General features: G+C 30.4%; 3 protein-coding genes across 4 annotated transcripts; 2 read left to right on the top strand and 1 right to left on the bottom strand.

The window, feature by feature from the left end:
* Positions 1–18,485: 18,485 nt before the first annotated feature.
* On the top strand, positions 18,486–57,231 carry LOC148308772 (uncharacterized). Its single transcript, XM_088261141.1, has 6 exons — positions 18,486–18,606; positions 41,722–41,873; positions 43,255–43,435; positions 50,487–50,735; positions 52,015–52,079; positions 56,538–57,231. The coding sequence occupies exons 1-6, from the start codon at positions 18,601–18,603 to the stop codon at positions 57,229–57,231; spliced, it is 1,347 nt and encodes a 448-aa protein (XP_088117267.1). The 5' UTR covers positions 18,486–18,600.
* A 22,408-nt stretch (positions 57,232–79,639) lies between these two features.
* On the top strand, positions 79,640–99,472 carry LOC148308771 (uncharacterized). The gene is made up of 8 exons (XM_088261155.1): positions 79,640–79,908; positions 92,651–93,159; positions 93,790–94,298; positions 95,164–95,273; positions 95,824–96,003; positions 96,684–96,845; positions 97,214–98,125; positions 99,066–99,472. The coding sequence occupies exons 1-8, from the start codon at positions 79,903–79,905 to the stop codon at positions 99,330–99,332; spliced, it is 2,655 nt and encodes an 884-aa protein (XP_088117281.1). The 5' UTR covers positions 79,640–79,902; the 3' UTR covers positions 99,333–99,472.
* An 826-nt stretch (positions 99,473–100,298) lies between these two features.
* On the bottom strand, positions 100,299–107,505 carry LOC148308770 (methionine aminopeptidase 1-like). 2 transcript variants are annotated; one of them, XM_088261157.1, is made up of 6 exons: positions 107,208–107,505; positions 106,837–107,107; positions 105,586–105,757; positions 103,855–104,027; positions 102,295–102,553; positions 100,299–101,545 (listed from the first exon to the last, which is right to left on the bottom strand). In XM_088261157.1, exons 1-6 carry the CDS (start codon positions 107,230–107,232, stop codon positions 101,450–101,452), a joined length of 996 nt encoding a protein of 331 aa, XP_088117283.1. In that variant the 5' UTR covers positions 107,233–107,505; the 3' UTR covers positions 100,299–101,449. The 2 variants fall into 2 exon arrangements, with proteins under 2 accessions (XP_088117283.1, XP_088117282.1); XM_088261156.1 differs by having other exon boundaries at positions 107,336–107,505.
* Between the last annotated feature and the right edge of the window lie 7,888 nt (positions 107,506–115,393).

The raw sequence follows: 115,393 nt of genomic DNA, 5'->3' as shown, positions 1-115,393 counted from the left end.
GGTAGCCGAGCGTGCTGACCATTACACTACGGAGGCGGACGAAATTTTTCATACACAACTACAGATAATTAAAAAAAAAAAGTCAATTCGAAATATGAAAAATATGCCACTGGAAATTGGAAATAAAAATACAAAAAGAGAAGAAAAAAACCATTCAAAAGTAATGAGCTATTTTTATGAGAAAATAATTTTTCAGCACTTCAAGTGCAGCATAGCATTTACAACACCTCGAATTATAGGACCCTTGGCAAGTATGTACTTTATCATAAAGCGAAAGTAAATAAAAATATTTTTATTAAATTTTCTTAAAATCCAGGAACAAGTGGTTACAAATGTCGCCATTTCAAATTATTCATTTCTTAAATATTCCATAGATGGTGGTAATGTAATATTATTTAATAACACGTACACTTATGAATACATACATACCTACTTCCTTTTTTGAGTAGCATAAATATACATCATGTTATCATGGATCTTATTCTGACTAGTATTAGCACTTAATGATGCATAGGATACCGAATCAGAATGACATCAAGTGTATAATCTTAAATTTAACTACTTTTTCGTATTTATCGAATATTTTGTGCTAATTATTGTATTTTAAACAGTTTAAAGACAAGTTTACTTATTCTCGTTAATGATTAAAGTAAATATGGAGAATTCAGTAATACATATTTTTATAAAAAGTATTTGGACACCCTACCAATAGATGGCAGTCTGCTGGAACGTCACTTTCATACGAAACTAGATACTTATATACTTAATTATGGATAATATTTTCAAGACAAGCTTAGGCGGTTCTGGACCGCTGTTAAAATATTGTACATATCGCTCACTCCTTTCAAGAACATCATAAATCAAAAATCGTCAATTTTGAGTTGTGCATGTTTTTGGAATGCCCAGAAAATGTACTATATCCCAGCAAAAGAGGCATATTTTTAACTGAATATTTACCCGCTACAGGGCAGAAAATGTTGTTTTTGCATTTTGAAGCAAACGTATTGATTAATTATTTTTTGAAATATACTAAATATTTTTCAAATGGAGAAAAAACCTTCAGGTTTTACCTAAAAAGATGTGTTGCACAGTAAAAAGTTCAATAAGTGGCTTGATATTTATTTTTAATATATTGTGTTATATTTTTAAACATTAAAAACGTTCTCCTGAAAAATCAAGTTTTTTGATTTATGACGTTCTTGAAAGGAGTGAGCGATATTTCCACAGACATTACAAAATATATGATAAATGTGTGCTATCACTTTTATCTAACTAGACTGAACCACATCAACGCAAGGTTAGTGTGATGCAGTCTGGTTAAATGAAAAAGAAAGATTAAAATCATTTGAAATATTTGGAGTGTAGGTATTAAATTTTAAATACTAACATTATTTGACAAAATTTTACATAAAGACACATCGGCGGGTAAGTTTGAGGAGATGCATAAATGTCGAAGAGGAGAAGATTATTTGGCGAAGACATATTTGTGTGGGGTTCTATTCTTTCTGTCTACCCTTGCGGGGAAGCGGCGTGATAGTTAGTAATGATAATTACATTTTTAATTATAATATTACTTTATAAAACCCACTATAGGTATTTACCAAGTAAAATTTAAATTAAAAACGGAATGATATTACCACAAAATGGCTGCCGAATCAATTAATTAAAATAATCATTAAAATTTGTTTCATACTAGAATACTTAAATAACACCTCATTTGTTAAGACAAGTGCAGGGTGTAAAGGCTGAAAAGCAAATTGAAAATGAAGATAATTTTTCTGTAACAAATTGCATCGAATCAATCCAGCTTCCACGTAATTAATAGCAGCGTACCTTCTTCTTCTCTTCTTCAAACCCTTATCCGTACCCCAATGGTGCATAGGGCACTGCATCATATAAACGCAGTGTTATCTTCATCGTTAACACATGAAGGAAAGGTGATCAGCCCTCCGCATAAAGGTATTAGTCCAGGGTAATTTAGAATAAATATTACAGTGAAAAAATCACTTATATTTATTAGACCCCCCCCCTGGGAATCGAACCCAGTGAAAAGTGTCGGGTTGTGGTCCCGTGGTTATTGTCGCGGACTCTTAAATCAGAGTTTCTCGGTTCGACCCGCTGTACCACAATTTGATACCTATTTATAATAATGAACCGCTTGGGCTCTAGTATGAAATTGAAATATTTGTGTAAATAATAAAAAACAAATATTTATCTTAAAATAATAAAAAAAAAAAAAACTTGGGACCTCCACAACGGTAGCCAATCGTACCAATACTATTACATTTTGTGAGGTGATATCGCTCACTCCTTTCAAGAACGTCATAAATAAAAAAACTTGATTTTTCAGGAGAACGTTATTAAAGTTTAAAAATATAACACAATGTATTAAAAATTAATATCAAGCCACTTAGTGAACTTTTTACTGTGCAACAGATCTTTTTAGATAAAACCTGAAGGTTTTGTCTCCATTTGAAAAATATTTAGTATTTAAAAAAATAATAATTAAACAATAATTAAACAATACATTTTCTTCAAAATGCAAAAACATCACTTTCTGCCATGTAGCGGGTAAATATTAAGTTAAAAATATGCCTCTTTTGCTGAGATATAGTACATTTTCTGGGCATTCCGATAACATGCACAACTGAAAATTGACGATTTTTGATTTATGGCGTTCTTGAAAGGAGTGAGCGACATGTCATAATATTTTTTAAATGCTATCAGCTTGCATATTTTATGTTTTATATTTATTATATGTTTGGGTTATACTGAAAAGAAAGTAAAGAGTTATTCTTTCTCTGTCCTTTCACCGTAGTGTTTATTATATTATGCTAAGCTACGTGCTTATCGCAATCACCGCCAGGTTTCGGATGGGCGTATATATTATGTGCATAATATTATAATATAATATATAATTCGTATTATAATTACTCGACCGCCACCGTATTGCAATAGTTAGCATTCGCACTTGGCTATCACTTTTTAAACGGCTATTTTCACCGAATTCCTGAATACTTTAGCTCTAAATGCGAGTGTAGCAATAGGAAAACTAAGTACTTAACCGGTATTAAAATAACGAGTAACGTCTTGATTATCCGTGAAAATCAACAAATTTGCTATCCCATGATTTAGTCCGCCTCCATAGCGTAATGGTCAGTAGGCTCGGCTCCTGAGTTCGATTCCCAGGAGGGGGGTCAAATAAATATAAGTAATTCTTTGACTCTAATATTTATTCAATACCTGCCTGAAGCGGAAGGCTGATCACTTTTCCTTCATGTGTTAATCTTCAAGAAACAATGCGTTTATATGATGCAGTACCGTATGCACCATCAGGTGTGGATAAGGGTTTAGAGAGGAGAATAGGATAATTTATTTAATGATTTTTTTGCTGATATTTTGTGGCACATTTTATAAACTTTTTTTGTTTATTTAATATAGTTACAAAAAATGTTAAAATCATTTGCTTCATATTTGAAATACATATCTTACACAAGTTACGGTGTGCCCCTCCAAAAATTACACTTACAAGCTGTTGTGCTTGGAGACAGACTTCAGAGATTCAACTACAATGCGGTAGTTTATAAAAGTCATTTTTACACAAATTATTATCTAAGTATCAAACGCGGTGGAATACTGATTTACGGAATTTTGATAAATTGGACTTACCCATGATGCATTTTCAGTTCAAGCTCTCGGGAAAAAATCCATCTTGCTCACAAAAAAAAACAAAGATACACGTGTTGTCTTATTTAACAAAAACTTTTATTTTATTTTAAATAGCACTGATAACTGTTTTTTTTATTACGATTACTTGCAATGATGTATAATTTATCAAATAAAATAATTTTATCTTGAATTTTTAAATTAAGTCATTTTATGTAAAGCTTCCTTGGTGTAGTGGGAAAAACACCACGCTGGCACGAAGGATCTACGTTCAATATCAATATTTAGATATTAATTTAAAAAAAAACATATTTAAAAAGTAAATATATTTATCTCACACTAATTAGTACCCAGTATAGAATACGATTCCATTCATTTTAATATTGCATCATACAATATCAACAAGGATTTCAAATATCAAAATTTACATTTAAATATTATCATTCAAAACTATTTCCAAAATATATTAACTAATTAACAAAACGATTTACATTACCTATATCTTTCCACGAATAACAGATAAAATTATGAAAAAACAATAACTACGCAAATTTTGAAAAATCTCTCCAACACACGATTTTTTTCCGATTTATAAATATAATATTAACTTAAAATAATGTTGATTTTTTAATTAAACTTTACAAGAACGTATTAAAACGGAGAATTCAACATTTTATTACCGCTGTAAATAACAAAACTAAATATTACATTTTAAACTGAAATCAAATTCTTTAAAAACAACGCAATAAACATTTTTAGTCACACACTCTATTCAACTGGTAGCACTGCAAATATTATTGTTGCAAGTCTGTTACCGAGGAATCAAATATGTTTATTGTTACCAGGAAGCAGAAATACACAAAATAATAAATAATACAGAGTTGTCACATGAAAAACTTTTTTCCTGAATAAAATGCCATTTTTATAATTTTTAAATTATATATCAATGAGTAAAGTATACCTACTGAAAACAAATACGATTATTTATGAATATCCGACAAAAATTACGGATATATGGTACGTAATTTTTACTGAACCATATCCATTATTCAAGTACCTAGCGATGGTATTTCTTTTATTATGCTCTTTTCCTGATGATCCAATGGTGCATAGGGCACTGTATTAAATGAACTAAGAAATAGTACCTGTCTTTCATTTTAGATGCTGGAAGAGCTAAATAACTAAGCATGTGAATAATTTAACCTGGAAGGCATATCGGATTTAATCAATTTACCTAGTCTACATAATAAATGGAAAAATATAATCTTTGTATTTATAAAAATCAGAAAAATCTAACATTTCATTAATAATTGCAATATTCCTTTTATCAAAAAAACCTTTGACTAAATTGGCGACATATTGCATCAACCCATTTGTTAAAATATAATTAAATAAAATGTTTTATAAATACAGTGTTACAATTTTAAGTTTAATATCAAGTTTCCTGTTATTTTTTTAAGTAATTAAAAATATTGCGTCAGTGTGAAAATGTTTTTATTAATTTTTATTGGTATTATATATTTCTAGTTTTTCAACCCAATGGTGCGGAGGACACTTTATAACCATAATGCGGCATTATCTTTATCGAAAATCTCATAACGTTAGGTAATCAGCCCTCTATTCAATATTCTTGGATATGGCATTGGAATATAAAAAATTAAAAGAGATAGGGATGACAAATTGCTAAAAGTAAGGCGAAAGATAATTGTAGTGGGAAAGTGTTCGAAAAGGAAAATAAAAGCATTAGTAAGGGCACTCGTCGCTGCATATTGTTATACAAATCATACAAATTTTCCACAAATTTATACAAATTATATAACTTATTAAAAATTGTTTTTCTTTTCGCTTTTTTTTACATTTTATCGTAATCTTAAGATGCAGTGTGTAGATTTTTGGAGTTTACATGGCATTTACACAATATAACCATAAAAAACATATCATAATTTACACTCTAATGTATGGAAGTGAAACGCGCAGTTGGCAAAAGAAGGACGAAAGTAGAATGAATGCAGTCGAAAAGCGATCTCTCAGAAGAATGTGCGACAAAACGATGTATGATAGATGTTCGAATAGTGAAATAAGGAAGGAATGCAAAGCTGAGATAAGCATTATCGATAAAATTAAGAAAAGTGTGTTGAGATGTTTTGGACATGTAGAACGAATGAATGAGGAAAGAACGGTAAAACAAATTTATGAGGCGACTGTAATTGGAAAAAGGAGCAGAGGAAGACCGAGAAAAACTTGGCACGATCAGGTATGCCAAATACTTGAAATTGGTCACGTTAGGAGTAATAATCGTCGGGTATTTATGAGGAAATACATAAACGTGGAAGAGGCGAAGAATGTTTGCGAAGACAGAGTGGTGTGGCGTTCTATTCTCTCTGCCTACCCCTGCGTGATGGTTAGTTAGTTAGTAAGTTATATGTATGTATGTTTATAGGTGTCGAAAGAAGGCAGACTTCTTGGCTACATAATATACACGAGTGGACAGGAGTACGCAGCGTCGAGGAGCTGTTTTGGACTGTTTGGGATACCTCACAAGTGATAGTCAACGTCGGAGAGACCCGACACGACACGCAAAGATGAAGAAAAAATTATACACTTTAGGTCCATTTGAAAATAATAGAATTTTCCATGGATGAAAATGCTTTGCGGTCAAGTATTATTATTCAATTAAAAATATATGTAATTCCCATATCATCTATCACGAACAGCAATGATATTTGAAGTAATTTGTTTATTTTTAGATATGCACTGTTTGCATAATTAATAATATTACGCAAACTAAGACATTTTACAATAGGAATCTCATTCCGTTGAATAGTATATTAGTTGCTCGCACGGAGGGCTAATAACTCCAATGCAGATTTTTAGATAATCCATACACAAATGCAGGAAGCCACCGTATATTTTCTGAATTACGTAAATACCTACATTTCGAGGTTAGAAAATTTATGTGTGTTCTTTTGAACATACTTGCATGATATGTTTGGGAAGTAATTACAAATTTTATTGCAGTGGATTACAAATGAAGAAAAAATTATCATAAAGTAATTGAAATTTAATAACCGATAATTAACGGTTAATACGGAAAATTTAAAACATACAAAGTAATATATTTGTTTGTATATATTATAATACATACACATAAATATATTATTTGAGAAAAACGTTTTTGCAGCATTAGACCCTATGGATGATCGCAGAAAATCAGTAAAAGGGATCTTCTTTTATAGATTGATAAACTCATACATTGATTCGCTGGAATTAATAATAAAAATAAAAATAATAATAACATATTTTATTTATTTTTCGAAACATACTACATACATAAGTCATATTTATAATATTGCCGATGAGTAATTTCTATTTCTTATTTTGGGACATGGGATTAAGGTTAACAAGACTGGAACACAAATAATAAAATTACAATTTTTTTTAATAACCAAAACTAATACATTGCAAAATATAAAAACAGGTTTAACAAATAGGCATAAGAAGCAAATTTAAAAGAAATAAATGATACTCGTATGTCATCTTGGACAGATATCTAAAGCGCAATGAATAAGATAACACTACATCGATACAATGCTGTGCCGTATGCGCCATTGGGTGCAGGTATAGATTAAAAAAGAAGTCTTTTTTTGTGATGACATTTTAAACAGATACGAAAAATATGTAATATATTTTAAATATAGATAAAATATAATGATCAGATCAGCACATGTGATCTTCTAATGTAGATTGTTAAACTCATACATTGATTCGCCGGAATTACTGGAATCTATAAGTTTTAGAATTCCTGTCTGATCACCAGGACAACTGACACCCAGGCGCTTCCCACGAGTAGAACAACTCTAAGCAAGGTTTCTTGAATGTTTTCCGCAGATACTTTGTGGTACATTTTATAATATCTTTATAAAATTAATAGACTTTCTTTTCACCACTTTTTTTATTCATATAATTCAACCTACTGGTTTTAACAATATAGTTATCATCAGGGTTTATTTTAAATAAATAAAAAAACATAAAAAAATTTAAAATGCTTTCACCAAAAACTTCCACACACTCCAAAAAAATAAACCCTGATGATGACAATGTATTGTTGAAACAGGTAGGTTGAATTGTATGAATAAAAAAAGTGGTGAAAACAAAGTCTATTAATTTTATAAAGATATTCTAAGCAAGGTTCCTTTATTTATCGGATATCAAAATTTGTCAACGATGAATATTGGAATTTTGATGTTCTACTCGACATTGTCGCAACTGCGAACGCGTACATAATACATAGTAAGTCGATATTTATATCGTGATGTGTCCGAATTTTAACATAATTTGTGTTGGACTTGAGCTTTGATCTTTCCCTTATCCCCTTTTCCTTCCTCCAGCCCATCTTCCAAGTATTTATATTTAACGACATATCGGTCACTCCTTTCAACAACGTCATAAAAAAACGATTTTTCAGGATATCGTTTTTAAAGCTTAAGAATATTATGAAATGTTTTAAGTATGTTTAAAAAAATAATTAAACAATACCATTTCTTCTTATGCAAATTCAAAACAAAACTTTCTGCCCTATAGCGGGTAAATATTAAGTAAAAAATATGCCACTTTTTCTGGAATATAGAACATTTTCTGGGCATTCCGAAAACATGAAAACATGCACACCTGAAAATGGAAGATTTTTTATATATGACGTTGTTGAAATGGGTGAGCGATATGTGAAATTTTCTAAATAGAATGTTACAATTACCAATTTTTTTTGTTACTCATTATTATAAATGTATTTATGTAACCGTTCTGTTAAATATCCAAATGAATAATATAAAAGAAAAAAGAAAAATTAAATAATTGACTTTTTCATATTTGGTTCATCGATTAATAAAAAGATAAAAGTCCAGTTATTTCGTCACCATTTATAATTGGTATTGAAAGTAGAATTATTAAAAGAGCCCATTACTTTAAATATAAAAAACCAAATTGGATATTCAGGTCCTGAAATATATTACAGGATTTCTTCTTGAAAGCAGATCAGCCGGTTATTGGGTAATAGTATTGAGCGAATAAAAAGTGAGAGCATTTTGGTGTGAATATGGCTGTTCTAAATACGTTAACGATGCTTGACTTTGTTTTGCAATAATTACAAACAAAATATTATAACTTGAATATTAGAATATAAGTTGTATTTCTAATTTAATGTAAAAGAATAATTTTTATACTACATTTTGAGTGTGTCCAAATACTTGTTCACAAATCTGGATTATCTTCTATTAAAGGAGTTATTTTTCTGTCGTTTCTCATTATGTGATTATAATCCAGGATTTGGACCTCACACGCAAGAAATTCCAATGATTCAAGTACTATGTTTTGAAATTGAACCATACACATAGAAGTTCCAAGACTTTGAGTATTGTGGTTGTCATCATGGCTAGAATTAGTGAATGTTACACATATATAAAGTGATCACTTAAACCCATCTATGACGGTCGTAAGCTCCGCAAAAACCCAGACTTTCAAATACTGCTTCATCTATGTTAAGATGTCAAAAAATAATGTGAATGAAAAATTCTTACCATGCTAAGACTCTAGGAAATTTAGTTTGTATATTGCATAAAATTATATAATATTTACGAATGTTAATGTAAATCTAGTACATATTTTAAAACATAAGGTGTATTTTATGTTATTGTAAATAATAATAAATAAACTTTGAGAAATGATAATATAACATTCGAATTTACAATCCGACGAAAAATAAACGAACTTATTTTCACTACATACTAAAAATTAAAATTTATGTCTATTTATGAACACACTTTATGAACTTACTCAAAATGTTAAACATTATACATATTTATTCATCAATTTTTAAAAAAAATGTAGATATTTAAACATTCTGAATAGCATTTTCAGTACTTACATACGTGTTCTTCTCTATTGTTTTGATTGGTACATAAAACATTGATTTATGTTGTGTACTGACATTTCTTGGTGGAACTGAATTTTATAAAATTAATTTACAACTATACAGTTTTTTTCACATAAATTTTATTTGAAAAGCGACCGGGTTTCATCTCAACAGACATCACCACTCCTTAAACATTGAGTACGATTAAATGTATTGTTATAGTAGTTTCAAGAGAATGCGATGTGCGTTTACAAAATTTGATAACATTACATGAATTTGCAACCTGAGTTTCATATTTCTTTTACCAACCTCACTTAAAATTGAATTTAATGCTTCATAACAGAACACGACGACTATTACACTACAAAAACGAAAAATATTTTGATCAGGAATCAGGTTATTTAAAACATTTTAAGTATTAACCAGTAACTTTGATCAGAAATCATATTCAACCTGTTGCGTCTTAATTGCATATTTAGCGGGAGATATAGTCCACTTTCCAATAATCTGGTCTTTACGAGGCAAAAATAATGTCTCGACGTTATTGCGTCTATCAGGTTTCTGAGGAGAAATCGAAGAAAACGCATGTTGCAAATGTGCATCCAAAGGGTAGGTACGATGCCATTAATTACGCGGAATCTGGATTAATTGGATGCAATTCAAATAGAATGATTATCCTAATTTTCATCTTACTTTTCAGCCTTTACCTGACATCCTGCAGTTTTTTTAAAAAAAGAAGGCGTAATGTTTTTGTAATCACCTGTTGATGAGATCACTGTAGTTCTCGAAAATAGTCGTGTGTGATGAAATAAAACTCAATAAGTGGTATTTTACAAATGTGTGTTTTTTTTTAAATAGTCAAATGTCATTCCACAAAGTCAATGCTGAAATGTGTCGGGTTGTGGTCCCGTGGTTAGTGTCGTGGTCTCCGAGTCAGAGTTTCTGAGTTCGAACCCACTCTACCATAATTTGATACATATTTTTAATAATTAATCGTTTAGGCTCAAGGAAAAAGAATGAAATTGAAGTATTTTTGTAAAAAAATAAAAACACGAATATTTCTCATTTCACCATTTTTTTATATTTAAAAAAGCGTAACCGATGTCTTCTAGTGTGTATTTTTAAAATCCATTTACCCGAACTATGTAGTTATGAGGACTTAAACAGTGATATTTTTTACAAAAGTCCGCGGGTTGATGCATAAAAAAACCTGTGAGATATTAGAGAATTGTTGAGAATATCAGAGATATTTGAATACAAATCTCTCCTACACAATATTAGCTATCAAAACGTAACTTCTGTCTCGCACTAGTCGGAGTATCTGTTGCATAAACATTTGGAGACAAAACTAGTTTACCGGCTACAGGTCTGTCGCAAGGGATTTACTTGTGCGTGCATACTTTCTGCTCTCCGATGTGCAGTTGCACATATAACAATAAAACATTGTTATAACTCATTTTAATGAAACATACTTTGTGGACAACACATCATCAAAATATTGTTTAATAATAATGTACAATACAATTTAATTTCTCCTGAACATTTACCCAAAATTGTATGTATACAGAGGCGTGAACAGAGAATTAATTAGGGCAGGCAGTAGAGGTAGGTAGTAAGGTAAACTAGGTTCTACTTACTAGGGTAGGCAGTAGAGGTGGGTAGTAAAGTAAGCTGGTAGGTACTACTTAATAAGGTAGAGTAGGTACTGGTTGCGTTTTTATATGTCACGCGGGTAAGTTACGATAGACATTGCTTTTCTGCCTATATGAAAGGCACGCCAATGTACACAGTTATAAATGTATATTAAAAATAAATACAAGGATGAGATAAGCATTATCGATAAAATTAAGAAAGAAGTTAAGTATCGAATGAGTGAAGAAAGAACAGTAAAGCAGATTTCTGAGGCCAATATTTTGATGTATAAAAGGAAAACTTATTAGGTTATCAAATCATGAGTCAGAATAATTGGCAGGTACGCATGAGGAGATCCATGAATGTGAAAGGTGAAAGTTGTTTGAAACAACAGATTGGTATGGCGTTATATCCTCTCTGCCCTACTCCTGCGACGAAGCGGCGTGATGGTAAGTTAGTTTTAGTTTATTCGATTTTAGAATACTACACCCTTGCGGTTGTGTTGTACGAAAATGCCACTTTATAAAATATAAAATTTTATTATTATTATAAGTATTATTGAAACGATTACTTGGTCAGAAAAAGGGCGCGTTGAAACTTTATACACCCGTTAATTAAGACCCAGGCTCCCCTATGTATGAGATGTATTATTATGGAACTTAAGAGGCATGAACATATCGCGCACTCGTTTCAACAACGTCATATATTTAAAAAAAAGACTTGATTTTTGAGGAGATCGTTTTTAATGTTTAAGAATATAATGAAATGCATTCAAAATAAATATCATGCCAATTATTGAACTTTTTACTGTGCAACAGATATTTTAAGGTAAAACCTGAAGGTTTTTTCTGCATGTGAAAAATATTTAGCATATTTAAAAAAAAATAAGAATAACTTTTCTTAAAAATTCAAAAACAACACTTTCTGCCCTGTAGCGGGTAAATATTAAGTTAAAAATATGCCGCTTTTGCTGGGATATAGTATGTACATTTTGTGGGCGTTCCGAAAACATGCACAACTGAAAATTGACGATTTTTGTTATATGACGTTGTTGAAAGGAATGAGCGATATGTTGTTCGTGTTAATACTAAGACAATAAGCTTGCATTGCGTATACGGTCACAGTAACAGATTTGCAATGCACGTTGTTAATTATCCAGCGGCGCTGATGAGGCTCGCATTCCCGTGGACAAGGCACGAGAAGCGGGCAGCATTCAGAGCGCGGACACTTGCGACACTTGTCCACCATCAATCATCTAGTACCTAACTACATCTATATTTAAGTGAAATATCATTATTAACTCAAGCAGTCGATACAGTATTTAAAACATCTACAACGGAATCGTTAGGAAAAAAAATATTCGGAAATAATTAATTTTTAAATAATATCTTCTTCTTCTTCTTCTTCCTGTCACCATCGTCTTTTTAGACTCTTGGGGTAAGCTCTCTTCGTCCTCAGGTTGTAGGTCCTTCTATCATAAACAACGTCACCTAGGCCATGCCTTTGCATCATGTTACCTTTCTGTAGCATCCATTAATTATTTAGTCTTCCTCAATATGTCTTCCGAGGATGATCCATGCTTGGTTCAGGTTCTCCAAGTCTAATGCCTGTTACACACTCTCTCTCTCTCTCTCTCTCAAACACACACACACACATACACACATGCAGATTAAAGTTATTTTCTAACTATACGAATGCAAGGTGATCAATCCTAAGCTTAATGTATCAGTTGAGAGTAATATGAATTAAATATTAAAGTACAAATAAAACTATCAAATCTCTTTTTATCCAAAATTCAAAAATAGAGGTAATTACTTAGGCTTGTTATGTAATTGAAAAATAAAACCAATCGAAAAAAAGCTTTGTATATTAGATTTTTTTTTAATCATACGAGTCATTTTCATATACATAAGTAAAGATTTTGTTGAAAAAATTATGTTGAATATTTTGAATGTGTCCCAATACTTGTTCATAAATCTGGATTTAAATAAAGGCGTCTCTGCTAAATGAAAACATTCTTTAAACAATCAAAGATGGCTTTAGTGAACTCACACGTAAAGCGTCATGAGATATAAGTAGAATTTCCAAAATTTTGAGCAGTTTCAATAATAGAGGTAGAAAAGTTAATGTTGCACATGTGTAAAGTGATCACTTAACCAGCCTATGACAGGTCGTAAGCTCTGTTAATACCCAGTCTTTATTCTTCTACCTCTATATTAAGATGTCAAAAATGCATACTGAGCTAAATTCAACATTAAGTAAAATGATTATTAAATTTATTGTTTCATTAATTGATTCGGCAGTCACTTTGTGGTAAAATCTATCCATTTTTAAATTAAGTTTTTACTAAGTAAATACCACTATTTCTAAATATTATAAAAGAAATAGTGGTATTTACTAAGTAAATACCATTATAAGAAATAGTGGTATTTACTAAGTAAAAAATTAATTAAAAATAAATTTATTGTGTTTCATCGCATCGTGTAATTGCTTTGGCACTGTACAGATTTCTAAATAATACCTTGAATGCATTTTTGTAGGTACATACTTGCTTTCATTTTTTCTGATTAAATCAAATTTTAAGTAAGTACCTAATTATAAATTGTAATCGATTTTATATCAAGGTTATCTTTCTGGATCACATGAACCGATTTTGCCTGGAAATGATCGTTAACTTGGGGTTTCTAATTGGTCCACCTAAAAAGACATGCTACCTCATTATTTTATAAAAACAAAAAAGTATTTTATTGAACAATTTGAGTGGAAAGATACATAGTAAAAAAAATTATTTGAAAAATCAATTGATATGAAGCATCTATCAATTTTATTCTAAAGAAGGTGGAAGTCCAAGCATCCCAGGGCCTATGACTGGAATAGTAGTATCTAAAAATTATGGCTTCAAAAAATATCTAAAAATTGTAATTTTATCCCAGAAGAGAGTTGTTAATAATGTATATAACGTCCGGTAAGGGAGCAGCCTTAACAGCAAGGGTTTGAAGGGACTTTTGATAGATTAGCGCTTGAGATAGATGTCTTCATCCCCTCTAAGAAGCAATTTGAACTGACCAGCGCGCTCTTCCGATTTAACCCCATGCGATTTTTTCCCATGGGAATATCTAAAATTTTCTGTCTCTAACGAATGTTCCAAGATCCTGAAACCCTCAAAAACTATATTCGATCCCAGATCGCCCAAATTCCCATGCCAAACTTCATAAAAAAGCTTACTCAGTATTTGAAGTGCGGGGGGCGTCATTTGAGGGATTTTTTGCTCGAAAACATGTAAACTTAAAATTGTTAATAAATCAGGAAAAATAAAATAAATGATCGATTTATATCAGTCTTCGTTTTATTCCGTTTTCAAATTTCATTCTGTACTAGTCTTACATTTTATGCAATTAAAAGCTCACATGTTATGAATGCCAATGTTACAAAAAAATAAAACATTTGAATTTTATTAACAAACAGATTTTTGGAAAACCTAATCAAAGTTATGAAAATAAAAAGTACTTGAAGGCGTCATCGGGTTAGTAGAAGAGTAATTTTCAAATATTGTAGAATGACCAAGGTCTGTCTGTAAATAATTTTATTCATTAATTTAGCGATTCATTAGTCTTTCAGTCGATAACACAAATATTTTAGACTAAAATACACTTAAGAATTTGAGTAGTGTGGTTGTCAATAATGGGTAAAATTGGTGAATGTAACACGTGTGTAAAGTGATCACTTAAATCAGTCTTCCATATTTTTCTTCATCTTTGATGAGATGTCAAAAAATAATATAATTACCCTTCAGTATATTTGTAGCTAGTCATCATTAAATTTTAGACACTAAGAAAAAATCAAAGCATCGCAATATCTCAATCAATTAATAAACAAAGTTTTAATAGTATATGTTGGAATGGTTGCTCATAAAACTAATGCATTATTTTGTCCTCAGTTCAACATACGGGTCGTAGAAATGTCGAAATACAATAATGCATTTCCCTTGCTTCATACGTACCTACTCTTCCATCTTTCTCAATACTGCGTCTTTCTTGTTAAAATACACATGAAGTAATTTTATGTGAATCTACATACAAAGAAGTCTATAAATTTTGAAATTAGTCTTGCTAATATTTATAGGATTTTGATGAGAGTGTATTTATATTCAAAACGTGATAAACAATTTACCAATATTAATAATATAATACAAATAGTATAAGTATGTATGTATTCGAAATGCGATCTCTCAAACGAATGATAGTCAAAAAGACGTATGGTTGATGATCAAATGGTGATAAAGGAATAAATGTAAAGCTGAAATAAGCATTATCGATTTAATTAAGAAAGAATTTAAGTCTTAGGAACGAATGAGTTTAGAAATAACAGTAAAACAAAATTACGAGGTGAATGCGGTTGGTGAAAAAAGGTCGAAAAGTTTGTATTATAATATGGGTGTTCAAAAATGGGTAGAAAAGTAAACGTTACACAAGTCGTAAACCCTTGATTAATCAGACTTTCTTATTTCCTTAGTATATAAAGAATAGATGCTACATCCTATTGAGACAGCTAAATATAAATAAGGCTTTATTTTTGTTCTCTATTTTTTTTAAAATAATTCTGAAACATCCATCCAAGTATGAAGCATACGTGCGTTTAATCACCGTATTATAAAATGGTCAGGATACTTTCTTCAATACGAAAAACTTGGACGTAAATTAATGAAATTAAACTAAATACCCGTATATTATTTTTTAGTTTAACCAGTTTGAAGATCTATCATTTGAAAGTAGAGTTTGTGTTAAAAGAAATAAATGCAAAAGTACATCGTTTCGCCTCCCCATGTCTCCATAAACAATGCATGCGATTTAATATTTTAAGATTTCACATTTATTAAATTTAATTACAGCATTTAACTTATCATCAAATTAATTATATGTTATTTAAATTGTGATATACACTCATTTTAAAATCAGTCTTTATTATACAACACCCCGTATTTTGCTCATTAATTTTAATAAAACCTTGATCGAGATGTACAATTCATTATGAAAGTTAATATTTCAAAAAAGTCGGTTTTTTCCTTTTATTCAACAGATTATTCGATTATTATTATTAGCATGAAATTATTCGATCAGATGTTTTTTTATTATAAGTTGCCTAAATTTGGTAAATAAATAGTTAACGATGACATAACTCAACATTTCTTAAATGTTTGACATAATGACTTGTTTTTATCATATTGAATTTGAGACAATTATGAAGATATTTATGGCGAATTCCGTTATCGAATAAATTGAACGTATTTAATTGAAACTGGATCATTTAGCACGTAGATCTATCAGCAGAAAAGGGCGTATTTTATATATTAAGGCTTTCATAACCAGGGTTGAGGTCTCTTATTGAGTAAATTCTGTATTCATTTGAGTAGAGTGGAGGCTCCGCGGCTATAAGTAAAGCTCACGTCGTGAGAAGGGGGCATAACGTAGAAATCGCTGCTGGCAAAAAGTCACTGATCGCAAAAAGTTACTGAGACACGTTAGTGCCAAATATAAAGCCGGTTTTTCTTTGATTAAGACAATCACTTGCAATTTTTGAGTCTGCCATTAAAAATCGAACAACTTGTTATAAACATCTTTGTATAATTTTTCAAATAATATTTATTTCATCCTTGTGAAAGATTCTCATTACTAAAATAATTAATGAGTGAGAGTTTGTTAGCTTGGTTTTTGTTTTCACACATTGGTATGACATATTTGAAATACAAATATTAAAATTGTTTTCGAGATTTTTCAAGGATATTTGTGTAACAGTTGGAACAAATTTGTCAAAAAAAATGAAAGTGAATCTTGTTCGTTCATTTCGCTTATTATTTTTTTTGTCATTTTTCTATTCTTTTCAATTTTCAACATTGAAAGTACATTAATCTCTTAAGTTATTAATAATAAGTATAGTATTAAATTTCATAATTTTTTTAAAACTTCATCTTTCTTTTTTATTTTTTAGAGCGGAATATTTTTATTTTTATTTCTTTATAATTAATAATGATACATTTTCTAAATGTTTTTTAATGAATAACAAATTTAAAAATTATTCTAACCATTTCCATACTTCATTTTTTTTGTTGTTGCTTTTCTGCTTAAAATTTGTCAAACACTTCTACATGCGTTTTCATTCGTGTACACACATTTGTATTCGTGTAATTTTCTCATTAACTATTTTTTTTTACATTTAACTTCAATAAAAAATCTAAAATACGTGCCAAGATATTTCATCAAAAAATAAACACAAAAATATGATTGTGTGTCAATATTGTACAATTCAGAGAAACTTCGTTAATGATCAAAGCCAACAATAGCCAAAAATCTTATATAATTTGATAATGTTGTTCATCTCTAGAAAACATTGAAAATATTAAAAAAGAACCGAGATTATTCATTACATAATATTTTCTGATGCTTTAAATTTGTTCTCATTTTTTTCATTGCTTTGTCTATCAAAATTAGGTATAAAATTATCACAAACCTTAATAACCTACAGAACTTAATTTTTTTCTTCAAAATGTGTTATGGTAAATCAAATATTAAGGTTTATAATCTAAGAAAATATTACTATCTGTTTCAATTTAAACTGATAATTATGGCCACAAACATATAATTAATGCATCGCATCTAAATACTAGGTAAATATAGATAATTGATTTGCGATAGTAAAACGATGTCATAAAAATATTTTCTTAAAATTGGTCTAATAATACGCTTGAAGGGAATTCCAAACCGATATCATTCGTAAAACTTGAAGTGAGCATATTAATTCGAATATTAATACAGTACTTTTAAATTAATGACCAACCTAAATACATATTATCGATAGGTAAATTCTTAAAAAGTTAACCTTTATTATCTGCTTGCAGGTAGTATTTTTATGGCGGTAGTCAATCGGTGTATTATTAACAGAGTATTCTTCTACTGTTCCCACTTTGCTATACTTCCTCCCACCAAACTCTCTTGTTTACAGAACTGCTTTTTAACGGCAATTTCTATTTTGACTGTCTTCACCGGTTGCTTTTACTCTGTGATTCGCGATCCGAACGCGATAAAACGCACACGTCTACTTTCATCGTAATAACTGTTCTTGTAATGCATTAATTCACAATCAATTTTTTTTAATCTTAACCTACATACTTCTTATCCCTTATAACCTTCAAAAATATCAAATCATATATTTCTTTAATTCTTATCACGATTCTAATTCTTTGCAAGTTTTTGTCCAATTGAAGTCATTGGCAATGTTTCGATAATATTTTTCTTTTTTTCTCGTGTTTAGGAGAAGTGATTTAGAAAGTGATATAAAATTAAAGTGATAAACTAAAGGACCACTGTTTTTAATTATCGTCGAGGATTTCAGCCGCAAAGATGAAGGTACGTTCATTATTTACTTATCCCATGTTTGATTAAATTTTTATGAAATGTTCCGTGACTTGCTTTATTGCTGGAATTTTTAGTAGCATTAAGTAAAAATATCCATATTTTCTTAAGAATTACGTAAGAATAAACAATATCTGTATTTTAATCGAGATTTTTTAAACTAACGATACATTTGAACATTATTTTTATGTTGTTTGATAGCAGTTAGTAGTCAGATAAATAAAGTAAATTGGTGTTGTGGACTTTTGATGAAACTATTCTCTTATTTGTAAATCAATAAATGTAGTAGACAAGAAAATAAAAGGTTTATTACTTCCGTAAGACCACATTTGAGATAATTTAAGTAAACAAGACTAGTTTCGAGAACTGCATATGTTCTCATCACCAGGTGAAAATGCAAACCAAAATGTAATATTTATTATTTGTATATTTAAATCAACTACATATTCAACAACGCTAATGTCAAATCAATAAAAAATATGAATACTTTCATTTGATTGATTGATATTAATCATTCAGATTATTGATTTTACAAACATATTAACATCTTTGTTCTTTTTTCGCCTTCAGGAGTGTTTTATCCATACCTTATAGGAGATCTATATGATATCTAATATTTCTATTTATCTCAATAATGACAATTTTTATCTGCCGTATAAACTAACTTTAAGAAAAAATTATTAGTGATATACATCGTCCAGCATTCGGACTCATAGAGGAGTGCATGTCTGGCAATTCTTTGACAATTTTATTTTTTAATTTTTTAAATGTAATAAAGAAAGTGAAACATTAAATATTTAACCTTTTTACATGTGTAAAATTCAAATCAACCAAAACTATTTTTTTTTCTAATTATAACATTCTACTAAAAAAAATCCACTACCCTAAACTCGTATTGTATTATATATGTGAAGGTTTTCATGAGAAAAAACGCTTTTAATAAATATTTACATAGTAATTTTACCGCATTAACAAAGTACGTTTTTTTTTCACTCTCGCCCGTGTGGGCGGAAAGACTTCAAATGCTACTGCAGTGGCTATTCCAGGGATGATCAAACGAATTTGAAAATTCCTTTCCTTTTTAAAAATAACAAAAATTCTCTTTAGATCTAAATATTTTACGCAATAAATTACACGAATGTTTAACGTAATATTTTTCGCTACGTTAAATTTCACATAACACATAAATTAAGAAAAATAAACAATAAAAATGCCTACATCTGCCTACATACATATGATGCTATTTGTTACATAGAACAACCATATTCAATCAATGATATTGATTACTTTTCAATAATGTACAATTTTTTTTTATTAAAGGGTCAAAAAAATAGTTAACACACGATACATTGCATATTTTCTGCATGTTTTATCTGAAGTACTTCTGATAATTCGGATAATATACATATTTTATTTACTTATGTATAAAGATATGTTATGAAAAATTATATTCTAGAGTACCAAAGTTATGAAAAATCGGAATAAAAACAATTTGAATTGCATCGAAAATTTCCGGATTAAATTCTTTGGTGTAAGAAAACATAAAAAATGCGACATTAATAAAAATAAACAAGCTTTTACTGCTCTGTTTCATTATTTTGGATATTAGGCAATAATGATGAAATAATTTTTAGCAAAATAAAAAGGAGAGTTATTTTCTGAAAATTTTTGGCAACATATAATATTTTTCTAACATACATATAATAAATAATGAGAAATTAACTTTGTGAACGACGCCCCAAGTAAAAACGATTTTTTTAGCTTAACACTTGTTTATTACCTCTGACCAGTTGCATACTTATAAGGTAAGATTTATTTTTTTCTAATTGTTGTTTGTTCAATGAATGACTTGAAGAAAATGTATTGTTTACCATATATAGTTACCATTCATAAATTCAACTCACTATTTAATAAATACACATTGTAAAATGTTCCCTCAGCACGGGAGTACCCAGTGAAAGCATATAATTGTTAAACTAAATATTTGTAGAACGAAAAAAAGATAAAACTCTCTTTAAAGTGAAACTTCTTAGGCAGCGATTCGATAATCAGAAGAGAATTGAGAGTAAAATTTCAAGGATGCGTCACGTTTATTCGTCACAATTCGTTATATGAGAGAAAGAAATATAAAATATAGAGAAGAGGAGAAAGAGAGATAAACATTCCGACGCTACGTGAGTGGAATAAAAGAGAGTGATTTATACACGATACAAAATAAAGAATAAGTTAGTGTCGCATATGAGCGCATTGTAGATATACATGTTAGATATAATATATGAAAAATTTAGGTACTACATAGACTTACACATCAGATTCTATATATTAACAGGTGAGGTGCCATGCATTATGTAAAACATATGTATCATCGTGTTTAATGATTATTTACGTTTTTAGATGTTTCACTTCTATCACGTGTACGACGTTACACGCGCATTTTTTTTTAAATTTTACTAAATGCACGATTTGAAAATCGCAATCATTTTATTAGGAGAATAAACCTATTTTTATATACATGCTGATAAAATAAATTACTTAATATTAATTTAACATTTTTCAATAGGCATTTTATTCGTGCAGTGATTTTAACGCTTGCTTATGGTGTGAGTCCCTTAATTAAGTCTCACAGAGATCAAAATAAAAATAAGTAATATTTAATCCCTAATATTTATTTAGTGTCTAAAATGGTACCTAAAGTGCATTACTTGGCCAGTATATTAATAACAATCAAGTTAAAACTTCTTGAATCTTGTAAAGTGTGCTTTGTACTTTTTGATGTAGATAAGGGTTAATATTGGAAGTGTAATGGCAAAAGGGTATATCTGTCAAATTTTTCGTTTTTTTTCTTCCAGTTTGTTGTTTAAGTTTGTTCCACAAAATGTCTAAAATAGTGCATTCCATAATCTGGCAAAATAATAAACCTGTAGTTCCTATTAAAATTTAGTTTTATTAAGATATGTACATATAAAAAAAATAAAACAAATGAGTTATTTCAAAAGTTTGTTTTTGCTCTCCTATAAAATTTGGCCTGAGACAGATATATACTCCTTTGCTTTTACACTACCGATATGAATCATTTGAAAAATTTACAAATTGACATTTGAACAAATAGTAATTAAATCAAACACAAACCAAGTAATATTTTTTTTTAATGATCAAGCCAAATGTAAAAATTTAACTTTGAAATGTACAAGTAACACAAATATACAGAAATGTAATAATCGTCAAACATATATTTGTAAATTATTTCATCATTAAGACTTGTCGTGATGCCATATTTATTATTTAAAATTATATCAAATCGATTACAATTTATTTAAATAAAAACTTACTCGTAAATGTAAATTATTGATTTTTATTAATATTATTAACTTGTTGAATTTCTATTGCGTTAAGAGTAATTGGAGTATAATTTATAACCCGAACAAAGTTTTTAAATACATTCTTGTGGTATTTTTCACTTTTCTCGCGGCTTTTTACAGCGAACAATCGAAACAATTTTCATCCTCTCAGATCAATAAAAATGAGTAATATTATATACCAAATTAATTTGTTTCGATATCTTTATTTTCTATAACTTTATATACATATATCCAACTCATACCGGATATGCAAAGCGAGTCATATTCATTCTTTAAATTTTATTTATAATGTCTGAAGGTACAAGTGTAATATATTTCACTCTATATAAAAAAAGTAGATCAATGAACGTGATCTAATGGTCATGAATTTCTATGTTTGGTTCACATTTCGTAAAGTATGCTAGCTGGTTTTTTATTAGTTCCACTAATTAATTAAAATATACATGTCACATAGGTACCTACATATGTAGGTTCATAATAGAACTTATGTATGAAATATGTAATTACACACACACATATACATACGTGTATTTGTTTATGTGTGTGTAACATTATTTTAATGGTCTCTAAAATTTATGCCATTATCAAATTTAAAACAAATCTAATTTTGATTGGTGATACATACCTTTTTCTTTAAAACATCTGTTATTTTTAAAAATATGATTTTCAAACCACAATCACAATAATTGGTAAATATTCCAGCACATTGGAAATATTGTTAAAATGTAAATATAGCATCATAGTAAACTGTTCAAATCGATAAACCTGAATAAATCACAAAAAGACAACAATTATTTTATTAATAAATTCCTATACCTACTCCGATTATATGAAATACAATATTCTTAATTTTACCAATTAAAAATTACAATATTTTAACGTAAAATCGCACTTTTGCGGGTTTGTTTTTTTAACGAGATTTAAAAAAAAAAGACGTTATCAGTGTTTTCTTCTGAACGTTATGCCGAGAACTAACACATGATAGACGTGTGAGAGATTACTTGACTCATCTTATGACAAGTCGTCAGCCCCGTAAATGTGAACTTATACTTTTCTCTCTTCTTCGTGTATTTTCCCGGGTCCCCCCGACGTTGAGAAGAACACTTGGGAGAAACCTTGCCTGTCCTGGGCATCTGTCTCTCATCTCATGCCAGTACACTTTCAAAGTTTCCGAAGCCAAGAAAGGTGCCTTTTTCCAACCCATACTTACATGTTCTTATTCATTTATGTTGAGATGTCAAAATGTAATCCTATTAAGATTTAAATTGAGTTTCTCTTTGTTAAAATATGCGACATAATAGATAAATATTTCAGTTTTATGGCTAGATTACGTATAGCAATTATTATGCATATGTATATGCATATTATTATGTACAAATTACTACAGTCACATTTAATAAAACACATGAGAATGTTTAAAATTAGGTACTTATATGTACGAGTATGTACGACAAATCGTGAATTTAGATATTAAAATATGTGAAAACTGGCATAAATTCTCTTGCAATTATGGTCATATCAACACGGCTTAGCTGTAGAATTTATTTTTTCTTCGGTCGTGTTAGTTAAAATGACAGGGAAAGTCCGTGACGTCATCACTTAAGCGCATCGAGAAAAGTAAAAGCGGGTTGCTGAGAGATCAGGTTAAGGATGTACGTATAGAATACGCGTCAGCTCCATCCGGGATGTGCAAATAGTAATAAAATGATGAAATAAGTACAGTGAATCGGCTTAGGTTCTATAATTTGTTCTATCGAATTAAACATAAGTTATTAACAATTTGAAATTTCATATGTTTGCAGAGAATATAAAATTTAATTCTTATTCTTAAATACAAGCCATCTTAGCGAAATATCATATACCCTATGGTAATTTAAAAAAATCGGTTAAAAACATTTTAAGTGTTTTAAATACTTATATTGTAGAAAGGAATTTTGTTTTATTTTATGATGACATACGTTGATATAAAAAAAAATAAACCTGTTTTTTATCAATACATTTTTTTATAATTAAATATTTTTATCGATATTTTTTTATAATTCTCGGTGATATAATAAATAAAGATGATATTTTAACCTACATCATTGCATTATTCTAGAATATTCTAGAAAAAAACATGTTTTGAATATTGAAAGCATTAACTTTGTGGATCATCTTGATAAATTATTTCGAGAAATAAAAATACTTTGTATTCTGATCCACTCACATTTTTATTTTACCAACTAGTTTCGGCAACAACCTGTTGCCCTCTTCAGGGTTACATTTATAACTGCCCTGAAGAGGGCAACAGGTTGTTGCCGAAACTAGTTGGTAAAATAAAAATGTGAGTGGATCAGAATACAAAGTATTTTTATTTCTCGAAATAATTAAAAAAAAACATTAGGAACTGTATGTTAGCACGCTCGCGCGTGTGTTTGTGTGTATGTGTGTGTGCCTGTGTGTGTGTCTTTGTGTGTATGTGCGCGTGTGTGTGTGTGTGTGTGTGTGTGTGTGTGTGTGTGTGTGTGTGTGTGTGTGTGTGTGTGTTTGTGTGTGTGTGTGTGTGTGTGTGTGGGTGTAAGTGTGTGTTTTTCTAGTATACGTGCGAGTTTATGTATTTTCTCTTTTTTCCCTCAAAATGTGATCGAGTAGGCAAGCAGCAAACCTGCATTTAGCTTATCAATAGAAATCTTGACCAATAGTAAGCTTATAATCCAACAGTCACAAGACTTATCACCTTTATTTCATGAACTGCTGCCTCGCTTACATCCTGACACAATACAGTGACATGTGTACAATCATATAACTATGCATCTCCGTTCTGTGAGAAGGATAAAATAATGCATTTTATATGGATAGTTAGGTACTATTTCAAACCTATATTCGCACCCAATCAAGCATGGGGTATTGCATTGTAATGACGTTATCACGTGTTATCTTGATAGTTAATTTTATGAAGGCAAGGTTACAAGTTCTGAGCTTCTTGTACCAGTTCAGGGTAGAATTAAATTAAATAAAAGTGAAAATCACTTGTTTTTCTTTTGAGCCCTCCAGCACGGTAGCCAAACACCCTTACTTCTGCACTACGGAGGCTGACATATATTCGTAGTTAAAACTGCTTTCTAATACTATTTCGATCATTGTGATAAAAAAAAGTAAATTAGATAATTATGAATATTTTGTTACCAACAAACTAATTGGTTTGTTTAAGAAAAAAACTATGTATGTAAATTATTCATACAAAAGATACCTGAAACTATAATAAATATTACCTCCTTTCATATTACATTTAAAATCCTGTGTTTATTTACATGAACATAAAATTCTTTTGTATTAGAATTTACAAGACATTTTCAAAATTTAAGTTGTATTCTCTTAAAACTCTTATCCTGAAAGAATCCAGGAATTCACATTAATAAATGTTGTTATAAATAAAATGTATTTCCTGAACAATCTGCAATTCGCAACTAGGGCTTCTTCTTTCCGTAATAACACAACATTATATGTATTATTTTAAAATATATACGAGACTGACTCAAATATTCGATCAATAATATCTTTTTATACAAATATAAACTCCAATTGCTGATATTGGAGTCACGCAAGGAGTAAAATGATCGTTATTACAAACGAAAGTATTCGTACAAATGTTTCGTAAAATATTGACTCCCCTTCTGTTATCACGCACATGCAGGCCGGAAAAGGTTTATTTTTCTACATTAATGTATTCCGATTGCAATATTATCCGTTCCTTCTACCTACATACATAACAAGTGAATATATGTAAATTCTTTTCTTTTTTTTACAAACTTTTTCGACTTTACTAGGCAGGAACTGTATTTTTCATATAACTCAAAGATGATCCTACTAATTGATTAAATTAAATAATCATTTTAAAGTAAACGCAATGTTATTTCAACGACAAAATTTACTACTTCTGCTACTGCTGTCTTGTATCTGCAGCTAATGATGCAAAGGGCACTGCATCGTATTGCTACAGTATAAGCTTGATCGTTAATAACACAAAATTATACCTGTCCAGGATAATATTTATTAAACATCAGATTAAAAAATCACAAATACTTATTTTCACCACCCTGAGAATCGAACCTGAGACCTCCAACACTGTATCTAAATGCGTTAACCACTCAAGTATGGTGGCGGTGTTCGCATCTGAATGAATTAAGCTATCTTTATTTCTGCGTTTCGATTAATTCTTTAATCGGTTACTTGGTTCGAAATATATGACACATAACTAATGATTTCTTATAACAAATACTAAATACTCTTTTTACTAATTTCTCCCATTATCTATACCTACCTATTCGTTAAGATGCCCTTATTTTACCACAATACGGATTTTATCAAGACACCTTTTTATTAGGATAAACTAATAACTAATTGCATAATCAGATCTTTACATACATATATACATATGTGAAAAATGCAAGTTTTACGACTATATTTTCAGATAGATTTTTTCATCCGAAATTTTACTTGACTCACCAAATCACTAGATTTATACGCGTTTAATATTATTCTATATTCTTTTGGTAATTTTGTCCACCTCCGTAGTGTAATGGTCAGCATGATCGGCTACCGTTCTGGAGGTCCCGGGTTCGATTCCCAGGGGGGTTTAATAAATGTAAGTGATTTTTTCACTCTAATATTTATTCAATATTACACTGGACTGGTACCTGAAGTGGAGGGCTGATCTCCTTTCCTTCATGTGTAATCGATCGAGATAACACTGCGTTTATATGAAGCAGTACCCTATGCACCATTGGGGTGCGGCAAAGGATTTATTATTATATTGGTAATTTAACCTTGATTTATAAAGTAATTTGGCATCAGTAAAACGAATTTATATCATATATGTACAGGAGAGCGAAAACCAATTAATTAATAAGTATATCCTTCTTCCTCTTTTTCTCCTTCTTCTTATTTTTGTAGATCCTAAGGATCTGTTTGCGCTTCCGCTTGTCGCTCTTGGGATGTTGACTTCCAGCTGTCTTTCCACCTTTTTGGAGGTCTGCCTGGGGGTCTGCGTCCTTCAGGGTTTCCTTGAAGGGCAATGCGTTATAATCTGTATTCTGACATTCTATTTACATTCATATGTAATAAGTATATCCATGTTAATCTGTCTAAAAACATGGTTGTAAACATTATATGTGCAATAAACATAGGCTGATCATTAACGACGATGATAATATAGAATGGGTATAAAGTTATGGTGTAAGAACACAATTTATGTCAAAATTACATGTAGTTTAATAAAGTAGGTACATGTAAAAAAGAATATATTGCAATGTAGGTGAATGGATAAACCTAGATAGAAGTATATTACTTACTGAAATATTTCTGATTAATGATTCAAATGTCAAAGTTCATTTCAATGCTTACGTGTAAGCGATAGAAAATTATTTTCCATGTTAATCTTGATCAGCAAAAAACATCTCGAATGACTGAAATAGTTGAGAATCAGTTCATTATAATGCTATTTAGACGTATTCCTATGATGAAATTGTAATGCGATGTTTTAACACTGTTCTATACAATTTTGACTAATATAGAAATCTGAATAGGGAAACGATACAGAATTTATACTTTTGATAAAAAAAACGCTAACATTATGAAACAATAACGTATAAAATAAATTGGCTCGTTAAAAATAGTTATAAAATGACATTAATGAGTTAAATTTAAGTAAGCTGTAGTTAATTTAATAAAAAAATCTGTAACTGAATCAAAATAATTGATAATATGCTTTTATTATTTGACCGATAAAACAAATATTGTCAAACGCACTATATTACTTATTTTATCTTACAGTATTGTATTATACTTCATTAAAGTTTAAATCATAAAACTATTTTTTTACATAAAAATTTATTTTGTATTATTTTTACGAATATTTTAATTTCTAACAGTTCTCTTGAGACTAATCGGCTCCTTATTAAAAATAAGTAACAAATTATGGTACGAGTATAGTGAGCTCAAATGCAAAAACTTAGATTCAGAGTTTGTGACACAAACCACGGGATTAAAACCCGACTGTAGAAAATAAAGTTTGATGGGTGTATGACAGTTGCAGCCAAAAGGATTTAAAAAAAAATACGACGGTAAAAATGGAATTGGTAGCTCAGTAAAAGTAAGTATTAAATCAACCCATGGACAATGCGACTCCGGTGGTATCTGAGGTTTGAATAAAAGCGAAATAAATTAGTATTTTTTCTGTGAGGGTAATCAATCGGTTAAGCTGAGTTAAAAAAAGAGAAGATGCATATAACACGATAACTTGTTTATGTAAATGCAGCTCATATCATTCTCATTTTGTAAAGAAAATAGAATTTCAAAATTACTTTGGAGAAACAGGTTGAAAATATGTATCTTGTTAAAATAAACATACACACACGTATGTATATGTGTTTTGCATACATTAAAGATTAATGGACCTTTCTTTTTAAAGGATTAAATTTGCAAGGAGATATTTAAATCAAACTGTTATTATTACGTAAGGAGTGAATGTAATCGTTAACGAGAAGTGCTGTAGGATGTCGATCGATTAAAATATGTGCGATAATAACATGTCTACCACTGTAATAATTATTTTAATCGATGATACAATTTGTAAAAGTTGATCTATCGCTGTCTTGAGTCTTTTTCATATTTATTGTAGTATGGAGAGAAATAAATCAAGTGCAATCACTCTTGGTAATGAAATAACATGATACATGTTTGAAAATCATTGTTTTGATTCGTTGAATAATTTCATACTTTTTGTTGTAATTGTGCTACAAATCAAATGGGAAAATTCCTAGTCATGCTGTGTTAGAGATAAAAACGCGTAATAATTGTGATTAAAAGAAATTTTCCGGTAATTATTGTAAAGTCAATACCAATTTGACACGCTATTTGCGGACGAAAAACTAAGATTATTAGAGTCAATTGTTTCTATTTTTAAGGTAAACTTTCGTTTTTTTTCTACACACTTACTTTTTCTTAGAATTACCTACTCAGTTATATTAGTACCTTTGAATTAGATACCTTTGAAATTGATAATATTCTACTGCACAGGTATGAATTCAGTAAATGACTTTTAAACTTACATAGCATTCGATATATACTCGTATGTACCTATATCCTTTATTTTATTAAGCTGGGAAAAGATAAAGCTCTTGACGTCTCTGTGACCTATGCAGATCTATTGCGGTGAATTAAATAAAACATTTATTTATAATATATAATTCCATTTAGTCATTTAAATACAATTAAAAATGGAATATATATTTTAACCACAAAATGACTGCCAATCAATTGATAAAATTTAATTTAATTCATTGTAACCAATACCAAAATAGTAAATAAACGATCAAAATAATTCAGTTTAAATATTTTTAGTAAAGATTTTTTTTTATTTAAATACATAGTTTAAATCAAAACTTATATATTACGTAAAAAAACGCACAAAACAAAAGTCAAAAAGTTTTACTCTATAAACATAATATTTTTTTATAGATAGAGGCTATTTCTACATTCCCTGATTCAAAATAATTATTTTTAATGTGCTTCGTCATTCACTGTTACATGATAAAATTATTTACTTCTTCATATGAAATAACTGTCGTAAAAAAACCATTTAATTTCATTAATTATTATCATTTATCACTCTTAAGTATAATTTACAATAACTAAACATAATATTTTTATATTTATACTTTATTAATATTAATATTAGTTTTTTTAAGTGAACGTATTTGATACAATTATAATATGTAGGTATTTGTCAAAAATATTTTTATTTCACGTTGTTTATTCTTGATTTCAATATTAAACACTTATGCAAATACAAAGATTTCAACTGATGTTTTTTTTCGTAAGAATTACATTTTAATTGTTAAAAGTGAATAATTAAATACATATTTAAAAATATAAATATTCGTATGTCTAAAACCGTATATCTCTTAAAGTTATTTACAGAATGATTTAAAATGTTGAAACAACGTTGCATTCGAATAATAAAAAAATCGAATTAAGTTTTCAATCATTGCTCACAGCGGACAGCGTGCTTCTCGGCAGCTGCGATCACTTAGCATTTACAGTATTTTCAATTGCGTTATTGTGTCATAGATTTTTTCATTTTTTTATTATTTCGCAAGGGTTAAGAAATAAATCATGAGAATTCTGCGTTACATACATTAGGATTAGAACCGGGACTCCATTGTGCACTGCCAGCTAAGGTTTTTATTTTGCTGTAACTGAATTCAGTGCACATTTCACTTTGTTCCCGGCATTCACTGTCCTTTCTCTATCATTATCAATGTTTCTATCCCTAGAAAAGATATTTCTCAAAAATACGAAATCATCTACCAGTTCCAAATTTTCCGCATATATTCGCTCACTCCTTTCAAGAACGTCATAAATCAAAAATCGTCAATTTTCAGTTGTGCATGTTTTCGGAATGCCCAGAAAATGTACTATATCCCAGCAAAAGAGGCATATTTTTTACTTAATATTTACCCGCTACTGGACAGAAAGTGTTGTTTTTGCATTTTGAAGAAAAGGTATTGTTTAATAATTTTTTTAAATATACTAAATATTTTTCAAATGGAGAAAAAACCTTCAGGTTTTACCTAAAAAGATCTGTTGCACAGTAAAAAGTTGAAAAAGTGGCTTGATATTCATTTATAATACATTATTTTATATTTTCAAACTTTAAAAACGTTCTCCTGAAAAATCAAGTTTTTTGATTTATGACGTTCTTGAAAGGAGTGAGCGATATAGTAAAACCTTTATATAACAGACTTCTATTTGATGAACTTCGGATATAACGGACAAAAATCCGGTCTAATGTAAAAAATCAAAAACATCCTGTAAATATTATACATGCTTATATTCAAGTGTCGCCGCATGTAAACAATAATCCCAAATTACATCTCCAAACTTCAATAGTGCAAACAAAATACGGTTCCTTTTTTAAAGCAGGATTACCGAAAAAAAAGCGCGTCTAAATCAAACACCAACGTCACTTCACGACGAGTGTCCAAAGAAAAAAAAATAGAATTTCGTTTGTGTTTTGTATTGTTTATTTATATCTAAATACAGTGTTCATATTTAAAAAAAAATATCCAAAACTTATTTTTATATAACGTACTTTCGGCTTTAACGGATACCCCTTGCCTCCAATCAGTCCTTTATATCGAGGTCTTACTGTATTTAATCTGTGTGTTTATTGCTATTTATTCAATCAAAATCATTCAATTCGAAGTAGTAATTTTTATAATTTTTATTAATTAATATAAAGGTATTTTCCATAAATTTCTGTATGAACATTGAGTAAAAGTAATACATTATTGTATAACTATTTTACATCCAGATCCTTATTTGAAATAATAATTAGATATTTTGAAATAAAGAAGGGATGCAAGGCTGAGATAAGCATTATCGATAAAATTAAGAAAGGCGTGTTGAGATGGTATGTACATGTGGAATAAATGAGTGAGGAAAGCAAAGTAAAACAAATTTATGAGGCGAATGTTGTTGGAAAAAGGAGCAGAGAATGACCGAAAAAAAACTTGGCGCAATCAGGTATGCCAAATACTTGAAAACGGTTAGGTTAGGAGTCAAAATAATCGACGGGTATGTATGAGGTGATGCATGAACGTGGAAGAACGAAGATGACGAAGAATGTTTGCGAAGACAGAGTGGTGTGGCGTTCTATTATCTCTGCATACCCCGGGGAAGCGGTGTGATGTTTATTAAGTTAGTTAGTTACATCCAGATCCTTCTTCTTCTTCTTCTTTTTGTAGATCCTAGGGATCTGTTTGTGCCTCCGCATGTCGCTCTTGGGATGTCGACTCCCAGCTGTCTTTCCATCTTTTCGGAGGTCTGCCTGGGGGTCTGCGTCCTTCAGGGTTGCCTTGGAGGGCGATACGTGTCTGTCTGTCTTCTGATATTCTGTTTTTTTGTTCCTTCCAGTATCGCCTTCCTTGTCGTCCCCACCTCATGATATCCTCCGTCTTACACATGCTTCGAATGTCGGTATTTCTTACTCGGTCTCGCAATGTGTTTCCGGATCCGTGACTTTGAATTTGTCACCATTCATCAATATTATGTACCACATACAACAAAGCATCACAAGTACCATGATACATTGGTATATAATATTCGAGTTATATTGTAATCAATTTGATTAGTCATGCTTTTCTTCACTGTTCCACATTAATTTAGAATAGTAGAGTAATTAAATAAATTATTAAAAGCGAGTGCATTTATTTGAAAGAATGCGAATCGAAGCGTGAAGATATTTGATTAATTGTTATAGAGCAACAATCTACTCTTTCTATTATTCTCTAAGTCAAGTTTGCTTTTACTTACAGGTGTATACTGCTGTCAAATACCATATGTTTACTAACTTATATAGGGTGTCTCGAAAACTATGAATAATAATAATCTGGTCATAAATTGGTGATCTAGACAGGCATCGTGGCGTAGTTGAGTTGACGCTCGACTGAGAAACTGTCGTCGCGGGTTCAATTCCCACCGATTACAAAATGAATTCAATAAAGATTTGTTTTCAATTGGTCTGGGTGTTTCTGATGTATTTCTTATAATTACCTTTCCTATCGTTACTATCCTACCTGCAGAAAAAAAATTAAAGGCTTTGCTGGTTATTCGTTTTTTTAAAAAATCGTTATCACATATCATGACCTCAGTAAAAGTTTCGTAGTTTTTAAAACATAGGCTAACTAACTGACTTACCATCACGCCGCTTCGTCTCTTCCACATTCATACATCTCTTCATACAAATCAGTCGATTATTAAACTCCTGACTTGATTATTTTTAAGTACTTAAGTACTACAAAGTGTAACATCACTTTATACAAGTGTAAAAGTCACCATTATACCCATGATTGAATACCACACTTTAATTTTTTTTGGAACTCATATGTATATCATATACTTCTCACGTTACTTAGTATAGCAGTATCTGTGATTTTTTTGAGTAAGCTTTTATTTAACAAATACATGTTTCAATGTATGAAACATCTTTACCGAATTGTTTTACATACTGGTACACGTTTAAAAACACAATTCAAAATTTTTATTCAGCATATAATTTGACCAGTTATTTTAAATAAAAAAATGGTATGGTTTTGTCTTATATACGGTTATTCACAAATAATCTAATTTTAATCATTGATATTAAGACAAATATAATTTCGACGAAGATAATCAACCTAAGACGTCACAGTAGTTACACAAAAATAAAGAATAATTATTCTCAAAAAAACTTTTACCTTTTCAATTAAGTTCCTAACAAGCATGAAGTAATGTTAAAACAATGGAAATTAGGTGATTTCTGAAATACGCATATCATTCAATTGGAAAATTATTGCCAGTTTGTCGCATTAGTATTCGAGAGTTGGAAAGTAAGTTATCTATTTTTCATTCAAAATAACGTATTATAATATAATTATTATATTATAATAACGAATGTTACATTCGCGGTATGTAAATATAAAAACAGCCGTTATTTAACGACGTGTTCAAATAACATTTAAAAGGACAAAAAACTAACGTGAAAGCGATCGCTTCTCTTATACGTAATTGGATTGACCGTAAGTAATGATCTTGGAATGTCAAGGCGCGGTTGCCAAATAAATTTTATATATATTTTTAAAGACTGTTGACTTTTATGAAGGTAGCCAAATGGGAGATGAAAGCGAAAGTAGAACCGTTTACCTATGCTAAAAATGCTAATTGCACACATATGTACACAGCATAATTGAATAGATTAATGTATTATGCAAGAATATTTTAATGCTTCGTATTATGTGACCGATAAAAATTAATCACTTCAAATACATAATTCAAAAATGTCGTTACACAATGAAAGATAAACGGTATAAGAATTATTTATAACTCTCTTGTTTTGTTATTGTACAAGAGAAATCCCGTAAATAAATATAAAGCTGCAAATAAATAATTTTTTGGACCACATCCTCCTACAAGCTACGAAGATAATATGAAAATATTTCAACAAAATTGAGCATATAACGTTCAAAACAATTTACATATACATTTTTTTTATTAACTTGCTTTTCTGAAAACGTAGTACAAATAATGTATTCGTCCAAGATAATAAGGAATTAATGTTGGTCACAACATTTTTGGTGTGTCCAAATCCTTGTTCACAATTTTGTGTTTCCTCAGGAGTTATTTTTACACTTTGACATCTCAACATACATGAAGAAGAATATGGAAGTCTGGATATTTACTGGGCTTATAACCTGTCATAGGCTGGTTTATCGAATGTTACACGTGTATAATACATGTTAAATATAAGAGTGAAAAAAACTTTTGCATTGTTTTCACCCTCTGGAAATCGAACCCGGGACCTATAGAATTTTAGCCAAATACTACATGTGTAAATGTTAAAAACATACATGTGTTAATGTTATATTTATTATATTTTTTAAATTATTTTTTGACATCTCATTAAAGATGAAGAAGAATATGGAAGTCTGGGCATTTACGGGGCTGACGACCGTCATAGGCTTAGAATATGGGTAGAATTGGTGGAATTATGGGTAGAATTGGTGAATGTTACACACGTGTAACATTCACCAATTCTACCCATTATTGACAACCACACTACTCAAATTCTTGGAAGTTCTATATATATATGAACCAATTTAGAAACCTTGTTCTTGAATCACTAGAACTTCACAAGAGACATCTGAACAAGTATTTGAACACACTCAAAATGTTGTAAATATATTTTTTTCATAACTTTTTACGTGTTTTCTGTACTTTGCCAATCATGAAACTAGTTCATACAATAATTCGTGTGGTTAATGATTTATATCGCCGTTTCTTCCACAGTTTTCTATTTTCCTTTTGTAACAAGCTAGTAGGTACATTTAATAATAAACTAAATAACAAAACTGAATAAAAGTACCTACTCCGTTTATTTGCTTTTATGGACCGTGACTAATTCGATTTTGTTTTGTACTTGTTACTTTCAATTTCATTGCCAAGGTTGCTTAGAATGGAAAAAAACTCATCAACATCTACTGTTCCTTTCCTCTTGGTGTCAACGCTGTGATGAAATTCACAAAATTACAAATGTAATTTGTAAGGTTTATTTTTTGAATGTCACAAAATTATTAATGTAATTTGCTAAAAACAATGTAATTTGCAAGGTTTATTTTTTGAATGTCACAAAATTATTAATGTAATTTGCTAAATACAATGTAATTATATATCACAAATTTACAAATGTAATTTGCAAGTTACAATGTAATTTTTGTAAATCACCCTTATCTGATGACCATAATATTATGTTTATAAATCAACGGGTATAGAAATTTTGCATGTAAATAAAACTGATGGGCTAGAAATATAAAAAAATTAAGACTTATTCCTCTTCAATCCCTTATCCGCATCCGATGGTGCATAGGGCACTGAAGATAACAAATGAAGAAAATGTGATCAGCCCGCCGCTTCAGGTACCAGTCCAGAGTAATATTAAATAAAAATTATAGTCTTAAAATCACTCTAATAAAGAGTTACCCATAGTAAATAACCATTAAATTTAACTTCAAGTTCACTTTACAAAATATCCCCATTGTGATTCCTTTATCTTCGTTCTATCTCTTTCGAAGAATAATATTGATAATAATTTTAGTTTTATATAAATGGCAGAGAGTAACAATTTCTCCTAAGTCTACATTTGACCTAATGAAGGTGTGATTATTCTGAAACCGGTAGTCATGAAGTAGTGTCTTTTTTTAAAAAGTGGTATTACACAAAGTGAACAATGAATAATAAGGAGAATTTTTGCAAAGTTTATTTTTTTAATTTTAGACAATAACAAATGTTATTTGCAAGATTTGTTTTTGAATGTCACAGAATTACAAATGTAATATTCTACTTCATACCTACTTGCGTTCGTATATCGAAATCGCGAAATTCCTGTCGTTCAAAACATTAAAACAATTATAAATGTAACAAAATTCAAATGAAACTGATTTTCGCAACATCATGCATTTTAATTGTTAAATAATAAAAACGTGACATTAAAATGTTTTTAAATTTATGCACATACGTTTTACAACATTTTACACTTACGTTTTATTATTCAGTTTCTAATATTTTTACGATAAATTTATTTAAGTTTAATGTTTTATAAAATAAAATATTTAGAATGTACTTTCTTAGTTACATGACAGAAATATTATTTTCGTAATTATTATGCACAAGACATAATAAATCATTGATAACTAACTAACAAGTCACCACGCCGCTTTCCTGCAGTGGTAGTCATAAAGAATAGAGCACCACACCACTCTTTGCAGACATTTTTCGCCTCTTACACATTTATGCATCTCTTCATATATATTTTTTTCTTCTTCTGACCCGTATCCTCGCCAAATGGTGCATAGGATACTGAATCGCATCGAGGTCGTGATATATATTGAAAATGAATTATACGAAGGCAGATAATCAATCCTGCGCTTCAGGTAACAATCCAAGATAAATATTAGATTTATAATTATTTTAGTGAAAATCAATTCTTTTGACCCCTCCGAGAATCGAACCCGTGACCTCCGAATTGGTAGCCAAGTGTACTAACCACTACACTATAATGGCGGAAAAGCCTTCTCTCCAAGTTTAGCTTAAGCTGTTAAGTTTTAATGTAAGTCATGGGTGGCCAACATTTTCAGTAGCCGGGCCAGATTTTAGAAATGAGATATCCTACCTGCCGTAAAAAAAGCAAACTAGATGTTATACTTTTTCAAGATAGAAACAGTATCATTGCATATCAGGCATGTTGGCTTTGTTTTAAATTCCAAGAAAAAATAGTTTATAGTCCATCTGTCTTAAAAACTTCTCAGTTCTTCTGTTACTCTTCTCTTTTTTAGTCCAACGTCTTTACTACCTGGTTTTGTGTGCACTAAAGAAAAAAATGTGTGATTTGCTCCGCGGGCCGCAAGTAGACACCCGACGGGCCGCGGGTTGGCCACCCTTGATTTAAGTCATCTTCTAATTTTGATTAACCAGAATAGGATATTAAATACAAAACCCCTCAAAATAGATAAAGAAAAATATAGAAGTCTGAGTATTAACAGGGTTTACGACCTGTCATAGGCTGTTAAGTGATCACTTTAAACACATGTAAATCTAAACAAATACAGAAAATCTAAATAAAAGTTTTCTAAATCCTATTGTGAATTCAGTCACGGAACGTCATGAGATTGATCATAAACTCGTATAACTTCCAAAATTTGTGTAGTGGAGTTGGTAATCGTGGGTAGAATTGGTGATTTTTACACATGTGTAAAGTGATCGCTTAACCAAACCTACGATGGTCGTAAGACTTGTAAAAACCCAGACTTGCTGAGACAACCAGGTGTAAATAAAGGTAAGAATCATTTAAATAATTTTCTCATTGAAAGGAAACTTTCTTTTTGAAATATTCACGTAACTGGCTTCCACACGACTTAAGATAAGGATTTTTTTATTTGATGCTTACATCACGAAGTAAGTGATAGTAAATAATAACATATTATTAGGGCTCATTCAAAAATATTTTACATATTAATATTATTAAAAGCATACGAAGGTTTACATGTGTATGAGGATATTTTATGCACGGGTGAATTTAGAAAGGGAACGCCTTTTTTGTACGTGGCTGATATCGACTGTGTAAACTCTATATTATTAAATAAATTGGTAGTTTGACTTGATACGAGTAAAAAATGCTTTCTATGACTAGTACCTTTAATGCCCTTAAAAAAATTGGCTGCAATATCAAGGATTACAAATCATGTGTGGGACCCATCATAACGTATGGGATCGAAAGTAGAGCGGAAACCGTTGGCACTCCATTTGAAAATAGGTGAGATTTATTACGAATTAGCTCACAAATATTTTTACAGCCAAATGTCAGATCGTAAACCCTGGAATGCTCAGACTTCCATCTTTCATATATAGGGTTTTCCACTAAGAGGTTTTATTTTGAATAGCCCGCTATCAGGGCAGCTGCCACTTTTGAAGCTGTCATCTTTTAACATTTGACAAGTAAAAACTACGCAATTAATAAAAATGCAACGGTACATGCTTCAACAACGCATTGAAATTGTTAAAGTTTACTACAGAAATGGTGAAAATTTCGCAATCACAGTTCGCGAAACTAAAGCACTTTTTGGTCGTCGTAAGGCGCCTGCTCGGCCAGCAATAGTGAAACTTGTTAAAAAATTTGAGCTGTTCGGACAACTTGGTGATGTGACGAATCGAAACCCTCAACGTGTCACTATTTGGTGCGGTTTTTGGGCTGGCGGTGTGATTGGACCTTACTTATTCGAAAATGAGAGGTGATCACAGTTGGCCCCCGAGATCTTGTGATTAAAACCTTGAGACTTTTTTCCTTAGGGCCACGTAAAAGATAAGGTCTATGTCAATACTCTACAATCGATTGAAGACCTTTAAGATGGAATTCGTGAAGTTATCGAGGACATACAGCCGCAAATGTGCGAATTGGTCATGGAAACTTTCATGAAAAGGATATGGTGCTGCAGCCGTAGCCATGGCGGCCATTTGGCTGATATCGTTTTCCATCGTTAATCGCATACTTTTCTCTTAACAATGGAATAAATATTGATTAATTTATCTTAAAATATACCAGTTTTTTTTCAAATATGAAAATGAAACTTCTTATTGGATAACCCTATATAATAGTTCTTCGTTTATCTCAGGTTGAGACACCTATAACATTGATTTATCATTGGTAGGGTGAATAATCCCTAGTCTGATTAAATAATAATAAGTAAATTACTTAATTGTTGCCACCTGTTTTCACACGTGTTCGACGACGAAAAAAAAAACTATGTCATTGCTCCACTTATAATGTAAATTTGAAGAACTTGTTGCTTTACATACAACAGGTCAAGTAATGATGTAAATGAAATAAATTACCTATAATTACATCATCTTGATCCCATTTCGATAGGAGATCTGCCCAAGGAAAAATTATGAAATTTTAATTTATTCAATAAATTTTAACCATTGCACAATTTTAAAAGCACTCCTTTACGCACCTGCTAAGCATTATTTTTAGCTGTATATGGCCACGTGGTATCGTGACTCAGTCCGATTAAATTAAAAGAAAAAAATAGAAAGCGTACATTTTAAATATGTTTAATTTTATGAAATGTATAAAAAATCTATGAAACAATAATTTCCTTTTATTTTTTTAATACCCATCTAAGCGTTGTTGCGGCTCAGTTTGGTTAAAAAGAAAAGAAAGAAAATATAAAACGCACGATTCTCATGTTTAATTTTACAATGGTTGTGAAGCAATGACAATTCAAGTCTATGAAACAATCGAACATATTGAAAATGCTTAGTGATAGCAGATGTCAAGAAACGCGTTGTTTGATAATATCAATGTTAAGTTTAGCATATGATGTTATTACGTCCAAGAGATGGCGCTGCTATTGTGGTCAAAAAAGTAATTTTAATTATGTGTTTGCTGAAAAAAAACAAAACACACATTGTGTTACTTTTCAAATCATTAGTCAAGATATATTTTCAATTGTTTTTAATTGCTTGACAAAAACCTGTCCTGCATTTTTTTTTAATTTTGGGAAGAAAAATGGAGTCACGATTGTTAGATTACCTTTTCGTAGCTTTTATGTTAAGATGCATTTAAATGGCAAAAACATGGTAAAAAATGTGTTTAAATTATGGTGACATTTTTTGGTGGAACTGCATTACAAAGAATAAAATAAGAATCATGTAGTTTTTTCCACATGAATTTTATTTGACCATCGACCAGATTTCCCTTGTTCCAACTTGGTCGCTTGTCAAATAAAATTCATATGAAAACAGTTGCATACATAGTTCTTATTTTGTTATGTGTATAAATTACCAAGATTTTATATAGCTGAAATTGGATTTTCAGTTCAAACATGTAAAAGAAATTATTCATCCATTTAAAAATTTCAGTAAAATTATCTCAACTAATTAAGTGTTCGGTTCAGTTATTTTGTGATTAGCAAAATTCTACAACATGGGAAACGCGTGCCGTATGGAGAAAGTCTTCCATTTTATTCAAATCGTTAACTTTGCTCTCTGATAAGTTCATTCTGATGACATGTATGCAATACTAAAATTTATAAGGTGCAATAAATAAAACACGTTTTTAGGCGTTTCTCGATATGTAAAATAATCCGGGGTTGGGATCTTGCTACATCAAAATAAAAGGATCTCTAATAATAACAAGGTTTCTCAATCCAACACAGATGGCTCTTTTGAACTCATATGTACTGTGTCATAAGATTAATTATATATCTCGGAGTTCCAAAATTTTGAGTAGTGTGGTCGTCAATCATGGGTAGAATGGTGTATGTTACAGTAATCACTTAACCAGCTTACGATAGGTCATAAGCCGTGTAAAAACCCAGACTTCATTATTGTTGAGATGTAAAGAAATGTAAAAATAACTTCGTTGAAAAAACCCAGATTTTTAACAAGTATTTGGACACTGAAAATGTTGTGAATGAAAATAATTGCCTCAGAAAAAAAATTAGAATAGGTCTATATATTCAATATAATAAGTCATAACTCTCATAAACCTGTTCCAGTGATATACTCATACTAACGATCAGAAACTAGATTTCTTCATAACCGACTTGTTCTCATTTCAAAATCATCGCTTCTGTTAGATATTTTGATTAATCGACTTTTTCATGGTTAAAACTCGTTATATGTAAACAGTTAAACTTCGTTATAACGGACGTTTATTTAACAGACTTAATGCATATAACTGACAAATATCCTGTCAAATGTAAAAAAAAAGTCCTATTTAAATTATATTTTACATGATTCAATTCAAGTAAACATGTATTCAAAGTTCGCATGTAAACAATTTTTAGCGGTCACGATAATCAAAAATTATATCTCAAAACTTCAAAAGCGCAAACAAAACTTGATTCCGTTTTCAACGCAGGATAACCGAAAGCAAGCGCGTCGATATCAAAAAGCAACGTCACTTCACGACGATTGTCCGAAGACAATAAATATAATTTTGTGTGTGTTTTGTATTGCTTATTTGTATCTAAATACAGAGATTATATTTTTTAAAAAAAGGCTTTTGATTTATTTTAAACCTATTTTATATGTGTCAGGTTGTGGTCCCGTGGTTAGTGTCGCGGACTCTTGAGTCAGAGTTTCTGGGTTCGAAAGCACTCTACCACAATTTGATACCTATTTTTAGAAATGAACCGCTTAGGCTCACAAAAATAGGATTGATTTTTTGTAAGTATTTTTGTAAATAACAAACACACCAATCTTTGTCTTTAAAAAATATAAAAGACTATCGGCTTTAACGGACACCCCCTCCTCCCAATTATCCCTTTATATCGAAGTTTTTCTCCCCTTTTTTGCACCCTGCTTATAAATGCAAGGTCATGCTACGTGTAAATCATTCTTACACATTTACTTTAGTGTTTTTAGAATGCATTATGTGGGAGAAAAAAGGAGGGTAAAGCAGCGTTCAGTCGCTCCACTCCACCACACTTTAGCTGCATAAATATTGATAATAGTTGTTCGATAATTTCCGGCTCCGACATATATCTTCTTTTATTGTCGTTTCAAAGCTCAAGTACTATATTTTCCAGATATTCTATGTATAACTTGGTGACGTATATCGAGGTTTTGCTATATAAGCGTTTGGTTGTTAACGTAGTTTTTTTTGTTTCAGTTGGTATTCAGTATCATGTTCCTGGTTGGCGCCGTTACCTGCAGTACACAAAATATATACAATCCTGTTCTAGACTTAGAAAGAATATCCAGGATGACTCCAATAGAATTGGACCAACTGGCTGGGGGATTGGCTGCTGAAGAGATCATTCGGTAATAATAATTTAAATGAATATTAATACTTGAAAGCGGTCGGTTAAGTCGAAATAATCGGCGGTTATGTATGAAGAGATGCATGAATATGAATGATGCAAAGGATGTTGGGAAAAACAGAGTAGTGGAGAGTTCTATTCTCTCTGCCTACCCCTGCGGCCAGCGGCGTGATATTTAGTTAATTAAGTTGACTCCTAATTGTATGAAAGCAAGGTGATCAATTCTTCGCTCCAAGCACCAATCTAGGGAATATAAAATGAATATGTATTATTTACCAAATAAACACATTTTTTTAAAGGAATGGATGTTTTAAAAATGCCTTTACTCGTTTACGATTGATTTCGTTTTTTGTTAAAAAAATTCGTCACTTAAAGCTTACAACTGTTCACATGCATTCAGGTGATTAAAAATGGCAATGGTATTTAACAACATAAACTAGTTCTCATGAATATTAAACACGAATAACTGAAAACAGCAAAAACGAAATAATTTAAATCTACATTTTCATTTGTCGACCGCTGTTAGAGAACTAAAATACAATAAATCCACTTTTTCCGACATAATTTTTTGCCCATGAGTCATACGTGACAATAATTTCTTTGCATTCCGTTTTAACTCAAACGGTAAAGAAGTTCGTTGCCTTTCTAAGTGCAAAAATCATCATTGTTATTTTATAGGCACAATGCGAGTCTCCTCCCCTCGCCGCCTTTGCGGTTTGGAAAGCTGACAAGTGCGGTGTAATCTTCTTGATCAAAATGGCGACAAATCTTCTCAGACAGATTAATCGTTGGATTTATGATAATAATTATAGAATCATTCAGGCGAAAACTACAAAATAATTATCGTAGATTTATTGTAACTACAGACAGTTGGTAGAATTCCATTATAAATTTTTGGGTAATAGATTCAAAATTAAACAAGGTGATTGGATTGAATTCTACTTTTATTATCTATGGGATGGATAGAGTTCAATGTTATACATATCCACTCGATCGTACAGTTATCCTGTTATATTTTTATTGGTTTATATAATCGATAAAAATATACTCCCCTGGGTACATTAATAATAAAGTAATAATAAAACCCTTATCCGCACCCAATGGTGCATAGGGCACTGTGTCATATTAATGCAGTGTTATCTTGATCGTTTACACATGAAGGAAAGGTGATCAGCCCTCCGCTTCAGGTACCAGTCCAGGGTAATATTGAATAAATATGACAGTGAAAAAATCACTTATATTTATTTTACCCCCCTTGGGAATCGAACCCGGGACCTCCAGAATGGTAGCCGAGCGTGCTGACCATTACACTACGGAGGCGGACAAACGGGTACATCAGGTTATTATTTTAAATTTTAAAATTTAAATTTATTTTTTTTAAGGACAAAGCGATCAGGATCCGGAGATATTCTTGGATCAGTTGCCAAGAAATTTACTTCAGGATTAGCTGGCAAGATAGGAGCCTTCAGCCAAGCGTCTGCTGCGGCGTCCAGTTTATTTGCTGGAAGTTCCTCCAAAGGCCACGACGAGCATGATGGCTACGAGTATGGACCCCCACCAATGGTAAAAATATTTATTGATTTATCAAGTTTTAATATATATAGTAATGTGGACTAATGGCTAAGAAGCAATACCTACCACCAACCAAAAACAGACTATTTATAATATATTATTAATAGATTTATATTATCCACTGACACTTCGTGATGGAATTGCATTTTTAATTTATTATTAGATTAATATATTATTATATTAAAACCAATATTTTTAGCTTTTCCACTTTATTTTTATTTGACAAGCGACCGGGTTTCGTCGTTGCCGGTCGCTGGTCAAATAAAAATAATGTGGAAAAGCTAAAAATATTGGTTTTAATCTAATAATATATTAAAAATGCAATTCCATCACGAAGTGTCAGTGGATAATATAAATCTATTAAAAAGACTATTTATAAGTTTCAACCTTAAATTTCGTTATCCGTAAAATTAAAGGCCCAATAAGTTTTCTCTAAATCCAGGTAACGTTTTACATAATTGATTTTTGGGAACAAAGAACTGGCAAAGGAAGGCTCCCTCAGACGAATGTGTGGAAAATCATTGTATGACAGAATTAAAAACGAAGAAATAAGAAAGGAATGTAAGGCTGAACAAGGAGTAATTGAAAAGATTAAGAAGAGTTCTTTAGGGTGGTATGGACATGTGGAGCGAATGGATAACGATAGAATGACTTAGAAAATATATGTGGCGAATGTGAGCGGGAAAACAGAACGAGGACGACCGAAAAGACTTGACACGATCAGATCAATCAGAACCTAAAATCTGGTGGTGTCAAAAGTCTGCGTAATCGGAGGGCATGTATGACTAGATTTATGGATGTGAAGAAGACGAGGAGCGTATGTCAGGACAGAGGAGTATGGCGTTCCATCCTTTCTGCCTACCCCTGCGGGGAAACGGCGTGATGGTAGTAGTAGTAGTAGTATTTTAAAATTGGCCCTCAGAATGCGAAAACCCAGTGTCGGTATACTATTGTTAATTGTATTTTTTAGTGATGTGTAGTATAGTAAGACCACGTTTTTGAGTTTGTTAATGTAAATACGACCAGTTTCGAGAACAACAGATGTTTTCATCAAAAGGTGTCATGTCTCAGATATGTTAAAAATCAGATTTTATTTTAACTTGTTGACGAGAACATCTATAGACGCATATAAATTAATGAACTAAAAAAATGGTCTTATACAAGCGTTTTATATTTATATTGATATAGAGATATATCAGAAAGTTCTGTTGGACTTTCTCTGCCATAAGAGAGTACTTGAGCTCATGAAGCCTTCAAATCGTTGAGTCACTCTAAAGAGTACTTCACTCAAATAAGTAACAAACGTTTGTAAAGGAATTATAATATTGTAGTAAAAAACTCATCTGGCTAAAAACTGTACAGTTTAAAACAACCCAAAAGCCAAGGGCTAAAAAATACATTAATTTAGGAGATCAAAAAATGGACAAGACAAAACTTGGAAAGTTTTGACATGTGTAAATCAATATTTGATCAGATTCCTTATATGATTTTGCCTTTAATGGACAACTCAGCTTTTATTCATCTATTTCCTTGTCTTATATTTCAATATTAATATCAAGTTATACGTAATTTATTTTATTACACAATCCTCAATCAATCAAGTAAACATGACATGCTCGGTATTGTAATAAGTATACTGATTGATGCCTAATAATTTTATGTTTGCGTACGGAAAACATATTTTCGCAATTCAGGATTTCCGAGTCATCTACGATTTTCGAATTCACATTGAAACGGAGAAAATTAGATTACACAGTATATTGCTAATTATCATGAAAAAAAGCAATGTGGATCGCATGTAGACTTATAGAACACAAAAATTAAACGCAAATTTTAATTTATTATTCTTTCATGCAAAATGGTAATGAAGTGTTACATGTTCATACGCTTTTTTTGTGAAGTAGATATATAAGTATTCAAAATAACATATTGAATTTACGCTCATTTTTTTATAGATATACGTATCACGCCATAGACATCACGAATACCGTGTTATATAAAAAATCTATTTAGTTTTCAACGGGCTATGAATTATCTATCATTGTCTATTGAAAACTTAAAGTTTTTACTTAAAATTAATACGTGTCTTGAAAGGCATTAGTGGTACTCGTTAACACATTTAAAGATTAAAATTTATTGGATCAAGCTTAGTAAATTGAGTTGTTTTTGAAAGATTAATCGGGAAAAAGATAAAATACGTTTTCAAATAAAAACAAATCATTGACTGGTATATAAACTTAAGGATTTTTGTCTGTAAAGAATGAGAAATTTGTTTGAATATCTTTAATATATTACTATATTAATAAGTGATAGTTAATTGATACACAAACTTTTATACTAAAAAACAGACGCCCCGATACGAGTTGTAATCGCGTGACTTCATGAGTTTTTCAGTAAATTTCAAATATTGAATGATTTTTACTCTTATTTAATGGTATATTTCAATTAAATTAATTATATGACGAAAGATCAGCTACCCGATGTTGACATATTTAAATTTAATGTGTGGGCGTAGAAAATCTAAAATTTATATACCATAATAACGGCCACTTGTATTTTAGTTGCTAATTTAAAAATAGATAATTAAAAAATATATATTTCAAAATTAATTGAAAAGTTCATTTTCTTATGGAACCAATCTCTTTTCTAAAATTGATACTATTGTTCACGATTATTTAGCTTGCTTGAATAAAAGACTTCCATCCAATTCAGCATTTCAAAAAAGTTCATCAATTAATTCCAAATATTAATAAAGGCATTCGATGAGCTTATATTGAAAAGAAACGGGTTTTATAAAGCGAAATATATACGAGTACTTTTTTTTTCGTGAAATAGAATCTATTATTTTTTGACATCTCATCAAAGATGAAGAAGAATATGGAAGTCTAGGCATTTACGGGGCTTACGACCGTCACAGGCTGGTTTAAGTGATCACTTTACACACGTGTAACATTCACCAATTCTACCCATTATTGACAACCACACTACTCAAATTCTTGGAAGTTCTATATATATATGAACCAATTTAGAAACCTTGTTCATGAATCACTAGAACTTCTTTACATCCCACCAATAGATGTCTCTAGTGAAGTTCTAGTGATTCATGAACAAGGTTTCTAAATTGGTTCATATATATATAGAACTTCCAAGAATTTGAGTAGTGTGGTTGTCAATAATGGGTAGAATTGGTGAATGTTACACGTGTGTAAAGTGATCACTTAAACCAGCCTATGACGGTCGTAAGCCCCGTAAATGCCCAAACTTCCATATTCTTTTCATCTTTGATGAGATTTCAAAAAATAATATGAAAATAACTCCTGTAATTGGAGATAATCCAGATTTTGTGAACAAGTATTTGGACACACTCAAAATGTTGTAAATAGAATCTACATATCTAGAAGGTATTAGTTTCAAATTATTGTAGGTAACGAAGAAAAAACTTATACAACATTTAAAAATTTATATATATTTATTTTTGTGAGTTTTGTTAAAGTACTAATATCTATCATAATATATATTAATGCAGATGTATGACCAAACCAATAAATTTGCTTTATGTTATCCGGGTAATTTGAGTTGTACTTATGCTGACAATATTACTATTTTTATGTAGGTTATGTACTTTTGTGATGTAACAAGATGACAAATTGTTAGTATAAGTAAAATTATCAATGGTCTTGCTTAGCAATTTAGAAAATAGTTTAGTTGCGTGTTGTACCAGGAAATGTCAAAGTTATGTCAACTGAAATATTATACTAGTTTATATACCGGAATAAATTACTCACTAAGGAGTTGTGAATAATTAATGTATTAATTGCAAAAGCCTTCTGCTGAAATCATCAGATAAATTATGAAGACATAAATATATTGAATATCAGCGTTTAATACATCTAACGATTTGTTTAGGATCAAAAAACCAAACACCTAATTATAGATTTTGACATCTCGATACAGATGAAGAAAATATGGAAGTCTTTGTATTTATATGGCTTACAACTCGTCTTCGGTTGGTTTATGCTATCACTTTATACAGTGTCACATTCACCACTCTAACAATGATTGACAACCATACTACTCAAATTTTTGGAACTCATATCGCTCACTCCTTTCAACAACGTCATATATCAAAAATCGTCAAATTCCAGTTTTATGTTTTCGGAATGCCCAGAAAATGTACCTTATCCCAGCAAAAGCGGCATATTTTTAACTTATATTTATCGGCTACAGGGCAGAAAGTGTTGTTTTTGCATTTTGAAGAAAATGTATTGTTTAATTATTTTTTTAAATAAAATAAATATTTTTCAAATGAAAAAAAAACATTCAGGTTTTACCTAAAAAGATCTGTTGCACAGTAAAAATTTCAATAAGTGGCTTGATATTTATTTTTAAAACATTGTATTATATTTTTAAACTTTAAAAACGATCTCCAGAAAAATCTAGTTTTTTTTATATGTGAAGTTGTTGAAAGGAGTGAGCGATATAATTCATACACCCAGACTTCCATATTCTTTTTCAGCTTATTTGACTTTTTCTTTATACTTTAAATTTATGAATAACTCCTTATTGGAGAAACCCAGATTTGTGAACAAGGATTTGGACACACCCATAATGTTGTGGACCTAACTATAGTTTTTTCCTCATATATAATAAAAGTATCGTTAATATTATGATAATTTCACGAAAAAGTTTGCAAATTATAGAATTTTACGCAACTTTTATAGATCTCCTGTAAAATTATACTGCACATTGCACAACACAGATAGATACCTACGCCAATACTGGATATCGACATTATGTAACATAATTTCATGCATTTGATATGATTTTATATTCGATATGTATTCAGTTATTGTATAATATGATTAGTAATAATAGCAGTTATAATCACCGCACAATTGATGGAGCTTTCCCATGTGAAATATTTATAAAATATTTTTTATAACTAAATGTGAACTTTGACAAATCAGATTTGTGATGCAGTTTTCTAGGACAGTATAATTTTTATCAATGAACAAATGCTGATATTGTTTCTAATTAGCACTTGTTTTTCCTTCTATTCCCGACACAGATCAAAATAAAATGAAATTTTATTTAAGTTAGAAGAAATAAAATTACACTTTATGATCTATTAACCTTGTACATAATGCAGGGTAAGTAATAAATGCAACTTCAATTTAAAAAGAATTATAAAATTACCCATAGCTATTTTGAACAAATAAATGAAAAATACTGCCGGGATAAAAAGGAACCCTTAGTAAATACTTTGGTAAAATTACGAAATTTTATTACACATATCAATATATATTTTTTTATATTTACATCAAATATTTAACGTTGCAAACCTTTTTTAGCACATGCGTAACATTTGAAAATTTCAAAATAAATATATTTTTTTAAGCCGTATACTTTAACCTTTTGTCTGTAAGGGAGTTGATACTTTGTTGTTGAACATAATTTGTTGCTTTACGTAGAAAGTGAGTTGAAGAAATTAAATGTTTACATACCAGGAAAATTACCAGCTGATTGAAAATCGATATGTATTTGTATCTTTATGGTTAAGCAATTGATAAGTAAATACAAAAAAATATATAATGCAATTAATAGTAAAAAGGTCAATTTGGATTTCATATCCAGATATCAAAAAAGAAGAGATATAAATATTGTGTAATATTAAAATACAGGTAGTAGTCATTTTTTTCTCTGTGAACGAAAAACTGGGGCGTTTGATGATATATGTGTTATTTCTTAACGATATTTAAGAGTTAAGTGAAAGGTAAACTTGTTCATCTCACCATTAACAGAGACCGTTAAATTGTGTAATATCAGATATTTCATGCACTTCAAATGCTTTAAAATATCTAATTTATGCTTTATAGCAAATATTAAAAATGCAATCATATTAGTTGGAATATGCATATTATGCTAATGTAAGAAATCCTTTCTACAGAATTTTAATTAACAAGGAAAAGAAGGACGTAAATATCTTAAGATATGTGAAATTATATGAGCTTTATTAGAAATGTGCAATGATGAGAGATACTATATAATATATTTTATGTTGTAAATAGCATAAATATATTATTTACGACATTTTGAGTGGGTCCAAATACTTGTTCACAAAATCTGGATTATCTCCAATTACAGGAGTTATTTTCATATTATTTTAATAATGGGTAGAATTGGTGAATGTTATACGTGTGTAAAGTGATCACTTAAACCAGCCTATGACGGTCGTCAGCCCCGTAAATGCCCAGACTTCCATTTTCTTCTTCATCTTTGATGAGATGTCAAAAAATAATATAAATATGTTACGTTGTAAATAGCATGTTTTAAATAGCTCTAGCTCTTACTTGACTGCATTTGAGGATATTGCTTTCTAAAACTGCTATAATAACTAGTTACAAAACAAAATTATAATAATTTAATCAATTTGTTAATTGTTTTAATATTTAAACACTTGTATTATTCCACTTTTTGAGTTTTATTACATTTTACACGACTATTTTCAAAACTCTAGAGCAAACAAAGTATTCAGCTGAAAAATTGTTTTGCTCTTTAGTTTTGTAATCACCTGTCGATGAAAACATCTGCAGTTTTCGAAACTTGTATAAAATGAAATTAAACTCAATAAGTGGTATAATACAAATATTTTTATTAAATACTCAACATGTCCTTATCATCCATCGTTCACTTTACGTAATACCACTTTAATAAACACTAATTCGTGACTACCGGTATCGGAATAATTATTCCATCGTCAGGTCATTAAAATGAAATTATTACGGTCTTTCAATTTAAATTGAATTAAAATAAAATAAATTGAAAAAAAAAAAAAAAATTTAATGACTTGATGATGGAATGATTCTTACAAAACCGGTAGTCACGAATTAGTGCTTATTAAAGTGGTATTACATAAAGTGAACGATGAATGATAAGAAGAGTGTAATATTACCATACCACAAAGTTGAAAATGCTTTTAATTTACAAAATAAATCAACAGCTGAATCAATGTATAATAAAATTTGTATATGGTTGGATTCAGACATACCACTCCAAAGGATTTGACTTCTGGTCCTTGAAGAAGTCCATTTTGGGCACACTGTTCGAAGCTGTCAAAGCCATAGTCGGAGGGGCTACCATCATAAAGGGACAGCTGATCAGGGGAGGAGGAGCCCTCGCTTCAGGAGTGGGAAAGCTTGTCAGCGTCAAGGGAGAAGCCGTGTCCAACCTCGGAAGACATCTAGTGAACAACGCTTGGTTGGCACCACCCAAGAAGCACAGGGCACCGGTCGTGCATCATGAGACGTCAGTTCACGTTTCTTCACCGGTTGTGCACTCTGCTCCAAGCGGTGAGTTTTGTTTATGTTCTCCTGGAAAATATAATTTTTTTATTCATTTCTTAAACCCTTATCCGTACCCCAATGGTGCATAGGGCACTGCACCGCTGGGTCATTTTTAGTAAATATTAGATTGTAAAAACTACGAATATTTATTTTCACTTCCCTTGGGAATCGAACCCGGGACCTCCAGTATCCGCTGACCATTACACTACGGAGGCAGACTAAAGTAATTAAAAACTGTTAATTATCAACCTTATATGGTATAACTGGTAAATATTGGGTGATTTCTCAATGTGATTTCAATGTTAGTTATTGTTATTTTTATTTTATCTCTTCTCTATCTCTTCTCTATCTCCTCTTATAAACTTTTTTTTATTATTACAATGTATTTTGTTTGTAAGCGCCAAAATCACTCTTAAACGAGTGGAGGCTTTAAAAAATGTAATTCGGCCCTTTTAAAGAATATTTTTGGCTAATTTTGTTCGTTACATCTGAGAATACTGTAATGACAGATGTTGCAGTATGCTTTGATTTTGAGTCTATAACACGTGTTCGACTTATTAAAAGTAAAATATTTATTTTACTCAGTTGAAAATGGCGGATTTTATTCCAAGAAAACATCGTTTGTGGGAAGTTTATAAAGTTACTTATTTGTAGAGAAATGTTCGGAAACCCATCTTTTGAATGAGAAAAAATACAGTGCTCTTGTTTCATTGTATACAACATGTAAAAAATAGTTTTGGGGATATCGAAACCCCGCTTTTGATGATTTTATTAATTTAGAGAAAAAGTAATTGTTTTTTTTTTGACAATACCTTTTGAAGCTAGAGATATCTCAAATATCGGAGATCTATGTCTCTTAATGTGAGAACATTTTTTATAATAGATTCCCATGCATTTACTGTTTTTCATGATATAATTTTTCCTTTTACGCTTTAATTATTCATCATTCATATTATGCATATTCATTTAGTTTTTCTTTAAAAATGCACGATTTAAAATAATATGTATTCCAAAAATGCGGCCAGTTTTTAGTATTTACTTGTCTGAGGCCTGTTCAAAAACAGTTTTTTTATATTATTGCTGATACATTTTCAGCGTTATCACGATATGTAATGTTTATTTTTAAAATGTTTCCAAAAATAGCTGTGAATTATTTCAGCACCAGCATCTAGTTACGGACCTCCGAGTGTTTCTTCTGGGCATTACCAGCAATCCCACGTGGCACAGTACGAACTGCCAACAGCGCCGTCTGCCCATTCCTTCTATGGACCTCCCCAGACATCGTACAATGCTATATACGGACCTCCCAGTAAATACACAGCTCCTCTTGAAGGTAAAACCTAATACCAACTTTAATATATTGGATACACAAACCCTTAGCTGATAAATGGTTTGTGAATTATCCGCTAGAGTCAGACTTTGAAAAAAGCCCTTAAAAAGGTATTTCACAAAGGCTGTTTTCGAATTTCATATCTGCTTACTATGTGGACCATATGCAGTCCACAAACTGTCTTAAAGCCTTTCTGTAGGCTACCAGCTCCCTTGCATCCTCCCAAGTCAAGTCCGCGTCCCGAAATTCATACGAGAACTGCCGACGAATTGTCAGCAGTGGTCGTCCTGAGCGGCGCAAACCTGATGCCTTGTAAAAGAGGCAAGCTTGATAAAGGCTCTCTGGAGGCATGCGGAGTACATGGCCAAGCCAACTGAATTAATTATAAGTTAAAGATTTAATTTTTAGTAAGCAAAATCTTATTCAGCAAGCTTTGACATTCAAAAATGCGTGATTTGTATTATGTGAAGTATGTAATGTCGTTATCTCACGATAAAAGAAAACTAGTAACTAGATCATTCTGTGGATTTTATAACATGGGTTTTAATGAGATTGTCATAAAATAATAAAGATTATTTTAAACAATTCTTAATTGCTAGAAAATAACAGAAATTGCTCATACATTTGAATAACAGCTAGATATGTAAATCAGCAAAAACTACATAACGCTGCACAACGCGATCTTTAAGCAATTAATCGGAGGTTCAACATGAATATGCCATTATATGAAATCTCACCTAGTTTTCTTGTGATCTCTACTTGATGTTCATTGTTCGAGTTCATTGCTCTATAGTGCTGACGACATTCATTACTGGCTTCTTATGCGGAAGTCCTGTAAACTTAGGGACAAAGGTGAATAATGAATGAATGCAAGGTGATCAGCTGTGGCTATGTTGAAGTTGAATTCAAAAGAGATGAAAGTGTGTCAACTGTCAGCTTGTCGTTAAAAACAATGATTTGATTTATAATAAATTCGTTATTATGATCACTGCCTGTGAAATGAAGAAGGCTATTTTCTTTGGATGGAAGTAGCTACTAAGCGAAGAGGGGATAGTCATTAGATCTTTGTAAAAATAAATTATAATATAATTTCTCGTGTTTTTTTTTAATTTCACGAATAAATTAATGGTTTCTTTCCCAAGTAAAATTAAAATTAAAATTGAAAAGGTTTTGCCACAAAGTGACTGCTGAATGAATTCATGAAAAAAATTTGAAGGGTTTTAAAGGAAATAAATGCATAACAATGCACGATAAACTCCAAATATTTGGTGTATTTTAGTTTTTTTTTGTTCGTTAATAGACTGTAAAACTCAGACAATTTCTTTGAGGTGTTTTGTTTATTCTACTACGTTTTAATTGAATGACGTCAAAAACAACCTGTGAAGTTAGTGAAAATATTTGATTGAGATACCATTAAAATACCTCTTTGAATACTAGATAAAATAATCCAGTTATAAACTGTTGTCACTTTTGTAGGTCATATTCACGCAGTAGAAATGTACTCGTTTTGCAAATAGAACACATACGACATTGCACACATTGACACCGGCATTGCACGGTAAAAATCACTAATACTTTTTAAATCTTTTATGATATTTTTCAAAAATTTTAGAGAACTTTCGTGACATAGAAATTTCGTAATGCATGTATAATACCATAATTAAAAATAATTAAAATATTTAACATGTATTGATCTGATGAATCAGATCACCCACTAGATAACAAACACATAAACTACGAAATATAGCTGTACTATACCATTACTTCTGAACGCCTATTGCTAAAGATACTTCCATTTTAACATAAAGATATTTCCATTTTAACGTTTGTCGATTCGTACTATAAAAAAATATAGGAATTTGTCGTCCAAACTGCCTTAACCTTTCCGGGAGTACAAAAATTCTTGTCCGACTTTCTCTGGGAAGTGGGTTCTTTTTACATGAATTTTTTTTTCATTAAATCGATGTATTATGAAGATAGAAATTATGTTAAAATAATTTGATTAAAAAAACACCTATTCAAAATATTCTTCAATTTTGACAAAATTACACACAAATATCCACACAAGTCTTTGCAATACAAGTTACATCATACTAACTGACAGACGGACTTCGACGTTCATTAACGTCGATACTCCTTTCAGCAAAATTCTGTCTGACGTTCATTTACGTCCATACTCCCGGACAGGTTAAAGAACTTTTCTTAATCTTTGCAATTGTAGCTAGTTCCGACTTACATTCCTTTCTTACATCTTCGTTTAAAATTCATACAATGATAATCCAGACATTCGTCTGAAGTAACGCATTTCAACGGCGTTCACTCTGCTTTCATCCTTCATTATTTCATCTTGTGAAAGTATATGTAATCCAGACTGCAAGTTAAACCCTTAGGAATGGAACAACTAGTTGTTTTGTAAACAATATGAAAAAAAGTGTAAAAACCAGCATATGTGTTTTTTTACACCTTTTCTAGTTTAGACATCATTCATATGCAAACATGTTCCGCGGGTGATGAGCGCTCGTTCAACTGTTCGTCCGGTTTTAAAACTGAAATCAAAAGTTCTGTTTCTGTGCTATGGTCACGTGACGCAAGTTTCTCGCTTCAGTGCGGTCACTTTCTAGGTCATGGCATTGTCTCCATTGCAAAATAGGATATATCACCAGTATTAGGATATAACAACAAAAAATACATTGACTTTCTTTTGGAAACAAAGATTTAAGAGTGATATTATACCCACGCCACCCACATATGTATTATAAATATGTGCATAATTTCATTAATGTGTATGTGTGTGTTTATAAATTTACAAATATTTACCTCTTTTAACATTTAAACAAGCAAAATCAATTTAATGAATTTATGCAGTATTATTTAAGCTTAAATTGTGGATTTTTTTCATATTTAATCTCTGACAACAGTTTTGAAGGATTTTTAATGCCTAGTTGTAAGAAAGTTAAACTTACTCAGGAGAATGTAGTTGGAAATAGAATCAGTAGAAGACCGAGGAAACCTTGCCATGTTATAGTATTTACTTAAGTGGTTATCAAGTAACAAGGTCTGCAGTCGGAGTAATCGGTGGGTATGTATGAGGAGATGCATGAATGTGGAAGAGGCAAAAATTGTTTACAAAGACAGATTCGTGGGGATATTTTATTCTCTCTGCCTACCCTGCGGAAAAGCTGCGTGATAGCTAGTTACTTAGTTAGTTTTTTGTATGTAAATTTCAAAGATTAATTACTAAGAAATTTACGTAAGAAATATATTAAATTATGATATTCAAATGAGGGAATAAATAAAAGTATTGTTATGTGTTAAAACTAACCCGCAGTAATGTTTTTTGGTAACATTCCGATTTATCTCAAATCTTTTAATATGGTATCTACAAATATGTATTTTTTATAAGTATTAAATACTTAGAACATTGCAAACGAAATAACCATTGTTCATAACTGGGAAACAATACCCTTGAACTTCACGAAACATTCTCACCTACAGCCAAGTCTGTTCCGACCGAACAAATAATTCAATCAGACACGAATTATGTAAGACAACCTAATCAAAAGGCGGATATTGAGCGCCTTTCTTAGGTAGCTAATTTATTCAACTAAAACGCACGCTTTTACTCTTTCCGTGTGTTATTGAAATTGAATTAGAAATTTCAGAGGAAAAACTATTTAATTAGTAGCGGATGTTAGTGCAGTCAAATTTCGTCGAATCGAAAAATAACTCGGAGGTTTGAATTCTTACTGATGATTATTTTTATTATTTGTGTAGTGGGTTTTGTTTTGTGGTTTGTTACAACCATTGTAGGATTAATGTAAATATTCATTATGGTTTTGTTATGATGTAGGTACACTTTTTGTCGTAGTTATTTTGATAAAAATATAATATGAAACGGATTATAAAATTAGTTATATTTTTATTAATTATATCCGGTAGTTTCACGAATTCCACTAATATCGAAAAGTATGATTGTATGTTTTTAGACGTGTGTGAATGCACTTTTAAGATGACCTTTGGAAGAGAAAGTACCGTTTATGAGAGCGGATATTTGTTTAAATCGACACAAAAAAACACCTCGTGCAGAAATTACATATTATTTTATTGAACATTCTCCGAACTTCATTTTACATTTAAAAAATCGTGGAAATATTTTTTATTATTTTATTTTAATCATTTTTACTTGACACGACTTGAGACGAGAAAAATGTTACATGTGTTACTGTAGTGTTGTGCCCTTCCTCATAGGAAAGCATCAACCAAGTCCGCTGGCGGGAATCTTCTTGCTGAAGCCATTCGACACGAACTATGGACCACCGGATAGTCACACAGCTTCTGCAGGACCCCCTCAATCATTCGTTACAAGCGCAATGCATGCACTGAAAGACATCTTAGGGAACCAACCGACCTACGACACACAACCAACTGCCCCCGCATCGCACTCTCACTCTTCAACTTCCGCAATATCCGGTCCGTCAGGACCATCTTACACAGACACTCTCCTTCACCCTCCACCGCCTGTCCCCAACAACTTCAACTCATTCTCTTCCTACTCCAGAAATGATCTTCCAGCATTCAAACCATTGAATATCCCTTCCGGAGTCTCGGGCCCATCGGATTCTTATCTTCCGTCAACTCAAGACCTCGGCTCCACAAATTCAAAACTCCAATCCATGGTCGACAGTCTCTTGGGAGAATATCCTCAGGCCGCAGCATCCAATACTTTCTTTTCCACCTACAAATCTGGCAAAGTTTCCCATTCTCCCGTTTTCAAAACATACAAGAAAAAAGGCGGATTGGATCCCGTGAAACTGAGCAAAGTTAACGACAACTTAGACAAATTGAACAAACTTGAACGATCGGATAGAGGAAGATCTTTAGAGCCGATAAGTTTGTTCCAACAAATAGAATACATGAAAGAAGCGATCAATCGAGGAAGAGAAACTGAAAATGAAGAAGCAATTGAAACTACTTCGACGACGCCAGAAGAGATTGTGACCGAAAATTCGTCCGGAAGCCCGCGAGCAGTAGTCACCGGTGTCGAAAAATCTATATCCTACGAACTGAGAGGAAACCGAATAATTAAACTCACAGACAAAACTACTAACGTTTGACTGACCGACTGACCATAGTATTTTACAAGGTAACAAATATCTCCACCGCCATCTGGAGAATATCATTTTTCTTGCTTACTCATTGACAAAACTTTGGTACTTCTTGGTATTCTTACCTCGCTCTATTACAAATACTGTGACTACTTACTTTTACTATTTTGGCCTGCCTTCATACCCCTGAAAACATTAATCTCTAGCGTCATTATTCTTACCGTAATGATTATAAATGACAACCAATTACCCGTCTTTTCAGGTTTCTGCTTACCGACTACATTTATTTCTTTTTATCCCCCCTTGTTATTGATATTCCCCTTTCCATGTGTCCGATTTCCTTATATACTAATTATATAAATATACATATATATTTCATTGAATGTGAACCTGCCCTGTATAAGAACATATTGTATAAATGGGGTTTTCTGTCTAAAACCTTCTTTAGAAAAAAAAAGTTATTTTTAATGGTTTATTAACATTTGAGTTATTTTCTTGAGTATTGAATTTTTTAAAAACTAGCAAAAATGTAAATAATTATTATGTTAGTAAATTTACTATTCGTAATTAAATTAACCTATGTATTTATTATTAACACTTTTTTATTTTATTTATAATTATTAACCTATTTATTACAATATATTTGGAATGTTAGTTTCATAATATGGTATTTATTAATATTTTTTAAAAATTTCAGGAATTTAAAGAAATACTTTTAACAAAAATGCCTTTCTTTTTTCTATTGCTTTCGATTACTTACAAAAAAATAATTTATGATCAAATATCTAACTTCGTTCCTCTTGCAGGTAATTATGCCAACTACGTCCAATGGTAAAAGTCAAAATGGAAGAGAAAACTATGAACGAGACACCTAATTTGAAGCAGATGACTTCATTGTATCGTTAAGCGATCAAATATCTTTTTCAAAGCTGCGAAATAGGACACGTTATTCATTAATATTTATATTTAAATAATACTACTGTAAATATTTTCGTATATAATTCTATTTTAAGACAGGTTATTATTTCAAAATAAGGTTACGAAAACAAAGATAGAAGTCTCTGAAAGAAATACCTACATATATCTATGCCTTGGAGGGAAAACGTACTAATAAGAATTTTGTAAATTTTCCAGGAGATAAGTATTTTAAAGTCATCTTGATTTTTCTTCGATTATTAAATGTATCGTATTGCTTATCTAAGTAATAACTTAAAAATATTTCTAAAAAAGACAAGTACTTAACACCTTTTGTACATTTTAAAAAATATATAAAAATAAATTATTATTACTTACAGGGATAGGTAGATAAAATGGAACGCCAGACCAATCTGTATTTGCAAACAGTCTTCACTTCTTTCACATTCATGTTTCTCCTTATACATACGTTCCCATTATTCCAACCTTTTGACTGTTCTTTCTTCACTCGTTCGATTCACTTGTCCAAACCATCTAACACACTTCTCTTAAATTTATCGATAATGTTTATCTCAGCCATATTATTATATCACCATTCTAACATCTATCACACACATCTTTTTTTTTGGACACTTGACATTTTCCTTTATAAAAGTATGGATTGATGGTCTGGTTTTAGATTTTTTCATAGATTGGATGGTATAAACATTTTCGTGCACTGAAATATGTGTCTAATCATGATTCGTGTTTCCACGTTGTATGTAAAAAGACGTCAAACTTTGGCACTTTGATTATTGTAATAAATGTATTGATTTACGCATCGATAAGTGAAACCTCAAAAAGTCGTAATTAGTATTTTTTCCCTCTAAGATATCAATTTAATAAATAAATAATACTAGTTTATGTGCAGTGAGGATTCTTGTTTTAATATCTGGTAATTTTATACAGTGGTATTTTCCATATAAATACATTGATGATAGCCATAAAATAGTTTTCAGACGTAGGTTGTAATTTGCTTTACAAACTACTGTCATTACTTCTAACATAGCATACAAAATATGTAACTTAAATTTTCAATACCCATGTGAATAATATAATTTAATAATTTATTTTGGAAACCAATCTTCCATTACTCCATGAGTATGGAACCTAAAAAAATATCATATATACGTAGAAAATAAAAATAATTTATATGAATTCAACGATTGCTTAGATTTTTATTTTATTAAATATTTTAAATAGGGATAATTTAGTCATTCTAGTATAGTTCTACCCCAGAGGTAAGATTTTTAAAATTAATTTTAATACAATTGTTTAATTGGTTTATTGAAAAAGCTAAAAATGGTCGTAATTATTTTGGCCGTTTCCGTACCGACTTAAATAATAAAAATCATGGAAAAATATTTATTTAATTTCTCACTGTTTTTATTTGTTTGTAAAAATGTTTCATATTCCGTTATAAATAATTCATTTGTTGTAGCCAATTTCACATCTATCGCAGCTATCTTGCTCAAATTGATAGAAATACAATTTAATTTTTTAATATATAGTTAAGTAGGTATTATTAGAAATTTTATAAACTATGAAAAGACACGAAGACTAAAATATTTTAATTTTTTTATATATTTTCTCTACCAACGGATTCTTGAATTAGAATTCGTATTAATTCCTGATCTGATTTTTCGAATTTCATCTGAAGCTCAAAACTTTTGATATTAATTTACTTTTGTATTTAAAAAATAATATTTATATCATACTCTTGTCGTTTTTTTTATTTAACAAATAATATAAGTTAATTTTTAACTAGTAATAGAAATTTGTACAGATTTTTGAATAAAAATTATTGGGAAACAATGTTTTTTTTTTTAATTTTATTTATATTATTTTTTGACATCTCATCAAAAATGAAGAAGAATATGGAAGTCTGGGCATTTACGGGGCTTACGACCGTCATAGGCTGGTTTAAGTGATCACTTTACACACGTGTAACATTCACCAATTCTACCCATTATTGACAACCACACTACTCAAATTCTTGGAAGATTTTGTGAACAAGTATTTGGACACACTCAAAATGTTGTAATTTTATTTATTATATTGTACCTACTTTAATATGATATTATCTTTATTGCTTGCAGCTTCTTTTGAATTAAAAAAAATTAAAACCTCAAATGAATACTTATCAATATTAATTTAAATATCCATCGTCGTTTCAAAATTTGACGCAGGAAAAAGTTTATACCTACTATTCACTAAAAAATGAGACTCGTTTGTATAAACAAATAAAAATATGTATATATATATATATATATATATATATATATATATATATATATATATATATATATATATATATATATATATATATATATATATATATATATATATATATATATATATATATATATATATATATATACATATATATATATATTATATATATATATATATATATATATATATATATATATATATATATATATATATATATATATATATATATATATATATATATATATACCGCTTTTAAAAACGCATTCACATCGCAAATACGACTCTAAAATACTGTTAAAAATATGTCTTTACTTAAAAAGCCCTGGTATACACGAAAAAGCATTATACGCAACAAAAGTACTCAAATGCATTTGATAGTAAATTCAGACACAAAACATTTCCTCCATTTTCTACTTAAGAGGCAATGGTCACATTGAGAGATTTTGAAGAGTTCTCATAACATGAACGGCTTCTACGTAACGAAAGTTACCAAGGGAGAAAGTCCTAGAAACTGGTTTCCATTCCATCTCTACATAACTGAGGTCAGTGATATGCAATTTATGACTTTAAGATGCAGACACTATATATCGAGACGGTTCAAGCGACAAAAAAACTCTTAATATTCATATTCGTAATTCATATTCCAAACATCATCAATTGATTATATTTTTCAGGCATTGCATTATTCACCCTACGGATGATATCGCTCACTCCTTTCAAGAACGTCATAATTCAAAAATCGTCTATTTTCAGTTGTGCATGTTTTTTTCAAGGCCCAAAAAATTTACTATATCCCAGCAAAAGCGGAATATTTTTAACTTAATATTTACCCGCAAAAGGGCAGAAAGTGTTGTTTTTGCATTTTGAAGAAAAGGTATTATTTAATTATTTTTTTAAATGTACGAAATGTTTTTTAAATGGAGAAAAAATCTTCAGGTTTTAGTTAAAAAAATCTGTGACACAGTGAAAAAATCAAAAAATGGCTTAATATTTATTTTTAATACATTTTATTATATTTTTAAACTTTAAAAACGATCTCCTGAAAAATAAAGTTTTTTTATTTATGACGTTCTTGAAAAGAGTGAGCGATATGTCAATATAGCAGGTGTCTCAACTCGAGGTGTTTCAACTATACTTTTTTTAACTTTATTTACATCTTATTTTAAATATGAAATAAGATGGAGTCTGAGCACCCTAGCACTTATAACGTGGCATTTGGCTGACTTAAGTGATCAATTTTAATAGTGAGGTAAAGTTCACCATTCTGTCCATTATTGATTATTTTTTATTAAGTAAGAAATAAAAAATTAGGGTGATGAAAATTGTTATTTGGACCTTAACAATTTTTTTTTGTGTGGAAAAGATGATATCCGTCAAGTGGCTACCAATTCAAGTTCGTTGAACACATTTGTTCCCATATTATTTTTTGACATCTCATCAAAGATGAAGAAGAATATGGAAGTCTGGGCATTAACAGGGCTGACGACCGTCATAGGCTGGTTTAAGTGAACACTTTACACACGTGTAACATTCACCAATTCTACCCATTATTGACAAATAAATATCCTACAATTGGAGATAATCCAGAACAGGTATTTGGACACAAAAAAATTGTAAATAATTAAAGAAATTTATAAAAAAACTTTTTGTTTGAAAATATCAGACGATCGGTTTAAGGTTTTGGACACAATCAAAATTTTTTTGTGTACTGCAGCTATCTGTTCACAAATCTCAAATATGATTGACGCATGACGCCATTTGCAGAAATTATAACATCTCTCGATAGGGTGATTCATTTTGTGCCACCTATATAAAAACTAGGCGGGTGCAAGGATGCAATTCTGCACTTTTGGTGCATGCGCCACGGTTTAGCCACCCGAGAGTTAGGTGATCCGACTTCCGCTTACACTTTTACAATGAAAACTGACGAAATACCATATCGATAATACATAGATAAATATTTCCGTATTAGTTTATTGTATTATCAATATAGAGTTATGAATGTGCGATTCAAAAATCTAATAGAAAGTGTCATCTCGTCACAACATGTTTACATTTGAGAATGAGATGAATACATACATTTTAGGCGTTTTTTACTTTCTCTTCACTTATTCAATTATTCATCGACTTGTGTATTAAACTCGCCGACAAAACGACAAAAAAGTATTTGCATAAACGGTTATTATGTCTATTATTATTATTCAACAAATGTCGTACAAGTCAAATTCTATTTGAAGAATTTTTATATATGTATTTTATTTGTTTGCAAACGTACATCGTTAAATAATTATAATTTGCATAATCGAATACGATAAAAATTTATGGGAATAATTCAAGAATCTTAGCGGTAAAGGTTCTTTAATAGATCGCCAGTCGAACGTTATTGATTGGTCTCTTTTTCAACGACTATCACTTAATTATCGAAATAAGTTAATTGTTTTACGAATGATAGATGATACTTAAAACAGTACGTAATATTAATATTTGTGATGTTTCATAGACTAAAATGATATGAAATAATGGGGTGGGATACAATATCACCACTTGTAAACGGAATATATATCATGATCATTTCTTTTTTAATAATACAAACTGAAGCATTAAAATTTTACAACAAAAAGTGAAACAAACGTTGGATACACTAAGAGGCAAAAATATTTAACAAAATATCACAAATTCGTTCAAGCATGCTGTCCTCATCAACAAGGTATGCATAACATTTTAGTGCTTATTTTTCTAAATGTATATTATTATGGATAAAGAACAGTCATCGACTTATTGGCCAAAAACTCACGACTCCTGAAACCTGAATGAACTGTAGCGCTGTCGTGACGTTATTGTTTTATCATCTTCAGCCTATTCAGGTTTCAGAGCTCGTGAGTTTTTGGCCGAACACTCGTTCACTATTCTTCCCCACCCACCATATTCTACTGATCTCACTCCTTATGACATCTTCTTGTTCTCTGAACTCAAAAAACCTTTGAAACGAAGAAAATTTTAGATGATTCCCGAGATTAAGGCAAATGCGACGAAAGAACTGAAGGACATCACAAAAGAAGAGTTCCAGGACTGTTATCAAAAATGGGAACACAATTTGGGTAAGTGTGTGCGTCGGCAAGGTACATTGATGGATACATTGAAGGGGACCTAGACATGTCACTTCTAAATTATGTCTACGTATTAATTGTACAGGCCAACAAAAAATTATTTTCGTCAGCAAACTCCATAAATGAGATGCCAAATAGAAGCTATAAGAGATAGGGATAGTAAGAAGTGACATATAATAGTACCTTGTAATCGTCTAAAAGTTGTCATGCTACACCCAATCCAATGGATTCAATTGAAGAAAGACGATCATACACAGTAGTGCAGATAATTTTATCAAGTTTTATTAAGTTTTGTATTATAGTCAAAAGACCAGGCTCTAGAATCTTGTGTGATTATATTTTGGCAGAAAGGTGCCGCTAAATTAAAATCAAGCAAGTTAGATAAAAGCACAAATCAAACAACTTCCTCATCGAGGGATTAAACGATTCAAGGATACGCTGTTGCACAATTTGCCTCCATTCCTCCCGGTCCTGACCAACGATGATTACAGGGTCTAAAGAGGACCACACTTATATATTTGGTCATTCCATATATTAAGAAGGAGGCGTCTTCTTGTTCTATATACTTGACTGTATCTATAATTAACAGCACGACGACACTCTTATTTTTTTCTATATTCCTGAAGTAGAAACAATCTGTAGGGATGTTCTGGAGATTCATTCGACTACTGGTAATGAGAATTATTTGGGGATGAAGGTTTCTCTAGAATTAAAATAATGCTAAAATACATGACAATATTTTTTATACAATTATAAAAAATGCAAAGTAGACTATATATAATTTAATAAATTAAAGATAACTTCGCTACAATAAGCTATTTTGATTTTCACAAATTTAAGTAAATACGTAAATTTGAGCTCTTAAATGATGATAACAAAGGGATTAATTTAATATAATGAATTACTTAAACATTTACTACTTTTTTCTTAAGGTGTTAATTTAAAGCGACATCTATTGTCAGAATCTGAAAAAGCTTTATTTGCTCACGGAGATAAATACCATCATACATCTAAAACCACCACCTTCATTGGAAAGTCATTTTCTTTAATCATTCTTTATAATAAAAATTATCAATAGATGTCTTGCAACTTGAAACGGGAAATATTTTCTTTACAACTAAATAAAAACGGAGCAAACTATTAATTGTGTAATGAAATGGTCAATTAAAAAAAATATGAATATAAAATATTGCGGATACTCTATAAAAAAATTCAATTTCGAATAAGTATTTTTTTTTTCAATTTTGAAAAAGCAAAATTAAACTTTTTGTTTTTAATAAATAAATAAATAAATTATTTAAAAGAGCCTTATGATGAATATAACATTTTTTATTGTTGCTTTTTAATATGACAATAAAATTCAAACTCAGCCTTATAAAATATATGTATATGTACTTCTCAGTCAATAGCAAGTAAATCTATACTATTTTAAATGTGTTAATGGTGACTGTTAATTTTAGATATAATGAGAGAAATTAAAATAATTTGTTTTCATTGAATATTAGACAAAAAACAAACGATTGTTTATGACATTATTGGTTGATCATCTGTTATCAAAACAGTTATTAAGGTAAAAAAAAAATGATATATGCACGCTACAACTTTATGTTCCGACAGCTAACATAAGCTCCAGTAAACTCAAAGCCAAGGCTTGCAATGTGATGCAATCTTGAACTGACCAATAGCATGACCAACGCGGAGAAAACTAATTTCTCTCGCAGGTAAGTTACTCATAAACCATTTTTGAAATTTTCTTTAATTTTAATATGGATTCGGTTTTTAAGCACTTGATGTACTCGTATGTTCATTAATGTCTGTAGAAAGAGTTATATAATTTTTTTTAAATATGATTTTTACACGTTGAGGACACATGAATCGCCTTATCCGCGTTGAGGATACATGATGCGTTGTTGTATAGATTTCTCAAAACAAATGGGTTTATAAAAATGAAATTATGAAATACCCACACTTAATAAATACTTTACTTTCATAGAAGAATATGAATAAGACATTCATATTCTTCTTCATTTATTTTGAGATTTCAATATAAATAATCCCTTAGTGGAAAAACCTAGAAATGTGGGCAAGGATTTGAATCACTTGTGAACTGATCCAATTATAAGAAAATTGAAAATTATGTTTTTAAGCATTTCCTAGAATTTAAAATAATTCAGTAAGTATCTTACATACATTTCGAATACTCAACTTAACTATGAATGGTGCCGAGAACTCATGTGTGAAAGAAAATGTCAATTTGACGATAAATACAACTTCCGAAATTTGAGTGGTGGTTTGTCAATTATGGATAAAATTATGAATGTTACACCATATAAAATGATCGCTTTAACTTGCCTATAGACAGGTCGTAAGTCCTGTAAATATCCACACTTCTATATTATTCTTCATCTGTGTTGAGATGTCAATATAAATCAAATGAAATTAAGAATTCAATTTTACGGATACATATACGTAAGCATACAAAAACGTCAATAAACTATGCAAAAAAATCCACAGATATGACAAGCCCTTTTTGAAGCTCTTAAATCCCAAACGTGAACGCAATATTGTCGTATTCAACTTATTTTAAGGTGAACAGAAATAAGATAAATTAAAATAACAGAAATAACAATATTCAAATGAAAACCTTACAATGTATTGATATTATGTACCATCTACCTTCTAAACCATTTCTCCAGCGCCGAGTGGCTTGTCTTATAATATGAGAAAGGTTTGAAGCACAGGTTCTCTAAATAATAGTAATATAATTAAACATGTTCTTTTAATTTTCTTATAAAATTAAAAATTAGAAAATGTATCAAAATTCGTATCGTATGTCTCGCAATTCGTATCAAAACTAATCACATTATAAAAAATTCAATTAATTTACTATATTTACGTCCTTGATCTCTTCATCATCTTTACACGTTTATTTGTTTGCGATTTTTTTAACATTTTTTAAGCTTTTCATTTAAATAAGTTCACGGATGTCTAATAATTATGGACTTCAAAAAATAATAAATAAGTGAAAATTAGAAACAGCTCCTACCCACTCTTGAATCTTCAAAGTCCCAAAGACCCGATTCTAAAATTTGGAATTAATCTCACACACGGTGTTTGAAAATGATGTGGAATGCATCGAAGCACGTGTCAGAAAGAATTTGTGCTATTTACCAAATAAAACTCTAATAAAAAATTATGGACCCTTTTAAGCCTTTTCTCAATAAAGCCTTTGTTCAAATGATACATATTTTTCTAATCAAATAATTAAGAATAAATCCTGGCTTTGAGGGACTATGGAATGCCAGTTAAGTAAAGCAGAAGTATAAGAACGCAAAATATATAAGGGAAAATATTATTCCTGCTGCACAGAGATCTGTACGCCACAGTTTGGTGATACTCGGTTAAGAGCGATGTTTATTAGTATCGATACAAGTATTCCCTTATCGAGTGGTTAGCTTCAAGTTGTCCAAGCCGTGGCGCAGCGAGTATGCTCCAGAAACCTACATTACCGTTGCTATTTGTGCTAAAACATCCATAGAGATGACATCAGTGATCGGTAATATCGATAAGAAACATAATATAAGTCAGTTTCTCGGAAAATGTACGTTGCACATATACAGGCGTACTAAAAGACCTACGGGATCTTTTAACATGAAAACTACCTCACGGTTACTTTCCCAAAATATACAAATAATATTATATTTATTGATTCGGCATTTACTTTGTGATATGAAGACATGATGAATTTGAAAAGGTAAAGATAAAAATTAATTGTTTACCTTTAAATTTTATACAAATATTAATTTTGTTATTGTATTTTTTTTTGTTTTCTTTTTATTTGTATAAAATAACTTTCGCAACATTTTTTTAACGATAATGAAATCTCACCGAATGTGAATGAATAATTTTACACCAATTTTTCATGGTTAAAATCGTTTTACAAATAAATTTAGACGAAATAATGATTGATAGTTGCATTTTTCACTGACGTTTCTTGATGGATTTGCTTTTTATATAAAACAGATGCTGTGGTGTAATTATATAGACGCTTAATTGCGAAAATAGCACCGTGGATTTGACTTCACCAATTGCAAAATGAATTTAATCATTTATTTATTTTCAATTGGTTTTTTTTTGTATTTTCCTTCCCTATCCTTACTACCCTATCTGCAAAAAATCCTCTTAAAATAGATTTTTTGGTTAGACGATCAAAAACTACATATTTAAATAAAAACAACATAATAGTTACAACATACTTTTAATGTTTGACTAGCGAACGAATTTTATCTTAACCGACATCCTTTTTCTCAATCCACAATGAAGTTTCACAATGAAGTATTTTCTGGTTTTAATTCCATTGACTGTAACGGTTATTTCGAATAAACCAACAAATTTTATTTTCTACAATTCATGGTGCTGTTTGTAATGGTTAGTAAGAAATCATATGGAAAGAAATTTCACCAGTTGAAAATAAATATTTCTTAAATTATTTTCTCGTTTTTCACTATCTTCCCGACTAAGTCATGGTGTATAGCGATTGATAAATGCACATAATGGTTGTCCTATTGATAGTGTTGACATAAAATAATGTTTTAATATATTTTAACAATTTAAATCAAAGCAAAACTTGCAGTTGAGCTTTTAGAATTTCATTGTAGAAAAAAAAACAATATAATAAACCAAGAAATCTCGATTTGACTCAGTTTACCTTTCTCGCTTTGTATCACGAAAGGCATATTATTCTAAAAGTGCGTATAGCCAATTTACACGTTCTTGCATTCCTCTATTTTTGAAATATTGCAATTGACTGTCCTACGTTTTACTATGTACGTGAGAAGAGATTCTGAGCCCAAAAGCAAAATAACTTCGCTTTCCCTTTTATGACAACAAATCTAATTCGAGACAACAACAAAAAAGGCTAAGACAAGATAACCATCATTACGCCTAACAAGATAATAATGGTATCATTAAAATCGAAAGTTGTTAGGTATTTTAAATGGAAAAGATTAGGGATCGCAGTGAAACATGTCATTAAAATAAAATAAAAATGCGTTGACGCTATAATTGGGGTAATCTTATACGTGTTTTACGGGCCATGATAATTACAGTTTTTAGTAACAGATCTTTCAACTCTTGATAAAAACAGAAAAATTATTTAAAAAAATTTATCATGAACTAAATTTAGCGAAAAATTTGACTTTATCTAATTTTAATTGCGTTTGCTAAAAATGATCTCACCGTTTTTTCTATTCTTAAAGCTTTTTCTTCTTTATCACTTTTCTATAGATCCTGTGATCTGTCTGTGCCGCCGCCAGTTGCTCTTGGGATATTGACTGCCAGCTATCTCTGCACCTTTTCGGGGGTCTGCCTGGGGGTTTATGTCCTTCGGGGTTTCCTTGAAGGGTGAAACATGGAGTATTTTAGCTTATTTAGAATAGGGAAAAAACCTCTGATGTAATTTTAGCTTGAAATCGGTAATTTCATTCAATATTGCAACGTATAACCTTACTAACGGTTAATCCACTCTTTGAGACCATTACATCTCTGTCATAAAAATATGTCAAATAAAAAAAACAAGCGAGAGTTATTTTTATTTGGTATCGCTAGCCAAATCCACTTATTGAAATCGAAATTAAAAATACGTTTCACTTTTTGAATTTAAATTGTTCGAGTTTCTTCTTTGCGGTTTTGGTGGTGGAGTATTAGATTTATTATGTACTTAGCATCAATAATCGAAATGCTCTTCACTGATTGATAATTTTTGAACGCACGTCATGACAAAAAAAATGCTGGCGCTGTCCTACCTGTCGATCTAGTTTTAAGCCGCTTTGCAAAAAAAATAAAAGATGAACTCTGGTTTAAAAAAATACAATATATTTGTTTCTAAATAACTTCAGCCTCAGTTTAAGTAGTAAAATAACTCTTGTCTTACTTATAAAATTGGATGTTATTAAATAATTATTTCAATGTCATATATATTTTTTAAATGTTTCAAAAGTACATGCGATGGCTATGCATATCTAATAGACCTGAGACTGTTATACCAGATGCGAACAATTTCATCAGGCTCTACCCAAAGGAATATCAACCTTTTACTCTACTTATATTGCTGTTATTCCAAGAAAACACAATGCATCATACAATATCACCGCGAAGCGCATTTGAGGTAATATTTTACAAAAATAACGTAGTATAAGCTTACTAAAATTACTACATTTATTATGAATCTTGAACTAATTTCAAAATATTGTTGTCAGATCTATCCTCATTAAAAAAGACCCTCATATATTCCATTAATAATTCAGAATAAGACAATTTCTAACTCTTCTTCTTCCTTCTTATGGATCTGAGGATCTGTTTGTTCTATTATCCGTCTCTTATGATGTGGACTGCCAGCTGTCACGCCATCGCTTTGGAAGTCTTCTTCCTTCTGAGTTCTCATGAAGACCAATTAGAGCCTGTCTATTTTCTTGCAATCTATTGACAAAATATCACGATCTGTGATTATTGGCTAATAAATTCATATAAAAAATCACAAGGTTATCAGTAGCATTCTTATTGAAATATGTAGAGAAATAAGGGATATATTAAGGTTTAAACTTTAGATATTTTATTAAAACGAAAAACGTGCGTTCGCATACGTTATCAAATTTCCGTCATCGAACGTTTTATGACGTCATATGGTTTATTGTCCATGGTTTATAGAGCTGTAATAGTAGTAGTGTGGATTGTTTGTTTACAATTTACGGAGGGGGGGTGGGAGGGTGGACCATAGACATCAACAAATAGAGCCGCCAATAATTTGGGAATGTAACTAATATTAAAATAACTCCATCTTTTCTGTGACGTCAATTATCGCCAACTTACGAAAATGACGTTTTTTTTATGCGAATTTTTCAATGGATAATGATGAATGATAATTTTAATTTTATAGGCTATTATAAACGAAAAATTAGTCCAATATAATCCTTTATAGGTTGAGTATGTTAAATTAGATATTCCTCCCGTTTGACAAAGATCCATTGTCTTCGCTGTCTTCCCCATCCGTACTTTACGTTTTCCGAATTTCCGTGTTCCTTTTTCGGTCTCTCAACTTGTTTCTGGTTATGTACCTCAATATTCTCAATTCTGAAGACAAATTAATTTTATTAATATCCCTTACCGGAGCGAAAAAGGTGAGTTGAGTTTATTCAATAATAAATTCAAATATTATGAGTATTTCTTAGTTATATTTTTTTTGACATCTCATCAAAGATGAAGAAGAATATGGAAGTCTGGGCATTTACGGGGCTGACGACCATCATAGGCTGGTTTAATTGGAGAAAATCCAGATTTTGTAAACAAGTATTTGGACACACTCAAAATGTTGTAAATTTCTTAGTTATTATAACAGTATTTTTTAAGCAAAATAATTTTTTTAAGAAAATTTTATCTCACGAATATTTCCTAAAGCAGGTTAAAAATTTGGAGTGACGTGTTTTTGTGTTAAAATTTGTTCTCACAATACAAATCTCCGTTTAACTTGCCGGAACAACTACTGTCTATTATTAAAAATAATTGTTTTCACAGCATTATAATTCCCAAAGGTTTAGATTTAATTATGCATGTAGCATATGTATACATATAGTTAACATACATTTGCAAAGTTATTTTATATGCAAAATAAATAAGCTCAAGCCGGTGCACATAAAACCTTAACAGTTTTTGCTTATAATGAAAATATTTGTTTGTTCAAAATCTTAAATCTCTGAAAATCAAAATTGAAAACTCAGAAAATCAAAATCTTACACCTTTGAAATTGATGAGAGGTAAAAACAATTTTTAAAGCTTTCATGAACTGTAAAATAAACCCTTAATTGAATGAACTCTTATTTTTTTAAGGTAACAGCAACACACGAAATACTAACCATTACCCAAGCGTGCTTCTTGACAGCTGCTGCCACTAAACATTTTTATTGCAATCGATTGCATTGATGTTTCATACAATTTAAATCTTTTCATTGCTTCACAAACAATGTGAAATGAAGCCTTAGAAATGTGTGCTTTATATATATTTTTTCATTTAATCAGACTAAGCCACAGCAACGCCTGACTAAGTACCGCTAGTTATTGTATACATTATTACTATGTTCATAGCTTTCGTCGAATCGTCCAAAAACAGTATGAAGTATGTAAGGGAAGAATTATCTATAACCTAACTATGAGTATTTCAATGTTTTAGTACATAATTAGTACATAACCCTGATGATGACAAGGTTCTTGTGGAAACCGGTTGGAATAAGTGTACCAATAAAAAGTGGTTAAAACTAAGTTTTTTTTTATAAAGTTTATTTTATAAAGTTTTATAAAGTTTATGAAATGTGCCACAAAGTATCTGCGAAAAACATTCAAGAAATAGCCAAATCTCATTTGGTTACCGTAAAGCCCAGATAAGCGGAGTCGTAAGTGCACCGAATGCTCGTATGCAAGTGCCAAAGCAGAATGTACTGCAAGTACCTGAAGCAATGCAGTTTACTCGACCGAGTAAACCATAACGGACCGCGGTGTGTGAAGGCGCTCGTTCACCTGCTTTAGTAGGTTGTTGCACTCCGTCACAGAGGCGGCTCTAGAAACTGCTGCGTTAAATAATTATTATGATTTTTTTTCATTTATTTATTTATCCATCCTCTACCTCCAATTCCAACTCGGTTAGCGTGTTTGACTAATGTGCTGTAGGTCCCGGGTTCGATTTCCAGGAGGGGGAGGGGTGAAAAAAGATGTTGGAGGGGGTGAAAAAAAATGTATTTGAAGTAATATTTTTGTTATTTGTGTATTTTTGTGTATTTATATACAAATAACAAAAATACTACTTTAAACCCTTATCCCCACCTGATGGTGCATATGGCACTGCATCCTATAAACGCAGCGTTATCTTGATTGTTAACACATTATGGAAAGGTGATCAGCCTTCCGATTCACGTACAGGGTAATATTGAATGAATATTAAAGTGAAAATAATTTATATTTATTTGACCACCCCCCCCCCTGGGAATTAAACCCGGGACCTCCAATACGGTAGCCGAGCGTGCTTGCCATTACACTACGGAGGCAAACGATAAAAATACACTTAAATAAATATGTATTTATCTTCTAACGTATTATACAGGCCGTAGTATTAATAAATATTCGATAACTTCCTGATTGGAATCTGCCTAGTAAACAAATCGTTGTCGCACAGGAGAAAGTGACCAACTAACAAAACGTAAAATGTTCAGGAAGGCCATTTAAGTCACTTTTGCTTGGCAAGAAAATAAACATCAATGCATTTAGTCATTTTTAAAAAGCCAATATATTATACTTCCAAGTTTAAAATCCTGCAATATTAAGCTAGTAAGATATCAAATATTCAATGATTACGTTTTTGTAAAAAATGCACTTGGTCACATTTTCTTATATGACTACGAAATACATGATTGAATCTATTAAACATGAATTCATCCTTTTTTTAATCACTATTTTTTGTTTGTTATAGTGCCCAGCGCCTGATGAGACCATGTAACTGACAGCGCAGTATGTAAATGCCAATAAACAACGTCGTACACGCTGATTTCAGGAGGGATCGCGAATAATTGCGTTCAGCATCGGATCTGCACGATCCAAGCGGTCAAGTTCTCGGCCAACTAATTACCCAAGTACCTCTCTGTACCTACCTACTTAATTGCTTTTTGCTAATGCATTTTTAATCAACGATTATGTCGAATACATTGTAGTATACTTATTTTTTAATTAGTGAATCAAACACTTTGTAAACATACATAACTTTAAAAAAAGGAGATATTCTTCATGTTATTGATACTAACATGTTACTTGAACAACTGTGAGTATAAAATAAACAAACAAAATCTACATAACATTAACCCTAGATAACTAAACTATATTTGTAGATATAATGCCATTTGTGGATCGCACAATATTGACATATCGCTCACTCCTTTCAACAACGTCATATATCAAAAATCGTCAATTTTCAGTTGTGCATCTTTTTGGAATGCCCTGAAAATGTACTATATCCCAGCAAAAGCGGCATATTTGTAACTTCATATTTACCCGCTACAGGGCAGAAAGTGTTGTTTTTGCATTTTGAAGAAAAGGTATTGTTTATTTATTTTTTTTTTTAAAAAACTAAATATTTTTAAAATGGAGAAGAAACATTCAGATTTTACCAAAAAAGATCTGTTGTACAATAAAATTTTCAATAAGTGGCTTGATATTTATTTTTCATATATATTATTATAATTTTACACTTAAAAAACGATCTCCTGACAAATCAAGTTTTTTTAATATATGACGTTGTTGAAAGGAGTGTTTTATTGTTAAATGTCTCTTGCTTTAATTCCTAATAAACCAAACTTAAGTACCATGTAACCGGTTCCTTTTTTTAATAAATATTTTAAATTATTTTTATGTTTTTAATTGCGTAGTCCGCCAGACGAATGTTTAGTTATTAAGGGTTAAACAAAAAAACCTTAAACGGTCAGAGGTAAGGAGTCGAAATAATCGGCGGGTATGTATGAGGAGATACATGAACTTGGAAGAGGCAAAGAATGTTTGCAAAGACAGAGTGGTGTGGCGTTTATTCTCTCTGCATACCCCAGTGGGGAAACGGCGTGATGGTTAGTTAATTACTTAGTTAATAATGTTATTTTAGCAAAAATAAATATAAGAGGATTTTTAATAAATATCACTAATTCAATAATATCAATAATTCGTTATTTCTTTTAGGTATTAAAAAAGGTAGATTTATATAGCTACTCTTGCTAGACTTATATTACCGCTCATTAAACTAAATTCATTAAAATATTTACTGATATTATGTATCAATAATATATAAAAATACGGCAAAAGTCCATTATTATTAATTCGATTCGCTGACATTTCAAACATTTCTCTTATTAAAAAATATTTTTCCGTTGAAAAATATATAACATTAATGTGATATTATGAGTATACGTAATGAAGCTCACAGGAAAGTCGGTTATTATATATATTAATATAAAATACATAAAAACGAAGTGTATAAAAATTAGTATGATGTTTTATTTATTGTTTCGGCATTAACTTTGTGGTAAGACATGTTACAATAATTAAAGAAAACACTTCGTTTTTTACCACTTGAGTTTAATTATAGACTACATGTTTCAGAAGCTAAACTTCCATCATTCAGGTCTGTATTATACAGACACATTTCAAACATTTCTCTTATTAAAAAATATTTTTCCGTTGAAAAATATATAACATTAATGTGATATTATGAGTATACGTAATGAAGCTCACAGTAAAGTCGGTTATTATATATATTAATATAAAATACATAAAAACGAAGTGTATAAAAATTAGTATGATGTTTTATTTATTGTTTCGGCATTAACTTTGTGGTAAGACATGTTACAATAATTAAAGAAAACACTTCGTTTTTTACCACTTGAGTTTAATTATAGACTACATGTTTCAGAAGCTAAACTTCCATCATTCAGGTCTGTATTATACAGACCTGAATGATGGAAGTTTAGCTTCTGAAACATGTAGTCTATAATTAAACTCAAGTGGTAAAAAACGAAGTGTTTTCTTTAATTATTGTAGTATGATGTTTAATTAATGTGAGTTTATGCAATTTCCTTTCAAGATTTTTAATTTAAATTTATTAAATTAAAAATATTTTTATATCATCGAATTGTTCAGTGTGACTTATAGTTTTCATTATTTATTTATTCCAGACATTAAGAAAGAGTGCAGGGCTATAAAGCTGATATTGCGCATATATAATAAACAATTAATTGAATATCAGACAAATGTTTGAAAAAATAATTTCTCTCACATTTGTTATCATTTCCCACAGTAAAAGCACTAGATATAAAACTAAAGAATAAACAAATATTCCACAAATGAAAACTTGTTTTTCTAAAGGGCAATTTTTATAGGCCTTCGTGTGTACAATATGCTCCCATAAGATACTGTATATAGATGGAGGGAAACAATTTTAAAATCCGTGCGCAAAAGTGGACTTTAAAAACGGGAAGGATTTGAGCTGCACGAATGTGTGGTACAATTTTTTTTTGTTTTTTTTTGTGTTTTTTTTTTATCAGTGTGGCATATTTGAAATGAATGAAGTGATTTAATCAAACTTCAAACATTATTTCTCGAGATTGTGTTATTTTATGTCAGTTTATATATACCCTTTGGATTTATTTTATTATATTTTTTGTTTTCGGCTTTTTATTGATTGTTTTATGCTGAATTTTATAAAAATAAGTTACTGCCACTTACCTTAGAACAGATATTTACTTACCTTGTGAAAATGTATATAATATATTAAGAGAATGAACCTAAAATAACATAAGTTACGTAACCTATACAAATCGTAAAATGGCAGAACCTTCACTGAAATGTATATAAAATTCATTCTTGGTACTTACTACAACACAATGAGAGTTTGGCAAAGACATTAATTGACTGGAAACTCCATATATGTTTTCCTTATTTCCCTTATGGTGGTATTCATTCGTCGTGTTAAAAGCTTGACATTGGAATGAAAAAGATTCCTGGATTCTAACCAACTTTCATTATCTTTAAATATATATTTTTTCTAGTGAATTAATTACCCAAGCTGAAACCCACGTACTAAAAAAATTATACGCAATAGAATTCAATTTCTATATTCTCTATGGTTTCGTTAGTTTAAGAAAGAAAACAATAAATGTATCTGTGAGTGACTTTCGTTTAATTGGTATAATTTTTTTTTTCAAATCCTGACCAATATATATTTTTTAATTCGTTATTTTTTTAAAGAAAAATCTTTGTTTGATAATAAAATATTTTCACCAAAGTTGGTTGGAAAAAACGTTTTCTCTCTAAAAAATATCAAAGACATGCGATACATATGCAAACATTTTCTAAAATAACCGAACAATTAATTATAATTGAAGACGTGTTTATTATGAAAATTAATCGCTATCAGTTTCCAGAATAGATCCAATACACTACCTCATTTGATATTCTTCCCAATATCTTCGGTCAGTAATATGTTTGGGGTTTAGCCAAGATAGAAAACAAATTAACATGTTAACAGTAAAAACAAAAACTTGACTTGACTTGGAAAAATCATTGAATAGCAAGAAGTCTTTAAGATTTCCTCTAAACCTTTGTCTGGAGTAATATTATGGTTAAACCTGGGCGATGAAAAGAAGAAAGAGAAAAATAAGAATCTTTTGAGTTGTGGTGTTGGAGAAGAACAGAAAGCATTAGATGGACAGAAAGAATGGCAAACAAAGAACTTCTAAGAAAGAAAATTAAGCCTTACAAGAAATATAATGAAAACAAGAAATAAGATGGTAAAATTTATCATGCGACACGTCAAACCAATCACTTCCAGTAGAAAAGAAGGGAAGATGATCAAACCAAGGATTAGTTGTATGAAGTAGGGCTTGAGGTCTTGAGTGAAAAGTTAAACTTGTTTTCTGATTGGTGTAGATAAATTTAACTTTACTTCTGAACTTCTAATTTAAATGACTTGTCGTGTAAAAACCGATTGCCTAGCAGTATCGTTACGAAGTGTATGATGCCGGAAAGAAAATTAATAAACACATATTTTTTTTTACAAATTGAAAACAAAGTCAACGTTAATTACTATACGTAATAAAAATCATAGAAACCTGATTTTGGGGAAAAAGCTGAGTAAGTTACTGCCTAGCCCCTAAATCATTTACAAATACAGTAAAATCCCTCTCGTTCCTTTTCAGCTGGTCAGCCACTTCGGTTGATACTTGGCCCGACTCTAGACCCGAGAATGTGAACTGTTTCCTTGCCAAGTCGTAACGTAGTTGAGACAAGCATAAACTGTAAAATACTGCCAAACCAATCGCTTGGTATATACAGTGAGTATTCACTTGTATAATAAAGCCTCCATTTAGCTTTTAAAGACAACAGCTGGAGGCGCGTTGCAGGAGCCTGGGTGAGGACCTATCCGACATCGGATCTGTGTTAGTTCATAAGAAACTCTCATTCATAAATGATAAAAATAGTGAAGTACATTGGTACCATCAACCAAGCTAGGACACAAAATGCTGAACCCTCTTCTTATGAAACGGAAGACCTGTTGACAACAGTCGACAATCCGGCTTCTCCTAAGGAATTTTATGTAGTTTTCTCCCAACAATGAACAAATTTTGAGAAGTTCCTGATTGGGCTACACTAGACTCTCTCCTGTTCCCAACACAGATTAAAATAAAACATATTTTTTAGCTAAAAAAAAAATCAACTAAAGGATTTATAAACCTTGTACGTAGGTACGTAATAAGCAATGTAAATAATAAATGCGATTCCCATCCAAAAAAAGTATGAATAGTAAACCCCCCTATAACGCTGAGATAGGTACCGCGTTATCGGAGAGGACGTTCTAGGGAAGTTAATGTTTTAAAATTGTATTTCAATTATAAATTACTCATTACATTCATTTCCGCTAGTTAAAATGTAAAAATACAATTTAAATCATTAACCCCTTATAAACTTCCCTAAGATAAAGGGGTACCTATGTCAACATTGTAGGCAGGTTTACTTTATATCAACAGTAATATACGTACAATAATTTTTCAGTTCAATATTGTTCATTATACTCTAAATCTGTATTTTCTGTATTTTCTGATAATCCGGCCTTTTCTGTGTTACGATCATACCCTTAAATGTGACGGATAAGAGGCGTTTTATGGTAATCAATATGCGACTGGCGTATTAATTACCATAGAACCTAGGAATGGAAATTAATTACCGTAGAATATAAAATTATATATGTTTATTTAAGCACTACGTTGTCGAGAGAATTTTACCGATTTTTTTATAGACGGTTGAATTTGGAGAAATCTACCTGTTCTTAGATTCCAAATTTATATCCATGAAAGCGAAAATTCTTTCACCAATCAAAACAATTATAAAAATAATAATCACTTTGAAATATTTTACCGCTGTTTATTTTAACGTCGGTTTCTTTTCACATGAAATTTATCGGTAGAACGTTATTTTAATACAGAACATTACTGATTTTAGACATTTATAATTATATGTTGTTCGGGTAAATATCTGAAACCAAATGTTGTAATTCGCGAATGCTTTCTTTCTTTCTCATATTAAGCAATAAGATTTAATTTTACATATATCTACGTTTCATTATACGAGTATTATGTAGAATTATCTAATGTTCCTGTGCATTCAGAGTTGAATTTTTATTTTTATTTAAATTTAATCGTAGAAATTAAATTATTTAATTTGGAATAATAAAGAATATATGAAAATAATAATCTGTATTTTAATATGAAGAAAGTTATATTTTTTATTGCATAAGACATTTTTAAAACTGTAACATTAAAGTGAAGTCTATCGATTTTATACAGGATCAACCAATTTCTTTTTAAATTTTTGTTGTAGGTTTTCCAAAGTACTCATATGTTTTTCTTTCTTATGTTTCTTTCTCTTATCTGTGACTAATGGTGCATTGGGCACTGCATCGTGTGTGTTATCTTGATCGTTGAATATATGAAGGAAATGTTATTAGCTTCAGGTTATTATATTATATTGAAAAGTCATTTATTTCTATTTTCCCTCTTGAAATAGAACCCGCAACTTAAAGCACAGTAGCCAAACGCGCCGACCACTACTTCACTTTAGAGGCAGACCTAGTATTTTATTATTCACTAATTGTATGTCTTATTTATTATTGAAAATACATAGTTATTTGGAGAAAATAAAGTTTTATTACTTTACGTGTAGCTCAGGTTAGATTATCTAATATATAGTATATCTTTATACTCTTAGGGAAAAAATACATCGCAGTGTTAAAAGAAAAAAATATATTTTCATTACAAAAACGGTGTTTCAATAAAAAAATCGATTACGTCAAATGTAACCTGAACTTAAAGAAAATTAAGTTGCGGACTATCAAACGTCCCGGCTTAAAAATTACCCAAATGATATTTACCGAAAATTACGCAGTCTCTAGGGGTTAATCAAACAATAAAGCGACGTGAACATTCACGCGAGACATCCACAAGAGGGAAGGAGATCTTGTATAAATGGCGGCCATGACCTAATTGCGCGCCAAACGCATTTTGATATCCGTACAGGTAGCTTGGCTACTGCGCATGCGCGATATCTCTCGCTTGACTTTCTTTTCAAAAGTTTTGCCGCCACAAAATGACAATTTGACACATCGAAAGGTTACTGAATTGGCATTATTCGACATAAGTGATTGTTCTCAATTGATATTATCTGTGTTTTAAAAACTGTTGGGATGAGTGAAAAGTGTTAATATACCGTGGCATATTATTTTTCTACATAGAAAATACGATAAATTACGAAAATGAGGGTAAGTTGTTTCTTTTTTGTTGATTTTTAGAACAGGGAAATTTCTTAGCATTATATTATTTTTATATTTATACTATGAAGTAAAATAAACGATCAAGTTAACATTACATCGGTATGTAAGGGTAAGGGCCCTATGGACCATTAAATATCTAAATAAGCTTCGAAAGAATAATTAAAATAAGAGAAAAATTAAATTTTCGAGATGAAATCTAACTTTTTTCAGTAATTTTTTTTTGGCTATGAAATTCATTTCACATCTATAATACATTGATTTCACACAAAAAACAAACTAACCATGGATTATCTTCATTACACAGTAATGGGAATATTTTCTTGATATTTTTTATGACCATTGGTCTCTATAATCTAAAAGCCTTTTATGATATCAAGGATTTTGGAATATTTAATTAAATTCCGTATTATTTATTCTAAGTTAATTTCTTCATTGAACCTATGAAAGGATAATAATTCTATGTGTGCATGTGTGTGTGAAAAGCACTAAAAAAGTCTCAAAAACTTTAGGGCATTACAAAAACAGTGCACAAGAGAAAACATTTTACTGTCGAGATAAGTGGCATATAAACCAAATTGGGAACAAGTTAATTAATGTGAACATTGTTGTTCAAGATGAATATTTGCGCAATACTTAACGCGAACGAAAAGCGAATTAATATTGCAAATTTTTGCTGTTGTTTTTTTGTTCATTATTGAATGTATTTTATTATTTTTAGAGATATATAATTAGGTTATGACTATATTAAAAATCAATTCATACTTCACAATTTCAAGACAAAAGTACTCGTATGTAGAGAGATCCGAAGTGTAGTATTTATTGCGTTTGGATACCGTATGAAAAGTCTCTAAATAAAAAAAAAATTAATAAATTTTCGGGAGGGGATTCTTAGGTTTTATATAAATATGTTTTAAATATTGAAAGCATTAACTTTGTGGATTATATTGATATATTATTTTGAGAAATAAAAAGACTTTGTTTTTTGATCCACTCACATATTTATTAACAACCAACTAGTTTCGGCAACAACCTGTTGCCCTTTAACAAAAACAAAGTCTTTCTTCTCAAAATAATATTACAGAAATATATTTTTATGGATTTAATATATGACAAAAATATTAGAAACTTTATGATTAAATAATGTGGAAATAGTATTGTGTATCATAATTCATCATATATATAAAAAAAAATATTGCCATACAAACATATAATTTAAGTGCACGCTTAAATATGACACTTTATTTTTTATTCACAACCGAAGAAAAACTGTTTGGGAAAAATACCGTAGTGAAAACGCCCCCCAATTTACGATCTATTCACGTACTTTGCCCAAAATCCTATTATTAGCGTTACGACGGGAACTATGTCGTTGTCCTGAGACGTCGTAAGCGAGAGGTAGGTACTACCTATGAGAAATGTTGGAATGAAATACGTTAGGTGAGAGCACAAAGCCCGAGAATAATGTCAAATTGACCTAAATTAACTATAGGGTAGCTTGTTGAATTCGCTTATTGTTATGCAGGCTATATTTTTACATTATTTTTATATTGTCTTTCATTATATTGTTTGATCAATATATCTAGAAGTTTCAAAAACTGTATAGTGTGGTCAATCGTGGGTAGAATGGTGAATGTTGTACGTGTGCAAAGTGATCACTTAACCAACCTTTGATAGGTCATAAGCCCTGTGAATACCCAGACTTCCATATTCTTCCTCATTTCGGTAGTGTAAAGGCAAAGGGGTGTATCTGTCTCAGACCAAATTTTACAGGAGAGAAAAAACAAACTTGTGAAATTTAATAACTCATTTGTTTTATGTATTTTTAAATGTACATGTCTTAATATAACTAAATAAGTATTGCAATTACAGCTATATCCTTTTACCAGATTATGGAATACACTATTTTTTACATTTTGTGGAACAAACTTAGAAAATGAAAATTTTTACAGATATACATTATTGATGAATACTTAACTCTAGTAACGCGACAACTTGCAAACGACAAGGGTCTTAGTTTAACTTTATTTTTACTTTCTCCGTTATAAAATTACAGTACATTGCTCTGGCAATTACTGTTCATTTCTTACTATGTAATTTAATGTCCCACGAGACAAAACAACAGAAAGTATTTGTTTTTCCTAAGCACTCACGCAGGTAATTGTATTATCGTTTGAAGAAACCGCAAAACGGTTTAATTTTTATTTGGAAAGGTACCGTGATATTGATTCATCGAATTTCAATTACGAAAAAAATGTAACTTTGTTTTAAAATCACTATAAATATTTTATTTTAACTTAATTATAATGTCTACCGGTTTCTAAATAATAATAATAAAACCCTTATCCGCACCCCAATGGTGCATAGGGCACTGCTTCATATAAAGGCAGTGTTATCTTGATCGTTTACACATGAAGGAAAGGTGATCAGCCCTCCGCTTCAGGTACCAGTCCAGGGTAATATTGAATAAATATTACAGTGAAAAAATCACTTATATTTATTTGACCCCCCCTGGGAATCGAACCAGGGACCTCCAGAACGGTAGCCGAGCGTGCTGACAATTACACTACGGAGGCATAATAATAATCATTCTGAATTTGCCAATCACCTAATAGAAAATCACTCATTTGATAAAAATAAAGGTCTTAATATAACACATGCAATAGAGGACTTATATTAGATTACTTAGAAATATTAGAAATTAAAAAGGCAATTAATAATAATTTACAACTAATAAATACACAAGTAAATGATTTTTCTAAAAGTCCGTTATTAAATATGTTTCCAATCACTCATCATCCCTGATCCCTTTTCACTGTGATTGCCAATCAACACAAAAATATAAAGCCACTTGAGATCTACCCGAGCTACGTTGCCTAACCGTCAAAATATTTTGATTTTTGTTAATTAAGTAGATACTGTTTTAGTATTAATCAGTCTTGATACAGAAGCGGTTAGCTTCGAAACCGGTAGATTTAAAAATTAAGTAATAATAAAATATTTATAGTGATTTTAAAACAAACTTATATTTTAATTATACAACAGAAAATCACAAAGTTAGTGTTTCAAATATAAATTATACGAAAAAAAACTTTATTGTGTATATTTACAACAGTGAAAGTTCAATAATAATGGACGTAACGTGAAGAAATGTAAACATTAAGGTCCAATTATTAATGGTTAATGAGAAAAATATAGTTTAATTTCTATATACATATAGATGAGACATTTTACTTGCTTATGGCATACAAAGCTTCTATTTAGGAAAAGTATTTAAAATGCTATTTTAAACTCTTTGTTCTAAAAAATGTTAATGAATTCATACGGATTCTTGCCGATATCCCAAAGAGAAAGCTTAAATTTATATTATCCTTCACAAATTCTCAGCAGATGGCAGCACTATTTGTAAAAAATTACATTATTATTATTTCGATATATCTCTTCAAACCCTCGTCCGCACCCAATGGTGCATAGGGCATTGCACCATATAAACGCAGTGTTATCTTGATCAACATATGAAGGAAAAGTGATCAGCCCTTCTCTTAATATATTGCTTACGAAATAAATGTAATACGGGTAATATAACATACAATGAGCAAAATGATGAAAATTACACAAGTGTATAAGGTTATTACTTAAGCCAGTCCAATGGCAAGTCGTTAGTTAGCCCTGAAATTATCAGACTTCCATCTTCCTTCGTATAAAAAATAATACATGCTTCCTCTCATATAAGACACATGTAAGTACATAACAAGTATTACTTTTATGTCTTTCTTTTTACGTGAAATCAAGTAAAGGTTGGCCTGGTCTATTCATGAGAACTTCACCACACCTGCCTTTGTAATGAGAAAACCACAGAAAACTCATTAGCAGAAGACGGACTCTCACTTGCTAAGAGCCGCAATGCCAGACCTTCCGTTCCACTTCTAATTTGTTTAGCACTTTATGTCAAAATTTGATTAATAATCTTAGAGGTAGGCATTGAAATATCTAGCCAGTTGTCATAGAACGAATAATTAAATTTGCAGCCGTATTAAAACACCCTCAAATGTACAAAGTCAGTACGTGACCGGCTGCGCGAGAATATAATAATATCATATAATATACAGTCTAACTCAGCTATTACTAGCACAAATATAGCGAGATCTCTGATATAACGAGGAAATCCTCGTTGACATTTAGATTTATGATTTTCTCCCTAGATGTTTTTGGAATTTGGCGAATAAGTATTTTTTATGATTTTTTTTAACCCCTTACCTTTCCATAACTCTTTTCTTTTCAAGACTATATATTTATTTCGAACGAAAACTTATTTTTTCAATACAAAAACGATGTTTTAAGGAAATAATGTAATTGCGTTTTAAGGAAATAAATGTTAAATGGGTTTAAAGAAAATTAAGCTGCGGGCTATTGATAATCCCGCTTTAAATGAATTTAACTCGAGGCTCGATCTGGAAGCCGAAATAAGAGGTTCGGTGACATCCAATCTGGGATTAGTCACGGGGGCTTATCGCCAGAGGAAGTACACTCTAAAAGTTAGTAAAAACCGTCTTCTCCTATTGAGTTTTCTGTGTTTCTTTTTCATCACTACGGCATATGTATACGAGGAGTTCTTATGAATAAGGCACAACTGACTATTCTACCTTATTCTCAAACATAGTTGCCTAGATGTATTACAATAAAAATCATTTTTCTGGATCCAAGCCTTGTACATAGTTACATAATAAGCAAGGCAAATAATAACTTCAACTCAAATATTGTAAAAAATATTCTCGATTCATTTTTTTTCTTTCTTCTTCAAACTCTTATTTGTATCCGATGGAGCATAGGGCACTGCTATGATCATCTTCACTTTATAGTTTACATATGAAGTGAAGGTACCCTTGCCCTCCGCTTCAGGTACCCTTGCTCTAACTAATGTAAGCCACACTGCACAGTTATATGTTTTTCAGCGACAATCGCTAATTTTTAGATGCGGTTAAATTTAACTGATTTCATTCATTGATTCGGCAGTCACTGTGTGGTAGAATGTATCAATTTTTAATTTAAATTTTAGTTGGTCAATACCACTATTTCTTTAAAAATAGTCATATGTCGTATATACCAAGTAAAACTGAAATTAAAAATAAATTTAACTGTGTTATAATTACCAAAACGTTAATTCACGTATCAGTAGTTTGAAGCATTATTATTAACTCATGAATCTGTTGTTTTTGTTGTTGTTGTTGTTGATAAATGTAATAATTTTGACTAATAATGTTCCGTTAGCATTTTCTCTCACCTTAGACATTTGAAGAACGTGGCGTTTTCATATAAAAACGGAACATTACATTTCATATACAGCACGGTGCATGTTAGCCATCCATAATTGCACATTTAGAAAGTTTAGTGTTGCTTTTATTTGAAAAGAAACATCATGTTCACACTAAACATTTTCATAGACAATAACCATTTTTTACGCGTTAGCGTTACTTATTTTATTTTCAAATACATGTACACATTGCACGTAAGTAACTACTCAACAATATATTCGAACGGTTTCGATTTACACACACGTTTTCCATTCAAGGGATAAAGGCATTAGGTCCAAAGCATATTCGAATTAGGGATACGCGATTTACGAGTAAACCGATTGTCTGATATTTTCAAACAATTTTTTTTTATAAATTTCTTTAATTATTTACATTTTTTGTGTCCAAATACCTGTTCACAAATCTGGGTTTTCTCCGCTTTTATTTTTACATTAATAAATTGATTAATTAATTTTTGAATGGCGAATGTCGCACGTTTATAAGTGATCGTTTGACAAGCCTATGACAAGTCATAAGCCCTGTAAATACCCAGACTTCCATGTTCTTCTTCAACTTTGCTGTGATGTCAAAAAAAAATGTTTGATACATATTGATAATGAAAAATATTATACCGAAACAATGCCTTAGTAATTCTTGTGGGAGATATTTTTTCCTATGCAATGCTCGCATTGACCAAAATTAACTTAAATTAAAATTAATTTATAATTTATGTTAACATTTTAGTATTTATGCGTAAAAAGATATAATTATCAAATTATAAATTTAAATTTTACTTGGTAAATACCAAAAATAGTTTATGTTTGCCAAGTAAAACGAATCAATTAACGAAGTAATTATTAATGTTAGACTTGCTTCATTTGACCATTAAGTTCGAACCATTAGTTTCGATGAGTGTCGGGTCGTGGTCCCGTGGTTAGTGTCGCGGACTCTTAAGTCAGAGCTTCTCGGGTCGAACCCATTCTACCACAATTTGATACCTATTTCTTATAATGAGCCGCTTAGGCTTACAGAAAAAGTATGAAATTGAAATATTTGTGTAAATAATAAAGATACTTATCTATTTCTCTTTTTTTAATAAAAAATTACTGAAATCGCACTAAGATGTTATTGTTATAAAATTGTATCTAGAATAATAGATAATAATACGATAAAAAAATATTACTATTACTTTGCCGAAATACGTGGTTTTCTTTGAAGCAATTTAAGAAAATGGATTTTTTACATGATTACTTACATTTCGATTTCGATTTCAAGTATTTTGAAAGTAAGACATTTCAATATTTTCGATTCGAAAGTAATCGATTCTTAAATTCATCGGACTAGGGTCATCGTGTAATTTTTATATTCTGAATAGAACATTAACGTCTTGGAATTTTATGTTCTGACACCATTACTCATTTAAATATCATGAACATTCGAAGGAGTGGGATCTTTGATTGAAATTCAAGGAGTGTAGAGGTAACTTTGTACTTTGGTATATTGTAAAGTAACGTACCTACTTTTCACTTTTACTCTCACTGTACTTGAGAATAATGATCAATGAGCAGTAATTTATTCCATTGTTTTGACACGTACTAACGATTTCAGGAAAACATTATTCATCCTGCTGTAGTTCGTCGCTATTTAAGCATTTTGTTTAGACTTTTAATTAAATTTATGCATTAAAGTCTATATTTAACCCACAAAGCCTCTACTTTTAGAGCCTTGTCTGCAGGTAGGATAGTAAGGATGGGAAAGATAATAAAACCCTTATCCGCGCCCCAATGGTGCATAGGGCGCTGCGTCATATAAACGCAGTGTTATCTTGATGGTTTACACATGAAGGAAAGGTGATCAGCCCTCCGCTTCAGGTACCCAGTCCAGGGTAATATTGAATAAATATGACAGTGAAAAAATCACTTATATTTATTTTACCCCCCTTGGGAATCGAACCCGGGACCTCCAGAACGGTAGCCGAGCGTGCTGACCATTACACTACGGAGGCGGACAAGAATTTTTTTTTTATTTTTTTTTTTTTTGGGAAAGATACATGTTAGAAATACATCACAAACATCCAGACCAATTGAAAATAAATCTTTAATGAAATCATTTTGCAATTATTAACACTTTTAAAAACGTATTCTAGAATAAAGTTAGATATATATTACTTTATTAATTAGTTGATATACTAAGTAATTGTCAGGAATGTTAAATAATACCAATTAAAATCACTAAGGCATATTAAACTTAGCACTATGGAAATTTTGATAAGTTGAACTCATTTTTTTTCACCGGATATATAGTTTATTGGTTAACCTATATGGTAGTAGCGTGCACAGAGATTTCATCAGGGTAGACAATAGAATTAAGTGGTAAGGTAACATGTGACTACTTAGTCCTATTTTTTTTAATTTCTTTCTTAATAATTCAATTACTAAATTCGTAATCTTCGTTGCAACCCGGGATTTATTATTTCCCCATTATGAGAAGGGATGACACTTCGTGTTTCTTGGCATCATATTTGATCAGTACAAGTACCTACCTGAAATTTCATACTTACCAACATATATTTGTATGGTTTATTGTAATTTTTTATTAACTGATCTGAAAAAATCTTTAAGTTAAATAATTATTACTAAATTACTTATTTTTGTGGTCCGTTTGATCTCCACTTTACACAACTTTATATAAATATATATATAAATATTTATATATATATATATATATATATATATATATATATATATATATATATATATATATATATATATATATATATATATATATATATATATATTTTTTTACATATATATATATATAAATATATATAAATATATATATATATATATATATTTTTTTATATATATATATATATATATATATATATATATATATATATATATATATATATATATATATATATATATATATATATATATATATATATATATATATATATATATTTATATTTATATATATATATATATATATATATATATATATATATATATATATATATATATATATATATATATATATATATATATATATATATATATATATATATATATATATATATATATATATATATATATATATATATATATATATATATATATATATATATATATATATATATATATATAAATATATATATATATATATATATATTTATGTATATATATATATATATATATATATTTATATATATATATATTTATATATATATATAATTATATATATATATATATATATATATATATATATATATATATGTATCCAAAGACTTTAGAGACTTTCACCAAGAACTTTTACTTATTTAATTGCCAAGTTTTATAGTTAAATTACGGTTATTTATAAGTTTTAATTATTTGCACAGACGGGAATGTAATATCGAAGTGTGTAATTGTGGAATTATAGAGAACGATTCCGTGTAATCGAACAAGTATGTATTAGTACCTATCTCACATGTGAGTGACTACATATTGGAGGAATTACCTGTCGTGTCGACTAGAAACGTAAAAGAAATCATCGATGGAAATACTGTGTACTTATATACATAGGTGGAAATACTGTGTCCTAGGGGCGTCAACTTTATACAAATTTAAAATTAAAAAATAACAAATTTCAAATTACTCAATCAACAAGTTTATTTTTTCCTCTAATATATTCATAGTAAATCAATTTACAATTGTATTTTTTTTCAAAGGTAGGTATATATTAAGGATATGCTTTTTAAAATTATATTTTATTAATTGTATTACGTTTTTCGAATTACAGATTTTTTTATTAGATGTAAAGTATTTTAAAAAGGAAATTGATATTTTTAATTTAGGTTTTACTCAGTAAATACCACATTTTCTTAAAATCTTTTGTTACACGTGTTTATATACATTCCGCATCATTTCCATGAAAAAACTTCAATTCAAAATTGATAGATTTTATTAAATGTGACTGCTGAATCAATAAATGAAAAATATATATTATTTTATTGAAATAAAAAATATGATTTTTTTGAATGGTCATTATTACATGGGCTAATTATCTTCTTAGATTAAAAAAAATCAATCCGAATTATTATTTTTATTTCCTGTGCTTGGTTCAATGAAATAAAATAAAAATTATTTTCTTCTATTTTTTGACAACCCTATAAGCAATGAACTTGAAGCCATCTCGCATTGTGGGAAATTCACTGACCATAGCCTACATTTACTATTCGTATGGAATTTCAAACTATTTACGACAGTTGAATCGGAATGAAATTATTGTTCCGTATAATGGTTTTATAATCAACCGCATTCTAACATTAATTTCACCGAAAAACATATGAATACATTCAGCATATGTTTATTATTCATTTCTTTCAATGAATATCAACTGCAATTTGTGAAAGTGTTTAATCGATTTTTAATCAACATTTTTCATTAACAAAAATTCTTAAAAAAACTATTGTTAACACATGATACTCAAGTTCAGTAATTAAAACAAGGTATCCTAACATATAATATGGTATCCTATGTTAAGCTTTTTGTAATAGGTTAATGTAGAAATTGTTTAAATCAATCTGTTGAGACACGTATTTCGATGCATTTAACATCATTATCAAACACGGTATGTGAATCTGAGACTAAATTCAAATCATGCATCTCCTCATACAAACGCACTCGCCGAATACTTCGACTCTGATCAGACCGCTCTCAGTATTTAACATACCTGATCGTGCTTATTTTTACTGGATCTTCCTCTGCTCCTTTTTCCAACTACGGTTGCCATACAAATTTGCCGGTTAAAATAGAAATGCCTTGTTTTTTTAGTGAAATAATTATTTTTGTGCAATACATGATTTATTGACTATTACATTTTTATATTTTTTCGTACAAAACATTTTTTTTTTTTTAAATTTAATTTAGTTACATTTTTTATACAATTTAATACAATTTCTATACATTTCTACTTTATGCAATCTTGTAATTTTAATTGCGCTGACCCTCTCCAAAAAAAAGATACAAAGCTTTTGTGCTTGGAGATGGAATTTATTATTCTTTTTTTTGTTGTTGGTAGTATCATATTATGCTTTTTTAATATTACAGGGGAACATTTATTTTTATGCGTTACGAAGGAGTTATCTTGTTTAGTTTTCTATTGTATAGTCTGTATATGTTTATGTTGTAGATTTAGTCTGTTTTAATTTTTTCGTGGAATGCGTGATTTATAGACTATTTTTACTTATTATCGTTTCAGACTAGGAGAATTTTCTGTTCTGAACAAAAGATATGTGCATCGGTGGGCTTAACGCTATAAAATATATATAATGGTATAACGGGAAACAGAAAAACTATCATTATGATACTTTTTTATTTAATTTTTAACCATTTGACATACGCAGTACAAGTTTTTAGAACGAATCCATTTGTTCCGCTTTCGAGCATAGTAATACACGTATTTAAATGAAAAAGAAAACGTAGAAAGATACGTTTTTTATTACTCACTCGGTTTATCTATATATTAAAATGTAAATCAATTACGGATCTACGGTTGAGTGAATGCTTAAAAAATCGTTAAATGGAATTAATAAATGCTAAAACGCCTTTCAACTACAATAATTATCATCGAGTTGGATTTATTAGTCGGTTATATTATTCATACTCGTAATACTTGGCCCTGTTGTAGTTATTTATTCGCCTACGTAGTGTAGTAGTTAGAGCGTTTAGCTAGTATGCTGGAGTTCCCTGGTTCGATTACCAGGGAAATGAGGTTAAAAATGAATATAAGAAGAGATTTTTCAATCTATTATTTATTATACTTAATTTCATTGAATGATTTGGCAGTCACTGTGTGGTCATATATATCCATGTTTAATTTATGTTTTAGTTGGTAAATACCACTATTTCTTTAAATATATTTGAAATGAAGCGGAATACATCGAAACAAGTGTCAAAATAGATTTTTAGAAATAGTGGTATTATTATATTTACCCTGGAATGGTACCTGATAACACAGGACTGTTCATCTTGTGATCTCACCTTTAAGGCCTAGATCTCGGGCGTTCAAATCACAAAGTGCTCGGTCGGTTTTCAATAACTCCTTGCTTTTCAAAACCATATATTAATTTCGAAGAAAAACTATTTTTTCAATACAAAAAAAAGTGTTTTAAGAAACAAAAAATAATTACGTCAAATGTTACCTGGGTTTAGAGAAAATAAAGTTGTAATTTTAAGTACAAAGTCATTTTAAAGTAAAGAGTAATTTAAATGTAAAGTTAGTGTAATGGTCAGCGCGGCTACCGTTCTGGAGGTCCCGGGTTCGATTCCCAGAGGGGGGTTTAATAAATATAAGTGATTTTTTCACTCTAATATTTATTCAATATTACCCTGGACTGGTACCTGAAGCGGAGGGCTGATCACCTTTCCTTCGTGTCTTAACGATCAAGATAACACTGCGTTTATATGATGCAGTGCCCTATGCACCATTGGGGTATTAGACTTTAAATTATTAACCAACAATGTAACACTTTGTCTGCACCTCACATATCTGCACCCAATGATGCGATTCCCTATGCATCATCGGGTGCAGATATGGATCATAAAGTGGCAGCAGTTGACAAGTAAAAACAATATGAAGATGCCTAAAGGAAATAATTATGTACTTTTTCCCTTTAAATAGGATAAAGATAAGTGAAGTAAACTTCCGTACGTATTATGCGTTGTAAGCAAAAATCTTTTATGTGTGCACCTACTATAACACAATGAGCATTGTAGGAGTAAAACAATCACAAACTACAAGATGTGTGTTCCTTAAATAATGGCCAATTCAATTGTACGCTACTTTGAACTTAGAAACGGTCATTACAAATGATCGCTTGTTAATTAAAATAGAAAAGGTTCTACTTAGCCGAGTGGACGAATGAACGATTTCACCGCGAACTAAAATCTTTATAAGTATAACATAGTAATACTGTCCTTAGCAATATAACGACTTATCCAAAACATTATACAAAAAATGATCGAAAACACATTATACTAAAGTTATAATACATGTAAGTATAATGAAACAGCTAGGTTTGAATCATGTAGTAGATCATAGTTTAATATTGTAATTGGAACAACAAAAAATAACAAAAAATAATCATAAATTTTAAGTGATCACACAATTTTAAAGGGTGTTTTGGAAGATTGTAAATTAGAAATGATGAAATAGTATCAATGAACTGAAAATTAAAATTATTTACATTAATTTTATCGATGTGACTTTTAAATCATCGGTTGTAATAATGGTACTTATGGAAACATTTAAACATGAAATTAAAACTAAATTAATCTATCAAATATCTACGCATTAATTTTTTGTTTTTATTGATATGTATTTTTTAATTGTAATAATTTTATTAAAATTATTTTTTTCTTACCAATGTGTATCTAATCTAATTTTTGTATTGTCAACAGTGGCAAGTGATTCTTTTGACGATTTGCTCGTTAGCAAATCGAACTCAACAAATCACGTCGCAAAATATGTACGGCCAGCTAATGAACAATCAACAACTCTACGGCCAGTTTCCTGGGAAGCAGCCATTCATAACACAATTCAGCAACTCACAGCCGTTGCTGGGACAATACAGCTATCAGCAGCCATTCCTAGCACAATACGGCGGCCAGCAGTACAGCAAACAGCCCCTGCTAGCACAATACAGCAACCAGATACCGACGATTGCTCAATTCGGCAATCAGAAAAATTTACTTGGACAGCACAGCAATCAACAGCCATTGCTAGCGCAGTATGGGAATCAACAGGGGAATAAGCAACAGATGACGTTTGTCGGACAGATGAATAAGCAACAAGCTATGCTTCAACAACAGCAACAAATGGCAGCACACCGGTTGAGGACGAGATGGGCCGGTCCGTATAACCCTTACTACCCAACTACTGCTCAAAAAGTAGTCCCTCAAGTTCAAAGGTAGGTCTATTTTTAGACTTATGTATTTTTACCCGGTTTAGCCCGTGATATGGTTGTTGTATTAATTTATAGAAACAGCCTAAATGTTTATAATTTTAATTAATTTAAGCTATGCTATTTTTTGTTGAACCTATGGCCCAAGCCTTCCGGATTAAGGAAGGTAAACTTTTGTAGAGCCCTTGGGGTAAACCGAGATAGGCCTTCACAAAATTTTGATTTTATCCAAATACTAGTTCACGAACCTGGGTTTCTCCACTTACGAGTTATTTTTACATTTTTAATATCTCAACATAGAAGAAGAAGAATATGGAAGTCTGGGTATTTACTGGGCTTATTATCTGTCATAAGCTGGTAAAATGATCTTTCATATTCTACTTCATCTATGTTGAGATGTTAAAAATATAGAAATAGGCCTTTCTGGCTAATAATACAGTCGAAAAAAGTTCAGTATATTTACAATTTGGAGAGACATTAATAATAATTATATTTTGGAATAAAAAAATGATATTCTCCTGTTATTTATTTTATTTTGAAATGAATCTGCGATAGATTGAATCAATCATGACTTATCGGAAGTTTTTTTGCTATCCAAAATGCAAATAATATTTTTCCATGAATATTTTTTTCCAGAACACAAAATCCTTTTGCGAAACTCCAGAGTATATTTACACAAGGGCTGATGAAAATGGCTCCAAAATTCTTCCCGACCGGTTTGAAGGATGGGTACCGACTTCCACCCTCCGAGGTTACAATAGCCAGTCCAACGTATCCTCATTTCGCCTCTAGCTCTCAAAATATCATAACTGGACAGCAACAATCATCCAAGCTTCTGTCAGCCGCGCCATACAAATTTGTGTCAACTCCGCCAAAGAAGAATATCCTATCGGACACTTCGATTAAGAATTTCATCAGGATTCCATTTCAGCAACAGAGTGTTTCCAGCACTCAAACACCTTTCATTTTGTCCAGTTCCTCTACCCTTATCCCCGGTAGCTTCTTCGATCAGCCACACCATAAATATGTCAGTGACGCATCGCAAAAGTACTCCACAGCCGTGTCGCACAGCAACCAATATCTTGCTCCTGCTGCTAAACCAGTAAAAACCATCGTCTACCCAGTGAGATCGGAGGGGGAAAGAGGTACAAAAATTTCATAAAGCTATATATTAATATTTTTACTTTTATTTTGTTTTCTACAAAAATGTTAATAATAATATTATAAACCACTGACCATTTGCTTTTATGGCCGTACTCACCATTATAATATTCTCAATATTATTAATATTTAAAGCATTTACTTTGTGGTTAGTCATTTTTACTTATTTTTTTTTCAAAAATGTTAATAATATTAGTGTATAACCACTCACGGTGAGTGGTTATATTTTTAATCAATCATAAGTTTAAGTAACTGAATCATGAAAACTATTTTCTGAAAGCTATTTTCTACCCAATGAGATCAGAGAGTGAAAGTTATACTTTTTAAAATATTTGTAACCAATCGTTAGTATGAAAAACTGAAAACTATTGTCTACCAAGTGAGATCGAAGAGTCGAAGAGGTTAAACATTCATCGGAAATTATACTTTTTTATAACATTTTTAATTAATCATAAGTATAAGTAACTCTATCTAACGTCTGCTTCTATTTAGTAGTGCTAACTACCTTGCTGAAAGCCCATGGTTCAATTCCTAAGGGGGTCAAAATAAATATGAATATTTTATTTTTCACTCAAATATTTATAAAATATTACACTGTATTTCTCGGTCGATTTTTTTTTGTAGATATGACTTTATGCATATACATATTTTATATTTGATATATATATAACCCTGGACTGGTACTTGAAACGAAGAGCTGATAAATTTTCCTGATCATTGTGTACTTGATGGTCAAGATAACACTGCTCTATACAATGAGAAGATATAAACATATACCTTAAGAACCTTAAGAAGATAACGGTTAAAAGTAGTTTAAAAAGATATATTAAGTATTTTTTTCATCATTAGGTCCCATTCACACAATCCCAGCGCCTAATCTCAGTTTAGTAGACAAGCCTATCATGGTGCCAGATGGAAGCAGTTTCTACAATGCACATTCTTCGTACATAAAAAGTCAGGTAAGCTGTTGAAATAATTTTAATAATGATTTCTTCAATGACAAAATGAATTGTCCACTCCGGGATTCAAACCCGGGCCTATAGCTATCCGGTCTAAATTGTACCGCTTATTTAAGCATTGTGTTATCATCATTAAATTTGCATTTTTCATGCAGATTTCTATTAGTAAAAAACATACTGATTTCAACCCTAGATGCCGCCGACGAGGTGACAATGGGTAGGATGGTGAATTTTACAGTATTTAAAGTGATCACTTAAACCAGTCAATGACGGGTCATGTAAATGCCCAGTCTTCCATATCCCTACCTCACTTGAATTGATGTAATATCGGTCTATAGTACTGATCGTTGGGATGAGATGATTGCTACTGAAGTAATCAAAACGATTGCTCATAGATGGAAAATTAATTGTATTTGGATTGAAGATAATCTTTATTTACTTTTTTATTCCGAACCTTAAAGAGTAGGCCTATAACATTCATATGGCAAATAAATTATATAACATACAATGAAGAATGTTAACAATGATGTATTAAAAACAAATTTTTTAGGTGAAAAGTCCCCACACATATGAAGTAACCGAAGAAACAAAGGATAAAACTTATAAGAACCCGTATACTGGAGAAAGCAAACTGTATGCACCAGATCCACAAACCAAACTGTCTTCTTCTAACTACTTTTCTTCTCTGAACCAATACACCTACCCTCAAGATACGGCTTTCAAAGTTCAGGTAAATGAACTTTTAATTTTTTACAGTATAAGCTTATTGAACACATAATTGGAGAATTAATTAACGGTTTTTTAAAAGGAAAAATTTTAATAGGATAATTTGAAAAAAAATCAAAAGCATATTTTGCCTTAAACTCAATATTTTAATTAAATAACGAGAAAGATAAAAAAATTATCCCAAATTGTTTTTTTTTTTTTAAATGTTTAAGTTGAAAAATCAGAAAGAAGTTTATTTTTATCATAAGCAAAATATCCGATTACATTTACCACTTTTGTGTTTTAAAAAAATTAGTAATTTGTGTGTTAAAACTCCATTATATATGAAAAATTATTATTCTTATTTTATTTAAAACATTAATTCAAAAAAATTTTTGAATTCAGAACCCTTGAATTTCAAATTAATAAGGTTTTTACTGTATATAGCTTATTTTAGATACTTATAGCTTTTTTGAGATTACGCGTTTTGTTGTTACATCAGTTAATAGGTGCAAGTAGAAAAATACAAACATTTTAAACTATGTTTCCTTAAGTCATTTTTCCAATAACAGAGATACTTAAGAAGCACAACAAATTGAGCAATTCAAAACATAACTTCAGCTATAATTAGGTGTTAACATACTGTGAATCGATTTATTCTTTATGTAAATAAAAAAAAAATCTTTAAATTTTGGCTATTTTCAGTCAGTAACTCCATCGCTTTCTTCACAAGAACTTTTTAAGCTATTAAATGGAGGACCTTCTCAACAGCAGTTAGCTGATACATATAACTTCCCGTTGCTTCAACAACCGCAACTTCAGCAACATTTTCTCCAACAAACACTCGATGCATCCTCTTCACTCCAGGTAAGATAAAATAAAGCATCAATCATCAATCAATGTGTTCCTATTAACCGCAAAAGAGTGAGTTTCTTCTTATTGAAATTTATATACATTAGGATTAACCTCTAGATATTTCAATTGTTACCAATATACTTAAATGATGTCAAATATTCAAACACTATTCATATTTTTTTATAATTTATATAGTGCCATTTTCGTAAAATACTATATATATATATATATATATATATATATATATATATATATATATATATATATATATATATATATATATGTACTTTAAAAAAAAAATTCCAACATCTTAAAATACTGTTTAGTTTATTATAAATTTACGAAATTACATCTTTTGTTTTTTTTAATGATTATTTTAGCCGTTCAAAGCAATAGTTCAACCAGGGTATGGGGACAAAACAAACATCCAACAAAATGTTCTATTCAAGCCTGATCCAAAATATCTAGAGAAAATACAGCAACAGTTGTCGAAACAATCCACTGGATTCCAACCCAATTTCCAAACATTTAATTATGTGGAACCGAGTTCTACAAAAGGCGTGGATGCACTTCAGACTGAGTTACTGAAAGCTAATGTTGATAGTATTATTATCGAAGATTCCGGAAATCATTATAATTACATAAGAAATACACAGGAAGGAACAGCTTCGGACAATAGTAATGACAGAAGGGAGAACGCAACAGCAATCGGTAATGATTTAGGATCATTTAATATGCAAACTAGCTTCAATTTCAGTCCATCCGTTGAACCAAACCAAAAAGGATTTGCAGATAGCAGTCCATTGACAGCATCATATTTCACACAAGTCAGTGATCCTGATAGTGGATCAGTTTCAACCAACTATTACTCATCTCTGTCAAACAACGAAGTAGCTAATTCGCTACTCGCTGTCCAAAGCGCCAATGATTTAATTTCAAACGAAGCACAAGAAAAAAAATCTAATGAAGATTTCTCTTCCGCCGATCTTCAGTCATATTTTATTCAAAACTCAATGCCGAGAAACAGTCAATATACTGTCGAGTCTAGTGAGGAATCTGGATTCACACCAATAAATAGTTCTCCTATTTCGGTTAAAACTGATGACTCAAAGGGATACGAAAGTGAATCAGCGTTGAGAATCTACATTCCGGAACAGTATGATGATATTGAAACACAACCATCAGAAAATATTCCCCTGACATCATCGGTTCAAGAACAGAATGAAAAGAATATTTACGGAGTTTATGTAAAAGATAATGCAGAAGAAAATGAATATGAAGATTTTTCACAAGTAAGAAATAATATTTATTTACTATTTGCATTATAACTAAAATGTTTAAAATAATAATGAAATTTTTATTCATTTATTTTTTTACAAAAATGTTAATAATATTAGTATATAACCGCTCACCAATGTGTGTGTTCAGTGGTTATATACTAATATTATTAACATTTAAAAAAAAAATGAGTAAAAATGACTAACCACAAAGCCAATGCTTAAAATATTAATAATATTGAGAATATAATAATGCAATTTCTTAAACCCTTGCCAATACATACCAATTAATACATATTGCCAAAATAAAAAAATACTAGGGTAAAAGAGCCTAGGATATTTACGAAAAACTATTGAGAATTTTGTAAAAATACATTGTTTTGAATGGAATTTTAACTGAGTTATGTATTGTATTCGGAGAAAGGTGTTAAGACACATTATTTTAGACTGTACTATATTATCTTAACTTTATTTAAGCTTCGATATATTATTTCTAACTATTCAAATTGAACTATTGTATATATGTGGTAGTTTTCATCTATTGACAAGGCTTTTTAGACTATCTGGCCAGTTTAAAGGTGAAAAGAAATTGGTTGAATAAACAAGTCAGTGAAAGTGTACTAAGTTCCTAAATGCTATTTTAGTGTCTACCTGAAAAAGCTAGTCTAAAAAATGGAATTTCATAAAGAAATGTCACCAAAAATGCATAATAATCATACAGAAGCACATATGTACACTTATTATTTAGGATTCCTTTATAGCGTATTTACTATGTTTGACCAAAATCAAATGAATTATTTAGCATAATCCTGTTTTCTTTAAGTTTCCTGAAAAGACAACTTTATACATATCAAGCATACCAAATTTCCTAAGCACCATTGTGTCCAGATTTTTTTAAAAAAATCATTAAAATATACAACCAATGCAATTTACTGTATGATTAATTTTTTTTAAGATGCAGAAGTTGGAATTAGTGAAGAATGCTACTGTCACGGAAACAGAAACCCAAGAGGAAAATATTGCATCAGAAAATCCAGAAAAATCTAATTCCAATGATGTAATTGTGATGGTGCAGAAAAATGAAACCAACCCGACCCTCGATATTCTCACGAAAGATTGGAAAACCAGTATAGTGATCAAACCTACCGAGAAAAATACATCTGCAGCTCAAAATCAGGTCTCAGAATACGGAAGTAGAATCAGACCAAAGATAGATGAATGAAAACATTGCACATTGGGAAGAAGTGCATAGTTTAGATTACTTAGTCATGTAATATTATTTATAATATGTTTTTCACGTGTAAAATAACCCTTTTGTAAATATTTCATTTCTCTACAAATAAACAAAATTTTCTAAAACAAGTTTCTGAAACTCTTATATTTATATTTCATTTAACAAGACATTTTGAATATAATAATGCAGCAGCAGACATGATGTAAAAAACTTTAAAAAACATTAAAATCACAATAATTTACAAGGATTATAAGCTGGTATAGAATCACCTAATTCAGATTTCTAGCGGTATATTTTTGCCTTCCCACATTCAAAAAAGTTTTTATAAGGCATTGTCTGAAAACATTTTAAAAAGTGATAGGCTTTTTTATATTAACACAAAACCACCTTTCGAACTTACTTAAATGAAGGTCATTAGTGATATAAAGTACAAGACAAAATGCCATTAATACTGTTAAGTGGAACAGAAGACATATTGACACCCGTCAACAGTCTGCACCTCTGGATGTGTTCTATGCAGTTTTGTCATCACAAGAGACAATGGGTAGAAATTTCTCAAAGGGTTTCGTTCTTCAGTTCAAAACGATATATGTATGTATAAACCTTGTACAAGGTAAAAAATAATGCGATACCCACAAAAATGTGATTACTTAAAAATGGTAAGTTTAAAGAGCAAAAATCATAAAAAAAAACTTTATTTATTCATGATTTATTTAATGCCTTAATTTTTTAATCAACAAAATCAATAACTTTCAATCTGCTTACAAAGTGTAATGGTTACACATTTGACTATCACGCACAATCTTCCTGAGCAAATTCATTCTGTTCTGAAATAGTACCTGATGCAGATCACTGATAATCCATGCAGTTATGCAAGATAACACTGCATCAAGGCAATAAGAAAGGGAGGATAAATAAAAAGTTGTTCATACTATTCAATAAATCAAACAAGAGTCAGTTAACATTATATTTTATTATGAGTAGTGATCATATTTTTTCTTTTACAAAAATTCATTTAAAAAAGCTCAACTAATTGATAACTCAACAATACATATTATCAACAATTTCATTATTTCGATTATTAGTATCATAAGAAAAATATATGAATTATTGCTTATTTTTTTACAATCTTAGAGATTGATAATTAAAAATAAAATAATAATACAAAATGAAATACAACCAACAATGCAACCTCGATGTAGGTAAGATTAACAAAATAAGTATTGACACATCTTTATAGTCTTGTATTTACATAAATGGAAATTACAAATAATATAAAAAAGGAAGAAGAAACATATATTAATTACATAGTTCATTAAGAAAGCTTTCCAAAGAAAGTAGAATACATTTGTATTACTTTTGATCAGTAACTCATTATAAATAATACAAGAAAAATGGTCAATATTAAAACTGAAGTCTTTTTTACGGTAATTTTACTAAATGTTTTATATCTGAATCATAATCAAAAATTTTATATATTTTTTTAATCAGAGCAATAAATTCAAAATTAATAAACCATTTTATAAAACCTGCTTAAAAATTGGGAAGCTTATAAATTTTTACTTTCTTACTTTTTTAGATGTCAGTAGTTGTCACAGTATGCTCATGATATAATAAATTTAGGTACATAGAATGTTGTAAAAAAAAATTTATAAAAAAAAAAGTAAAAAATTCACAAAGCATTTTTAAATGATATTATATTTTAATGAGATTAATATAGACCCAAGATTGATTACATATTGTATGAAAAAAGAAAATATTATAATACACCGGTAGATTTCAACCTTCTACAGCCTTTGAAACCCTAAAAATTGATAAATATCCAAGGGACATTAATTCTGGCTTTCGTTTAAATAAAATGAAAAGTCTCTTCAAACTACTTCAATGGAACTGGAGAGAAGAACCTATGTTATGCTTAATATTTGATAACATATAAAAACAAACAACTAATAATAAAAAGGCAAAAACGTGTTACATAAAAATGATCTGCATATACACAAGTAAGCAAAAATCGTAAAGATCTTGACGCTTTAAGTGTGTATTGATACACCCACATGGTAGGTATGATATTACAAAGGCAAATGGGTTGTCCCAAACTAGGTTTATTATTTCTTGTCCATGAAATGAGGAGTTCCGGCATCCGTCCTGCGGCGAGTCAAAATGTCACAGCCAGTTTCTGTCACCAGCAGAGTTTGTTCAAACTAAAATAGTTAAAATAAAATATGAATAACACCATTATGTGAACAAAAATTTACAGTATAAAGAAAGGGCTCTGCAATGAGACAAATCATAATACATATTTCGATAAGACGCATCATAATTTATTGGCCTTACAGTCTATTTCTATAGAATGTATTCTCCTAAGAAACATTTAGATCCAAAATAATACATATCTTTTTTTCCAATAATACATGCAAAGATTTAAACAAAAATTACTGTTTTTTATCAATTAAGTTAAGTATGCTACTTTGAAAGATGGACAGTAAAATAAGCCAATGACTATTGAAGACTGGTATGTACAAAAATGAGAAACATTTTTTGATAAACATATTTTTTTCATTTTTAAAAACTTCTAAATAATAAAAAAACTAATACACTTTCTAGTCCATCCATCTTCAAGAAACGCCCTCGAAATAATATATTACTAAATTGGCGAATATTATTATTAAATCCAAATATGAGGTTACAAAAAATAGCAGATCAACAAAGGAAAATGCTAAAGATTAGCAATTTTCATGATAAACCGTGAAAAATCTTTTTTTCTTGCTATTGGTGTAAAAAAGGTTTAATTTTTTTAATTACATTGATGCTCGAAACCCGAATACTGATATTCAGTAGTGTGCTTTGTATCAGATGTTATGAGTAGAGTTGTAGGGTAAAGCGTAAAGTAATATGCAAAAACAAATCATACTAAATTCAACCAAAATTTAAAGAACAGCTAATTAGTCACCTGTGCAGACCAGGATCCATCCGAAGTGACGGCGGTCCACTTATCAGGCCACTGGTCGTCCCTCCAGCCGCCACTGTTGATCATGGGTTCGATGGTGAAGCAGTGCCCCGGCTGCATCACCCCCACGGCCTTGTTCCTTGCATAGTGCGGCACGCTCGGGGCTGTGTGGAACAGGCGATGGATGCCGTGCCCGCAGTATGAACGCACAACGCTCAAACCATTCGCCTGGGCGTGCTTTTGTATAATATTGCCTATTTCCCTGCAAGATTTAACAAAATGATGTTTGGTTGTTCTTTTACTGATAGAAGAGTTTGATTGAGGATACGAGAATGATCAGCACACACGTTGATTTAAAAACATAAATAACAACCTCAAACTTATGTGGTGGGTGAATTTTATTTATTGACTATTTTAAATTACATTTCCCTTATACCATAAAAATAGTATTTAAGTTAAGAAAAAAACTGCACTATTTGCATGTTATTGGTACATATTAGCGAGAACAACGTCACACTTCAAAATTGAAATGTTAAAGTGAGATTTTTAAAGCTGTTCTGTAGAAAACTACAACAATGCATCGTCGTTATGTAATTAGCTTATTAAAGACTTTGTTTCATCAAATTATTGAAAAAAATAAATAGCCATATGATAAATATGAAGACCAGACACAATCAAAGCAAGTCAAATGCTTCTTCTAAAATATTTAAATACAAATTTTGAGTTGCGAAAGTCCCGCAATGCTGTAAAAAAATGTACTTTTATATACATACCAAAAGCTTGACATACCAAAAGGAAAATTTAACTCTTTTAGATATTTTTAACTAATCAATATACATAATTGTTTTTGTGATATTGCTAACATTTCATATTGTAGAAAGTTGTTTCTTTCTTTGAAAATCTTACTTTCGAACTTTTGACAAAAAATTATGTATTGAGATGAGTTATGTATGTAGAAATAAAAAAAAAATACTTTTACAATAAAAATCAATATTATGGACACAAATTCTTAGGTTTCATATATGTATCGCTCACTCCTTTCAACAACGTCATTTATCAAATATCGTCAATTTTGAGTTGTGCATGTTTCCGGAATGCCCAGAAAACGTACTATATCTCAGAAAAAGCGGCATATTTTTAACTTAATATTTACCCGCTACAGGGCAGAAAGTGTTGTTTTTGGATTTTGAAGAAAGGTATTATCAAACTATTTTTTTAAACATACTAAATATTTTTCAAATGGAGAAAAAACATTCAGATTTTACCACAGTAAAAAGATTTGTTGCACAGTAAAAAATTCAATAAGTGGCTTGATATTTATTTTTAATACATTTTATAGTATTTTAACTTTAAAAACGATCTCCTGAAAAATCAAGTTTTTTGATATTTGACCTTGTTGAAAGGAGTGAATGCTATGGTAAAAGTTAATATACAAATATAAATTATAAAGAGTGCACATAATACTCAATTATTGAAGCTCATCAAATATATGATGATCTTTCTGGTATTCTAATTACGCCATAATCACATAAACCAACAGACTATAGATAAAATAAAATGTACCTGTATTTTTCGCCTGGTTTAACGGCATCAATTGCTTTCGAAAGGCACTCATAAGTGACGCGAACTAACTTTCTGTGTTCATCCGAAACATTTCCAACGAAGAATGTCTCATTCAAGTCGCCGTGGAATCCACGGTGGTACACTGTAATATCCACATTGCACAAATCACCATCCTGCAAGCCAAACAATAAAAAATAACCTGTCATAAATGTCATAAAATTTAAAAAACTTTCCCATTAACAGAAATTCTAATTATGTAATGGCAATATTATGAAAATCGCAGGTCTTCTGTATTCTATTTTTTTATTTATTTGAGTTTAGGTCCGCTTCCGTGGTGTAATGGTTAGCGTGTTTAGCTACCATGAGGAGTGAAAATATTAGTGATTTTCGCTCTAATACTTATTTAATATTACGAAGGATGAAAGTAGACTGAATGCAGTCGAAATGCGATCTCTCAGAAGAATGTGTGACAAAACGATGTATGATATATGTGCGAATAGTGAAATAAGGAAGGAATGCAAAGCTGAGATAAGCATTATCGATAAAATTAAGAAAGGTGTGTTGAGATGGTTTGGACATGTAGAACGAATGAGTGAGGAAAGAACGGTAAAACAAATTTATGAGGCGAATGTTAGTGGGAAAAGAAGCAGAGGAAGACCGAGAAAAACATGGCACGATCAGGTATGCCAAATACTTGAAAGTGGTTAGGTTAGGAGTCGTAACAATCGGCGGGTATGTATGAGGAGATGCATGAACGTGGAAGAGGCGAAGAATGTTTGCAAGGACAGAGTGGTGTGGCGCTCTATTCTTTCTGCCTACCCCTGCGGGGAAGCGGCGTGATGGTTAGTTAGTTTTAGTTAGTTATTACCCTGGACTGGTCCCTGAAGTGTACGAGGATCACCTTGCCTTCATGTAAGTAACGATCAAGATAACACTACGATACAGTGTCCTATGCACCATTGGGTGCCGATAAGGGTTAGAGAGATATTTTAGTTTGTTTGTGACAAGGACCATATGGATTCAACATTTTTATTATTAAAAAAACAGTTTGCATCATTGATTCTGGAGTACATCGATTTATGTTTCTGATCTTTACAATCAGACAGAATCAGCATAGGTCTTTTGACATTAAAAATAACAGGATCAAACTGTCATGTCTGTTGAAAGAGCTACCGCTCCAAACCAAAGCACAATATACATAATCTTCTACTTCATTATGTGCCCTTAAAGCTAAATAAAAAATGAGGATATTTAACTGTGTGAGGACAAGTAGCGTATTGGACATATCGCTCACTCAAGAACGTCATAAATCAAAAAAAATTCAGGAGATCATTTTTAAAAGTTTAAAAATATAATACAATGTATTAAAAATAAATATCAAGCCATTTATTGAACTTTTTACTGTGCGACAAATCTTTTTACTGTGATAAAATCTAACAATACCTTTTCTTCAAAATGCAAAAACAACACTTTTAGCCCTGTAGCGGGTAAATATTAAGTTAAAAAATATGCCATTTTTGCTGGGATATAGTACATTTTCTAGGCGTTCCGAAAACATGCAAAAAACTGAAAATTGACGATTTTTTATATATGACGTTCTTGAAAGGAGTAAGCGATATAAGCACACACTAAGAAACCGCATATGACGTACAAATTAAATTTGAACATTCTTAATACACATATTATTTATCAGTTTTGGATCTCTACTGTTATATTGAATGATGACTTTACCTCTAGGGGCCTAAGGTCCGGTATACCATGACAGATGACTTCATTAACAGATGTGCAACACGAGGCCGGGAACTCGTAGTAGTTCAACGGGCTCGGGTAACATTCCTTCTCAATACACGCTTCATGAACTATCCGATCTATTTCATCTGTAGTCACACCAACGCCGCACACTCTGAAATATAACACAAATCTTAAATTACTGCAACGCACACAAGCACAATACGGCTGTCCAAACTCAAAACACAGTAAGGGACATTTTTTTGTAGTACATTTTTTTTTTGCATTTTTGAACTAAGTAGATTCTACTTTGTCCAAAAATGCAAAAAAAACGTACTGCAAAAAAATGTCCCTTACTGTGTTTTAAGTTTGGACAGCCGAATAGGTCAGATTCTAGAATCTCTCCACCAAAACAGCAATTTTTTTTTTAAAGGAATAACTCGCAAAGCGTCTATTTTAGATGCTTGTCTGCAAGTAGGATATTAAGGATAGGGAAGGTAAATGTGAAAAATACATCACAAACGCCCAGACCAGTTGAAAATAAATCTTTCTTGAATTCATTTTGCAATTGGCGGGAATCGAACCCGCGAAGCCTTTTCACAGTCGAGCGTCAACCCAACTACGCCACGGCGCCTGTCATTATTACGGGTGCCTATTATTGCGTGAAACATTTGAAAGCCTCTTTTACATACTGTTGGTAGAGAATGGGAGACGCTTATAAGCATTCTATTTGCATACATTCGGTTAGCGCAAGAGACAAAAAACATTGTACAGATCGGAATTTAGCAAGAAACTAGCAAGTTTTGAAAATAGGTGCCTGAGGCGAATCAGTATTCGCAGTGGTATAAAGTGGTATGACTTTGTCAGGAATGACGATGTGAGGAGAAGAACTCAACAGCCCCTCATACTGGAAGTCCTGAAGAGGAGAAGGTGGACATGGTTGGGACATGTCCTTAGAATGCCACCCGAGAGCATCAACCCCTCATGTCTCTTCTTCCAATGTATTCCCAATGAGTAATTTCACATTTTGGGACAAGGGATTAAGGTTAACAAGACACACAACAAAGTTACAAGAAAGATAAAAAATTAAACAAAACTAATACATGGCAATATATAAAACAATAAACATGTAAATATACTTCAACTGTACAAGATAAACTATGTAGATCTTGTACAGTCTTTTAAATAAAATAAATAAGTATACAATGTGCATAAAACGGTTCAAATTTAGTAACATTAATATATTCAACTAACCTGGCGGCTTCATCTAAGACTTCTCTCCCCAATTTGCAGGCAACTCTCATCCCTTCAATCTCATCATCATCGAGAACCTTAATCTGAGAAGTTCCTTTAAGCGCTTGTTCCGACAGCGGATAACCGGACGGGTGATCAGCATAATCCGGCCTCCCAATAGTTAAAGGCACTGTCCTTTTAGGCGTCTGAGGAGCCGGCCTCAACTTCCCGGTATACATGTAATTTGGCCATGGGTCAAATCCATTTTTCTTTCCGTTCCCGCTCTCTCCTTCTGAAAACCGCAAATAGCAATACGTCAGACAACGTATACGGACCGAAATAGAAGCGTGCACAAATCTCAGTATTAAAAAAAGGCTAATGCAAGATCTCACCTCGCGCCTTCTTTCGTGTTAGCATGGCGACAGTTCAGTCAACAATTTTATTTCTAACAATTATCAGAGCTATATCACAGACAGGCGGGTGAGAATCGGCGCGACATAACCTTAAACTATACACTTACTGGCCAAAGAGTGAATAACCTTATGCGTCTTCCAGTAACCCTTAAAGCACTCTTGAGAACAAAAAAACGAGCCTTGAATGCCGAGCTTGACACACGTGGGGCATTGTAATTTTGCTTTTTCGTTACAATCCGGAGTTTCACAAACCCCGAGAGCCGCCATTTTTTTCTTCCGTCATAAACTAAAATCTAGAAGCACATTGCAGCACTGCAGCCAACTTATTGATATTGACCATAAACAAATCAAAAACTCATTTTTGTCGGTAGCTGATAGTATCGACTACGGAGTTAACGAATTATCGGACGTTGGTCTTTTTATACTGAAATAAACGTTATATCTGCATTTAAAAAAACATATAATGAGAGTTTATTTAAGCGTTTTATGGATAATTGTAAAAACAATTTTACTTTAAGGATATGTTATGCGTGTTTATGCATATTTGGATTCGATCGTAACTTTCTTCTTGCCGCGTAATTAAAACAGTATTATTTTTCGTTTGTGATATATATTTTCGCAAACTGATGCTATACTGATGTGATGATAGCAAAATCACAGATTAACCACTTAATAACTTATATAATAGAAATGTTATTATTTCAATTTAAATAGAATAGGGTGTTAATTAACTACATGCATTTCTAGACTTTGTTGTAGAAAATAAAATATCAAATTTTATCATCGTGGTTATAATATTTATGAAACTATAAATAACGATATAACTATAGTAATTGAATAACGACTGAGAAAGAAATAAAAATTTAGTAACTGAGATCGTTCCAGAGAGCCATGACTTATACTTGATACAATTCAGTAATTTGAGAGATATTTCTATGTTGGTAGTTAGTAATTAGTAACAATGCAACATAAGTCACACCAATAACAATGGTAGAAGAAGACTTGGAATAGAAGGGTTAAAATAGCTTAATCCCGACTCTCTAGATCCGTTAAATAAACCTAAAACAAACAAACTGGTAAGTATTTTTACGGATCTAAGAAAGGTTTAGAGTGAGAACTCGTTTTGTTTATATTGTTTATCGCTAATTATTATTATCGTTCTTTTTTTCTCCGTGCGTCTTTTCGGCTCAAAATTTTTAAATCCGGCGATTATATGGACAACCATCATAAGTCATAAGGAACAGGGCTAAAATAACAAGATACCTTTCTTTTCAATGACACTTCTTATCTTGTTCATCAATTCATTAGTCCTGTGTCTTTTATCAAATCCTGATGATCTAAGTAAAGAGGAAAGGTGAAGGACATTACTGCCACATAAAAAAATAAAGAAGAAACATTAGGTAGGGTAGCAACAGTGGCTAGGGCACTAGTAGTTGCATATTTGTACTACTACACACTTATATAACTTGTACACAGCAAAAACATCCGTATCATTTGAAAATATATACGAGTTCTACTCATAAATGTTCGGTATTTTTCTTAACAGGGAAATTCATTTCTCGGATTTTTCCCGTTGGGAAATTCCCGGACGAATTGGAAGTCAGTTGTGTTGTTTTGATAGTATCTAACCACTAACCACCGCGTTTACGTTAAAGCTGTAAAATAATGTGGAAAGCTTAGCTAATATATGCAGATAGGCATGCCACCCATTGTGAACACATGACATGTGAACACACATACAGATAATATTTACATAGGTAGGTACACTGACAGATTGTACGTAGTTACACCTACAGATTCCGCGTAGGTACTTAAGTGACGTGCGAACTGTGAGCATTTAGAGAACGGGCGCTTTATGTTATGTAAGCGAATACGCCTCTGTAATAAATTTTATTCCTTTTAATAAAAGACAGCAATAAGCATAAAACTACGCTCTACTGAGTTCTGTAGTACCCAAGTACTTAAATGCGTATTCATAGTAAATACCATAGTCCTAAGTTTGACTCTACAGACAGAGGTACATGTTATTACCACCTTGTAACGAACCTACGGAGAAAAAAGGTTTTAATGAAAATGTATGAGGTCTGAAGAATTATGGAGGATACTTTTGTATATGTTACATTATACGTCCGAGTTGCTTTTTTAATTTAATTAAATTTACATAGTTACAAGAATTTTTTTTTTTTCAGTTTAGTTCATTTTCTAGACATTTCTGTTTTATAATCTTAAAATTAATAAGGCAGTTCTCTCCGACAAAAAGAAATAGTAAATGTCAGTCCTTTTCCAAGCACAAGAGCTTGGAGAGGGACTTACACTTATTATTTATTGTTTATGTTTATGGGTGTTGTATTCTACATATAAGGTTAAATTGACTTTTAAAATCGCTTGAATAAATTTCAAAATACCATATGTATTTAGGTAACACAAAACAGTATTTTTTTGTAATTATTATTACAAAACTATTCAGTTCGCGATTATTTTATACAAAAAAAAATCTAGATGAGATATTTAATGAGTGAATATTTGGTTAGCCCTGAAAATGCAAAATTCCGTGGCATCATAAATTTTAATAGGGCGTGGAGCGTGTTCTATACTGTGGTAGGTATTTGATACAAGAGGGTATCTGTCGGCATTCGAAGCCAAAGAAAAGGGTCATTAAGTCACAATTTTGTGTTTCCACAGACTGACTGCTTGTTCAGTTCATGAACTATATATTTATTTTAAACTAGCCGTACCCAGCTACGCTTTGCTGTGACTCAGTCTGGTTAAATTGAAAATAAAGAGAATAGAAGGCACACATTTCTCATGCGTTTCATTTCACAATCTATTTAAAATGTATTAAACAAAAATGCAATTAAAAATATTTTAAAATTAAGTGATGACAGGTGTCAAGAAACACGTTATCCGCCATAAGCAACGTTATCTTTGGCGCTGTCATTGGGGGTCAAAAAAGCTGCTATATGCATGTTTTTACCAATCACAGGTATATAAAATCGTTCGTTTTCAAAGCAACGTTGCAAAGCTATCGTTGAATTGTTTTAGGAGGTTTAAGATTTTAAATAAATGAATATTTACGTTTTGAATTATATGTACAGAAAAAAAACGCGCGTAGTCGAATGCAACGTTGTGTTGAAATTTCAAAGCCGCCGATAAATTATTTTAGAGAAATTTAAGATATTGAATAAATGGATATTTACATTTTTATAAATTTACATATAACCTCATTTGTTCGTCCAAAAAAAATGTCTCTATGAAGTTAAAGAAAGTATTTCCATACGTCAATTTCAAGGAATTGTCGAACACAATACAAAAGATTTTAAATTACATTTCCGGGGAAAAGCCTATAAATTTACATCTAAGATCGCCGGCTTTCAATGTCCAATAATAAATATACGGAAAATCCCAGTAAATTCTTGTTTCTCTAAAAAAGTACTTGAAATCGTATGGATTCGGTAGATACAATAAAATTTATAAGGTTTTATTAAGCAGGCTTTGATTTCACACCCACATTTCCCGCGACACGTATTTAACTACACTATACATAATAATATAATATATTATAATACTTAAAATATATCCGTTTCTTTACAAAGGCTAATACTATTGATGATTAATACAGATTATTTAATCAGTCTTGTACATGATTAATACTAATGAATTAATCAGTCTTGATAAAGAAGCGGTTAGCTTCGATACCGGTAGATATTATAATTACCTTATAATAAAATATTTACAGTGATTTAAAAACAAAGTTATATTTTAAGTATAAAGTAATATTGTTTTGCCTTTCATACCTTTAAATGTTAATAATAATACTGATTTTCAATATGAATAATATACTCATAAAAAGCTTTTCAGCTTTCAATTTTCATCGAATAATCATAAAATATATTTTTCAAGTACATTTTAAATGTTTGCTCTTGGATCGCTGATTGCTCACGTTATCTCGTTGCGGGTTAAAAGCCTTACTAACGGAACGTAGATATTTTTTACGTACTACGAATAACGATGCTCGCTTGAAACTTTTGACGCCAAAAGGAAGTGAAAATTTAATTTTCATCCTCACAAGAATGTTTTTATTCTCACCTGGCGTCTGAAATATACGAACAACTAATAAAAAGGTGCTCTTATAGTTAGTATTTCTATAAATCTGTTACTAAGATAAATTACGATTTTTTTGTACGGTGGCATGAAAAATGTACCTAAATGATATCTTTCAACTTGGCCTTACTTTCAACACTTTAAATCCTTAAATGTATTAATTTATTTTAAAGAATTTGTTTGAGATTTCTTAAAAATATAAAAAAAAAACAAACAAATCTGCACTTCTGTTCTTTGTAATAGTTATTGAAATAAATGTTTATTCCTTTGTAGTTATTTTTTTTTTAATTAAAATTAATAATTCTGATTCTGCCACCGAATCTAGAAAAAATGCATTGAGTTTTAGATGGAAAAACGATGAAATGTTATTTTTATATAATTTAAATAATTGTTTTTTTTTAATCAAACAATAAATAAGTAAGTTTCAAAAAAATATTGATAAAACTATTGACATTAAAAATCTTTTTTAAGGTTATGATTATTTTTTTATGAATTTTACATTGCGACTTAATATTATAGAAAATAGCGTTAGAATTGAATGAAAGTTAAAAGTTACGGAGAATTTCGAGGAATTAAAGAGTTACGGTTAAATAAAATTAGTAAATATTTTTTTGTTAAAATGTGGTACTAAACTAATATTTATCTTACAACATTTTGAGTAGGTATGTCCAAATACTTGTTCACAAATTGTTGCCTAAATAATAAAAATGAAAATGGTATTTTCTGGCGTTTCTCATGTGTGTGATTATAATCCAGGATTCGGACCTCACATACTAATAAAAGAGTTTCTGCTTACTAAAAAGATTCTTTACATCTCACAAAAAGATGTCTCTAGTGATGTTCTAGTGATTCAAGAACAAGGTTTCTAAATTGGTTGATATATATAGAACTTCCATGAATTTGAGTAGTGTGGTTGTCAATAATGGGTAGAATTGGTGAATGTTACACGTGTGTAAAGTGATCACTTAAACCAGCCTATGACGGTCATCAGCCCCGTAAATGCCCAGACTTCCATATTCTTCTTCATCATTGATGAGATGCCAAAAAATAATATAATATTTATCATATTATTTGCAGATTGCATTTTGATCGATTTTTTTAAAAGAGATTTTATAAAAAAATAATTTATTCAATTGATTGATTGAAGTTAAATGCTAAGCAACAATATAAACGAATATATCAGGTTTTTTTTCTTATTAATATTGGTTTATCATCGATTGCCAAACGATAAAAGTATCTTCATGATACGTTGGCAAGCCTCCCTTTGCTGTTTCAGGTTTTTGTATACAAATTATAAAAATCGGATACTTGATAAGCTTTTCTTGGCAAAAATACACCACTGTGCAAATTTTTAAAGGAATTCAAGAAAAGGAAATAGGTCAAGATCACGTTTTTGAATGATAGGTCTTACCGAATAATTAAAAAAAGTGAATGAATTTTCCTGAAATCTGATTTAGGGTGAAGTACAAGTCATAAGACTATTTTTAATTCTTTGAATTTAACTTTGACTTTTTTAAAAACAGTTTCTCCATCGGTTTCAAACGGGTTAATTCTTTGACGCTAATGATTTCGAGGGTTGACGGAAAGGGTGATGGTTTTATTACATTTTTAGGGTCATCAACGTCTCTCCGAGGAAGGTTTTAAGACAGGTTACCTCCTTTATCACTTCACACTTACTGCATGCATCTAGGAGGAGAATTCATTAAAAGGATTTATTGCCACACGATTAATACTAACCTGACATTTTAAAAGGAAAACCGGTGGAAAATCACGTCACATGATCTTTCAACTTTTATCAAAAGAAAATATGTAAATCCAGCGTTACTTTTTAGGATTTATCATAGTATGGTGATTTTTTTCTGATCTTTGTGATACTAACTGACAAATCAACTGTCACAATTTTTCAAAATTAGTGATTGAATTATAGATGATGTATCTGGGGCTACCTAACGTATTGTTGATCGAGTAAAACAAAAGGATAACTTTTTTATTTATTAATATTTTATCTATTATTATTTTATATTATTATATTAATTATTATTTTATTACCTCCTATTACTAAGTCCTTTTTTTAAATAATGAGAAAAACTTTTGTATTTTTATTTTACTTTGCCTTCTAAAGAATGGTAGGAAACGTGTTTGTCTATCAAGCTAAGGTCCTATATTCGATTTCCAGGGGGCTCAAAATAAATATGAGTGTTTTTTCACCCTTATATTTATTTAACTCTTTAGGGATCAAAACATACATATTTTCAAGAATCAATGTCAAAGGATAAAAAACAATCCAATTGATATTATTTTATAATAATAAAATTAAGCTTCAGTTCAAATAAATCAACAGCTATTTTTTAGATGAAAGCGAATCCATTAATGGTATCGACTTTGATATGAAAACGAAGTTCCTTATTTGAGCAGTGTTAAGCAAAGAAAATGGTTTTTCTGGAGGCCTTCAAACAAGGACTGAGGGGTTTCCACTCTGTAATGCGTGTGATTAGAGTCACGTGCTTACGAAAAACAGTGCTTTGTATAGAAGGCTTTGTTTTTAAACGTTTAAAAAACATTGAGTACCTGTGTATTTACCAGAGAAAACACACAATCTTCAATAGGTGGAAAACACTCTTTGAAGATTGTTTGAAATTTTCTTTAAAGTTGATTTTAATTGTTTTTATATGAATATTTATTAACGTTGTCGATATGAGTAGGTTTTCGGGAAAAAAATACAAAAAAAGCATTGTGTAAGTGTGCAGACCTTACGTTCATATGGCGTTCATATTATAAACCATTCAATATAAAAACATAAAACATAAGTTATAAATATATATATATATATATATATATATATATATATATATATATATATATATATATATATATATATATATATATATATATATATATATATATATAAATATATGTAAATATATATATATATATATATATATATAGATATATATATATATATATATATATATATATATATATATATATATATATATATATATATATATATATATATATACATATATATATATATATATATATATATATATATATATATATATATATATATATATATATATATATATATATATATATATATATAAATATATATATATACATATATATATATATATATATATACATATATATATATATATATATATATATATATATATATATATATATATATATATATATATATATATATACATATATATACACATATATGTATATATATGTTCTTCTGTAACAGATGGAGCTGTCATATGGGACTTTGTGGAAATTTCAAAGCTAACATTATGAGATTTAATGTTAAATGTTAACTAGCGAATATTTTTATTTTTTTCTTTATAACTCTTATCCGCACCCAGTGGTGGATAGAGCAATGCATCGTATTCACGTAGTATTATCTTGAACGTTACTTATATGAAGGCAAGGTAATCACTCCTGCGCTTCGGGGACCAATCCAGGTTTATTAAATCAATATTAGAGTGAAAAATTACTAATATTTATATTCACCCCCTCCCCCCCCTGGAAATCGAACCCGGGACCTCCAGCACGGTAAATTCCTTATAAACACGTTTTAATACCATAGTATGTAAATATAATACAGTGGTACCTTTCATAATGAGTAATTCGTATAACGAGCAAAAATAAATGTGAAAAAGTCGCTCCTTTAACGAGAAACATTTCGGATAACGAGTAACAGAGACAGGACAAGTCCCTTTTTTAAGTCATTCACTTGTGAGCCGGGACTTCCGCCCCAGTCAAAACAAACAAAAAAACAAAAACAAGAATGCTTAACGAATTCGCTTAATGAGTAGGATTCTGGAACGAATTATGCTGGTTATGAGAGGTTCTACTGTAAACCTATGTATTTCATTTCGAGGAGCGATTGCCGAGTTTTGAATAAAAGTTCCATAAATTCTATATTAGTATCCCCTTATAGTAAAGTAATATTGGTACTTAGAATATTATAATTCACGAGTATATGATGTTTGATATTTATTTCCATTGAAAGCAGTTGACATCAAATAACACCAACTCGTCCGCCATAAATCAAA

Source organism: Brachycentrus maculatus, unplaced genomic scaffold, assembly GCF_059751285.1.
Source record: "Brachycentrus maculatus isolate JH-2025_06_01 unplaced genomic scaffold, ASM5975128v1 h1tg000148l, whole genome shotgun sequence".
Lineage (NCBI taxonomy): Eukaryota > Metazoa > Arthropoda > Insecta > Trichoptera > Brachycentridae > Brachycentrus > Brachycentrus maculatus.
Note: the sequence above shows the minus strand (reverse complement) of the source record. Positions and strands in the feature narration are given on the sequence as shown.

Coding starts and splice junctions, on each gene's coding strand:
- LOC148308770 (XM_088261156.1), bottom strand. CDS start 107,495: ATGGCGGCTCTCGGGGTTTGTGAAACTCCGGATTGTAACGAAAAAGCA. Junction 105,758..106,836: donor GTCTTAGATGAAGCCGCCAG/GTTAGTTGAATA, acceptor GTTATATTTCAG/AGTGTGCGGCGTTGGTGTGA. Junction 102,554..103,854: donor AAACCAGGCGAAAAATACAG/GTACATTTTATT, acceptor TAAATCTTGCAG/GGAAATAGGCAATATTATAC.
- LOC148308772 (XM_088261141.1), top strand. Junction 50,736..52,014: donor AGAAGCACAGGGCACCGGTC/GTGCATCATGAG, acceptor CACGTGGCACAG/TACGAACTGCCAACAGCGCC. Junction 52,080..56,537: donor CCCCAGACATCGTACAATGC/TATATACGGACC, acceptor CTACGACACACA/ACCAACTGCCCCCGCATCGC.
- LOC148308771 (XM_088261155.1), top strand. Junction 94,299..95,163: donor GAGATCGGAGGGGGAAAGAG/GTACAAAAATTT, acceptor TTTCATCATTAG/GTCCCATTCACACAATCCCA. Junction 96,846..97,213: donor ATGCATCCTCTTCACTCCAG/GTAAGATAAAAT, acceptor TGATTATTTTAG/CCGTTCAAAGCAATAGTTCA.